This window comes from Dendropsophus ebraccatus, chromosome 14 (assembly GCF_027789765.1).
Source record: "Dendropsophus ebraccatus isolate aDenEbr1 chromosome 14, aDenEbr1.pat, whole genome shotgun sequence".
Taxonomy (NCBI): domain Eukaryota; kingdom Metazoa; phylum Chordata; class Amphibia; order Anura; family Hylidae; genus Dendropsophus; species Dendropsophus ebraccatus.
The window spans coordinates 30,728,936-30,873,114 of NC_091467.1; the positions used below are offsets into that span (position 1 = coordinate 30,728,936).

General features: G+C 43.3%; 1 protein-coding gene across 2 annotated transcripts; it reads right to left on the reverse strand.

The window, feature by feature from the left end:
- Window positions 1-37,054: 37,054 nt before the first annotated feature.
- Window positions 37,055-106,870, reverse strand: C1QL1 (complement C1q like 1). Of its 2 annotated transcripts, XM_069953135.1 has the most exons (3): window positions 106,738-106,870; window positions 106,262-106,680; window positions 37,055-37,514 (listed from the first exon to the last, which is right to left on the reverse strand). In XM_069953135.1, the coding sequence occupies exons 1-3, from the start codon at window positions 106,868-106,870 to the stop codon at window positions 37,335-37,337; spliced, it is 732 nt and encodes a 243-aa protein (XP_069809236.1). In that variant the 3' UTR covers window positions 37,055-37,334. The 2 variants fall into 2 exon arrangements, with proteins under 2 accessions (XP_069809236.1, XP_069809234.1); XM_069953133.1 differs by having other exon boundaries at window positions 106,262-106,870.
- Window positions 106,871-144,179: the final 37,309 nt, after the last annotated feature.

Here is a 144,179-nt window from a genome sequence, read left to right on the forward strand (position 1 = left end):
AATAATAATAATAATAATTTTTATTTATATAGCGCCAACAGATTCCGCAGCACTTTACAATTCTGGGGTACATACATAGACAAAAAATAGACATTCCAAAACGATACACCGGACCAGCGAATTGCAGTTGAATAGTTTATTTGTACGGACCCACAAGACCATCCACAATGGATGTTACAAAGGGCCAGAAATAGAGCGAGCAACACGAATAGGCAAGACATGTTAACTAGAGGAAGTAAGGTAAAAGAATGTAACAAGAGATTCAACAAACCAGTATTGGTCACAAGGTACAGTCCACAATTTAACAACATAAAAAGTATTATCCAAAAAAATCTCTATATTCTACACGGCGATCCAGTGTTAGGTGAGATTTTAAAAGAGGGGTGCAACGTAGTCTCACGATGTGCTAGGACTTTGGGGAATATTTTTTCCCCTTCAGTGCCAAGGACAAACATACCCCCACAAACATGGCTTTCATGTAAGGGGTTCTACAGATGTGGGAAATGTAGTGTATGCCAGTATGCCACACAAATCAAATATTACAGCGATAGTAACAATAAGCAAAGGTTTGCTATTAAGAAATTTCTAAACTGTGATAGCGATTTTGTGGTATACATCATATATTGTACGGTATGCAATATTATGTATGTGGGATGTACAACTAGACGTCTCCGTACACGCATACTAGAACATATATATGATGTTAGGCATAGCACAACTAGAAATCTGTCGGGTGCATCCAGACATTTCGTGAACAATCATGGGGGCAAAGTAGATTCTATGTGCTTTTATGCCATAGAAAAAGTTCCACCGCTAGCGAGGGGTGGTGACAGAAGGAGCAGACTACAACAGAGGGAAGCTTTTTGGATATTTCAGCTTCAAACCTATTTTCCCAATGGCCTGAACCTGAAACGTGAGCTACTTTTGTATTATTGAATTTATAACTGTTGTGATCCTATGCATCTAACATGATTACAAGTTGACAAATGTTGCATTACTCTGTGAGACACAATTCAGCCCCTTGTAAATAGTGTAAATTGTTGGCACGTTTAGTATTTTCCGGTAGCATTGTTTTTAAGTGTTTATGTTGGTTCTAATTTACTTTACCCATACAACATGTGTAACTTATTATGCTCTGACATCAGGGAGAGGTGGAGCTTAGACTTTAAAAGCTAGCTCCACACGTAGTTACAATTGTCATGATTAAGGATGCGATAGCATCAGAAACGCGTTGACATCTGTGTGTGAATACTGCTGTTATACCTGTGGTCTTATGGGTCCGTACAAATAAACTATTCAACTGCAATTCGCTGGTCCGGTGTATCGTTTTGGAGTAATCACAAGCACCTGTTGGAGTGTGGACCGTGCGCAGCGGTGGTGTCCGGTGAGCTGGCTGTTACTTATCTTGCACAAAAAATAGACATTACAGAGAGATATATACAGGAGAAGCGGTACAACGGTGGCCCGAAGCACGGGTCGCCGCCGTGGCCGTGACAATATTTACATCTATACAGGGAATATGAAGCTCTGTATCAGAAAAAAAAATCCTGAGCTCTGACTATTGTTATTAGTAGAAATTAAGAAATTGATCAGCACAAAATTGTAGATCTAAAAAAAATGATGCAGTATAATTAAAAAAAAAATAAAAATAAAAAATAGACATTCCCTATAAGACCCAGTTTCATGTACCAATTTATGTAAGATATGTCCTTGGAATTTATCAGACAATTATAGTTTAGATGACATCTGAAAGTCATTGAACCTGTACATCCATGAATGGATGCAGGACTGTATATAATTGTGCCATAAGAAACTGTATATCATCATCTTTACTAATAATACTTAAAGCGTAACTGTCATTTCAGGGTCATTTTTCTGAAAACATTAAATATCAACAGTACAAACAATTTTAAGAAACTCTGTAATAGGTTTTATGTACTAAAAGAGTTTCCTTCTGTAGTGAAAAAGCAATCTCCCAGCCTCCCCCTCACATCAAATGAAGCAGGATTTCTGTCTCCATTATGTGGCTATGGAGGGGGGAGGGGCTGTTAGGAGTGACTGAGCACGGAGCAGTCCTGCACAGCACAACACCCCGCAATCTTCTCTCAGTAAGTTCATAGATAAGCACTGACCTCTCTGACCCCAGAATCCTGCGGCCAACAGATTCCGCAGCACTTTACAATTCTGGGGTACATACATAGACAAAAAAGAGAGAGTCTACAAACAGCTGACCTTCATGTCACCTCTTCCTGCTCCCTCATCTCCCTCAGCCCCTCCCCCTCCATAAGGATAGAATGGAGAGAGCAGAGCCCGTCTTCACTGGCTTCTCTGTAATGAAGACGTGTTTGCCTGATAATGCACAGATAAGAAGTCAGGGGGGGAGGCTGGGAGATTGCTTCTTGAGTACAGAAGGAGGCTTTTTTGGCTGATGAAACCTATTACAGAGTTTCTTAAAAACGCCTATACTACTGATTTCTGCAATAAAAAAAAACATGACAGTTACGCTTTAATAAGTGCCTCCCTGCTGCATTATGTGTAGGTAATTGTCCCTACAGCATTGTGCCTCTCAGGATCCATAGGCTTCAATGCTGCCACTAAACAGAGTTCATTGCTTTTCTCCTATTTTCAAAGAGATGTTGTTTCTATACAAACACAGATTACTGTGGATTGTATAGCTGTTTAGGAGAGAACAGGAGAAAATCCAGGAGGTTTACTGAGTTCGGTACAATCTCACACTGCAAACAATGCTCCCGCCTCGAGAAGGAGACGGGTTCTCAACGAAGACAGAAAATGTAAATCAAGTCTATGTTCAGACTGTAATATGGAGAGAGGGAAAAGTCTAGCTGTATACATACCGGAAGGTTTATAGGGGATGTCTACTAAAACACAAACGATTGCAAACGAGCGCTTTTGTGAACGTCCTGAAATCATTCAGTATAATACATGGAACAATAGTCGTTAGTTACCATTGTAATTATGATCGTTCATATAATCTACTATACAAACGATCATAATAACGAACAACGTGGTACATGCAATGAAAGATTAGTGATGATTTTATGGTCAGCTCAAAAGATGCGATCAATGACATACAAACGAATTTCCATTAGTGGTTTGATCATTGACTGTGTACCCACAGAAAGATTATTGATTAAATTCGAACGATATCGATATTTTGCTCAATATGTGGTGGTTGGTGTCAGCTCAGCCAGTGATGTTAGTGTTTTGACACCATTGCTAATCCTGCACACAGGTGTGATGTTGATACCTGCTTGTTTGTATGGCTGGCTGTGTTACCAGAATGGTCGGCAACCTGCCGGTTTCTTGTGGGTCCCTTGGGCTCTTGTCACGGCAGTCTTGAGTGGCAACTCACATATCCGGACTAGAGGTACCGCCACCCACAGAAAGGGGAAGAATAACCCAAGGTGTGCGGTGGTGTGTGTACGGATGCAGGTGCAGACAGAGGATGACAGAGTCCGGTTAGTATAAAAAATATGACAGCTTTACTATATGTTTTGTAGTTCACAGTACATGGTTTCACAAGCAATAAATCTCTACACACTGGAATGCTTGACTTTAGTGCTTGAAGGAGGTGCTTGAGAGAAGAAGAGGTAGTTGTAGCCATGCTTGTAGAGTGACGAGTAGAGCAGAGGAGAAGAGTTTGCCAGAGGAGCCCTAACCCAGTGTAGCTGTGTACTCTGCCGTAACTTTTAGTAGATATATCTTAAGTGAAGTAATACTCATACTCACGTATAGACACTGTCTGACCGTCTTCTGCCCTTTGGTAGCATAGAACCCATCCCAGTAGGGTAGCATGAGCCCCAGCTGTGGTTATCTGGGTGTAGCTAGGTGTCCAAGTCTTTCCGGTAAGCTACACTGCGCAGTAGGATACGTAGACCTTGTTTACCGGTTGCTTTGTCCTCTGAGGCTAGTTCCTATCTTGTTCAGGATACTGCCCGGTTCTTTTCAGACCTGTTCCTGGTGTGGGTCAGTATGTTCCTTGGTGACTACTCTCCCTGTGGTGTTTGGTTGGAAGAACTGTTGATCTCTAATTGCATCTGCTCACACTCATGACTAGATTCAACTGTACTAAACTGTTGTCAGCCAGGCCTTGGCTTAACTTCTCCAGGAATGGTTTGTTTTTGTGTCCTTCCTCTCTGAAAATCTAGATAAGACTAACTTGCACTTCCTCCACCAGTAAAACTCCCCCTACAGAAGCCTTCTGTATGTATGCCTGCCTGTGAGTGGTGGGGATGAGTGTATATGCAGGAGAAAGAAGAGAGATGATAGGTAGAAAAGAAAAGGGCACCTCCTATTGGTTAGCATAAAACACATGGTACACAACAACACTAACCCATGACCTTCCTCAGTTGTGCAATACAATACATATAAGTAAAAGAAACACTGACACCTAGTGAGGAAACTGTAAATACCTCATCCACCACTTTACTTGAGAGAAAAAAGCTTTTTGACAGGTGCATAGGACAGAAAGAAACACCAGTGGTGGGACACCACAAATAATATTTCTGTGTAATAGGGCCCCAAGGGTCAATCATCATTGCCTGCATACGCACAGAAATATTATCGCTTAAAGGAAACCTTTCACCCCAGATACCGGGGCAGAGCACACCTGACCCCCCCGGATAGAGCCTCGTATATTAACCCGTCATGCAATTCCCGCTTCAGAAGTCGGTCCTGGCACAGATCACCCCCATTTTTTAGACACTTTTGCCAGGATTTCCAGCTGAGGAAGTCAGTAGATTGCCCTAAGCTGTCCCACAGGACGCCACATCAGATTACAATTTGGGCGGTCCACGCGGCTCACTGGACTGCCCATATTATAATCCTCTAAGCTGCAAGGCAGTTTTAAGCCTGTGGCCTGGAAGTGAATGAGTTGCGTTCCGGCACAGGCAACATGGTGGCCTCATCACACATGTCCTGCACCAGGTGTGTCCTGCAGAGGAACTGCATTGTGGGAGCCAGGATAGGTCTCAAAAGTGCCCCATCTATGTCCCCCACATAGTAAACATGCCTCCTTTGTGCACCCTAGAATGTATTTTTAAGACATGGGGATAAGGTGGTGCACTATTGAGGCACCATTTGGGAATTCACCATGTTGGGCACTTTGGGGGGAATTAACTATTTGTTTGGGGAATTAATTATTTGTGGGGCAATATTGGGGGAATTAACTTTATATTGAGGAAGTATTGTGGGAAATAATTGGGTAACTTTATGGGGCAATTTCTATTAAGGTAACAAATAACACATGGGCAAAAGAAGGGGGCATTATTACTGTTTTGGTCACTATGCCTGGGGAGCTAGGTGGGTACTAGCATCCTAGGCTGCACACAAGATGGTGGTACATGTGTCATGGGTGGTATGTGCAGCACTGATGTGGATGTTTCCCTCCCTAAGTTTTCCTTCATCCTGCCCTCTACCTCTCTATACTTGTCATGTCACAGCAATTTATGATATCATTTATCATAGTGCACAGTGCCGGGAGACATGCCACTTGACAGTGCAAGGGACGCCGCATGTTTCAATAGATTTCTCGGCTGGCCCGTAACTTTGTCCAATTTTTTTTCGTTTTGGCCCACTGTGTACTTGAGTTTGACACCCGATACATATTATAGCAAAGATGTCCATCCCCAATTGAACTTCCATCAAGCCCCGACATACTTTGGGAAATGTATCCACAACTTATTTTCTAATATACTACACACAGGATCATGTCATAAAATCTGACATAACAATCAAGGTAGAGATCTGCTGATCTGAAGAGCCTTTGGATTGAACTGTTTAAGTAATTGAAGGGATTTGGGAAAATCGACCTCACTGTCTTCATCAATACAATCTATTGACAAGTCGATAAATACATGGCTTCCAGCTTGAGCTGCAACTACAACACCCAGTACACCCTGATGGTCAAAGCATTCTGGGAATTACAATTTTACCATAGTTGGACACCCACAGGTTGGGAAACAATGTATTATAGTATGCTACCAGCGAGAATCTAAAAGACGTTAAGCAAATAACAGTGTTATGAGTATATTGTAACAAAAATATAATTTTCTGCTGATTGAAATCAGTTATAGCTTTCACACAATTTATTGAACAAGTTATATCTTTTTCTCTGTAAATGATCATTATCCTTAACTTGTGCTATTAGAACAGTAATTGGATAATACTTTCCTAAAAGTTCTTTTGTTGCAGTTTTAGAGGAATTTTTTTTTCAGGTTAAAGGTGTCTAAACCTCCGTCAGACTATGGCACCTCAAGAGGGAGGCACTGGCTTAAGGTTGACTATCGCCATCCCCCATTGGCAGAGTAGGGTACTCTATCTATAAGTAGTTTAGTGTAAGCAAACAAGGAAGAGGGCTATGCTGCCCTTGTTTCCTACAAGAAGAACAAGAGACCATGTGTCCATATTGTCACTGTATTCCTTGTGGGATGAACAATCACTGGGAAAGGAGCCCCATTTTGGAGTTTCATTGTGGTCTCAAGTCCTATACACACCGGTAGGTCTTTTCTGTAGGAAAAAAAATATCCAGTTTCTGTCTAGGAAAAAAGGCCCTGTTGGATCTAATGGAAGTGCATCACAGAGGGAAGGCGATATCGGCACACTGGTGGGGCACTGGGCCCGCCTCCAGTGCATAAATTCAGGCCGCTGCACAAAATGTAAAAAATAAATTAAAAAATTTGGTTTACCTGATAGTACATTAACTTTAATGAAGTGGAAAAAATACAAGAGTCCATGCAATTCAACCTGTGCTGATCCAGACAAAGGCAAAAAAAACACAAACATGTGGCAGATGCCAATTCCTTCCCGACTCCACTAAAGCAATCAGAATAATCCCTGGATCACCATCCTATCACATGTAATCTAATGTCCATAACTTGTAATATTATATTTTTCAAGAAAAGCATCCAGGCCTACCTTGAATGTATTTAATATATCAGTCATGACAACATCATGTGACAGAGAGTTCTATAGTCTCATTGCTCTTACAGTAAAGAATCCCTGTCTCTGCTGGTGATGAAACCTTCTTTCCTCTAGACGTAGAGCATGCCCCCTTGTCATGGTTACGGGCCTAGGTGTAGAAATATCTCTGTACTGTCCATACATATATTTGTACAAGTGATCAAAACAAATTTTGAACTGAAGCTAGCCTGGCTGTTAGTTGATGTAATGTTATTACCAGAAGAAGCTCATCTTAAATGTAGCATGCAGTGCACATTGCAGGGAAAAAGTAGTATAAGGGTGTGTTCACATGTACAGGATCTGCAGCAGCAAACCAGCGCCATCAAATCTGCTGCAGATCCTGTACGTGTGAACGCATCCTTAGGGTACTATCCCACAAAGAGCTTTTTCATGGATCAACGATCTCGAACGACCACCATTGCGAACCACCTGAAATCGTTTACCCAATTACACAGAACAATGATTGTTACTTATGATCGTTCTTGTGATCGTCCTGTCGTCGCTACTGCGTTAGTCACTACTGCAAATGACCGAACAACATCTTATTATATGCGAACGATCACCGATAAAAATAGGTCCAAATTCTATCAATTGTTCTACTTAATCGTTGTCTGCCATTACACTAAACGATCATCTTTCAAATCCGAACGATCTAATGATTTTTTGAATGATAATCGTCCTGTGTAATACCACCCTTAAGGTCCTTGTACACCAATCTTTGGCCATCTGTGGTCAGCAGTCAACGAAATCAGCGCTTATTTGCAGTATCTATACATGGCAGTCAAGCAGCTGGGCTGCACAAATGATCCCTGTACCAGCCATTTAAATTCAATGCTATTGTCTGTTAAATAACAATTTATATGTCTACATAAAAGATGCGATTAGCCGACGAGCAGGCATTTTCCCACTCCTCGGCTGATCTCTTACACTTTTAGGCTAAGTTCACACAACGTATAAATTCATTAAACAACGGCTGTTGTTGCATGTTTGCAACAATGGCCGTTATTTAGTGACCTTGGCTGATCACTTTTATTACTATGGAATCCTGGCCGGAGTGTATATATACTCTGGCCAGGATTCCATGCTGACATGCCAATTTTGTGCAGCAGCTATTCATTAAATAGTCTCTGCACAAAATTGAAAGCGCAGACAATGTAAAGTGCGGCTCCGGCCGCACTTTACATTGTCTTCTATGGTTAATTTGAACGCGGGCACACTTGAATGTGCCTGCATCCCAATTTAAAAGAAGTAATGTTCATTACTGCAGTACCGGCTGGGGTGCACTTCATAGACACCTGCAGTTCTGTGACACGGCTGTGTCACAGAACGGTTGCCGTTTTACAGCTTGTGAACTTGGCGTTACACGGGCCGATCATCAGCTAAATGAGCATTTCTAGCAATGCTCATTGCCAATGATCGGCTTTACATTTCAATCGATGGCTGACAATGTAATGCCTGGACACATTGGGTGGCCGTGCATGTCTTATTGGTTAAAGCTTCTTAGTTCTTGCTATTAGATGTGGGTAGAAAGTCCAGTACTCCTTCTATAGCATTTATTTGCCTTAATAGGTCTTCAAGAGACAACCCCTTTAATACATTATATTGACATATCTTTGATGGAAATCAGTGCCTTACAATGTCCACCTATATCTAAGACATAGTGGCCGGGACTGCATGGACCCTTTTGGTATCATCATTACAAGTCCACACAATTTCCTATTGAAGAGGCCCTGATATACTGTAAATGGTTTATTTTGTTGGGTGGACCCAGAACCATGATGACAACTCCCAGACTAATCTATATAAAGAGTCTGAATGTAATTCTCAGTGACTGTTCCCTTTAAGACTCACTGACATTCAGAATAAAAATCTACTTGCCCACAGTTAGTTATAACTTTTTTTTGCCTTTCATTTGACAATACATTTTTTTTCTACCGTTAAAAATTTCATACTGTTCATAAATAGATATATATGTGCGGCGGGAAGACAGATGAATATGTTTGTGTGGGTTACCCATACACACATATCTATAGCATGTCACTAGTGACAGCAGCAGCCCCCTCTTCTCTCTCTGCCAGTATACACATCTCATTGCCGAGATCCAGCTTCGCTCTGTAACAAGGCTTAGAGATTTGCCCTAATCTCGGGATCTCACACTCTGCAGGTCCGGCTCAGCTCAGGGTTATATCCACACTCCGCTGCAGTAAATGGGTCACTTGCAGCTAGGGGGTGAACCATATTAACCCTTCCAGTCTCGGAGGGATAAGATAATGGGGCCTTGCATCTACTGTTTAATAGCCTTGGATTCAGTAAAGCAATTTATTACTGGTTTTATAAAAAAAATAATTTTTATGTGCAGAAATTTAAGGCAGCGTAATATAATAGTTTAAGGCGGTGTTCATAACAAGAATGATAGGACACATTATTATTTCTGTAAAGTCGTCTGTTTATGTGACAGCTTTAGGCGCCATTCACACCACCTTTAGAAACTTTATTTGGAGATTCTCTCAACAGTGTTGTCAGATTTGATGGGAATGATAATGATGCGTGTACCGCAATTTTCTAGTAAACACTACAAACTACACTGTAATTTATAAGAGTGGGCGTCTGGATTCTGCAACCCCTGAAAGAAGCAGGTGGAGTTTCGGCCATATGTTGACTTTGCTGTGACCATTGGAATGAATAGCCCACCATATCATAAATTAGTCAGACAACTCCACTATAGTGATATTTACGTCTTCCTCAATTCCCCCACCATGGTGTCAGAGTTCTTCAACCTAAGCAAGGTATGCCCTGGTGCCACCATCTGATCCGGTGAACTAACCACTACTCATTACGGAACCACACTTGTGGAGCAGGCCAGTACCCTGGGTCAGCAGAAGTGCAGCCATCCTGCGGCTGAATAAGAGGTGAAGACTTGTGTACTTAGGGCCCTATTAAATGGAAAGATTATCGTGAGAAAAACTGTTATATTGTTCAAATTTAATTGATAATTTGTACGTGTGACTGACGAAAGTTCCTTTGTATGTCCTTGATCTTTCGAGCTGGCCCCAAAATCATTGTTAATTGTTTGCAATTTTTTTTGGTGTATGTACACATTGTGGGAGATTTCTCAAACATGGTGTAAAGATGGTGTGAAACTGGCTCAGTTGCCCCTAGCAACCAATCAGATTCCATCTTTCATTTTCCAAAGAGTCTGTGAGGAATGAAAGGTGGAATCTGATTGGTTGCTAGAGGCAACATAGCCAGTTTCACTTTACACCATGTTTGAGAAATCTCCCCCATTGTTTGTTTGTATTTACGTTCGTTATATGTTAGAGTATATGAACGATCATGATTACGATCTGAATGGCGACTGTAATTAACGACTATTGTTGCGTTTATTGCTGTAGCATCACAACTTTTTCATTCAACTGATTGGTGGGATGCCAGAGGTCAGACCCCTATTGTTCTGTTATGCATTGGTTTCCTAAGTATAGGCCATCTGTAGTGTCCCACTACGTGTTTTCTTCTTCCCTATACACCTTGGCAAAAATATCTCTATCAGGTGTAACAGTTAGGGCAGTTAACTGCTGTGCCCTACACCCACCAATAGGTGTAACACTCTCCCAGAGCAAAGCTCCAGCCTCAAAGTAAGGCTTAGCTACACACACCCCTTCTCTTCTACATGCCACTTCCTATAGTTAGGTGACCCCCACAGTTATGCGTTGATAGACCTAACCCCAGGGTAGCCGGAGATTAGGGAGCAACCCCTCCCCCCCCTTGCCTATGCCATGGATCCTTTTCTCAGGACAGTCACCCCCTAAAGAGGGAGAGGAAAGTACGACTGGTCCCTAGTAGAGCACAGTGCAAGATAGCCACTCTCTACTGAATTTTGCTAGGCTGAGTAGGAAGGAAACTACTAGCTCACTACACCCAGAGACAAAGGCATCGGACTCGTACTACTAATCAGAATGGAAACCTGACAGAAGGCGGTTAGATAAGATAACTAGGACTATACGGGAGTACGAGGAGTTCTTCAAGTCACTATACATACTTCACCACAGCCCGGCAGAGTACTTACTAAATTAGGCAATGGCCCTCTTATCCGGTCCCTGACACTTGTTACTACTCAATTTTTTATACCTTCCTCTTTCCTATAAGCTCCCCTGTTGTAAACAAGTTTTGAACAAGTACTTGAGCGCTATTATTTTTTGTATTGCATTATAGATCAATTCTGCTAAAGTTGAATACTACTTAAAGTGGTCATCTCCACCTACACTTTGCACCTCACATCAGTTCTACTTAAGGTCCGCTTGTCGTTTTTCCGGGGGTGGGTGTTACCACTCCTGGCCACCGTGACCAGTAGCCCCAAAAACACCAGAGCCCACCAACAAGTTTAATACCAGTCCCAGCGACCCAGGCCAAGGCACATCAATAAAGGAGACCCCAAATAAATTCTTCTAGATTACATTTACATGTACTACATCTGCAGAGGATTTCATGCTGTGGCTTTGATGGTGCAGATTTCAGCTATAAAATAGAGATGAGCTCCACCCAAGCATGCTTGAGTTGTGCTCATCTCTATGATATAAATAAATATAAATCTTCTGCAAATGCGGTAAATGTGAATATTTTATAATTATTGGTTTATTTTCTTTTCAGAGATTTTTATCTTACTGATGACTGTATGTAGAATATTTAAATTTTTTTTTTCCAGTTTGCTTCTCCAGCATATCCTCCTTCTTTTCTGTATATGCACTATGTATTGGGTATAGTAATTAGCAGCTCATTGATGTGATATTCATCAGCCTAAATACCATTACTTTGGCCTTTTGCACAGTCACACATATACAAAAATACCAACAATTAACGATATATTTACTTTTTTATATATTTCATAAAATGAATATTAACCCAAAACTGCAAGTGAAATTTTTTATATCATCTAAAAAGAGTATATAGTGATATATTCCCTTCTGCTAGTGTGTGTCAGTCTTGTTTCTACCATACCACCACTAGATCATCTCTCGGGGATTTACCATCAGTACTGACCTTTTTCCTTCAGTATTTAAATTTTCACACTTGTCCTATTTGCATAAAATGTATTGTTTTATTACTGTATGGAACATCAGGTGTGTAGAAACAACGCGTTTCAAGGCCTTTTTTTAATCAGACAAAACAAGAAATCATATAATCTTTTACGTTGACATGGTTGTTGTGCTTTGGCTGCACAACACAGGTAAGTATACAGAATACCTGCTTGCTCAACTTTTAATTTGTGTTATCTATGTTGTGCTCGCTTTATTTTATACTTTGCGCTGTCAATGTTTTAGGACTAAGGGCTTAAAGCAAATGTACTACCAGTTACATCGCTTTGGTTATATTATACCTAAAAGGCCGGTGACGTGGTTTTTGAATCACTTCTCGGTACTCATGCACTGTGCCGGTCTTTTTGGGAGCAGTGCAACTATGTTATCTTGTTATCGTCTGAGGCTGCAATCATCTAAAAAAAAAAATCATTTACCTTTTGGTCTAAAGTGTCATAGAGAAGTGACCAGGTCACTGAAGTGCAGTAAAGCATTTTTTCAGGTAATTGCATGCTCAGACAACTACAGTAAAGTTATGGATAATCTTACTACTTACATAGCTATGTAACCATATAAGCAGTTTGTGACATATTTTCTAGGTGATAGTTTCCCTTTAAGACCAGAAAATCTAGTTTTTATTTTCCTATAAATAGACCCATATGAGGACTTTTTTTGTGGTACAAATTGCGCTTTGTATCAACACCTGTATCAACACAAAGCAGCTGAATTTCTGCGCTGAATCAGCGCTGAAATTTCAGCCGTTAAAATAGGTGCAGAGCTAATTTCCATTGTGTTGAATGGAAATTCTGCTCTGCAGTTCACACAGTGGAATTTCCGCACTGAACTAATCCGCTTTCCGCCAGAAGAATGAACATGTTCATTCTTCCGCTAGCGGAAGCCTATACAAATCAATGGGGCTCTGATTTTCTGTTTCAGCGCGGAATACAAGCGTAATACAAGCGGAAATTACGCGCTGAATCAGAGCGGAAAAGGGGAAAAAAGGGGGGGAGGAGGATTCTAGTATATGTTCTGGTATAGTCTAGTTTACTCGCCAAATACTCGCTGAATTTCAGCGCTGAATGCATGCGGATTCAGCGCGGATTCCTCGAGTATTCTGCGCTGAATTTGTCAAGAGCTGATTACGAGCTGAACACTTTCCTAGCGGAATACGCAGGGATTCTGCTTACATTCTGCTTATATTCTGCTCGGAATTCAGCGTCAGTTGATTTCAGGCGGAAATATTTCCTTGCGTAATCCGCTCCTTTTGCTCTGTGTGAACGTAGCCTTACGCTGAAACTGGGAAAATTGTCTGTGGTGTAAAATTGAAAATAATAAACACAATTTTGCAACTTTTAGGGTGCCCCCCAGACTCTTGTCATTTTTTGTAATTTTTGACTTTAGCTGTGATTGACTTTTTTTTTTTACTTTTTGAGATGAACAAAAGAAATTCCATTGAATTCTATGGGAGAGAAACGTCATAGTTTGCAGGAAAAAAAAACGCCAAACCCTAACCATGCTGCATTCTAGAAAAACTGCCACAGAGCTAAGAAAAATGCCACCGGAAAAAAAAAAAAAAAACCGCCAAGTAGGTATGGTATTTCATAAAATTCCATTGACTCACAGCTAACATCTGACATGACATGTTATGTGGGCTCTGTAAGTCAGTACAATTACAAGGATATCCAATTTATATATTTTTTTGTTTTATTTTAGTTTTTTTTTTTAAATGTAAACATTAAAGAAATAAATTAATTAATATGTTTACATTTGCCCTTTTGAAGCCCCTCTTGATTTTTTAAGGCCCCATTCACACGTCCGTGTCAGTTTTTACTGTCAGGAAATCCTGATCAGGAGACCTCAAATGTCATCAGGAAAGTATCAGGATTTCCTGACAGTAATCCGTTTTTACCATCAGGAAACCATCAGGAAAAACCTTCAGGATTTCCTGATGAGATAATATTGTCTAGTATGCCAACATAAATCACAGGTACCCGTGTACTTGGATGGCCACAGGCTGCAGAACTACAACTCCCATCATGGCCTGTCAACAAGGAAGAGGGTCAGATGCAAGAGAGCCGGTGTTCCGGTGGTGAGCGACGGCGGCGGGTATGGGGGCGCGGGGTGGTTGTCGGGGGCTAGCGAGTACTGGGGGTTAGGCGGCGGCGGGGGGGATCTGCACCGCACTCTGGCCGGCCAGCCCTGTAGTGCCGGGCAGAGTGTGCGGTGCGGTGTGGGGGGGATGGGGGTGTGCGGGTGATCGGACGGCGGCCGGGCTGGCTCTCTACCAGTCCGGAATCGCGGACACTTTCCTGATATACATCAGGAAAATGCCCGTGATTCCGGCGCTCCCATAGACTTCTATGGGGGCGTCCGTGCCGGATTTCCGGACGAAAATAGGACAGGATCTAAAAAATCCGGTCCTATTTTCCGGAACGGACACCCTCCCGGAAAAATCCGGAAGGGTGTCCGTGTCTAATGTTAGTCTATGAGTCCGGAAATCCGTCCGGATTTCCTGATAGGAAATCCGGACAGATTTTCCAGACGTGTGAAGGGGGCCTTAATGTGTTTGTCTATTGGAGCCATTAAATGTAGTTTGTATTTGTACTAATTTGGGATAAATAAGAATTAAGAAGTTTTTTTTTAAGGTTTTAAATTTTTTTCCGCCATGGGATATAACCAAAAAGCAGCAGTTTTGGAATTAGTATTATTATTATTATTATTCATTTTTTTTATTATAGTGAATGCGGTTCACGTTGACTGATCATCAACATTATAATTTAAACAGTTCAGGCATTTCCATCTGTGGCAATACCGAATATGTTTTTTTTTTTTCTGCCATTTAGACTTTTTAAATTGCAAAGTGGCAAAGAGGGTTATTTAAAATTTTATTTAAACTTTTAAAAACATTCTTATTTTGTTTGTCTTTTTATACTTCTTAAGTCCTCCTTGGGAGATCTTTATACACAATAATTCTGTTATACAGCTCAATGCAGTGTTATTACAAAGCATTGATCTGTAAAATCAGCACTCAGCCTGAGGCAGCCTCTATGAGAAGGTTTAACATGGGAGTGACAGAGGGCTTTGCAGGGGTGCCAGTCTGAGGTCTGATAACCATATAAATGTTGTCATTACTGTTAATCATGGCATTTAAGGTTTTTAATGACTGTCATCAACGAGATTGTTGCTGGTCATTAGCAGCGGTAGTCAGCGGCAGATAGAAGCAAACACCCACTGTGCGTGGAGCTCAGCTCCTGAGCTCACTCCTTACTCCTCATTTCCTGCCTGTGACATTCATTTACACGGGGCAGTCTGGTAGGCATTAGCCAAGGGGGAACATCTCCTTTTGTAGTTACTTCCATAGTTCTACACAGCCTGATCACTAATGTAATTGAGTGCCGATCTGCTTGCTTAGACGGCTCTATAATCATGCGGCAAGGGCTGTGCATATATAGTGATTAATGTCCATATATATCATTAGCGATGTCTGTGCAGCCCTTGCTGAATACAGTAAGTAACTATAAACGTTACATCTCCATGCTCCCCAGTGTTCTTCTCACTTCGGTCCGCTCACCGCTGGAATTTCAGGGTTGGTCTCTGAAGCAACAGGCCGCTCAGCCAATCACTGTCCAAGAAGGGATAGCACCGCAGCCAATGATTGGCTGAGCAGCCTGTCACTTCAGAGACCGGTGTAGAAGCTTCAGCAGTGGCGAGCAGGCCAAAGTGAGAAGAAGACTGTGGAGTGTGGAGAGGTATGTATAAAGGTTAATATTCTCAGTTAAGAAGTTTTTTCTGGATTAGAAGAGAAGGATCTCCTTTTTCTCCGAATCAGCATCTGTCCTCAAGCTGTGTTTTTATTTGCTTGAATTGAAAGCAGATGCACTACCAGTACAACCAATCACAGAAATGTCACTGTTAATACTGTCTAATCCTGGACAACCAGTTCTATAGAGATCAATAGATATCATATTGTGGTGCCACCATCCATATAGTCAAATTATCTACTCAGCTCTGCTACAGCACATCTAGCACACAGAGCATTGGTTCCTCTGTAGGATGTTATATAATGATTTCATAGTCAATGTCTTTATCTAGCCTTATACAGTGTATTACTAAAATTTTAATGTGATACTAGGATTACTGTGAAATATATTGTCATCATTGGTGGATTAAGTGACTCATGAACTCCTGTCTGAATATGTAGATTGATGTAATCTAGCTGTATGCTGGTACATTTTGTTCTATGCACATTCTGTAGTTTCAGACCACCCTATATAACATTTTTTTTAAAACAAGTTAACATTGTGTTTTTTTTTCCTCATAAAATCCTGCATTTTAAAGGGGTATTCCAGTGAATTTAATTTTTTTTACAGTGGAGGGTAACACAGCCCCTCTGCTGCCAGCCATGACTGTGCTGGGAACTGCAGGGCTGCACAAGCCCTGTCCTCACACAGTTACAGACTGCCACAGCTGCAGCAGCGACCCATACCTTGGCCGCCATAGCGTCTGCTCCTTCAGCCCGGTGGACACAGCCTCCTTACCGGTCTCCCATCCGGGCACCGTCTCCTTTCGTTGGAATGTGCCAGCTCTGCTACTTTTGAAGAGTCAGTGTGCCTTTAATTGGATGCTACTCTGCAGCTCATCAGTATAAATAATTGCACCTGCCCTGCCTTCTCTGTTGGCGCCTCTGAATGCTTACCCTAGTGTGTGGTCCCAGCCTATTTCCAGCTTGTATACACTGTCCATGGATCCTGCCAAGTTCCTGCCGTATATATATATTTAGTATGAGGTAGAGCAGATTAGGGTGTATTAAGTCTAGTCAGAGTGGGAGAAGGAGCATGAGTGTTGTCCCCGCTGAAGAGACTTTCCAGGGCCTGGCCTGGATCTGTAGGGACCTTATATACAGAGACTATCCTCTTTATTCAAGTATCCTCCAACTTAGCCATGTCAAGCTAGTGAAACCTGTAGTGAGGCTATTATAAACAGGGGAAGAAGCTTTACCTACATTGGAGAACTATCTTTTTCAACCCTCCTGATAACTTGACAGGAGTCAAGACAGCAGTTAGGTAAGGGCAGTTAAAGCTAAGAACTCAACGGCAATGTGCTAGGTTTCCCTTGGGGTCTCTCCGATGGCTAGCTTAACCCACTAGGTGAGGCCTGTGTTCCTGGATCTTTGTCACTCAGTGCCCACGGACAGCAATAAGGAGATCATCATAGCCGCGGATGCAGGTACTTCTTTTCTAAAGTCTTCACGGCTGAGTACCTGAGACCCCCTATCTGGTAGCCCACTGTTGTGTAAGTCAATACTTCAGTACTCAGGAGTTTTGCTCAAAACTATTCTAAAGTATCATTATCCAGAATACCTGGAGATATATAGCTAAGAAGTGATTTGTCTCAAGCCTCGAATCTTCTACAATCTACCAAATTTTTTCCAAAGTATTCCATGCACCTAGCTGATTTTAACAGTTCAAATGTATCTTCTGCACCTTATTGGAAAGGACAGTGTTTTGTTTGTACTGTGCCTTCAAGGAATTTACAAGTAAACATTGCACTTAGTATAAGTTGGACTGTGTAGTTCCTTGCACAACACCTTCACCTACACTGTTCTACTTTAACAGGTGCATGTCTGGTACCAGTTTAGGGCACATACCACACAGAGCCTGAGACAAGAGCTGAAGATGTACGCAACCTGCCCTAGGTGATAAACACACGCTACACTGGGTTACCGCATTTGAATATGAACAGGTCCATGGACTAATCTTTATAAAGCCTTATATACTTTTTCTAGAGTTGAGCAAACTTCCAATTCCATTTCACCTATATTCTCTATAAAGATGTCTTCTTTATTCCAGCTCCCTATTATTACAGATATCCTCGGGTCTCACGCCTCCTTGGATCCCAGAGATGTGATATGTAACAGGCTACACAACAGATGTGCACCTCCTCACCTCCGACAGACTTTGCATCAAAGCTCTCACCAAAAAGTACATGTTTAACTGTTCCAATTAACGCCCTATTCGGGACAGGCGTTGCTCCCTAGGGAACATGTCACCTCATGTCTTTCAAACCCCAAAGCATCAGATTGGAAAGTCACCTTAAAATAACCCTGTTTTCCCAGTCACGAGGGATAGTCTGTTGGGAAACAGCGGTGCTAAGCAATGCTATACTCGGGCCCGAAACATAGACGGGGGTTAACTGTCAAACCCCAGCTTTTGTTTTCTATACAGATATTTTCTAATTTAGAAGGCTCAGACTGACTGTGAGAAAAAGGAAAATGAACCTATTTGTGAGCTAGCAGAAAGCTGTATGTTCCTGACTGGCAGGAGATGTAGAGTGGAATGTAGAATTCTGTGACTTTAAGGACTGGCCAAGGTTATTCAGACCTTAAAGGGATTATTCTAAGATTTTGATCTATTAACTATCCACAGTAGAGATGATCAGTTAAAAATTGATGGGGGCCTACTATTGGGACCCCTACTCTTTACATGCATCACCCACCCGGCATATTTTATTTTCTTATGGTGGCAGTCATCTTGACAGAATGGTAGGCTAATAATTTAGGCTTTCTGTAGGTCTGTTGTGTTAGTTGGGTACTGCATGTGCTGTGGCGCGGGGTGCTTGATACTGGTGTTGAACTAGCCGTTGGGCTGTGGTGCTTTGGGGCTACATGTCACAGTGGTCAGGAGTGGTATTACCCACCCCCCCCGGACACACAGGCAACCAGACTTTGGTAGAACTAGTGTGAGGTGCAGGGTGCGGCGGCAGAGATAACAGAGTTGCACTTAAACAATGTCCCAGTTTAGCTTTACATGAAAATATCTTTAGTGCAATATGAAAGGCAATAGTGCTTTTGGTACTTAGTGCACTAAACAGTAGTAACAAAAATAACAGCAGCTTTAGGTGAAAAAGAATAAGGAAAAACTTTATTAGTAGATAGGGGCCGGATAGGAGGCCCTTGCCTAATTAGCTTTGTACTCTGCCGGAATGTGGGTAAAGTGTGTGGCTTGACAACTCCTCATACTCACGTTTAGAGAACTGTTTCTTATCTGACAGCCTTCTGCCTCTCAGTTTCGGTTACCGCCCTGATAGGCAGCACCAGGTCTCTGTCTCTGGGTGAAGCCAACTAGTAGAAGCTTTCCCACTTGGTCGAGTGTAGTCACTAGAGAGCGGCTAACTTGCATCTGTGCTCTACTGCGGATTAGCCATTTTTTTCCTCTCCTTCTTAAGAGGGTGACTGTCCTTAAGGAAATATTCCTCTGTGTAGGCAAACGGGTTACTCTTGTAGCTCCGTTTACCCCAGGGATGGGTTCAGCATTGCGTGACTGCTGTAGTCTCTGGCACTAAAAAAAACAGGTCTTCACTCTTCTTTGTCTAAATCACAACTCACTAAACTCAGGAAGGAAGTGGAGAGTGTGAGAGCGTGTGACACCTACACCTTCCTACATAACTGCAGCTGTTTACAGGGGGAATGAGACACCTAGTGACTGGAGTAGGGCACAGCAGCTAACTGTGGCACCTGAAAAAACTACTTTTACCTGGGACACTAAACATGGTTGTATGATCTGTAAACAGCAACAATGGCTACCATACACAGCTTGTGGCTAAATATGGTAGTGTCACAGGTTTGCAATGAGAAACATCTCCTAGGCCGGGTCTGACATCTGTTAGGGTCTCTCCAACACAGGAGCCAGAAGCAACAAACTCTGCAAGCTAAGTACTTCTATATTGTATTGTGAGCGAGTTTTGGAGCGTGCGAGTTTTTGATCTAAAGTGTGTTTTTGTCTCAAGTGTGGGACTTTAATATTCTGGGACTTTAGATTCGGGGAGTTTTAGAGGAAAACAAATTGTTTATTTGCTTTTGAACACATTGTTTGCTTTTGTTGCTTGTTTGTTTTTTCTTTCTTTATACATAATATCCCCATATAAATGAGCGCCATGTTTGACAATGCGGCCCAATGTACATCTTGTGCGATGTATGCAATCCTTGATCAACCGATCGAGGGTGCATACCATTGTGGGAGATGTGTGCATGTTGCTGGTTTGGAAGCCCAGATCCTGGATCTAAATGAGCAGCTGCAACGATTGAGATGCATTGGCAAACTGGAAAGGGGTCTGCTTCTGACTGAGCAAGCACTCCAAGGGGTAGATGGGGGAGAGAGTGATAGCATGGAGGTACAGGAGGAAGAGGCAGCTAGTTGGGTCACAGTTAGAAAAAGGGGTAGAGGGAAGAGTGTGAGGGAGGCCAGTCCTGATCTGGCACACCCCAACAAGTTTGCCAAATTGGCGGATGAGGGGGTTGTTGATTCAGGGGTGGCATTGCTGCAGCAGGACACTGCCTCTGAAAGCCAGGGGGGTGTCTGCTCCAGTAAGGTGGGAAACAGGAGTTCAGGGCAGGCCAGGCAGGTACTGGTAGTGGGGGACTCAATTATTAGGGGGACAGACAGGGCAATCTGTCACAAAGACCGGGATCGTCGAACAGTGTGTTGCCTTCCTGGCGCTCGAGTTCGTCACATCGCGGATCGGGCTGACAGATTACTGGGAGGGGCTGGCGATGACCCAGCAGTCATGGTGCACATTGGCACCAATGATAAAGTTAGAGGTAGGTGGCGGGTCCTTAAAAATGATTTCAGGGACTTAGGCAGGAAGCTTAAAACTAGGACCTCCAAGGTGATATTTTCCGAAATATTACCTGTACCACGAGCCACACCTGAGAGACAGCGGGAGATTAGGGAGGTAAATAAGTGGCTCAAGAGCTGGTGTAGGGTAGAGGGGTTTGGGTTCATGGAGAACTGGGCCGACTTCTCGGTCGGTTACAGGCTCTACGGTAGGGACGGGCTGCATCTCAATGGGGAGGGTGCAGCCGTGCTGGGGGAGAAGATGGCTAAGAGGTTGGAGGAGTGTTTAAACTAGGGACCGGGGGGGAGGGCAACTACAATATAGTAAGTAAAGACAGAGTAGATGGAGAGCTGGGCCTAGATTATGGAACTGGGGGTGGAGCGGCGGGAGGGGTTAGAATAGTCACTAGTGATAAAAGGAAAGGGAATATGGACAAATATATTAAATGTATGTATACTAATGCTCGAAGCCTCACTAATAAAGCTGAGGAATTAGAACTCATAATGGTTGAAGAGAAATATGATATAGTGGGGATAAGCGAGACATGGCTGGATGAGACCTATGACTGGGCCGTTAATATCCAGGGTTATAGTCTATTCAGAAATGACCGTAAAAATAAGAAAGGGGGAGGGGTCTGTCTATATGTTAAATCATGCCATAAGCCTATTCTGCGGGAGGATATATGTGATGATAATGTGGAGTCTCTTTGGGTAGAAATAAGGGGAGGGACGAAGAATAATAAAATTCTTATAGGAGTGATTTATAAACCGCCAAGTATAGTGGAAGAATCAGAAAATCTTCTTATAAGACAAATAGATGCGGCAGCGAAGCAGGGGGAAGTCATTATTATGGGGGACTTTAACTACCCAAATATCAACTGGAAAGCAGAAACCTGCAGCTCCAGGAAGGGAAGCGTGTTTTTGGAAATAGTAAAAGATAATTACCTTTCCCAACTAGTAGAGGAACCAACAAGAGGGGGGGCCCTTCTGGACCTGATCTTAACCAATAGGCCCGACAGAATATCAAAAATAGAGGTGGGGGGTCACCTAGGTAATAGTGACCATAACATAGTAAGTTTTCAATTATTCTTCAATAAAATGATTAGCAGAGGGGCTACAAAAACATTAAATTTCAGGAAGGCTAATTTCCAAAAACTAAGAGAGGACCTTGGGAACATAGACTGGGACAATGCCTTCAGAAATAAAAGTACACAAGAGAAATGGGACATATTTAAGAGCATCCTGTGTAAATCGTGTGAACGACACATACCATATGGGAATAAACGTAGTAGAAATAAGAGAAATCCAATGTGGTTAACTACAGCTGTAAGGGGTGCAATAAATGATAAGAAACAAGCATTCAGACAACTAAAACAAGAAGGTAGTGGGGAAGCATTGAGCAACTATAGACAGAAGAATAGAATGTGTAAAACGCAAATAAAAGAAGCAAAAATAGCAACAGAAAGAAGGATAGCCAAAGAAAGTAAAACAAATCCCAAAATGTTCTTCACCTATATAAATAACAAAAGACTTAAAACCGAAAATGTTGGTCCCCTCAAAAATAATCTGGGTGTAATGGTGGAGGGGGAAGAGGAAAAGGCCAATCTACTAAATACATTCTTCTCTACTGTATTCACAGAGGAGAATCCCATAACAGACGATATGACTAGGGATAATGTCAATCCTCCCATAAATCTCACCTGCCTAACACAACAAGAAGTGGGGAAACGCCTTAAAAATATTAAAATCCATAAGTCACCGGGCCCAGAAGGTATCCATCCTAGAGTTTTGCAAGAATTAAATACTGTGTTAGACAGACCGTTATTCCTATTATTTAAAGATTCTATTACGACAGGGATTCTTCCACAGGACTGGCGCATAGCTAATGTGGTACCAATATTCAAGAAGGGGTCAAGGAGTGATCCTGGAAACTACAGGCCCGTAAGTCTAACATCTATAGTAGGTAAAGTATTTGAGGGGATTGTAAGAGATGCTATACTGGAGTATCTTAATGAAAATAATCTTATGACTCAGCACCAGCATGGATTTATGAGGGATCGGTCCTGTCAGACTAATCTGATCGGCTTCTATGAAGAGGTAAGTTATAGACTGGACCTGGGGGAGGCTGTGGATGTTGTGTATCTGGACTTTTCAAAGGCATTTGATACTGTGCCGCATGAAAGGTTGGTCTACAAAATGAGGATGCTGGGACTCGGGGAAAACGTATGCAAATGGGTAAGTAACTGGTTGTGTGATAGAAAACAGAGGGTGGTAATTGATGGAACATATTCAGATTGGGTTTTAGTTACTAGTGGGGTACCACAGGGGTCAGTGTTGGGTCCACTTCTTTTTAATATTTTTATTAATGATCTTGTAGAGGGGCTACAGAGCAGAATCTCCATTTTTGCAGATGATACTAAACTGGGTAAAGTAATCAGTACAGAGGAGGATAATATCATATTACAGAGGGATTTGGAGAAGCTAGAGGCTTGGGCGGAGAAATGGCAAATGAAGTTTAATGTGGATAAATGTAAGGTTATGCATTTGGGCCATAGAAATAATAAGTACAGTTATGTGCTAAATAATAAAACACTGGGTAAAACTACTTCCGAAAAGGACCTGGGGGTATTGGTGGACAGTAAACTCAACTTTAGTGATCAGTGCCAGGCAGCAGCTGCCAAGGCTAATAAAATAATGGGATGCATCAAAAGAGGTATAGATGCTAAAGATGAGAACATAGTTTTGCCTCTTTATAAATCACTGGTCCGACCACACTTGGAATACTGTGTACAGTTTTGGGCACCGGTATATAAGAAGGACACAGCTGACCTAGAGCGGGTGCAGAGGAGGGCAACAAAGGTCATTAAGGGAATGGGTGGGTTACAGTACCAGGACAGGTTATCACGCTTGGGGTTATTTACGCTAGAAAAAAGACGTCTTAGGGGCGATCTGATCACAATGTACAAATATATGAATGGACAGTACAGAGATTTTTGTAGTGGTCTTTTTACTCCTAGGTCTGTAACAATGACAAGGGGGCATCCTCTACGTCTAGAGGAAAGAAGATTTCATCATCAGCATCGACGCGGGTTCTTTACTGTACGAGCGGTAAGACTGTGGAACTCTCTGCCACATGATGTTGTCATGGCTGATTCAGTAAATAAGTTCAAGGGAGGCCTGGATGCTTTTCTTGAAAAATATAATATTACAAGTTATGGGCATTAGATTTCTGGTGATACGTTGATCCGGGGATTGTTCTGGTTGCCATTGCAGTCGGGGGAGGGGGGGGGGAGTTTCTCCCTGTGGTGGGGCGTTTGTCTTCTGCCCCATAGGGGTTTTTCGCCTTCCTGGATCAACACAGTAGGATTTTCCTAGGTTGAACCTGATGGACTCTTGTCTTCTTTCAACCTTATTTACTATGTTACTATGTTACTATGTAATGCTGCAGCAGCTTGCAGGTCACAACGTGATCACATTCATGTTAGTACTCACAATAATAGCTTGAAAAACATGTCAGGTTAGGCTGGGTTCACACTGTGTTTTTGCAGTCTGTTTAACTTATGCGTTTAATGGGGGGAAAAAACTGATGAAAAAACAGATGCAATTGTGTGCAATCCATTTGGACTTGTTTTTCCATTGACTTCCATTATAAAAAGAAAACTCCATCAAAACAGATGCGATTTTTCTTAGTGTACATTTTTGTGTACATTAAAAGTAACCTATACAAATGGATATGTTAAACTGACTGCAAAATGCAGTGTGAACCCAGCCTAACTTACATTTATTCAGACATTTTTATCTTCTTTTAAATTGTTTTCCCCAATCTACTTTAATCTGTTAAATTGAAGCAGTAAGGTCTGTAATCTCTGGACAGTTCCTGTCATGGACAGAGGAGGCAGCAAAGAGCACTGTATCAGACTGGAAAGAATACACCACTCCCCGCAAGACATACAGCAGCTTTAGGTTATTTTTAAGTTAATTTTTTTAATAGAAGTAATTTACAAATCTAACTTTCTTATAGCAGTTTTAAAAATAATTCCTTTTCTCCGAAGTACCCCCCCTCCAAAAAAAAAAGATGCACTCCCCTCCACATTTGGTCCAGGTGATGCAAGGTGATACAGCCTTTACACGAAACAACCTTTATACAGCAGCGTGTGGCATCACTAGGTTTTTTTTCAGCGATACTTTCAGCAGAAATGTTTCTGTGGTTGTTAGCCAATGACTGCTTTAGCTTGTAATTGGACTAAAACGCGTCGATGTCTGCTCTGCATATACTAATATAAGTGACAAGTGTCCCTGAGTTTCCATCACTGAGACACATTTCTTTTCTTTGGCAAGTACGCCTAGAACAAGTATGTGACAGGGCACTGAATGTTACTGAATTAGTTCTTAAGAGCAGAAATAATTGTGACTGGAGCCACAAACAACAGTAATATACAGCACAAACACATTTAAAGAGACAGGAGTCTCCAGTGCTGAGCTGTGGTTTGGATATAGTAATAATGCTGAATGATGGACCCTATGGGCTTACAGACAATACTGAGTGGGAACATAGCCTTAAAATGATACAATAAGGAGGAAAAAAAACCAAAACCAGGGGATTTGAACCAGAGACCAAAGTGCTGGCAGGTCACTAGACAGGTGAGTTACCCCTAGACCAGAGCTCCAGCACATTTGGGGTCAGAAATTCAACCATATCTGTGTTTCTTTTGGTGCGTTTACACGAAACGATAATTGGCCCGATTGTACGATTAACGATGTCGGAGTAACGATTTTTTTTCATAACGATCAGTGTTTAGACGGTACGATATATCGTACGGAAAATCGTTTTGCGATCGTTTTGCGATCACTTAAGCCTATCTCACACATTGGTTAAATTGGCAAACGACTGTTCACATGGAACAATCTGCGAATTTTTTGCGAACGACGAACGACGATTTGATGACATGTTGAAAGATCAAAATGAACGATTTCTCGTTCGTCGTTTGATCGTTCGCTGTGTTTACACGTATGACGTTCCAATTCGATCGTTATCGCGCAAATTCGCACGATAATCGTTACGTGTAAACACACCTTTTCAGACATGACCTGCCTACAGAGGACTGATCTGCAATCAGAGACACTGGCTGACAGCTGAGCATCATTGATTATTCATGAAGAAGGAGGAGGAAGGAGTGGTGAGGTGTTCCAGAGTGCGGCACAAACAACTCCTCTTTGACTCTTCATTAGAGTAGGAGACGTGAAATTGTACATAATCTTCTGCACAGAAACTTATCGAAAGGCACCATGCTCACTAGGGGGCTGCCAGCTACAGCACACTGTCAGCACCTTAGGTAGGGCCTGGGAGATGACAGATTCTCTTTAATAATTACTAAGAGGGCATTACATGGGCACAATGTACCCAGCTACTGGGGGCGGATGGGCAAGTTAATGGGGCAGGAGTGCTCCTTGGCACCAGGATACAGACTATGGAGTGCCCTGTCCACAGTGTGCGTGGTGTGGTGTTTGTATTTGCCATTTATTTCAGGGCATTTCGTTGTTTTTCTGTTACTGGGCAATTTTGCCTAGTTTTTTTTTTTTTTCATGTACTGTTCTGTACTGTTAATGGAACAGGATTTAAATCCTGTTACTGCACATGCCTAAAAATGTATGTTTCTATATATTTCCCCTAGGAGAAGCATATATATATATATATATATATATATATATATATATATATATATTCTGTATGTGTGCATATATCTATATATCTGTTCTGTGTGTGTGTGTACACACATCAGTGTGCACCCCCCCACCCTGCAGCACGCACAGTCTGACTCTGCACACTTCGGGCAGGTTCAGGGTGTATGGAGGACGCTTGATTTGAGTCAGTAATTGCTGTCTTCCCATCGGATTTTCCGGCTGACATCTCATCTCACCGGTGCTCGTATCTCCCCCCATCTGATTTCTACCTATCCTCTTAATTGGGACTCTAGATCTGTAGATTCAGTGATTTTATCTGAGTAACTGACCCAAGCCGGGGGAGGGGAGCTACATTTGCTGCATTAAAATTATCTATAATTGAGTTGTTTTGTTTTAACCCTTTCCCGGCCGATGTGCAGAACATTACACCTGGCAATGTGGCAGCACGAGAGCAGACATCAATCTGCAAATATTGATCTTGCTTTACCTGTTCCGAGAACTAGTATCCTGCTCATTCTGCTAGTTAGCATCACCTTCATCCTAGCCTAACCGGATAGCAATCTGACCCATGAAATCCACCTTGTGCATCGTAATACTGAAAGCTATCATTGGGAACCCTGGTGTAAAATTAATGAAATGTAAGATAATTGCATATTGTCTACTGAAAGGGTTGCTGAAAACCAAATGTCAAACCAGTCCCTTATTCTCAAAGGTTGTAATACCATACACCCAAATACAATTGTGACAATGTTCACTCAAATGTCACTTATGCATGCTGCACTTTATACCTATACGTTTTCTATTTTCTTTGCATGTGTATTAAGGGGAGCGGTCTTATACGAACAGATATCATATAGAGAAAAAAATATAAGGATTTACCTATGGAAACTTATTCTTAGAGTATGTTCACACTAGGGCTGAGTGATTAACCAAAGTAATTTGATTAATTCGTCCAGAATTGCAAAATAGATTTTTTTTTTTGTGAAAATCGTAAATTCGATTTTCACAAAAAATCATTGCGGGCGTTGAGGTGTGCAACAGCAGCAGGTGGTTTGGAGAGGAGCGGTTAGGTGTGCAGTGGCGCAGGGCAGAGAGGTGTATGGCGGCGGAGAGGTGTGGTGTGGGACGGGTGAGCGGTGCGGGCGGCCTCCAGCCACTTAAGCTAGCAGAGCCGCCACTGACCCGCCACCCCCTAGCGTCCCTGTTGCACTTGGAGCTCCCCGGTCTCTGAAGGAGGCCGTGGGGACTGCAGGGCAAGATGATCGCATCGCTGCGAGTCCTAGAGCTGTTTAGCTCGGGTGTAGGATCGGGGGGTGTAGTGCAGACCCGCCCATCCTGCTTTACAGCCTCAGGCCCTGTAGCGATGCAATCACCTTACCCTTCAGTCCCCACGGCCTCCTTCAGAGACCGGGGAGCTCCATGTGCAGCTGAGAGGAGAGTGCGTGTGCCGGGGGTAAGAGGAGGCCGAGGGGTGTGTGCCCAGCTGCCCCAGTCCCCTCTCAGTCACCCCAGTCCCCTATGTCACCCCCAGCAGCTACTACTGCACCCCTCATCTATACCTGTACTACTATTACGGCACCCCTCATCTATACCTGTACTACTACACCCTTTTTCCACTATACCTCCACAACTACACCCTAACTAGATGGAGGCACAAAGAAGATCTCCTATACTATATAGGGGCACAGAGTGGCACAAATTTAGGAAAACTACTTATATGGGGACACAGGGGGAGCTTGTCTACTACATGGGGACACAGGGGGAGCACTGTTACAGTGGGAAGCAATATAGTTGTTGTCTCAAACGTCATTAAAATAGTATCTGACGCTGCAGGAAGAAAAACGTTCTGTTTAGCAAAAAAGAAAAAAAATGAGATTTAAATTGAGAATCGTCCAAAATTTTGTTAAAAAATCGGGATTGTATCTCTTGGCCATTTCGCCCAGCCCTTGTTCACACTGAATAAATCAGGCGGAATTCCATGGCGGAAAGTTCAGCCGCAGAATTCCACCTGATTTACTAATTTAGTGTGAACATACCCGAGGGGCCTAAACATATTCTGAGGACATAAAATCTTTTTGGCAGAGCCAGTGACAGATGTACATCTATGACAATGTTCCCCAACCTGTACCTTTCCCATCCAAGGCTGTCTCACGGCATGATGGAAGTTGTGGTTTGCAACAGAGGCACAACCTTGGCATAGGGGACATTGCCTATGACTGTCATGCTTTTAAAATAGTTGCAGTTTTGCAGCAAATTGTACTTTTTACTGAACTGGAGAGCCACAGGTTGGTGGACAATGATCCAGGGAATACGTTTGGTGGTATTTCTCAAATTTGGGCATCAGATGTATTGCCAAACGTGGTGTGAACCTAGGCGGAGATGCCATATGGGCCCAAAGCAGACTATGTGCACAAAGCCTAAATGCAGCCATTAGTGTGACACCTCCATGATTTACCTATGGTGAATATACCATTACTTCTAACTAATAAAGTCGATTGGACTGGCATAAGAATCACTCTTGGACAGTACCTAGGCACCTAACAATCTCCCATGTAGGTCACCACAAAAAGCAATGTGGTTCTTGCAATTGTTGCTTGGATACAATAGCAGCAAAATATCTTTGTCCATATGGTGTTATTCTACAATGTTCCAAGTCCTGGGCTGTTCATGGTAATGGTGGGAAATCTTTATTTTTATCCATACCTTAATATCAGGCTGAAAGAGCTGAAAAAGATATGTTATATAGGACTGTACACTGAACAGTCTCTGCATTGCTAACAGCTGGCATCTGACATCTTGTGACCCATGGCATGTTACCATGTGGTGCCGCGTCATGATCAGTTCTTAGTCAACGTGTTGATGTCTCCTCTGCACAGCAGAAGGCAACAATTGCCAGTCTTGGACTTGAATGTCACCATAACTGCGGGTATGTTGTTGGAGCCCAGAGGTGTGGTGCCAGTTTTTGCGAAAGAGTCCGAACCACAGTATTAAAGTGTACCAAGACTGGATGAACTATGTGTGGTTGATCCACAAGACCAGTTTCGGGTGGTATCTCAGCAACGATGTACCTGACCAACAGTGGGCAAGTAAGAAAAATTTCCATAATAGCTATGCAGCATGTCTTGTGTCAGCTGGGGTTCAATGGCTGAAGACCAACAAGATCACCCTTAAAGGCGAAATCTGGCGGATTATAAAATCTGGAAATCAATTACAAGTACTAACTTACCTCTCCCTGTGGCTGCAGTGAGCGGCGGGACCAGCCCCGAGACCCCTGAGGAAGGCATTTCCCCCCAGGTTGTGATGACATCACGACTCGGGGGGGAAAGGCCTATCTGGGCTGATGGACTGGCTGCTCAGCCAATCAGTGACTGGAGCAGCCAGTCCATTAGCTGGGTCGTGCTGTGTCAGATCTGAAGATCGCAGAGACCGACGATCCTTTTATTACATTGCATCATTGCAAACAACACTTAACATTGGGCCAAGGAAAGGCATCAATGGACTTTTGACACATGGCAGAAGTGATATTTCTTGTTGTTGTAGGGATGGCTGGGTTTGCATCTGGAGGATGTCTGCAACTTTTGTTCCCTGTCATCTGCCACGATCACCCAAAAAGGAGGACCAACCTGGTAATGAGTCAATGTTCCTAATTCATTAATCGCTCAGTGTATAGTCCATCAGAAAATGGAGGGTTATCTTCCGAACGCTCTGTTGGGCTGTGATGAGTGATATTTCTTTGTTGGAGGTGGGATGTATACTTGGTGGTGATGGGGATGCACCTGTCACTATTTCACAAGCTTTCACATAGGTGTCGGAATAATGCAGATATTCGGAGGGAAGAACATCTGCTTTTTGGACCTGCTTGCTACACCTCAGTTGCTTGGCAGACAGCAGCAGACTCTAACAGCACTAAATCCAGAGATTGCTCCTCCTATACCACACACATGTATTAACTTCCAGCATCAGAATCTGAAAAGGCACCAAGTAATTATAGGGAACGGGGAGATGAGAAAGTGAAGCTCCAAGATGAGTTAGTTTTGTTCTTAAATGAAAAGAAAAGTAGACATATGGCGCTTCCGACAGGGGGAACATGTGCAAATCTCTATCACCTCTGAAAACATCAAGTAATTGCTGTATCATTTTCTTACTGTGCCTGCGAGTCTGCCAGGGGGAATTTATTAAAGTCCAACGCTTTACATACTGGTCTAAAGTGTAATGGTTGTTGAAGCTTTAACTGTTCCTTTCCTTCTTTTCCTTCCTTCCTTTTCCTGTCTTTAAAGGGGTTATCCAGTGCTACAAAAACATGGCCATTTTGCACCACTCTTGTCTCCAGATTGGGTGGGGTTAGAAACTCAGTTCCATTGAAGTAAATGGAGTTTAATTGCAAACCACACCTGAACTGGAGACAAGAGAGGGGGGAAAGTGGCCATGTTTTTGTAGCACTGGATAACCTCTTTAGGGTACGTTCACACTTACCATATCCGCAGCTGATTTTCTGCTGCGGATCCGCAGCAGACTTCATTTAAATAACTGAACACAGCATCAAATCTGCACCATCAAATCTGCTGCGGATCCTGTAGGTGTGAACGCACCCTTAATGTCCTCCCTGAACTCTCTCTTACTTTCCTTTCTCTTCGCTTCTCTATTTCTTTCCTTTCTTTTCTTCTTTCCCTTTCTCTCTCTCTTCCCTTTCTCTCGCTCTCTCTTTATCTTTTTCCTTTTCCCTCTGTATTTCTATCTTTCCTCCCTTAAAGGGGTTATCCAGCGCAAAAACATGGCCACTTTCCCCCCTCTCTTGTCTCTAGGTCAGGTGTGGTTTGCAATTAAGCTTCATTTACTTCAATTGAAATGATTAAACACCCCACCCAATCTGGAGACAAGAGAGGGGGAAAAGTGGCCATGTTTTTGTAGCGCTGGATAACCCCTTTAACCTTTTCTTTCTTCCTCTTTACTTTCTTGTCTATTAGGTTGTATTCCTTTTTCTTTCACCCCACCTTCCATTCTTTTAATTACCTTCCTTTCTTCTCTTTCTTTTTCACTAGCCCCCTTCTTTAAAGTGACTCTGTACCCAGAATCTGCCCCTCCATACCGCTTGTACCATTGGAGAACTGCTTTAAATCTGAGATCTGCAGCCATATGTCAAATTTGGGTACAAATGGGGGGGGGGCACATTGTGGGTACAGAGTCGCTTTAAACCTGTGGTTGTAGCATATGTATTCGCTTTTGAACCTTGCATTTTTTATATTGATGATAGCAAATAACAGTTGTCACCCTTTACACCTCCACCTTTGAGGACAGGGTAAGGATTATAATTTACTGGTAAGTCTCCTAGACACTGTGTCTGCTGTGAAAAGATGCAAACAGTCTGTACAATGCATGTTACACTTTAATAACACCGAGTTACTATTGTAAATGTTTAGCTCAAATCTACACCAGTCATTAATGAGTTAAAAGCAAACAACACTTGAGGAAGGCAACATATAATGTCACAGAAGTCATTTTTGTCCCATCCTTTCTTCAGAGCCCTGGAGTGCCATCTCTCCATGTCTTTGCGTCTTAGAAACAGCTGAGCCCCAGACTTCCGCCTTTGGTTCTGAGCCCTACATTCCCTTCTCAGCAAACATCCACTTCTCCCGGTCCCAGGCAGACAATGAGCTGGTTGTGCCTGCCCACCATTCAATCTGCACATAAATGCCTGCCCTGCTGACAGCCTAACATGGCATGTGACAAGGACATTAGATTTTATGTAAAAAATAATCCTACACGCATCTACATTTGTTGGTTATTTGACTACAGTTCATTAGTCCTCTAACTATTGTTCGATGTTATCAGCCATTTTAGGCTGGCCATACACATTACTCTGTGCATAAATACACGAATGACACTATTGCTCTATTGTTAGAAAAACCATTGATTTAATCAGGAGAAGCAAACAGTCTAAAGGTACCCATACACTTGGGGTAGCTTTTTGGTGAACCTTCATTTGACAGACAGCTGATGGCTTGGCTGAGCGTCCATCTGTTCTAAATTAAATGGGGAAGTGGTGGTGGTGGTGGGGGTTCTGCTGCAAGATGTCCGTGTAGAATTGTAACAGACAGCAAGTGTTACTCAACTGGTTTGGTTTTGGGAGCAGAGTCTAAGGGCCCTATTCCACAGGACAATTATCGTTCGCATAATCGTTAACGATAAATGATCCAAATGGCCGCTATTGCGAAAGACCTGAAATCGTTCACCTATTTACATGGAATGATAATCGTTACTTATGATCGCTCTTACGGTCGTCTTGTCGTTGCTATTGCGTTCATCACTACTGCGAACGACCAAACGACGTCTTATTCAATGCGAACGATTTGCGAACGAGCAACGATAAAAATAGGTCCAGGTCTTATTAAACGATCAACGATTTCTCGTTCGGTCGTTAATCGTTAACTGCTATTCAACCGAACGATTATTGCTTAAATTTGAATGATTTAACGATAATCTGAACGATAATCGTCCCGTGGAATAGGGCCCTTAGTGCCCTCTAGGTCTTCACCTTTTATCTCACTCCAAGATGTGAAGGCTGGACTTCTGCAAGTAGAGGACACCAGGTTGCTCAACAAACAGATCAGGGAATGGCCAAGTATGGGTGGTCAGCAAGCCAGGTTGTCAGCAGAAAAGTCAGCACGGTACCAGGGATGAGGCGGGTATCTTAGTCAGGCAGGTGAAGGGTCAGGGCAGGTGGCTTTAGAGGCAAGTCACACAATCCGAGTCGGCAACTGGAGAGGCACACAGTACAGATCAGGGGCAGGCTGAAAGCGTAATCTGCAAAACAGGCACAGGTCAGGATACATGGGAATTAAGCATAAGCAGCAGAAAGTCACCTGTGCCATGTGTGCTGGAATGCAACAACGCTCATGCAAGGAGGGACAAGTGGAGCTAGTTTATTTGGGGGCAGGTGGCTCTGGATTGGCAGACGGCAGTAGCAGATGCAGACAAGTCTCTATAAATTCAGAGCATTTGACCACATGCATACACAAACCAAAAAAAAGAAAAAAATCTCACTACGTCCTGAGATTAAAAAATTCTGTACTTTATTTCAATGCGTTAAAATCTCATGGTAAAAAAATCACAACTAAGGAGAGAAAAATATGCATGATCTTAGCGTTTCTGGGTGGCTGGCCCTTAATCATAGAATGATCTATGATCTTAGAATAATCATGATCTATGATTAGGGGCCAGCCGGCCAGAAACGCATAAGATCGTGCATCTTTTTGTCTCATTACTTGTGATTTTTTTACCATGAGATTCTAATGCATTGGAATACAGAATTTTTAAATCTCAGGTCGTGCCGACCTCCCTTTTCTTTTTTTTAGCCCGTGCTGCGTTAAGGACTGGGGTATCCTCAGGTCAGGCACTCACCAGGTGAGCTTGATGAACTGTTTGAACCACATGCATACACTAGTGGCCAGAAGAAGGAAGAAGAAGCTGGAAGACACAAGGACGAGCCGACCCAGGATCAGCACAGAACACAGCAGAGATGCCAACAGGAGCATGGTGGCAGGGAGCGGACATGGAACCTGAAAGGTGCTGTGGGCAGTAAGTAATGGGACTGAGTAATGGGAAATCCAACATGCCAAATCCTTTTCTTTTCTAAGATCACAGTTGGGAGGTCCCCATGCATATAAGACATTTGGCTGCTTTGACCAAAATCAGTAGATTTGGTGTTTTTTCTCCCCATTTTGAAAAACTACACATTTGTATAGGATCTTGCATAGGATCTCTTTTTTAGAAATAATTCATGGATGAAAGAACACTTGGTTGACAACTAATGAAATTAGTATGTTCGACTCTATTAGTGTTAAGTCGATAAACAACTGTTAAAGGGGAAATTCACTGAAACATGCTTTGTCATGGAGCAGTGTTTCACAACCTGTGGGTCTTCAGCTGTTGAAAACTACAACTCTCATCATCATTTTTATTGCCATTATATAGCTTGTATAAGGAATTTTGTATCAGTTTTCCTTTCTTCAAGGCTACACTTTCAGTGTTCCCTGAGCAAGTTGGTGTAGACTAGTTGCTAATGATGTCTCCCATACACTGCACACAAAAAAAGATGGAATCTAGCTCTGTGCCTTTGCTACACACCCTCAGAAGAAAAATAAGGAGGACATTGTAGAGCAATACTTAGCAGGGTAAGCTGTGAATCAAGCCCTGGGGGAAAAAAAATATAACACCACTAGAGCTTTCAACTAGAGCTCTCTGTTTCTCATTCTGTCTCACTTTGCAAGTATATCAACCTACCCCCTAGAATCTTAGCAACTTTCAATTTTTGTTCATTGAGTAATTACTGTTGACGTCTTTGTTGAGAAGGCCCCCAAAATACCTTTCATGTTAAAGGACAGGTGCTAAAAGTTTTCTTCTACTTTGTTGAAAGCTTATGTATATATCTGTAACCAAATCGACACTGTACCCATCAAACTACCCATCTTGTAATAAAGCAAGCCTGTATGCAATACATAAGTTCAGTGTTTATCACTTTGTGGCAATTGGACTTGGCCTCTTATAGTAGCCAATCAAGTGGACACCAACTTTTCCTTGCACCAGTTCTGATACATTTCCCCTAGAATATGCACAAATTCAACGTTTTGGTAACACCTCATTGAGATGGCACAAAAAAAAAAAACACTCATCATGTTTGTTTTTTTTACAATTCCTTAAAGGATTTTATATTTACAATATATATTTTTTTTGTAGATATCCCACAGAAACATTACAGGACAAAAAAGGACAAAGCTTTTGACATAGGTAACCCCTATGAAATACCAAGCAGGGATAACTTGTAGGATCTCAATAAACAGGGCACATAAGTCTTATCTTAATGTAAGATTAGGTATTATTCCATTCCTCATGTACTGTAGATATAATCTAAAACATGCAATCCATCCATCATTTGACATGACCAACAAATATATGAAATTTCTTTAAAAAATTTTTAATAGTGGTCAGAGGGGTCAGGTGGCACCACCACGCCGGTAAGGAGATAGAACCGACTTGCAGGGCTGCCAAGGCTGGCTGGCAGTCTAGAGCCACTCTGGGCTCCTCAATGCAGATTATTCAAGGGTTGTATCTGCTAATGAAGGGTTTTGTGCAGGTCAATCTAATGCCCGGCAGGGGAGCATCTTTAAGTACACAAAGATGTCAAACTTCACAGATCCAAATTAATTGAGGTTTGCAAAATGTGGACATAAAGTTCTGAAAAAACAACATTATTTTAGCATTAAAGTGTTACTTTTTTAATTAGCAAGTCTCTAGGTACGCTTTTAGGATGCTGCTGCTAAATCTGATTGATTCTGTCTTCAAATGGAGAAAAAAAAAATCACAATACGACAGGCCAAGGTGGAGAACACAGAGCGTACGGATAGATTGTCCTGTACACCAGATATGTTTTCTTAGTCTGTGGGGGAAGCTATTCCGTGACTCATTCTCTTGTCTTTCTTTAACACTCTCTATATATAATTACAAGATTTATTTGGGAGTTCTAGAAATACACAGATTGAGGTAGAAGGGAGAAATAACGCTGGGGGCTATTGGGATTTATTTAGGCACGAGAAACAAATATAGGGCTGATGAAAGGAATCGGAGCAGCCATGTTGGAGTAGGGATTGTAAAAATGTGTAAGATGTTGACATTAACAACTAGGATGTAATTATGAGGTATGGCAGACAGGTAACAGCATCATGACTAATACACACTTACTAGAGGCCTTGGGAATTAATTTGCCTATTTGGATGAAAATGTGTTTCAATGTGGGGGTGGGAATCGGAAAATGCCAGGTGGGTATTAAAATGAGAGATGGACTAGGCGCAAAGGTGGCACAGGGATTGTGAGGGTTGGAGGAAAGTAGGCATGGAATTGGAGAAGAATAGTATTCAAGAAAATACATAGGAAATTTGAGGTATGCAGTCTGATGGAGGGATCCTAGCTTATGACTAGCAAAGGCAGGAGAACAGGGGGGGGGTCGAGAACAGGAGTTGCAGAGGTAGTCATGGATGAGGGATAAGAAGGAAGGTTTTACTTTTACTAGATGTGGTACAGAGACAGTCGTGATGGCAAGAAGCATGCAAAGCTCTTGGTGGATGTCTACAAAACATGGTGGAACAATAGATGGATTGGTGGAAATGTAGGCATGAGGCTCAGTGGGAGGAATATGGCTCCTGAAGAAGCATTAGGGAAAGGATAGGGTATATTGACGATGCAAAAAGCTTGACGCACATGCATGCTTCTTTATTGATCGTTACATAAAGGAGCCATAGTGCAGAAATACAAAAATTACTAGAGCAGGAGGTGTTAAAGGCATGAAGCTTGCTGGAGATATACTGGCATCTGCTTAGATGGAGGTATATATCAATGGAAAGGCAAAGGAGGCAAGGAGGTGTACTAAATCATAAGGCTATATAGACGATTATTTTACACGAGTATTACCCTGCATTTTTTACCAGTGGGACTACTTTATCTATCCATGAGCTACACCGAGACTTATTGAAACAATGCCTAAAGAGTAATGATGGTTTGGCACAGAAGTCATGTCTGGATTAGGAAATTATATCTGCCATACCGCGGCAGTTCTCAATTATATGATCCAATACCGAAAGGAACCTGACAGGTAAATAAAATGGATAGGAGTTCATAAAAGTGCATTGGCCATTATGGGATAGAGCTTTGAATGGGAAAGTGGCCTCAAATGAGGACTAGAGGCATGAGTGAAGTTAGGCCAGGAGTACAGCAGTGAGGCTTTATTGAACAGCTACACAGTGAAGCATGGGAGATGGCACAGGAGTGGTCAGGGGCACAAGAGAGGTGTTGGATAAGCAATGGAGGAGCAGCTACACAATCCCAAGCACATAATGTGCAATGGAGGGGATTTGAGTGTTCCATGCAGCTGACCCATGCTTTCTCTTGGGCTCCTTGCTCTCCGGCAGTGTAGGTAAGGGTAGTTCAGAGTACATTTTCCTCAGTCTGAATAAATGATGAAGCCAGAGAAGGTACTATATTTGTTGTTATTGCCTCCATGAGCTTTTCCACCATCCAACTTGATGTAGACTTCATCTCCGGCATCCAGGTGAAGGATCACGCTGTTACTGGCATAGTCATAATTCTGATCTGCATCTTGAGCAATGGCACTGGCACGAACCTGGAGGAGAAAGGGAAGAGAGTGAAACATTATTACATTGTTCAAGCTGTGTGCAGTGCCCCAAAACACATATTGTACAGCATATTCATCAATGTAAAAGTGGAACTCCATTATAGCATATCCAGAAAAAATATGCAGCACATAGGCCTGCTCCATGCCCTAAAAATTCACAGATTTCTAGATGTATACGTTTCTCTAATTTACTTTGTGGCAGATTCTCCATGTAGTATCTGGGCCAAAATGCACAAAAAAAATCTCCCACATGTGGACATTGCATTTTCTGATCCTTAAATATTGATGGCCTATACTAAGTATAGAGAATAAATATTTAATTGTTGTGGATCTGATCCACTGGATTTTCTTAATCTACAAGAATTAAGGAACCAACATATTCCATTCATAGCTTCACCTTGTACTATAACTTCAGATAGTCAGATCCCCACTGATCAAATATCTTTTTTTAATTCTTGCTTTGTACTTATTATGGCTCAAAACCATTTTCTCCATAGGTCTTTATTAAAAACATTTTTAAATGTCTCTCTTCTAAAGCTTCTTCGACACATAGTATTGGCTGCTTTCTTATTCACAGTGAAGTTCTTTCAGGGAAGCTTCCTTAATGGGTCTGTCTCCAGTGCTTACCTCCCCAGTTCTGGATGATCTTCTAAACTGACTTATGATAAGAGAAAAATTGTCAGCTTTACATCAGTCATAAATCAACTTAAAAGTTTGTTAAGGGAATGAGAGATAAGGGATGGAGACAGCACCGCTGAGCAGATTCTCTGTCAGGAATTCACTGTTCACTGCACTTTAAGTGAAAAGGAGTCAGTAGAAGAGAAACTAAGTACAATTTTTAATAAAGACCTATGTAGAATTTTTTTTCCCACTGTAATAAGTACAAAACAAGAATGAAGAATCTTTTAATAGATAAAGAAACACAGAAACATTGAAACATAAAAGATCGTCGGCAGAAAAAGACCACTTGGTCCATCTAGTCTTATTGCTAGAAATTATTTAAATTGGCCACAACTCACATAAGCTGCAAACCTTCAGATGGCCTGCATGGATCTGAGCTAACTACAATGTACCCATAATGCCTGTGCAATTCATGGATCTGTCCATGTGGCCGTAAAGTTAGAGATGAACACTTAGTGGGTCTTATTTATTTGTCAGCAAGGGTAAAATAAAATGCAGGGTTTAGTTTAAAAAAAATTATTTTAAATCTGAAAATAATAAACTAATTAGATGAAATGACAAGATGTAATTACCGCATCCTTTAATCTTACAAAAAAATCCATCAAAATAATCTTAAAATTGCAGCGAGACCGAGAGATCTGATTCCACTTTATAAATCAGAAAGCCAATATTTTTTTGCGCACTGTCTCGGAGGCAGACGGACCCTTGACTCTTCAGTCTCTGAATCCCGCAGCTATCTGTATTGGAAATCAATGACAGTGCGCAGGGTACACTGCCCTCGAGGGGTTAATGACGAATCCCTCTAATTCTGGTGGAAGCACGTCGCCTTTGTGACAGGACGGAGGCACATGTGAGGTGAGACAGCGACTCCTAACACACAAGCCGCAGCACAGGTGTGTTAATAAGGAGAATAAACAGCTCACTGTGCTCGTAATTAATGTCTCCAGTCACCGGCTCGCCTGCCAAGAACTAAAGAACGAGAGAGAAAGGCAGCGAGAAGGAAGAGGAGTATGTGACTCATTAAAAGTGGCAGTCCCCCCTGCTGGAAAATAAGCCTTGTTTTTCTACTAGACAACAAAACGGCTGCCGTAGCAAGCTATTGAGACAGTTTTGGACGACTACTGGTCGAAATGTCTACACAAATGGCCAACACCCAACAGATATCTGGCCATAGGTTGATCGGTCAGATGGATCATTGGTAATCACGAGCCTTGGTTGGGATTGTTGGTCAACACCCAACACACAATGGTGAAAATGAGCAAAAAGTTTTCAATGGGGGTCTGCTTTTAAAGGGGTTAACCAGAATGAGAAAATACACTGCTATATTCTTGCAAAAACAGCACAACACCTGTCCTTAGATTGTGTGTGGAATTTTAGTGCAGCTCCATTCACTTAAATGGAACTGAGCTGCAAAACCACTCCCAAAATAAGGACAAGGTGCTGTTTCTAGAAGAACGCGGCCCTGTGTTTCTTAAATGGCTAACCCCTTTAATTTTGGAAAGAGGTTATTAATGGGGCAACTGGGATGGGTGTGTGCCATTATTTAAAAATTGAATAGTAGATGTTTGGCGCTTCTGACTACAATGGAAATTTATAATGATAGACCCACAGTATAAAGCTGTGGACTGATGCATTTTGGGTAAAGTTACCATTCATAGTTAATTGGTAAAAGTCAGGTTTTATTCTATTGTCTGCTCAAAATTGGTAAAAACTTTCGCTGGGTGGCTCCATAATGACTAAGTAAGCACTGGCAGTATTTTCTATTTATTCTGAGGACAGCTTTTTCTCCATCCTCAGAATAGGTGGGGGTCCCAACAGTGAGTCCTGCTGAGTCCCAGCCTGCCAGCCTACCACTCTCCAACTACACCTCGCCTGCCGCTAGCAAGCCAAGCCAGGGGTAGCGACCTGGGGGTTGCCTGCTGCAGAAGGTCCATCCCACCTTGCAATGGGCCCCATGACTCCAGTCGTGAACCATTGCTATGCGGCCCTGGTTGGTTGGTGGCAAAAACCAGTGACACAATGGAGACCCAATTTGAGGTTTGCCTTGCAGTCCCCCTTGTTTTGTACACTGCAGCCCACTATACATTTTCATACCCATGCACATAGTATTGTAAGGCTGCTGGAAGGAGAGATCTTTTCTGATGGAATCAGCATTCAGGAAATATGTCAATCATAGAAGCTACAAAGAACTAAGCTCTTTATATGACTACAATAACCTTCCTGTTTCTAGTTTGCATACATGGTGTAGAATGTTTGCACCTGATATTTTGCACATGTCATCTGTATATATAGGCTGATGGTTATGGTGCTGTGTCTGCTGACAGGTCGCTTTAAATACCTATAGTGTATGTGCATTCTCAGCATTCTGTTTTATTCCAGCTCACTTCACACGTCCCACATGAATGCTTAGGAACATATGGGGAAATATTCCAAGTACAACATCACATGGTACAAGAAAAGTTGTATTTTCTGCAGATGTGCAGATCTTCTCACTTGTTTTTTCCTAGCGAATGACACAATGGATCATTGCTGATGTGTGATAGGAGAATAAGCTTGCTGTAATATTACGTCTATGTTCACACCACATTTCTGCCCGAAGTACTGTATACACCATATGACACCCGTGACATTTGATCTTATGAAAAAAAGCATAACTGTTAATTCATTTTCACCTGTAAACTCCATTTTTTCCTAATAGCAGTATGTTCAGTGTTACCTTCTATTTTATAGCCATTACAGATGTATTTTCTTATACAGAGCTCCAAATCCTCTGCATAGACCTAGATATAACCGATGAGGTGCTGGTCTCCTACCTTTCCTTTAGGACCTTCCTGCATTCTGTATAAATGACGGTAGTGTTTAAAGGGGTATCTCGAGTTTTTGCTACAAATGGAGCAACGAGTCGTACATGCCCACTACCGCTCTATTTATTCTGTATGGGAGCTGCCAAACCTAGCAGAGCATTGTACTCGTCTATTAAAGGGGTACGTGGTCCACCTCTTTCCTCCTTACAAAATACTTAAAAATCCAGCTTAGCCCTTCTGGGCGCACTTGAGCTCTGTACTGCTCCCCAAATGGTCGGTGACCTGCCGGGCTGTGATGGGTCCCTTGGGCTCTTGTCTTGTTGGGCAAAGTGGCAATCGACCCAACCCACCATGACTATCAGTACCGCCACCCACAGAAAGGGGAAAAATAACCCAAGGTGTGCAGCACAGGTGTGTAGGTGCTGGTGCAGATGGAAAGATGACTACGTCCCAGTGATAAAAATAGAGCAGCTGTACTGTGCAGTCTCTGAATAGTACAACATTCTTTGGCAGCAAATAGATAATCTTTGTAAGGTCTTAGTGCTTAACTTGGTTTGAGTTGAGAGCAGAGTGAAGCAGAGTAGAGGAAAGGAATTTGTCAAGGGAGTCCCAACCCAATGTAGTACTTGTGCTCTGAACTTTAGGAGAATACTTGAAAGTGAAAGATACTTGTATCCATGTTTAGACTAATGTTTGACCACCTTCTGCCCTACAGTATCAAGCTACTCATCCTACTAGGGTGATACAAGCCCCAGCCATAGTTACCTGGGTGAAGCTAAGTGTCTGAGACTTCCAGGGGTTACTTACACTGCGTGATAGGATACGTAGACCCTCTGGTAGCTTCGTCCTATCCAAGCTAGTTCCTCTGTGTATCAAGATACTGCTCTGCACTTTGTAAAGTGTTTCTCAGCTTGGGTTAGGTTTCTCCCTCTTCTAGTGTCTAGCACTGCATAGTAGCTATAGTATACAGACTGGAAGAACTGAGTATCTCTGGTTGCTTCATACACGTGTAGACTGAACTCACTGAAACACTAGACCACACAGAACTTGTCCTGGACAAGGGTCCTGGCAGAGCCAGGCCCTGGCTTGGCCACAGCAAGAATATCTGCTCTGTGTGTATTCCTCCCATGAGAATCTGAGTCAGACTGAAGCTACACTTCCTCCCACCAAGTGACTAATTCCTACAGGGATATGTTTGAAACAATGTGAGTGGTGGAAAGGAATGTGTGCAAAGAGAAAGAAGAAAAGTGATCGGTTTAGGAAGAAGGAGCATCTCCATTAGACAAGAAAAGTGCATAATACATAAGAAACAGTAACCCTTTTTTATCTACAGCTGTGCATAAGAGCATATATATAAAATACCGATATCTAGTGGTGAAACTATAACATACCTTCATCACCACTTAAACTAGAGGAGAAACTTTTGAGACAGGTGTAAAACACTAAACACCTGATGATCGACCAATAAAGGTGGCAATTTTACTAGTAAATCCCCAGTATTACTGTAGTGCATGCACGGATTGGCTGTCTGATATCTCCTCTTTACTGTATAGTGTGATACTACATGTCCTGTACTGCTGTGTGTGTCTAGTAGCCCCTCCCTACAGTACAGTGTGATACTACATGTCCTGTACTGCTGTCTGTGTCTAGTAGTGCTTCCCTCTGGCACAGTGTGATACTACATGTCCTGTGCTCTGTGTGTCTAGTGTCTCCTCCCTATAGTATTGTGTGATACTACATGTCCTGTACTGCTCTGTGTCTAGCATCTCCTCCCTATAGTATAGTGTGATACTACATGTCCTGTACTGATCTTTACTGATGCCAGGATGAGCTGCTACTTTGGGCACCAGGTGAGGACAGCTTCGTTTATTTTTCTGGGACCCTATGTAATCTGTACAGGACTCTGAAAACGTCCCGGCCCTCTACATACAAACTAATTTCCAGCTTCCAGTAGCTCGATCTGACTGTTGTATGTAAGGACTTGCTTTATCTATATTATTAGTTTTTTTCTCATTTTGGGATGACATTTTGGGTGTTTCACCACCTCGTTCTATTCTGAGCAAGGGCCCGGCAGAAATCACTAGAGACGGGCCCGCTGGCCCCAAGGGTGACGAAACTCCCTCCCCTCTGTGATGTGGCTCCATTAGAATCAATAGAGCCGTGTCACAGAGATCATTACACTGGGGGTCGACGGGCCTGGCCGGTGCCTGGGAATAGACCAGCGATGTACGCTGGAACCGGACAAAGCTTAAAAAAAAAAGAAGTGCGGCACTGGCATCTCCATGCCGCATTGGTCTGTTCATGTAAAACACAAAGCGATGTACTGTACCTAGTGGTACATTCGCTTTAACCTCTACATTTTGTGGTCTCTGGCTATGCTTCTAACTGGGCTGCTTTTATTATTTAAAAAGCCCCTCCCCATACTCCAGGTTCCATAAGAGTAAAAAGGTGTATCCAGTGCTGCTTAACTTAGTAAAGAGTTGTCTTTTTCCTGACTTCATACTTCTTTTTTCCTCCTGCCCTGGTCCTCAACTTGCAAGAATTCTGCCTGCCCTGATTACAGACCCTCTGTCTTTGAATTCTGTATTCTGCCCTGGCACCTCGTCTTAGACTCCAAACCAGTCATAGTCAGCTATGTCCAGACTCCAGGGGTAGAGACTTGGGAATTCCCTGGTAGCAAGTCCACACCTCCTTGTGGGAGTTAAACGTGAAGACCTCATAATCCCTTCCCATCAAATCGAAGTCCAAAATTTTAGTAAGTGTACTGGCCTTTATGCCATTCTAAATTCTTCATAAACTATTGCCCATGCTCCCCTATGTGCGGACCCAGCCTTAGGGTTGTTACCTCAGTTTAGATTTTATTTTCTATGCTGATGTTATTAGTAAAATATGAACCATTCCGCACAATCCGCTTTCGGAATTTCAGCCCTTTGTTCATTATTCATAATTTGTCCTTTGTATTCCCGCACCTGTTCAGCTGAACAAGCCTCTGAGATGGTAGTGAAGTGGTGTCTGGAGAAATCAAGGTTACACAAAAACTAGAATCTACCCGCCTGTCAGGAATGGAATAAAACAGGTTTTGTGCAATTTTCAATTGATTTTGCATTTGTGGTTATGTCGGTGACCTTGTTATCCCGAAATGTTATTCCATCTGAAGAGTCCACTTATAACCTTGGCGCCTGCAAGGTGCTTATAAAGAGTTGAAAGAGTTGTCCTCCATGGACTCCAATATACACAGCATTCAAGGGTTGAGGGTATATATTCACAGCCCACACATATGGGAAAAGTGTAAGGCTGGGTTTAGACAGCATTTGGGTAATACATTGGATGTATATGTTGGGATACTGGCAGAAAGGTAAGCTTACATATACTGTGGTGGATGTGTAGCCCTTTGAGTTTAATGGACTGGGCATAAAGACTACATTTGGTCCATTTCCTGGACATATTGCTTTGTTTTAGTCATTTGTTTTACTCATTGTAACTGCAGCACCATGCCATTAGTAGTGGCAGCCCTAGGTACTGCAACTTGGTCCCATTCAGATGAAACAGGCAGCGTTGAAGTACCTTGCCCCAAGGAACACTGTGGCCCCTTCATGCGGCTGATCAACAGGGAATAGGATGCCCACCTATATAAAATTGATGATGTAACCTTATGATAGCGCATCAATATTACAAACAAATGGACAATTTAATTACCCTTGCCGATATAGTCGTAGTCTCTAATATGGGTAATTTTTTTATTTTTTACATTGTCTTCTAGGTGCAAAATATTATTGTTTATTGTATATGTATATTGTATTATATATTGTTTTATGTCCATAAATGCATGCATGTTCTTTATTTGGACGGTGATAATAATTTTATTTTGTTATTATCTTACTGTGTGTGAGCATAGCCTTTAAATTTTAATTTTTTTCTTTCCAGATGTTTTCTAGATGTTTGCTTGCGATTTTCAAGTCTTTTTAAGCATTTATATGCAAAAAAAAAAAAACTGTGTGAGTAACCTGCACTTTGGTGCATAAATTACTCAAAACAAGTATGTGAACTGACATGTTCATTGCTTGTTCAGCTATGTTCAAGGCAATTCAATGGTAGAAATATCAGCTATAAAATTTACTTTTTTAATTATAAAATACATTTTACTCCTCAAAACCAACTTTTAAATATTCACTGGGAACAATGCCTTAGGGAGCTTTCACAAAATAAAGAAAATGCTGCAGATTTTTTTTTTCCTGTAGGAAATCTACAGCAACTCCGCAAGTAAATATGCAGCTAATTTGTTAGAGATTTTGTGGCAGAATTTGTAAATTTTTGTTTGAGTATTTAAAATCTTTCATTGCAGATTTTGGCCCAGAAAGTGGATGAGATTTCTTAAAATATAAATGGGTTATTCAAGGAGCTGAAAAGGTCCTACCTGTTCTGCTCCACACTTCCTCACTCTGGCCATCTTGGATTTCATGCACTCACCCTCTCTCGTCTCAGAAGGTATACTTCCAGCATGGTCAGAGGGAGGGAGTCTGGAGCAGAACAGGTAGGACCTTTTCTTTTCACAATTGAATACTACTATAATACACGGTAGACTTTCTGCACACAAATGACCTGTAAAAAATCTGCAGTATATTTGCCCATCTGACAACACCCCAAGGAACAATGAGCCCTCCCCATTTCCTGACCCCTGTTTGTCAACTAGAAATAAGTGTCAAATTGGGTGCATAATGATTCTGGAGGTCAGCTGGTGTCAATTGCACTTAAAGTGTACCTGTCACTAAAAACTAAATGTTTGATAACATGTCAAAAGTTATTGATCACAGCGGGTCTCACAGCTGAGACGTGTTCTTATCAGAAGATATAACCGGGGAGAGATCGCAGCATCCAGCCGTGCAGTCCTTCAATAATCTCAATGTAAGTCTATGAGAAAATATTGCCCGAATGAGTGGTTGGCCGGGGAGAAGATCCTGCTATATCTTCTAATCAGAGCGGGTGTCAGCAGTGAGACCTGCTGTGATCAATAACTTTTGACATGTCTGATGACGTCAAAAGTTATTTTTAGTGACAGTGGCCATTTAATGGACACTCAACAATGGGTGCCAGACCCATTTTTTTTTAGCAAGTACAGGGAAAGGGAAGGATAAAAGAAATAAAGTGCTCTAAACTCCTCTGCTCCAGCGCTGGCGGCTGCATCCTGTTGCTCTGGTCCTTGGACACTTCTTGGTTTAAACAGGGACCTGGGTTGTGACATGTGACTGCTCAGCCAGTCAGTGGCCGTAGTGGGGTCCCGCCTCGGCCATTGACTGGCTGACCGGATATCACAGGTCACGCTCAAAGCAGGAAGTGGCTGGGGACTCGGGGACTGGAGCGGTGATATGGAGTGGGTTGGTAAGAGCATCGTATTTCATTTATCCTCCCCCTCTCCAGCACTTACTAAAAAACATGTTTTTGTTGTTGTTGATTTCCAATTCTTGTCCCTTTTTAAATTACCAAATTGTTTATCCCCACCCCCTTCTTCAGGACTAGAGATATATATATATATATGACCCACATTAAGTGGGGCTTCTGACCAAAACATTGAGGTTGTTTGCTTCGGTGAAGTAAAATATTTTCAAAGAGACAGATGTCAGTCTGCTGTTTATCTGAATCACTGAATCAGAATCTTTCCATCCTCCGGTAACTGTCTGTGCTAATGAATGCACAGAATTAGTGCATGAAGTATTTGCTGCTCTGTTTCCATCCAAGCAGGTGTCATTTCATAGCTGCCAACATTTTTAAATAATTTCCAGGAATACTTTTGTTGATGAGCCGATGCACAATAAATTATCAGGAATCCGGATGGAACTACTTTTCCCATTATCGTGAAATAATACTTTGTGGTCTGAATAGTGATATAGTTGTTATAGTTGAATAAAGATATATAGTTAAAGGGAATCAGTCACTAGGTTTATGCTGCCTTAAATGAGGGCTGCATAAACTAGTGAGAGAAATGCTGAACAGATTGGTGTGCTACTTACATCATTTTGTTCAGCTGTTCTCCTAATATGCAGGAGAATAGGATTCTTGACACACCCCTCCTCCGCCCTCCAGCTGCTGATTGACAGTTGACTGCCTATATAAAGCATGGATATGAGCAAAGAGATGTCCCCTCAAGTTAAGTCTCGCTCAATCAAGGAGCCTTAGAATATTAACTGGGGATTTTTATGCCAAGCCAAACAATCTCTCCAAAAGGAAAGATTTCCCATCTGCAGACAGCTGTTTCGGGGTGTTTGCCCCAGAATTCTTAGTGGTTTGTAATGGTCAGCAATGGTCTGTAAGTCTCCACACATCTTTATGTTGAGCTCTCCTTAAGGAGAGTCACTACCCCTTATACACAGCATGGATAGATAACTGCCAATCAGAAGCTGAAGGGCGGAGTTTTCTGCTTCTCATGAATATCCAGGACTACTGGGCTCATGCACATAATGGAGAGGACTACTTATTGTCCATATTATTCATGGGGATATCTCTGGATCAGCTGCACAAAACAATGTAAGTGACACATGATTCTGTTCAGGTTCTCTGTCACTAGTTTATGCTACCCTTAGGGTACATGCACACTGAGCAATTCTCACGAAATTTCGAGTGGATTCTGCATCAAAATGCGCATGGAATCTGCTAAAAATTCAGCCCTTAAAAAATTAGCGGTCTTGGCTCCCACTGTTTTCTATTGTATTTCCTTGCATTAGTGCAAACAGCAGAAATTTCCATCCGGAATTCTGTCCGGATGGGATGACATGTCAATTCTCTGGGCAGATTCCGTTAGAAAAATCCTATAAAAGTCAATGGGGCTTAAATTCTGCTCAAAATTCTGCTTGAATTCCGCACGGATAAGTTCCGGCAGATTCCGTCACTGGTACCCACTCAAGGTCGTGCACGTCTCCGCCCGTCCCATAGACACCATTCTATGGGTGGGCGAATTTAGCCGTCTGCCGAAAGAATTGACATGTCCGGCAATAGAATGGTGTCTATGGCACGGGCGGAGATGTGCACCACTGTGAGCGGGTAAGAGCCATGGAGTCCACCGGAACTTATCCATGCGGATTCCGTAGTGTGAACCCACCCGAATTCTGCTCCTATTCTGCTCCAATTCCGCTCCTATTCTGCCAGAGCAGAAAAGGAGAGGAATTTCAAGCAGAAATCTTTCCTCTTTAATTCTTAGCGGAATCCGCAAGAATTACTGAATGTGCACATACCCTTAGATAGGACAGTATAAACCTACTGACAGAGTCTCTTTAAAGCTTTGTTGAGTTTGAAATGAATCATTCAATGATAGTAATATGTGTGTGTGTGTGTGTGTCAATGCCAGTGCCATGTATCTACATGATGTTTTCTATCTGTGACACCAGTAGAGAACAATGTAAAATAAATAAAGGGATTATCTGGATAACCATTGTCTATGTGCTTTGTTAGGCATACAGACATCACACATGGGGATTCCTGGCTTGGCTTTTTCCTATATGAACTAGAACAGTTGACAGGTAGCAGGTCTGGCTTTGACAGAACTTAGCTGAACGGTAGGAATAATACATATGCAGCTAAATCCTCCAGTGGTAAAAACAGCTGTTCTTGGAGGTTTTGGGGAGCTCCGAGATTAAATGGGATGTCTATAGTTTGACATTAACATCATTCATTCTGCATTTCTGAACCCACAACATATTTCTATCTGTGGCATGGGTTAAAAGGCTTGTCTTGGATCCTGTGAATTTTTTTTGTCTACTAGTTGGGACCAACATGCAATAAATTAAATTAAAACACTCACTCTTAGTTCTGCATTTATTCATAAATATAATACTGTGAAACCTTGGATTACGAACATAATTAATTCCGGGATCGTGTTTATAATCCAACTCACTCATATGGCAAAGCAAATATTCCCATAAGAAACAACTAAAAACGCAGACGATTCGTTCCACAACCCAAAAATAATGCAGGTAAGGTGGTCTGTATCAATAAAGAACGCTGTATCAGTAAAGAAGGGGTTAATCAGTTAACTCTCCCCCAAACAACTCCCCAGGTGGCTGCAAACCTACTGGTGCTAGTGCTGGCGGCCTGGAGGGGTTAATTGAATTAATTACCTGGAGGGGTGATATGAATAGACACCAGAGGAGAGCTTTAAGGCAAACTGATCAGGTAGCATTGGGTTAAAATGAGAGAGCTTTCTACAGTATCAGGATGGAGACACATTTCTTTCAAATCAACTGGTTTCAGAAAGTCATATAAATTTGTTATTTAATGCTATTTAAAAATGTCAAGTCTTCCCATACTAAACAGCTGCTGTATGTCCTGCAGGAAGTGGTGTATTCTTTCCAGTTTGACACAGTACTCTCTGCTGCCACCTCTTTCCGTGTCAGGAACTGCCCAAAACAGGAGCAAATCCCCATAGAAAACCTCTCCTGCTCTGGACAGTTCCTGACATGGACAGAGGTAGAAGCAGAGAGCTCCATGTAAGACTGGAAAGAACATACCACTTCCTGCAAGACATACAGCAGCTGATAAGTACGGAAAGACTTGAGATTTTTGAAATAGAAGTAAATTATAAATCTATACAACTTTCTGACACCAGTTAATTTGAAAGAAAAAGATTTTTGCTGGAGTACCCCTTTAACCTCCACTACATGCTTTAGGCCTTCCACAATTTTTGTAGCCGTCTTTAGACTCGTTCTATTTTATCAATATCTTTTTTGTAGGTGAGGTCTCCGGAACTGGACTCAGTATTCCAGATGTGGTCTCACTAGCGCTCTATACAGTGGGATCTAGTGCATAACTAGGCAGATTTGACATTGAAAAATCTGGGAAAATTGTGTCAACCACTCCTAGAAGCCTCAGTTATATAATTTGTCTGACTAGCCAGCCCAATCTCAGATAGCGTATGTATTGTGGCACATCTGACTGCCTGTGTGTACTGTACTCATTATTGATGTATTATACTCAGCGTTGTGCTATCATAGGCAGAAGCTATATCTGAGGAGATGACTTTCACATTTAGAATATGTCTGTGCTTGATTCCCATCAAATAAAAGTGAAGTGACCACGTAAAGCTTCTAAGCAGGTGGAGCATGGAGCATGAAATTGCTTTTTGGTATTTCAGCTTAATTCGAATAAAAAGGAAAAAAAAAACATTGACAAAATTCCACTGGCCTCAATGAAATATTTAGAGACTATTTAATAATTGGAGTCTGAAATCTCTGCATTCCCCATAACATAGGTATATTGACCCCGGTCCACATGGTGCAATATTGGTATATCTATCACTCTTGTATGCACACTTCAGGATGTCGAAAAATTAACCGTTTCTATTACCATTCATCTGAAAAATAGAAAATTTAAAACTGAAGATGCTGAAAACTGTTCCAAAATGATTGAGAGATTCACAGATATCTTACTGCACACACAGGTCTCAGACAATATAAGGAAAGTTACTCCCACTATGTTCCCGAAGTGGGAACACAGCCTAAGGAATGACTTACTGTGGGGCCTGAGGATCACTTTATGGTCATGTGGTGTCCCACCACGGGTGTTTCTGCTTAGAACACCCCTTGCAAAAGCCTTGTACTTCGAAAGTAAAGTGGTAATGAAGTTATGTATAAGTTTTGCCACTAGATGTCACTATGTATATTTATGTATATATGTTGCACAGCTGTAGTCACCTAAGGGTTACTGTATTGTATTTTGGGATTCTGTACACCTAAAAGAGATTCTGTTCTTTCTCTACCTAGCCCTGTCCTTTTCTCTTCTATGCAATCTCTACCACTCATAGAGGTTGTTACATACACCCTGTAGGAAGTAGTCACATGGGGAGAGGAAGTGTAGTTCAGTTTTTCTCTGATTCTCAGTGGAGCAAGACACACAGATCAGGCATCTCTGCTAAACTTAGCCAGGTTCCCTGTTCGGGACAGACCAGCTGTAGTATACAGACATGTATGGAAAATACAGAGACTTTCTTTCTTAAGGCAACACTTCCACTAACGATGCAGTGCTAAACACTAAAGAGAGGACAAGTCAGAGGACAACCCAACCCACGTTGTGAACATCTCTAAAAGTGCAGGACAGTATCCTAAACAAAGGAACTGATCCAGATAGAGCAAAGCTACCGCAAAGGTCTACGTACTCTATCTCGCAGCGCAGGTAACACCGGATCATTTCGGACACCTAGCTCAACTCAGGTAACCAAGATTGGGGCTTGTGTCACCCTTGTAGGACAGGTAACTCAACGCTACGGGGCAAAAGGTGGTTTATAGCGACAAAGGTCGAAACACGGGCACAAGTATTGTTCTTCTCTCAAGTATTCACTTCTCAAGTATTCTTCTTCTAAAAGTTCTGGCAGAGCACAGTAAACTCCTCTCCACTTTTCTGAACTCTTTACTCTTCTCAGCATGTAACCAAGTCATCACGGCCATCTTACTCTCTACCTCAGCAACTCTCAGTACAGATCCATTGAAAGCAAGTCTGTATCAGTCGCATATTATTTACCTGCATTACCAGAGACTTGCTAGTAAAGAACAGTTTTATTTATTCCACTGGGATCCAGTGATCATTGCACCAGCACCTACACACAAGCTACAACGTCCTTGGGTCATTTCCCCTTTTTGTGGGTGGCGGTACCGACAGTCCGGATGGGTTATAACTCCACTATGGACCACCGTGATAAGCACCCAAGGGATCCATCACAGCCCCGCAGGTCACTGACCATTGGGGAGCAATATAGCCAGCCACACACTAAAAGCAGGTATACCATCACACCTGTGTGCTGAGCTAGCACTGGCGTCACGACAACCTCCGAACCGACTGAGCTATATTCCACCGACTATCCACCGTAGAAATGGCGCCTAGAAAGTGACCGGTCGAGCAGCTACCACAGTTAGGTTCACACACCGTCAAAATAAATAACAGTCGTGGTTCGCCTTTAAATGATGGCCGTCTGATAAAAAGAGGCATCATTTTGACGGTGTGTGTGAGCAAAGCCAGTGGGTGCAGCCACAACCGGTGGAAATTTCACACCATGTTGTCTGGATTTTGGAGGAGATTTTGTAGAAAATTTTCACTACAGATATATATTCACTTTAGGCTAGGTTTACATCACGATTTTGCGATCCATCTCACTGTATCGGTTGGAAAACGCACAGAAAAATGTGGTCAACGTGGTGTGTATGCTACAAAATGTAAAAAAAAAAACACACGTCCCTTTGGATCTGTTTTTTTATTATGTAAATCAATGGAAAACAGATCATAATGCATACAACAGCATTTGTTTTTTAACCTTTTTTTTCCATATAAGAGATACATTAAACAGATAGCAAAATTGTGATGTGAACCAGGCCTTAGTGCAACAGTATATGCTGCATAGAAAGTGACAGCTATAACACTTACATTTTTCATTCATTCATTCATTCATTCAGTCAGTTCTTTTTTGGATGAAAGTCTGTAAATTGTCAATTCTGGTCTCTTTTTTCCCTTTATGATGTTCATTGTGTGGGATTAATAATGTTATATTTTAATAGTTTAGTCAATTTTGCACAAAGTGACTCCAATTATGTTTTTCAACAGATTGAGGTTTTTTTTAATTTGGAAAAGTGGGATAATTTAAGAATATAGGAGATTTAAAATATATTTAAAAATAATCCTTCTCATTTTTAGTTCTCGTAGACTCACATTCACTTGATTCCTCATAAAGTACACTGTAATGCATATGTACAGTATTATGGTGCTGCTGATCTTCTAGGAGGAGGTCTTTCATGGCAGCCACCGAGCCACCATGACAGCTGATTTGGGCTCCAGTATTGTGTGTGTGGCAGGACCAGAACCTGTCAAATAGCCGCCTAGATGCTTTGGTTGCTATTGACCTTGGCATCAAGGGGGTTAAATTGCCAGGATCAGACTGATTTTTTTTTAACAAACATATTTTATTAAATTTTCCAATACACTACAGACAGAATAAACCACAAATGCAAGATACAATGGTAGGTGCCAACCATCCATTGTTTTGTATTAAGAGGATCAGACTGAATTCTAATCGAAGTGTCAGCTGTATCTCATTCCACCTTACATCTGATCTTATTCCATACCTTCCCTTCTTTCTGACATAAATGTGTGAAAGGGTTAACTGCAAGATTCCGTGCAGAATCCATGTCAGGTATAGTAAACAAATGTGTGAACACAGAGGCCGATTTCCCATTTAAATCAATGGGACGCATGTTACATGAGGTTTTCTCATGGATGCAGAATGAATGTACATTAAAGAAAATGTGCGAACGCGGCCTACAGTGGACCTGTTAGCAGATTTGGCTTTTGTGTAGAGAAATGCAGAGAAGCAGCTGCCAGGGATGAAGTATGTCTGTCTAGTCTGTGGTCAAGTGTCTATTAGTCTACACCGTGACGTTTAATTCTAACCAGGAGGGAGCAACGTGCAATGTTACACGTTCCTAGAAGAACATTACATAGGGTGATGTCTCGTATAATGCCCTGAATACAAAGCACATAGCATCTAGTCCCCATTGTCTGGATACATATAGATTCATGGAGACATTTTAGTAAGAATGTCTATGGGCAAATGTATGGACCTTATAACGTAACCCTATAATGGCATTCCCATGTCTATGTACATAGAGCAGGGATCAATACAAATCAAAGTTTGTAGAAGAAGTAATGAAGGGAAAAGAGCCGAGGTCTGGAGAAAAAGTGATGGTTTCTGCAGAAGAATGCAAACATCCATAGTGCTGAAAGGAGGGATGGAGATGGGGAAGAAGAAAGAGAAGGAGGGGGGAGCCGCAGACAAGGAGGAATATTCTGTCACACAGGAGAATGACGAAGCTTTGCCAAGACAAGCTAATCACAAGCGACATTTGAAGAGGTGGATTTGTCCCAGCAGCTGCCAACATGTTTATGTGGAGCAGATGTATTCATTTTATGCAACAGAGAAGGAATGGGGGGGCCAAAAAGAACCTGCCTGGCAGAGCCAAGGACCCCCACCCCCGTCATCATGTGCGTATAGGGGGGTCAGCTGAAAAGCAGCTTGTTGGAGGGAAGAATTAGTTCTGGAATAATCAAAGCTTTTACACAAAAGGACAGAAAGTCACTACTGGGACGGAGGTGTGAATGAAAGGTGGAGAGGGCCTAGGAACAGCTTGAGCGATGCAATGCAAAGAATGGAAAGAGAGCCAAAGAAGAATCCTGGGGGTTATTATACAGTTAGAGGGAGATATGTATTGCATTTGTGCCTACATACATTGTGAGACAGGAAAAATAACTTTGGCGTAGAGCAAAGATACAGATCCGAAAGCCAGAAGATTGAAGGCCATGGTGGGACCACAACATCTGGAGATACTTGTCTACCAGTCTGATCCAGAGAGCGAGGATTAAAATGCTCAATCTTATGTGCATATCCCTAGTTATAGGAAGATTGGGGCTGTCATTTGGTTACAGTGCAGGAGATATTCATTCCTGTACATCCCTTCTCTATGGAATCTCCACAAAACCTAAAACGTTCTATATCATTTTGATTTACAGATGAGCCTTACAACCTAGACGCAGACCTACTATGGGATTGTGACACATTACTCTCTGTAGAGTTCTTAGCTAAATAGATAAAGTACTTACTTAGTCCAATCTGATTCTGATGCCCTGACCACTATCCTTAGTACTATGGGTGGTCATACAAATTTGGCATTTCTGAATTTTTATGTGTTCCCTATGGAGAGGAGTAAGCTGCAGCCAGACTGCTCTAGCGAGGGTTTATCCCTCCAAAAACCATAAGGGCATTGGAAATCCATCATGCTCAACCCTCTTATCCTTCAACATTATGTGGTCAAACCTGCCTGTGATCGCAGGATTGGACGGCTTTAGTATAAGATGCATGGGCACCTTAGGACCCTACCTACACAGCTCCTACCTACCTACGTAGCACTTATGTCATTGTCATTGCATTTAGAGTAGGAAGGACAATGATCTCTAATCGAGTCATGTCATGTAGTCCGGCCTTGTCCATGGTGCTGATGGAAATGGTTGGCTGTAAAAAAGGTTTCATCACGTTTCATCAGTTTTCTCGACCTGTCTCAATAAACTACATGATGACTCCTCCAAACTCATCAGTGATAAAAGAATAAAGACTGATTGTTGTAGTGTCATTTCTGGAAAAAAAAACTGGAACTAATTGGGTAATGTTTCTCCAAGAGGAAAATGCCATTAAGATGTGTGAAGACATATAAGCCATTCATGCTCCACTGGGAACTCTGGGAAGAAGAATATGCAAAGCAGCTCTCTGGTGCCACCTTGTGGAAGTAGTTTTTCCTTTAAGTCAGTGTTTGTCTCCTATAAGAAGACTTAAAACACGACTGGGGATTTAATTAGCCAGCTAAGGCTTCTTATAAAAGTCATACACTGACTTAAAGGAGAAGCTATCTTCAAAAGGTGGCACCAGAAAGCTCTGTTTTTACATATTTTGTCTAAAATAATGTTAGGTGACATATATCTCCTGCTATCAGTATACAAAGTAGCCCTCCACCAGAAGGAGCACTTGCTGTCTAAGAGCTCCTATTGGAGGTAGTGTCCCTGCAAGTGTTCTTTCAGGTGGATGGCCACTTTGCACACATTTTCCGAGTGGAACACATCATATGTTTCACCTTAATCAGGTAACTATTACTCATTGGTTATCAGTTTAAAAACATATTATATCAACCTATATATCTTAACGTCAGTGAATTATACGGGGCTTTGCTTTACTATTAAACAGCGTCCCTCTGTATACCTTCTCTGTATTTGTCCTTGTTATTTCTTCCATCAGCCTGTTGGATCGCCTGGCGCTGGAAGGCCGTGAACCCTTTCTTAATGTGCCTTTAATTACTCAGAACTGTCTGTATTTATTTAACCCCATGGAACCCTCCCTGCCTCATCTCTGCCATTCTATAAATAAACACTGTGGCTTCACACTTTTCATATGGCAGGAGATAACCCAACCTAAGGGTCACCTTCAATAGGGTCCTATATTTTCAGGCATAATGGTTCGTTAATGACGCCCTCCTCGTCATTCAAGTCTATCACTTCCAGCCTTTCCTTCGCTCCACCACCTCCATAGAATAAAATCTCTAATCTCCCATCCTGTTTCTTCCAAGACATCTGTTCTTTGGAAATGTTCCTGCATTTTTTTAGACATAGAACCGGAGAAATTCTCCAGGGATGGCATGTTTTGAATCCCACGCCCCCGATGCTGGATCCAGGCGCCTGTCTTTGGCTTAATTAGCTAATTACTTGTTCTTAACTACTGGGAGGTGTTTTCAATATTTGGATGGTTTTCTATTTTCACGGCATGAATCCTCCCTCCTCCTACTACTCTCTTATTAAACTTTTCCAGTTCTTCATCCTGTTTTTGTCTTTGAATTTTACACAATTAGCCTGACTATCTCATAACTTTTCATAACAGCAGCCCAGGCTTTACTGCATTGTAGGAAGTTACTCTGGTTCATACACTCCTATAGGTATATATATATATATGTATATATATATATATATATATATATATATATATATATATATATATATGATCTCAAGTGGGCAAGTGTGAATTTCGACACACAAAAAGTCAATATACTACTGTAGCTAAATAAGAAGAAGCTAAATGCAATAAGGAAGAGCAAACAATGCTTAATATCCAAAAACACAATTTTATTAAAGCAATATGGACTCACACATGGGACCCTAAAAGCAGAGATTCTATAATCCCAGTAGTTTTAAACAACACTGTGAGACGCAATTAAGAACAATTTATAAAACCACATAACCACATTGAGTGTTATAATATTCAATAACACTAGGACCATATGGTGGACTCATCAGGTGTCATGCCACGCTTTAACCCTGACACACTCTAGTGACCTCATAAGATGTCATATCACACTAGCACACTGTGATTATTTACTGAGAACCTCATCTGATGCCACTTAACAATGCTAGTAACTTCTGATGACTTCATTGGGTGCCATGCCACTCAACCCTATGATGACCTCATCTGCTATCATGCCATTCTGCAACACTGCCCCTTGGTAATAACCTGATGGGGTGTTTTTTTATTGTTGGGTGGTTGGTTATTAGATGCCAGGTTATTACAAGGGGACATTCAGTACTCCAACCCCAATTCTACCAAACTGATAAAGATTCTGATTCAGTTTTTCCTCTGCATTTTGGTTTAGTTTTGGGTTTAGTGTATCCCGACCCCTCCTCAAAGCAGATATCTGCCTGGCAATGACTAAATGACGAAATGTCATCAGTTCTCTGCTTCCATGAATAACCATTGCCATGAAGAATGTCCAAGAGCCATGACCTGGTGCAAACATATTCTTCGAGCCTGCTTCAATATCTCCAGATCTATAAAATTGAGTCTGACCATACAGAAGATGTTGCTTGTACCAGAGATCCTTTCTTAGTGTATGAACATCGATCAAAAGGCCGATGCTTGACATGTTCACCTGGGCGATACTGCAGTATCGGCCAGATGAACATCATTGATTTTAATTGGAATGGGTGTGCCTGCACTCCAATTTGCCATAGACTACAGTATAAAGTATGGCAGGGAGCCGTATATTTACGCTGTGAGCACAGGCTATTTTACATGAACGCTGTTCCGTGAATAGCGGCCTTACAAAAGAGACCTGTCAGATATTTTGTGCGGCCACAGAGAACAACAGCCATAGTGCAAACTGCAACAACGGCCGTTGTTTAATGCTAAAATACATTGTGTGAACGTGACCTTAAAGTGGATTTAAAGCATATCTGCACTTGCAGGTAACTTTTCAGGAAAGGGTGTCCTTTACTAGAAGTAGCAATATTTCTGGGCATTATATAGGTTGTAGGAACCTCTTCAGGTTTCATCTAAAATTCATCCCTGAGCTAGTGGGTATAGATTAGCTGCTATGATGTCTTCCATACACTGCACACACCGATGAGAAACGAATCAGGATGGATGACATTAAAGAGCAGTACTGAACAGTATAAGCTGTGAATCAAGCACTGGGGTTACTTTTAACACTTGCTACAAACTGCTGGAGCCTCTACCTGTGTCTGACGACCTTTCTCTCGCTCCAGCCACTCTCCTCCGCTTTCTATAAACTTCTATGGGCTGCTGCAACCTGCTACTTGAGTGAGATAACCACCTGCCTGGAAACAGATGAGTGTTGTTCGCCGAGTTTAGGAGGGAGCGAGGAGCAAGGAACGATCTGGATCAGTGGATTTTTCCCTAATAAGCTATATTACAAGGTTTCTTACCTTGCTTGTACTATTGATTTAGGCATAATTTGCTGTGCCTATTTAACCCTTTCACCAATTTACCCAATCAGTACCCAAGTTAGTAGTTCCCAAACAATACCATAGTTATATGAGATTATGGCACCTGCATATCAAGCATACAGTACACTTAGACTATTACACTCACAGAGCTTGTACTCTCATCAATATCCTCAGCCAATGAGTCGTCTGTGCTTCTGTAATAGCTTTCAATTAACGTCAGCAGATGTAAGGCAAACCCAAGAATGAGAGGAGAGGATTACATATTATGGATGGAGATGTATCGCTGTCTGAGTCTGCAGAGTGCTATTGATTATACTGGTCCCTGTGTGCACTAGGCTTAGGCTGGTCACTGTGTACATGGCTGCTCGAATTACAATTGACATAGACAGTGGAGCTGAGAAATAAACAAAAAGCAATTTATTAGTGAATAGCCATGTCTTCTTCTTTACATGGACCAGTTCTATGGTTACCGTGTTTCCCCAAAAATAAGGCATCCTCCTATAATAAGACACCACAACTAATCTACCAAATCTAGCCCAAAGTAAGGCACCCCCACGGAAATAAGGCACCCCCACCCCAAAAGTAAGGCACCCCCCGAAATAAGGCCACCACTACCCGCCACTGCTTACCCCCTCCTTCCCTGTGATTGTTCCGTGGAGCTCACCCCTCTTCCTCCCGTGCTGCTCACCCCTCTGTCTCCATCCTGTGCTGCTCACCCCTCTCCCTCCCGTGCTGCTCACCCCTCCATCTCCCTCCCGTGCCGCTCACCCCTCTTCCTCCCATGCCGCTCACCCCTCTCCCTCCCGTGCCGCTCAGCCCTCCTCTCCCTTCTGTGATGCTCACCCCTCCGTCTCCCTCCTGTGCCGCTCACCCCTCTTCCTCCTATGCCGCTCACCCTTCTTCCTCCCGTGCTGCTCACCCCCCCTCTTCCTCCCATGCCGCTCAGCCCTCCTCTCCCTCCCGTGATGCTCACCCCTCCGTCTCCCTCCTGGCCGCTCACCAATCCTCTCCCTCCCGTGCCGCTCACCCCTCCGTCTCCCTCCCGTGCTGCTCACCCCTATATCTCCCTCCAGTGCCGCTCACCCCTCCTCCCCCTCCCGTGCCGCTCACCCCTCCGTCTCCCTCCCTTGCCGCTCACCCTCCTCTCCCTCCCGTGCCGTTCACCCCTCTTCTCCCCCGTGCCGCTCACCCCTCTTCTCCCCTGTGCCGCTCACCCCCCCCTCCCGTGCTGCTCACCCCTCTTCTCCGCCGTGCCGCTCACCCCCCCCCCGTGCCGCTCAACCCTCTTCTCCCCTGTGCCGCTCACCCCTCTTCTCCCCCTGTGCCGCTCACCCCCCCTCCCTCCCGTGCCGCTCACCCCTCTTCTCCCCCGTGCCGCTCAACCCTCTTCTCCCCTGTGCCGCTCACCCCTCTTCTCCCCCTGTGCCGCTCACCCCCCCTCCCTCCCGTGCTGCTCACCCCTCCGTCTCCCTCCCGTGCCGCTCACCCCTCTTCTCCCCCTGTGCCGCTCACCCCCCCTCCCTCCCGTGCTGCTCACCCCTCCGTCTCCCTCCCGTGCCGCTCACCCCTCTTCTCCCCCGTGCCGCTCACCCCTCTTCTCCCCTGTGCCGCTCACCCCTCTTCTCCCCCTGTGCCGCTCACCCCCCCTCCCTCCCGTGCTGCTCACCCTTCTTCTCCCCCCGTGCCGCTCACCCCTCTGTCTCCCTCCCGTGCCGCTCACCCCTCCGTCTCCCTCCCATGCCGCTCACCCCTCCGTCTCCCTCCCGTGCCGCTCACCCCTCTCCCCCAATGTGCTTGTGTGGTGTGAAATAAGACCCCCCCAAAAAATAAGACAGAGTGCCTCTTTGGGAACAAAAATTTATATAAGGCACTGTCTTATTTTCGGGGAAACACAGTAGTACTTTTTATTACGAAACTGTTAGAGATCGCCCCGATTACTTGTCATAGAGGCACGTCAAAAGTTTTGATTGGTCCGAATCGGCCCCTGACAGTGATCGGCCCCTGACAGATCATGAAAACAACCTGCAGTGTGTCCACTCCCTACTCTGTGTCAGTGAAAGAGTCGTGCTCCATAGACTTATATTAGAAGCCTGACAGAGCTGGGAGAGGGCCACGCTTAGTCTGGTCTTCTCCCAACTCATTCTCAAAAGTATTTTGAAATGACAGTGACACTTTAAGGCCACATTCACACAAGGTAAAAGTTCTATTAACCCAGGGGATGGCTGGCAGATTTTAGCCTGGGGGACAAGCACACGGCACTGGCCCTTGACTGGCAGGCTAACGGCCCATCCTTCAAGGACCACTCTGGCCCTTACCTGGTATTACCCTCCCCAAATAAGTGCGGGAAAGGAAGATGCCACATGCGCCACAGAATTATAGTATTGTGGCCAGTGTTCCCAGCCACTAAAAAAGCCCTTGTGATATACATCTATTGGATTAAAGGGAACCTAGCTCCAGGTGTACAGCATAGTACCTTAGGATGCCTTTAAACAGAGAGATTTATCTGACCGATGTTTGAAGCCAAAGCCAGGAACAGACTATAAGTAGAGAACAGGTAATAAAGGAAAAACTGAGATTTCTCCCCTTTTAACTACATTCCTGGCTTTGGCTAAATCTGTCTGTGTGAATGCACACATGCTGTGTACCCGGTGACCCTGTTATCAGTACTGTAATGCCCTTCTGGTTCTCTTATCAGGTTACAACCATCAGCCCTGAATCTCTACAGCACCAGCTGTTATCAGAGGATGTACTACAACTCCCAGCATATCCTGAGGGCTGCAGACTGTAAGTAAATGCTGGGAGTTGTAGTGTTTGCAGCTGTTGTACTTGGAGGATTCCTGGTGTATTGTTTACTGGAGGCTTTGTGGGAGATCAGTATACATAGTCCTGTGGGGGCTCAGTATGTGGATGAGACCCCAGAACAGAACTGATATCGTTATATACTGTTACTGACCAAATCCAATACACCAGTATATAAGAAACATATATTATCACTGTGACTACAACCATTACCACCCCATACTAACTAATACCACCACACCGTAACTGAGATCAAGTATAACAAGACCAATAATACCAATATAAAAGAAACAAATATCACAACCCCTTCACCACCGCCGCCATTACTAACTAACATCCACTGTACAAATACCAGGATCATCCCCATAGAAGGTTCTCATTATTAAAATGTGTCAGCTGGTTGTGATCTCATGTGTAATCAAAGATACATAATGAACTGCTAGATAGCTATTTCCTACTGGATATCTATCTATCTATCTATCTATCTATCTATCTATCTATCTATCTATCTATCTATCTATCCATTACCTATCTATCTATCTATCTATCTATCTATCTATCTATCTATCTATCTATCTCCTATCTATTAGCTATCTATCTCCTATCTATCTATCTATCTATCTATCTATCTATCTATCTATCTATATATCTATCTCCTATCTATCTATCTATCTATCTATCTATCTATCTATCTATCTATCTCCTATCTATCTATCTATCTATCTCCTATCTATCTATCTATCTATCTATCTATCTATCTATCTATCTATCTATCTCCTATCTATTATGTATCTATCTATCTATCTATCTATCTATCTATCTATCTATCTATCTATCTATCTATCTATCTCCTATCTATTATCTATCTATCTATCTATCTATCTATCTATCTATCTATCTATCTCCTATCTATTAGCTATCTATCTATCTATCTATCTATCTATCTATCTATCTATCTATCTATCTATCTATCTATTAGCTATCTATCTCCTATCTATTATCTATCTATCTATCTATCTATCTATCTATCTCCTATCTATTAGCTATCTATCTATCTATCTATCTATCTATCTATCTATCTATCTGTCTATCTCCTATCTATCTATCTATCTATCTATCTATCTATCTATCTCCTATCTATCTATCTATCTATCTATCTATCTATCTATCTATCTATCTATCTATCTATCTATCTCAGGTATAAGAACACTGACAATAGAACACAGTTGTCAAACTCCGTCCCTCCAGTTGTTACAACACTACAAATCCCATCATGACTGGACAGATAAACCATGACGGGAATTGTAGTTTTGCAACACCTGGAGGGACGGAGTTTGACACCCCTGATAAGGTATAAGACCTTATAAGTTATTATAGTGCAGTTACATTCAGTGACTCACAGTAGGCATCTTCTCTGCATGAAGAGACGTCCACTTTTCCTTTTCTTCTCCATCTGGCTCCGGCCATCATGAAGGCTTCTCTGGCCATAATTCCTCCTCTACAGGGGATCTGTCAGACAGACATTTTAGGCTTCTTGCTCCAGCAACATCCTCATCTATACATCCCTCCATATAGAATAGCCCCACGCTGCACATCTCTCCATATAGAATAGCCCCTCTGTGCATCCTCCCATATAGAATAGCCCCCATGCACCCCCCCTTATAGAATAGCCCCCCTGTGCATCCCCCCATATAGAATAGCCCCCCCGTGCATCCCCCCTCATAGAATAGCTCCCCTGTGCATCCCCCCTCATAGAATAGCCCCACCCCCGTGCATCCCCCCTCATAGAATAGCTCCCCTGTGCATCCCCCCTCATAGAATAGCCCCCCTGTGCATCCCCCTCATAGAATAGCCCCCCCCTGTGCATCCCCCCTCATAGAATAGCCCCCCTGTGCATCCCCCCATATAGAATAGCCCCCCCTGTGCAATCTCCCTTATAGAATAGCCCCCCTGTGCATCCCCCCTCATAGAATAGCCCCCCTGTGCATCCCCCCTCATAGAATAGCCCCCCTGTGTATCCCCCAATGTAGAATAGCCCCCTGTGCATCCCCCCTCATAGAATAGCCCCCCTGTGCATCCCCCCTCATAGAATAGCCCCCCTGTGCATCCCCCCCATATAGAATAGCCCCCCCCTGTGCAATCTCCCTTATAGAATAGCCCCCCTGTGCATCCCCCCCTCATAGAATAGCCCCCCTGTGCATCCCCCCTCATAGAATAGCCCCCATGTGCATCCCCCATATAGAATAGCCCCCTGTGCATTCTCCCTTATAGAATATCCCCCCGTGTGTATCCCCCCTCATAGAATAGCTGCCCCCTGTGCATCCCCCCTCATAGAATAGCCCCCCTGTGCATCCCCCCTATATAGAATAGCCCCCCCCTGTGCATTCTCCCTTATAGAATAGCCCCCCTGTGCATCCCCCCCTCATAGAATAGCCCCTCTGTGCATCCCCCCTCATAGAATAGCCCCCCTGTGCATCCCCCATATAGAATATCCCCCCGTGTGTATCCCCCCTCATAGAATAGCCGCCCCCTGTGCATCCCCCCTCATAGAATAGTCCCCCTTTGCATCCCCCTTCATAGAATAGCCCCCCTTTGCATCCCCCCTCATAGAATAGCCGCCCCCTGTGCATCCCCCCTCATAGAATAGTCCCCCTTTGCATCCCCCTTCATAGAATAGCCCCCCTTTGCATCCCCCCTCATAGAATAGCCCCCCTTTGCTTCCCCCCTCATAGAATAGCCCCCCTTTGCATCCCCCCCTCATAGAATAGCCCCCCTGTGCATTCTCCCTTATAGAATAGCCCCCCTATGCATACCCCCTCATAGAATAGCCCCCCTGTGCATCCCCCCTCATAGAATAGCCCCCCTGTGCATCCCCCATATAGAATAGCCCCCTGTGCATTTTCCCTTATAGAATAGCCCCCCTGTGCATCCCCCCATATAGAATACCCCCATGTGCATTATCCCTTATAGAATAGCCCCCCTGTGCATACCCCTCATAGAATAGCCCCCCCTGTGCATTTTCCCATATAGAATAGCCCCCTGTGCATCCCCTCTCATAGAATAGCCCCCCTTTGCATCCCCCCTCATAGAATAGCCCCCCTATGCATCCCCCCTCATAGAATAGCCCCCCTTTGCATCCCCCCTCATAGAATAGCCCCCCTGTGCATCCTCCCTCATAGAATAGCCCCCATGTGCATCCTCCCTCATAGAATAGCCCCCCTGTGCATCCCCCCTCATAGAATAGCCCCCCTGTGCATCCCCCATATAGAATAGCCCCCTGTGCATTTTCCCTTATAGAATAGCCCCCCTGTGCATCCCCCCATATAGAATACCCCCATGTGCATTATCCCTTATAGAATAGCCCCCCTGTGCATACCCCTCATAGAATAGCCCCCCCTGTGCATTTTCCCGTATAGAATAGCCCCCTGTGCATCCCCTCTCATAGAATAGCCCCCCTTTGCATCCCGCCTCATAGAATAGCCCCCCTATGCATCCCCCCTCATAGAATAGCCCCCCTTTGCATCCCCCCTCATAGAATAGCCCCCCTGTGCATCCTCCCTCATAGAATAGCCCCCATGTGCACCCCCCTCATAGAATAGCCCCCCTTTGCATCCCCCCTCATAGAATAGCCCCCCTGTGCATTCTCCCTTATAGAATAGCCCCCCTGTGCATCCCACCTCATAGAATAGCCCCCATGTGCACCCCCCTCATAGAATAGCCCCCCTTTGCATCCCCCCTCATAGAATAGCCCCCCTGTGCATCCCCCTCATAGAATAGCCCCCATGTGCACCCCCCCCTCATAGAATAGCCCCCCTTTGCATCCCCCCCTCATAGAATAGCCCCCCTGTGCATCCCCCTCCTAGAATAGCCCCCCTGTGCATCCCCCCTTATAGAATAGCCCCCCTGTGCATCCCCCCTCATAGAATAGCCCCCCTGTGCATCCCCCCTCATAGAATAGCCCCCCTGTGCATCCCCCCTCATAGAATAGCCCCCCTGTGCATGCCCCCTCATAGAATAGCCCCCACGTGTATTCTCCTTCATAGAATAGCCCCCCCCCCCCCCCCCCCCCCCCCGTGTGGCCACATGTGAAGGGGTTTAAAAAAAAAAAAGAAAGAAAAACAACTCACCTCTCCTCGTCCGGATCTTCAGTCTGCAGCAGCTTCTCCCTGCTGCTTCTCCCTGCTGCGTGGCGGCTACTCTCCTCTCACTGTCCTCTCAGGTCCTCAGCGGCGCATCAGGGAAGTTATGTCACCGCTGGGGACCTGATGTAGGTTCCTGCAGACGTGCCTGAGCGCGGCACGTCTGCGGCTCCTGGGGGGATCAGGCGGCCCGGAAGAGACTGAGGGAATAGCGCAGCGGCTGGCCGCGCTATTCTTTCAGTCTCAACTACAGCAGAGGGTCGGCCACGGGTCGCGGTCCACTCATTGGTGGACCCCCGGCCCAGCCCGCCCCTGTATTAACCACAGCCGTTGTTGCCAATTTGCAACAACTGCACTGCAGTCAATGGTATCCTGGCCGTAATGTATACACGTAGTATAAAGTTCAGCCGAGATCTCTAGCGGCCGCAGCGAAAACTGACATGTCAGTTTTGTGTGGCTGCTATTCATTGAATAGCGTCTTCACAACCCTGACAGTGCAAACATTGGAGAGTGCAGCTCTGGACGCACTTTTTATTGTGTGCAATTGTGAATTTGGATGCGGTCGTACACGGATTTGCCCACATACCAGTTCAATAGAAATGAAGTTTATCCGGCCAGTACTAGTGTAGCAGACGGGATAAACTTCACTGACATGGCTATTTTGTGACATGGCCACAGAACATGGCCACAGAATGGCCAGTGTCTTACGTAGTGTGACACAGTATTTATTCTGTGGAACAATTCTTTGCTTTGTATAATATCTTTATAGTGGTTTATTATTGTACAGAGCTCCAAGTCTCCTGCATACGTATATGGTTAGATAATAAAATTCTATCTGCCTGCAGCCCCCACTAGGTGGTGTTTATGAGCTTACCGCATACTGTGTTATTATTCAGTTTAAAGAGACATTGTTCTGCGGAGATGATTCTGAGATATCCTCCTGAATAACAAGGATAATAAGTAGTCCTCTCTATTATGGGCATGAGCCCTATAGTTTTCATTATTGATGATAAGCATAAAACTCCGCCCACCAGCTGCAGATTGGCAGTTATCTATCCATGCTGTTTATAGGCAGTAACCTGTCAATCAGCAGCTGGGGGCGGGGGGAGGGGTGTGTCACGAATCCCATTCTCCTGCATATTAGGAGAACGGCTGAACAGTATGCAACTATCTGTTCAGCATTTCTATCATTAGTTTATTCTTGTCTCATTTAAAGGCAGTATAAACCTAAGCTTTGTGGTTGCTGCAGAGTTTCACAACTTTTTCACTCCTTTTTTCAAGCTTGCACTTTCTCCTTTATGCCACGTGCAATTGTGAAGAAACTTTTATACTGTCATATGACATAAGCTAAATTTCCACATTTTTTCCCAATGCATGTGATTTTTACACCACCTATTGAGTGAATTTTTACAAAAAAGTTGTGACTTACATACAATAAATGTGCCTATAAAAATTAAACCACATCCCCTTATAAGGTAAAAAAAAAAAAGGCAAAAAAACTAGCGGAATATAATAGTAGCGGATTATAATAGGTCCGTTTTAGGCGGTAGCCCGGGGCCCTGAGCTTGTGGGGGGCCCATGGTCACCCAAACAGACTTATACTTCCAGTGGTGTATTGTCTCCTGGCTACAGTTCTGCCATGATTTGCAAAAAATTTGTCACGATCGGCAGGTGAAGACAACACACTCGACAGTGGGCCCTAAATCTGACCCCACCCACTGTCACCTGCCTACTTGCCTCAGTCGACCCTAGGCGGTCGCGGACAACCACGAAGACAATCCCTATACTGTATACGTGCAGAACATAAAACGCAGACAGACAGACAAACAAAATGCGGAAAGTCAACTAGCCGAGTCAGGAACCAAACGAGCAACGCAGTACAAAATCAGAACCGAGCGGAGAGTCAGGGGACAGGCAAAAGGTCAGAATCCAGGCAAGACAAAATGGAGAAGGATAGGACAGAATACAAGGGACTGGGGAGCTGGGATCAGAAACAACTAATAGCCAGCGATTAGAGGCTGACACTGCAAACACTTTATACTGGATCAGGAGCCCGGACCAAAGACTGATTGGTCCGGCCTCCTGAATCCAGACACATAGCAGCTGGTGCGCTGCAGGCTGAGTGGCAGAGCGATCCGTCACTCAGCCTGAGCTCAACAGCACTCAGCTGCTTGGCCGGGCGACGTACACTAACGCGAGACCCGCGGCTTCCCTGGTTACTAGGGACGCCGTCGGGTCTCCGTGACGTCACCCGGCTCGGCCGAGGAGGACGGCGCTGCGCTCCAGCCGGACCAGACGACGCTGGAGCGCGGTCAGGTAAGTTACTGACATTACCCCCCCCTTCAGGAGGGGCCTCCGGACCTCTACCTAAGGGACCAGGCTTAGATGGATTTTGCAGATGAAACTGTCTAACTAGACGTGATGCATGCAAATCTCTACTAGCTACCCAAGTGCGCTCCTCTGGTCCAAATCCTTTCCAATGAACTAAATATTGTAAAGAACTCTGAACCCGACGAGAATCCAGAATTCTCTCCACCTCATATTCCAGTTCACCTTGAATGATTAACGGAGCGGGAGGAGCAGACGAAATCACTGGATTAACAAATTTTTTCAATAGAGATTTATGAAAAACATTGTGAATTCTAAGACTCCTAGGCAACAGCAGCTTAAATGAAACTGGATTTATGATTTCTACTATAGGATAAGGACCAATGTATTTTGGAGACAATTTACCAGATGGTGTCTTTAATTTCAAATTTCTAGTGGAGAGCCACACCTTGTCACCTACCCTGTACTCAGGGCCAGATATGCGTCTTTTATTAGATTGTTTTTTACAATTCTCTTGAGCTTTAACCAGGTTCAAAAGAACGGCGACATTTTGAGAGACTGACTTTCACGATTGTTCAGGGCAAATTCAGCCAATGGTAAGTATTCTCTCCATTTCTCCTGTGAGCCTGCAACAAAACACCTTAAGAATTGCTCCAGTGACTGATTTACCCTCTCCGTTTGTCCATTGGATTGTGGATGAAAGGCTGAAGAAAATGACAAAGATATACCTAGACGACCACAAAACTCTTTCCAGAATCTAGATACAAACTGTACCCCCCGGTCCGACACAATATTCTCCGGTACCCCATGCAACCGTAAGACATGACTAATAAAAAGAGAGGCCAAAGTACGAGCATTGGGCAGTTTGCTGAGAGGAATTAAATGACACATCTTCGAGAACCTGTCAACAACCACCCAAATCACCGTTTTACCCTTAGAGGGTGGTAAATCAGTTATAAAATCCATGGAGATGTGGGTCCAAGGTCTAGCAGGCAGGGGCAGGGGTTGAAGAAGTCCCTCCGGTAACCTGCGAGGAACCTTGGACCTGGCGCAAATCTCAAAAGCTTCTACAAACAGTTTAGTATCCGTAGCCCAGGATGGCCACCAATAATGGCGAGACAGTAGGTACTTGGTACCAGCAATACCTGGATGACCTGCCAGTACTGAACAATGTGTTTCTTCCAACACTTTCAACCGAAGATTAGGGGGAACAAATAGTTTATTTTCCGGGGTGTTTCTAGGTGCCATGGACTGAGACTGAACCACCTGAGCAGCCAGATCGGGCTGCAGAATTGCCACCACCACCCCAGGAGATAAGATGGTTTCGGATTCTCTTACGGGGACCTCTTTAACACTGAAACTACGAGATAACGCATCTGCCTTTATATTCTTGGACCCTGGTCTGAAGGTGATTTCAAAATCAAACCGTGCAAAAAACAATGCCCATCTGGCTTGCCGTGGAGTAAGGCGCTTGGCTTTATCTAAATAAACGAGGTTTTTATGATCGGTAAGAACTTTAATTTTGTGTTTAGCCCCTTCTAAAAAATGTCTCCACTCATCAAATGCCCACTTAATGGCAAGGAGCTCTCTATTGCCAATATCATAGTTGCATTCGGTCTTGGAGAACTTTCTAGAGAAGTAGGCAACGGGTCGGAGGTTAGTGAGTGTTACGGGACCTTGAGAGAGGACAGCCCCTACACCCACCTCTGATGCGTCTACCTCGACAATAAAAGGTAATTCAAAGTTAGGTTGAATCAACACTGGAGCGACAGAAAAACATGTTTTGAGTTTGTCGAAGGCCAGAATGGCTTCAGGAGTCCAGTTATCCATATCGGAACCCCTTCTGGTGAGATCAGTTAAGGGTTTAGCAATTACTGAGAAGCCTTTGATAAATTTTCTGTAGTAGTTGGCGAAACCCAGAAATCTTTGAAGAGCTTTAAGATTCCTGGGGCGTTCCCACTTTTCAATGGCTGCCACCTTAAGGGGATCCATACCAAAAGAACTAGGGGTGATTTTATATCCCAGGAAAGAGACCTCCTGAACACCAAACTGGCACTTCGACAACTTCGCAAATAACTGATTGTGTCTTAACAGTTCCATAACTCTGCGAACATGATTGACATGTGAAGACCAATCTGGAGAAAAAACCAAGATATCGTCCAAGTACACCACCACAAAACGACCCAGGTACTCACGAAACACATCATTGACGAAGCGTTGGAAAACTGCAGGCGCATTACACAACCCGAAGGGCATGACTAGGTATTCAAAGTGTCCCTCGGGGGTATTGAATGCAGTTTTCCACTCGTCACCCTCCCTTATTCGAATCAAATTATAGGCCCCCCGGAGGTCGATTTTAGAAAACCACCGGGCCCCCCCAACCTGATCAAACAAATCTGGAATCAAAGGGAGCGGGTGTTGATTCTTAATGGTGATTTTATTTAGCTCCCGATAATCAATGCAGGGACGTAATCCACCATCTTTTTTACCTACGAAGAAAAATCCGGCCCCAAGGGGAGAACAGGAGGGACGGATGTGACCCTTATGTAAACTTTCCTTAATATAATCCCGCATAGCTTCCCTTTCTGGTCTAGACAAATTAAAGATACGCCCTTTCGGGTATTTAGATTCAGGAACCAAATCGATAGCACAATCGTATGGACGATGAGGGGGTAGTTCATCCACCGATTTTTCATCAAAAACATCACCAAAATCAGACAGAAACTCGGGGATCTCCCCTTCTAATGAAGAACATCCTGTTAGATTTAAAGAAATACAGTGAGCAGCACACCCGGGCCCCCATTGGACGAGCTCTCTGCTTGCCCAATCAAAAACAGGGTTATGCTGGGTCAACCAGGGCAAACCTAAAATAACATTGGAAGACAAATTGTCCATAACCAAAAAATCAAGACACTCCGAATGGATCGACCCCACTTTTACTTCTAGAGGAGGAGTGATATATTTCACTCTACCTTGAGCCAGTGGTGTAAAGTCCGCCCCAGTAATACTCAGCGGGCATTTAAGCTGAAGTGGACATACCTCCAAACTGGACCAAAACCCGGAATTAATAAAATTAGCGGATGCCCCTGAGTCCACATGGGCCATTCCCGAAATACACTTCTCACCCAAACATAGTGAGATGGGGACCATTAATTTATTCTTATCGAGTGGTACCTGTGCGCCTGAGTGACCCCCCTCGATAGTCACTGAGGCGCTGGAGTTTTCCGGCGATGATCCAGGCTTGGAAGTACATTCCCGAACACGATGTCCAGCTTTGCCACAGTACAGACACAGATTATGTTGCATACGATGGGCCCGTCTAGTTTTAGCATCGGTAGCCCCGATCTGCATGGGTTCCTCCGGAGGTGGTAACGGGGAAGGAGGAGGTTTAGAAGGAGACAGAAAAGAGGTAGGGGTTTTACAGAGTTCAACGATTCCTTTCTCCCTACGTCTGTCCCGCGTACGACGGTCCACCCTGATGGCTAACGTCATGGTCTCTTCTAACGTTTCAGGGGGAGGATAAGCTACCAACCAGTCCTTTAGCTGCTCAGATAGGCCCACCCGAAACTGATAGCGCAGAGCAGAGTCGTTCCAACCGGATGGGATACACCACTGGCGGAACTCTGCGCAATAGTCCTCAACTGGCCTTTTACCTTGTTTTAAGGATGTCAACTGTCGCTCGGCTACAGCAGTCCTGTCAGGGTCGTCATACAATAACCCCAAAGCTGAAAAGAAATAATCAACCGAGGTTAACTCTATGGCGTTGGGAGGAAGAGAAAATGCCCACTCCTGTGGTGGCCCCTGCAACAGTGACATGATAATCCCCACTCTTTGAGACTCGTCCCCTGAGGAGCGGGGACGTAGTCGAAAGAACAGTCTGCACCCCTCTCTGAAGGTCCGGAAATTCCTTCTATCACCCTTAAATTTTTCTGGGAGTTGTACCGGTGGTTCAGGGGGGGAAGGGGTGGTCATAGTAACTTGTCGGGGAGCAGCCTCCTGCTCCTGAACCCGCTCAGCAAGGCTCTGTACCATAGAATTTAGGTTCTGCATTTGCTCCAACAATGCTTTCATAGGATCCATAATAGAAATCCTGGTGCACGTCACGAAACTGTACTGGCTGGCTATTCTGTCACGATCGGCAGGTGAAGACAACACACTCGACAGTGGGCCCTAAATCTGACCCCACCCACTGTCACCTGCCTACTTGCCTCAGTCGACCCTAGGCGGTCGCGGACAACCACGAAGACAATCCCTATACTGTATACGTGCAGAACATAAAACGCAGACAGACAGACAAACAAAATGCGGAAAGTCAACTAGCCGAGTCAGGAACCAAACGAGCAACGCAGTACAAAATCAGAACCGAGCGGAGAGTCAGGGGACAGGCAAAAGGTCAGAATCCAGGCAAGACAAAATGGAGAAGGATAGGACAGAATACAAGGGACTGGGGAGCTGGGATCAGAAACAACTAATAGCCAGCGATTAGAGGCTGACACTGCAAACACTTTATACTGGATCAGGAGCCCGGACCAAAGACTGATTGGTCCGGCCTCCTGAATCCAGACACATAGCAGCTGGTGCGCTGCAGGCTGAGTGGCAGAGCGATCCGTCACTCAGCCTGAGCTCAACAGCACTCAGCTGCTTGGCCGGGCGACGTACACTAACGCGAGACCCGCGGCTTCCCTGGTTACTAGGGACGCCGTCGGGTCTCCGTGACGTCACCCGGCTCGGCCGAGGAGGACGGCGCTGCGCTCCAGCCGGACCAGACGACGCTGGAGCGCGGTCAGGTAAGTTACTGACAAAATTGCTACTTTTTTACCTCGATTTTGCACAAATCAGGACATCATGACATTATTCATCCTGTTCTATGAACACCACGCTAGTGCTGCCATAGTTACAGTAGGTGGGGGGCAGGCCTACTGAACAGCCCGGGCCTATGGTAAACTTAATCCACCCCTGGCACAAATACCTACTTCCTAAAAAGTCAAAGCCATAAAAATTAGTGTAAAATGTCATTAGGGTGGTCTTCAGTTCCTCCCTGACCCTCTGACCTTGATTGATAGATCTCTTCCTGTTTTGGTATAGGGAGAAATCTACCAGTCAAGGTTGGTGGGTAGAAGTCTCCGGGGAGCACTGTCACAGCTATGACGGCGACCCGCACTACCGGCCACCTCTGCACCTGCCCTTCCAGTCTCTCCACTTCAGCGGACACTGTGTCCTGGATGTCGGGGCTCTGGTCCACTTGCGGTCTGGCCCCCTGTCATGGCTTCTTGCCAGTCCCCATATTTCCTATCCAAGTCAGGATTTCAACATAGATTTTTAGTGATTTTTTTTTCTGCAGGACTTAGATGATGTTTTCAGCACGGTAATTCACTGTAAAAATCTGCACCAAAACATCAGGTGTATCCAGACCCTGGTTAGTATCTGAAACACCAGGCTCAAAATGAATAGGACACACAATCTGTACGCAGACCATAGCTCAGGACCGTCTCTTATTCCATTTCACTTTTTACATATCCATAGAACCATTGGGTTGTTGCTTTGCAGATCAGGCACACCGGATTCCTTTACAATAATGGAAGAGCCCTTGTATGTTTATGAGCATTGAATACAGTAGAACAGAAAACCCTATGGAGTAACAAGGCTATTGCAGTGTGATAATAGTGGCAGACCATAGGGACTCTCTGTGTATAGAGCTCTGCCGCATGCATAACATGGTGCAGAATGTAAAGTTGCTTGTGTCTCACTTCAAGCAACCAAGCAATCCCATCTAAGCCCAAAGCTTTCTGAATTGCAATACAGACTGTAAAATTATTTACAGATGTAGCAGAGATGAATTTTTCTTTTAACTCTTTAGTACTGCAGGTACTAAATGGCAGATTTTCTTAAAGGGAATCTGTCAGCTTTAATTCACATTCCAAACTGCTGACATGGTTAGATAGCTGTTAGGCCAAGAAGACACATAATACCTTTCATATATCCATCTGGGCTTCCAGACTATAGAAAAATGCTTTGCCAGTGCAAAGGGTCAAAGAGGCATTCCCACTCTTCCAATCTGTTGCAAGCTGTAGCTTCTCTCTTACCATCAAAGCAGCTGAATTTCTGCACTGAATCAGCGCTGAAATTTCAGCCGTTAAAATAGGTGCAGAGCTAATTTCCATTGTGTTGAATGGAAATTCTGCTCTGCAGTTCACACAGTGGAATTTCCGCACTGAACTAATCCGCTTTCCGCCAGAAGAATGAGGGCTCGTTCCCACTGAGCAAAAGCAGCTGAATTTCTGCGCTGAATCAGCGCTGAAATTTCAGCCGTTAAAATAGGTGCAGAGCTAATTTCCATTGTGTTGAATGGAAATTCTGCTCTGCAGTTCACACAGTGGAATTTCCGCACTGAACTAATCCGCTTTCCGCCAGAAGAATGAACATGTTCATTCTTCCGCTAGCGGAAGCCTATACAAATCAATGGGGCTCTGATTTTCTGTTTCAGCGCGGATTCAGCGCGGATTCAGCGCGGAATACAAGCGTAATACAAGCGGAAATTACTCGCTGAATCAGCGCGGAAATGGGGAAAAGGGGGGGGAGGAGGATTCTAGTATATGTTCTGGTATAGTCTAGTTTACTCGCCAAATACTCGCTGAATTTCAGCGCTGAATGCATGCGGATTCAGCGCGGATTCCTCGAGTATTCCGCTCTGAATTTGTCAAGAGCTGATTACGAGCTGAACACTTTCCTAGCAGAATACGCAGGGATTCTGCTTACATTCTGCTTATATTCTGCTCGGAATTCAGCGTCAGTTGATTTCAGGCGGAAATATTTCCTCGCGTAATCCGCTCCTTTTGCTCTGTGTGAACGTAAAGAGACTCTGTCAGTATATTTCTGCTGTCCTATCTAAAAGTAGCATAAACTAGTAACAGAGAAGTTGATAGAATGTATCACGTACATTGTTCTGTGCAGCTGGTCCAGAGTGAATAAGATGGACAACAAGTAGTCCTCTTCTTTATGTGCATGAGCCCAGTAGTCCTCAATATTCATGAGAGGCAGAAAACTCCGCCCACCGCTGCTGATTAGCAGTTACCTATCCATGCTGTGTATAGGCAGTTACCTGTCAATCAGCAGCTGTAGGGCAGCAGGAGGGGTGTGGCAAAAATCTTATTCTCCTGCATATTAGAAGAACAGCTGAACAAAATGATGTAAGTAATACACCGATCTGTTCAGCATTTCTGTCACTAGTTTATGCTGGCCTCATTTAAGGCACCATAAACCTAGTGACAGATTCCCTTTAAGCTCAGCCGATATCCAACGCCATATTCCACAACAGGCACATGCCTATAGGGTGTTTGCCTATTTATTGAATCACCCAACATCTGATCAGATAAATTCTACTGCACCAGACAACTTCAGCTCTGCTACGTCCATTTTATATTACCATAAAAGAAGTTTATACTAAGGGAATGTAGAGAACTATTAAAAGAACGTCTGTTTCTTTTCCTTCTTTCTCTGCTTCGAGATCCCTCCTTCACCTCAATGAAATAAGGCGAATCCCCCTTGTGAGTTTCAGCAGAGATCAGCATGTATCTGCTCTGCCTGTCACATCTGCCTAACACGAGAGGGGCTCCATGTCTTTATCAAACAGACACAAGCTCCTGCAGGCCATCCTTTTCTTGCCTCTTAATTTTCCAAAACGCTGGCGTTGCATACAGGAAACTAAAATTGATAATATTTTTTTTTACATAGACTCTGCCCGACTCCTCGGGCACAATGCTCCTCTGACCAGCGCTGATTCACATCTAACATTGGATTGTGAAGGGCAGGAGCGCGCCCGGACTTAGATAAAATCGCCACATTAAATGCTGGCATCCTGACTGTCTGGCATATGTCTCTCCTTGGGTGGCTTAACCATCTACCAGGGCCTCCGATTATCCTTCCATGACTAATTACCCACACAATCCCCCACATTTGTTATGGTCTATTACATGCTTCTCCATTCCTAATGTTCCTTTGTATTGTATCTGACATAGAGGGTATTTAGACACGGCCATTTCTCTTTTACATGATCAAAAATGTTGATGTTTATGGATTAAAAAAAATAAGTTTACTTGTTTTTGTAAGTAACAGCGCCACTCTTTTCTAGAGGCTGTATCTGGTATTGCACCTAAGCCTTAGCCACCTTAGCCATTTTTTCCCGCACTCCCTGGGGCCCGGTCCAACTTCTTTAGCCACTGGTAATCAAATGCAAAGTGTTCAGGTTGATAATAATAATAATAATAATAATAATAATAATAATAATAATATTTATTTGTATAACGCCAACTGATTACACAGCGCTCCACAGGTTTGGAAAAACCTCAGCATGTTTAAGGTTCTCTCATCTCTAATAATAACTAATAAAAATAAATGTATTGTAGTAAGAGTTATTGTAGTAAGAGCAGGGGGTCTGACTGACCTGATGAAGAGAACGGCAGAGTGCCCCCTTGTAGATAGAGTGGTGGTGTGCTAGCTTGTCCTCCATTTACTGCTATGAAACTGCCTTCACTGTCTTATAGCAGTGAATGGAGATGCGGCCACGCTAACACACTACCACTCTGTCCACAAGGGGGCACTCGCCATTGTCTTGATCCTCACAATCAGAACCTTATAGATTTAAAAGAAGAATCTCCTATTCTCCTATTGCATGGGGTGCTGAGGATGAAGGTAATTTTCTTACCTTCATCCTCTGCGCCATTCCCATACTAATAGGAGTATAAAACTTATGATAGTTAAGTATTTTGGTGCCGAGGGTGGATTGATGCACTGAGAGCAGTAGTCCCGTCCCCAGTGCACCAAAACACCTAATTAGCATAAAGATTAAACTCTTAATAGCGCGGAAACAGTGCCAAGGATAAAGGCAAGAAATTTACCTTCATCTTCATTACCCCGTGCAGAACATATCAGCAGGTTATATACAATAGAGACATAGCAGCAGGGTAGATACTTCTAACCCCCCGGTGTACAGGGGAGAGGGAAGAGCAGCACCCCATAGAGATCAATGGGAAGATCTCCACACTGCACACACAGGAAACGGCAGTTGGGAGCCTTAGCAACCAATAGGATTACTACTTTCATTTTCACAGGGAGCTGTGGTTGCTAGGGCAGCTGCCTCACAACATCCACAGAAATAACTGGTAGACCCCCTACTCCATCTATACAGTACAGGTATACAGGACCCCCTACTCCATCTATACAGTACATGTATACAGGGCCCCCTACTCCATCTATACAGTACATGTATACAGGGCAGTATTACCAGCTGCTGCTTCCCTAAGCACTAAACCTGAAGACGCCCCATCCTCACTCACCAATTATCATCAAGATTGGTAGATTGGTAGGTAATAGCTCCAGACGTTTACCACATTTATCACTGCCACATCAGACCTGACCAATACCACCATACTGTGACTGGATAACACTGCCATACCAGACCTAACCAATACCGCCATACTGTGACTGGATAACACCACCTCACCAGACCTGACCAATACCGACACACTGTGAATGGATAACACCGCTATACCAGACCTGACCAATACCGCCATACCCCCTCGAAAAGACACCAGATTTTCTGGCAAGTCTGAACGGGAGGGTACTGCCCCGCTGCAAGGTGCTACCCTAGGCACCAGACCATGGGTGCCTAATGGTAAATACAACACTGCAGGTATACAGGACACTACAGGTATACAGGACCCCAAAACTATACACTACAGGTGCTTGGGACCTCCACCAACTATATACTACAGGTATACAGGACCCCAAAACTATACACTACATGTATACAGGACCTCCACCAACGATATACTTCAGGTATACAGGACCTTCACCAACTATATACTACAGGTATACAGGACCCCAAACTATACACTACAGGTATACAGGAACCCAAAACTATACACTACAGGTATACAGGGCCTCCACTAACTCTATACTACAGGTATACAGCACCCCCACCAACTCTATACTACAGGTATACATGACCCCAAACTATACACTACAGGTATACATAACCCCCAAACTATACACTACAGGCATACAGGAACTCCACCAACTATATACTACAGGTATAAAGGACCCCAAACTATACACTACAGGTATACAGGACCCCAAAACTATACACTAACGGTATACAGGAACTCCACCAACTATATACTACAGGTATACAGCAACTTCACCAACTCTATACTACAGGTATATAGGACCTCAAACTATACACTACAGGTATACAGGACCCCCGAACAATATACTACAGTTATACAAGACCTCCACCAACTATACATTACAGGTATACAGCACCAACTATATACTACAGGTATACAGGACCCCGAACTATACAGTACAGGTATACAGGACCTTCACCAACTATACACTGCAGGTATACAGGACTTCCCAAACTATACAGTACAGGTATACAGGACTTCCCAAACTATACAATACAGGTATACAGCCCCCCAAACTATACACTACTGGTATACAGGACCTCCCTCAATTATACACTACAGGTATACAGCCCCCCTCCCCCCAACTACACACTACAGGTATACAGGACCCCCCAACTATACACTATAGGTATACAGCCCCCTCACCCCTCAACTATGCACTACAGATATGCGGGACCCCTAAAAACGATATACTTTAGGTATACAGAACCCCTCCAACTATGCACTACAGGTATACACTAATTCCACTGATTAACTCAGATGAAACAATACCTTTAGATTGGCCCCCTGGGCACCTTAGAACAAATCTAATTAACACACCGACACTTTATACCCGGGCAGCGCCGGGTACATTTTCTAGTATTTAATATTTCTGAAGCCAGGTTTAGAGCTAATACATCTCTCCTGGCTCCACTCAAAACTCACCCAAACACAAGCTTTATTTTATCCATCCTGGTAGACACTACATAAAATTATTTCCTCCTCAATATCTTTTTTCTCTTTTTTTTTTTTTTTTTAGTTTTATATCTTAAAAGAGTTATCCAGAGCTATTTTCTTAAAAAAAAAAAAAAAAAAAAAAAAAAAAAGTGCCACCTCTTTCCACCTGTGCAGTATTATAACTCTGCTCCATTCACTTCAATGAAGCTGACCTGCAATACCGCACACAAACTGGGCACAGGAGTGGCGCTGTTATTGGAATAAAGTAGTAATGTTTATCTAATCCTTTATCGACGCTTTATTCTCTTCTAAACTGGGTCTGTTTTCCTTTTTTTCCAGTACATGTGGAACTTAAATCTATGGAGTTCCCTTCTCTTTGGTTACTCTAATAATCTTTATGTATTTTTCTTTTATCCTGTGATTTATTATTTATGTAGTTTATTATATCATTTTTATTATCTGCTAAAACCTAGCAGCTCCTGCAGCACCCTGCGATCACATGATCACTAGGATGGCAAGCCGACTGTCTGCTGATCTGTGTGCACTGCTGGGTATACAGCTATTGGAAGGCAGGATGATAATAAACCATCTCTTTCTAGAGAGTCAATGAGTCAGCTCTCCTCTTGTGTAGGGTCATGATTTCAGCATCAAAGAACATTGCTGAGCACTGGACCGCCTAGATCAGGGGTAGCAAATTTGCGGCCAATTGTTCCGTACCGGCCAGAAGATCTAGCAGCCCGCATCAGAACTCCCCACTGCACGCTTTGAAGCTTGCGGCCGCAGCCGCTCGCTTCATAGTGTGCACTGACAGGGTTTTCTACGTCCATTATTCACTAAAGAGCGGCTGCAGAAATCTGACATGTCAGTTGTTTGTGGCGCTGCTAGGGGTCCTGGCTGGAGCATATACTATGTGTATACCCTCCGGGAGGGATCCCATAGACACCCGGCAAACATATTTTCTCGTATTAACTACGGCCGTTGTTACAATCGGCAACAACAGCTGAAGAAATACGAAAAAAATATGTTGCGTGAACATAGCCTTAAAGGGGTTGTCCGGCGAAAAAAAATTATTCACAGAATAACACACATTACAAAGTTATACAACTTTGTAATGTATGTTATGTCTGTGAATGGCCCCCTTCCCCGTGTCCCACCACCCCCACCCGTGTACCCGGAAGTGTGGTGCGCTATACATTACCTGTCGCGTGCCGACCACGGTCTCCGATCGTCAGCAGTGACGTCTTCTTCGGGAGCTTGGCGGATCTTCCCGAGTGCCGGCCGCCCTCTGCAGCGTCATCCGAAGCTCAGCCGCGATTGGCTGAGCATAACTGTGCTCAGCCAATCGCGGCTGAGCAGCTGATGACGTGGCCGCGTCATCAGCCGCTCAGCCGCGATTGGCTGAGCACAGTTATGCTCAGCCAATCGCGGCTGAGCTTCGGATGACGCTGCAGAGGGCGGCCGGCACTCGGGAAGATCCGCCAAGCTCCCGAAGAAGACGTCACTGCTGACGATCGGAGACCGTGGACGACACGACATGCGGTGAGTATAATGCACCACACTTCCGGGTCTAGCGTGGGTGGGGGGAAACACGGGGAAGGGGGCCATTCACAGACATAACATACATTACAAAGTTGTATAACTTTGTAATGTGTGTTATTCTGTGAATAATTTTTTTTCGCCGGACAACCCCTTAAAGTTGTTTGGTGGTCCGTAAGTGGTTAAAGGGGTTGTCTGGTTGGGAGGACTTATGGTTGAATACCCTATTAGGTCAGTCTGGGTTAACAGAAGGGGAGTCCTCATCTGTCAATCTATCAATAAGCCAGAATCAAGCACTGGGCATGTTTATACCTAAAAGTGCCCATATACTTTATAGTAAAGCACTATAAGGTGTATGGGGGCCTCCTGACTCTCTACTGACGGATGATATAGGTGGAAAGATCGGGTGTGCTGAATTTTTGCCACCTGAGCCTTCTGTTCTTGGAGGGATAAACCACTTCTGGCTGAAGCTGCCTGCATCTTACCCCTCCCTTAGGGGCGTAGCTAAGATTCATGGGGCCCCATAGCAAAAAACTGTATGAGCCCCCCCTCCCCTACACACTATACCATATATATATATATATATATATATATATATATATATATATATATATATATACTCGGTGATGTGGCCAAAAAATAAAATCTCTTGTGGCTATAGGCAGAATCCTGTGTGCAGCCACAACAGTGACTGGCAGAGCAGAGAGCCAATGTCTGCTTGTTCTGTCCGTCCACTTTTTTTTAACTATAAGAGCCTATTAGGAGCCTTTATGGTTATATACATAAGTACAGTACAGGAGTACAGGTTAAGCAGAAGGACTACCTTCTGCTTAACCCCTTATGTACTGCAGTGTGTAAGTGACCCAGTGTTAATAATAATAATAATAATAATAATAATAATAATAATAATAATAATAATAGGCAATTAGCTCTCTGCTTTACTACTCCTGCACTGATAACCCCTGACCTCTGCAGGAGCTCAGAGAACAGAGGTCAGAGGTTATCAGAGCAGTGAAGCAGAGAGCTAATTGTCTTTAGCTTATTAACCCCTTTTTTGTGTTGCCGCATATAAGAGAACACTAGGTCACTTACACACTGCAGTACACAAGGGGTTAAACAGAAGGACACAGGAGGCTCTTATCTTCCCTGTGCATCCCGGGCCCCTCTCCCCCAAGGGCCCCATAGCAACTATCTTCCCTGCCTCTATGGTAGCTACGCCACTGCCCTCCCTGTAGAGAAGGGAGGGGTAACAGTTATTGAAAATGTATGGCTATCATTGCTTGCCTTAGAACACCAGGTAATGCTTCTTATGTCCTGTGGGGGAACTGCAGGGAAAGTTTTTCCATAGATTGCAGATTAAGGCTGGGTTCACACTACGTATATTTCAGTCAGTATTGTGGTCCTCATATTGCAACCAAAACCAGGAGTGGATTGAAAACACAGAAAGGATCTGTTCACACAATGTTGAAATTGAGTGGATGGCCGCCATATAACAGTAAATAACTGCCATTATTTCAAATAAAATAACAGCAAATATTTGCCATTAAATGGCGGCCATCCACTCAATTTCAACATTGTGTGAGCAGATCCTTTCTGTGTTTTTAATCCACTCCTGGTTTTGGTTGCAATACTGACTGAAATACACTGACTGAAATATACGTAGTGTAAACGCAGCCTAAAGGGGTTATCCAGCGCTACAAAAACATGGCCACTTTTCCTCCTCTCTTGTCTCCAGTTCAGGTGTGGTTTGCAATTAAGCTCCATTTACTTCAATGGAACTGAGTTTCAAACCCAACCCAATCTGGAGACAAGAGAGTGGAAAAAGTGGCCATTTTTTTAATATTGGGGTTACCGGCACCCTGTGATCAGCTTATTTTCAGTCTCTTATAGGCAGGTAATCCCTTTTTATCCTACTTTATCTTCTCTTTATTGCACATCCACTCTTTAGACTCCTGTAACTGCCTCATGACAGTATCTCCTTTCTTCTAAATTCTTTATGCCAATCTCTTGCTTTTGTGCTCTCATTATGCCAGTTTCCTCTTTCCTTCCAGTCCCTCACATGCTAAAACTCCATCTCCATTCCTAATCATATAGACATTATACTGTGGGAACCATTAGGTCCTGGTAGCCATGATGGACCCACGAGAGGTTGCTTGGAGTGTCTCCATCTGTATTATTAACAAATCTCAGCTGAAGAAATAGGGTCTTTATACATTTTAGATGGAATGGGTTAAAATGCAAATGAGGGAGGGAGAGAGGAGGAAGAAATTAAGTGCAATGGATGGGGAGATGGGGAAGCCGGAATGAAGAAGAGAAGAGGGGGGGGGGGGGGGCGAGAGAGAGAGAGAGAGAGAGAGAGAGAAGGAGAAGAGGCTGCAGGGAGAAGAGGAAAGTGACAGATGTGAGCAGGCAGACGGAAACGGACAGATAGAAAGAGAGAAACAGAGAGAGGGAAACACAGAAAGATAACAACTGACAGAGGGAAAGAGATGAGATAAGCAGAATTATACAAGGAGACAGCCGACCGCCAAGCAAAGTAGCATTAACTCCTCCAGGATCTGATTGGAGCACATAGCTCGGTCTCATGTCCTTCATATTGTACAGATCGAAATTATCGCCCCAAGACACCCTCAGTATCATACCAGTTTTAATTTACTGGGGTCAAGATGGCGATTTCACAATGATATCGCTTTCTTTAAAGTAATTGTCTGCGTATTTAACACGTCCTGCACTGATCAACATCTTAATATTTAGCTTTACGGTGGTCGTGAGAGAGTTTTTAGCAAAACTACAATTCCCATCATGCGCTGACAGTCTTTAGCATGATGGGAGTTGGGCTGGAGAAACAGGGGTTGGGAAACAGTGATGTAACTGTGTATCTAGGCGAGGGATTCTGAGAAATTGGTTAGCTTCGAGAAAATGTAATGGTAGATCATGATGATATTGCTGAATTGATGCCCTTATGCAGGGGCATAGCTAGGATTCACGCGGCCCCATAGCAAAAAATTTTAAAGGGCCACCCTCCCCTACGCACAACACAGCACTGCATATATATATATATATATATATAGATATATATATAGATATTTATATATTATATATATGTGTATATATATATATATATATATATATATATATGTATGTACATACAGTGTCTGGTCTCTTATGCTCCTGGCTGCAGCCACAAGAGTGATTGACAGAGCAGAGAGCCAATGGCTGCTTGCTATGACAGTGCACTGTTTTTACCCATAAGGTAAGGAACCCTTATGGTTAAATACATAGGTACAGGAGCAGACTTCCTTCTGCTTAACCCCTTATGTACTGCTGTGTGTAAGTGACCCAAAGTTCAGAAGACAAACTGATATCTGCTTTACTGCTCGTCCACTAATAACCCCTGACCTCTGCACATTTTCATTTCCTACTTTCCAGCTGGAGAACAGAGGTCAGAGGTTATCAGAGCAGTGAAGCAGAGATCTCTGTCTTCTGCTTGTTAACCCTTTTTTTTGTGTTGCAGCATGTAAGTAAACATTGGGTCACCTATACACTTCAGTACATAAGGGGTTAAGCTAAAGAACACTTACCTTCTCCCCCCGGGCCCCTCTCCTGCACTGGCCCCATAGCAACTGCCTACCCTGCCTCTATGGTAGCTACGTCACTGCCCTTATGCAACAGACATGGCCACAACTATACTGTTTTTACATTCTAGTTCAGAGATGGCGAACCTGCACCCCTCCAGCTGTTACAAAATTACAATCCCCATCATTACAAAGGTAACTGTAGTTTTGCAGGAGCTGAGGGACTGAAAGTTCCCCAACCCTGTTCTAGTTGAACCAGCCCTGGTAAATAAAGTTGGCCATATATATATATATATATATATATATATGGGTATGTTCACACCTCGTTTTCGGTCCCACGTCGGGCTGCACGTCAGGATTCAGTGAAAAAAGAATGCAGACGTGAAGCCCAATGTGCGGCCAACGGCCACATGGAGGCCACATTGACTTAAATGAGCAGGACGGAGTCATTATGTGACTGTGTTCTGCTCATTTGCGGGACGTACACGGCTTTTGTGCAGGACTCAAAAGCGTAGTCGACCACGCTTTTGAGTCCTGCACAAAAGCCGTTTACGTCCCGCAAATTAGCAGAACACACTCACATAATGACTCCGTCTTGCTCATTTAAGTCAATGTGGCCGTCGGCCGCACGTCGGGCTGCACGTCCGCATTCTTTTTTCACTGATTCCGGACGTGCAGCCCGACATGGGACTGAAAACAAGGTGTGAACATACCCTTACCCTGTTTTTCAAAAATATGCCCTACCCCAAAAACAAGCCCTCACTTGATTTTGAAGGGGTTTTGGAGTAGGCCCTAACTATAAGCCCAATGGATGCACAATTTGCTGACAGCTGCCAATCCTGATACCTCCATATGCACGCATGCTCAGCTTGGGGTAAGCATATATGTGTTTTAAGGGGTAGTCCAGCGATTTTCTCATTTCAGAAAGTTATATAGATTTGTAATTTACGGTACTTCTATTTAAAAATCTCCAGTACTTATCAGTTGCTGTATGTCCTGCAAAAAGTGGTATATTCTTTCCAGTCTGACACAGTGCTCTCTTCTGCCATCTCTGTCTGTGACAAGAATTGTCCAGAGCAGGAGAGGTTTTCTATGGGGATTTTCTACTGTTATGGACAGTTCCTGTCAAAGACATGGCAGCAGAGAGCACTGTGTCAGACTGGAAAGAATACACCACTTCCTGCAGGTCATACAGCAGCTGATAAGTACTGAAAGAGATATTTAAATAAATGTAAATTACAAATCCGTTACTGACACCAGTTAATTTGAAAGAGAACAATTTTGCCGGAGTACTCCTTTAAGGGGGTTTCCCATCTTGCAAGGTTATCCCCAGGATTGGGGACAGGCCTAACTGCTGGGGCCCCCTGGGTTCACAAGAACAGGGACTATTTTTTTATTCAGAAATTTTAATTTATTAAAGTTTTACATGTTATAACAACAAGCGGCAGACAGGAGCAGGCAATAAGGCACAAATATAACATGGTTATAGCACGACACTGCATAAAGTACGTACCAATGGGAAGTAATGCAAACATTGCAGACATACAGTGCAATTGCCCAAACTATTAGGAATTAAAGAGGAAAAAGAGAAGAGGGGGTTAAATTATAATAATGGTGATTGCCCTAGTCATGTTGTGCCGTGCCTCACGGGTGGGCTTAAATCCCACTTGGTTAAGATGAATGACACCTTAAAGTGACTCTGTACCCACAATCTGTCCCCTCCAAACCACTTGTACCTTCGGATAGCTGCTTTTAATCCAAGATCTGTCCTGGGGTCCGTTCGGCAGGGGATGCAGTTATTGTCATAAAAACAACTTTTAATCCTGCAGCGCTGTGTCTAAGGGCTTACATTTGTATAAACATTAGGCTGGCACACCCTCTCCATCCTCCCTCCCCACCCTCCTCATCATTAGGAATGATCCAGGAACATTTACTGCTGTTTGAGCTTTGTACAGGTGTATTAACGATCCAGCCCATGTTCATTATGCACACAGTTGGGGAATAGAAAGAAATCTGCCTAGAGACAGAGAGGGTGTGCCAGCCTAATGCATATATAAATGTAAGCCCCGGCCGTTAGACACAGCGCTGAAGGATTAAAAGTTGTTTTTATGACAATAACGGCATCCCCTGCCAAATGGACCCCAGGACAGATCTTGGATTAAAAACCGCTATCTGAAGGTACAAGTGGTTTGGGGGGGGGGGTCAGTTTGTGGGTACAGAGTCACTTTAAAGAAGGGGAGTCAGATTGGAGACTAGAATTTTAGAAAATAGCTTAAAGTGTCACTGTCGTGGCAGAAATCAATAGTACAGGTGATTTAAAGAAACTTTGTAATTGGGTTTATTAGCCGTAAAATGCATTATTTATTATGAAAAAGCAGTTTGAAGCTCTCCCCCCTGTCTTCATGGTTCTCTTATGGAGAGGGGAGGGGTGGAGGGAGATGAGGCAACAAAACAGGACAACAAAGAGTTAATTTACAGCTACATCTCTGGGCTATCTCCTCTGAAGTCAGCACTGACCTCTCTGACCTTTGAATACAGGCTTTCACACAGGTCCCGCTGTGTAATCCTTTGTTCTCTGCTGTGGTGACTAATCTCCTTCCTCCCCCCTCCCCTCTCCATAGGTTACAAAGGGCTCGACTGATGTAAAGGATTTATGATTTCCTGATAATGAGCAGTGGATGAGAGAGAGAGAGGGGAGGGGGGGGACCTGGGGAAAGTCTTTTTGAATGCAGATAATGGCATATTTGCCTAATAAGCCCAATTACTATGTTTCTCAAAATTGCCTGGACTATTGATTTCTGCAACAAAAAAAAAATAAATATGACAGTGACACTTTAAGATCTAAATTCAGGAGGGAGATGGGGTGGTGATTGTGGCACTGAGATGTGTCCTTACCATCTTTGAGGATCATGGTAATATGTGCACAGAGGGATTGGTAGGGAAGAGGAGAGCCCCTAGATACAGAGTAAAATGCAGTATGGAAGATGTCAAAGAGAAGGTGGGTAGAGATGAGCGAACCGGGTTCGGGTTCGAGTCGATCCGAACCTGAACATTCGGCATTTGATTAGCTGGGGCTGCTGAAGTTGGATAAAGCTCTAAGGTTGTCTGGAAAACATGGATACAGCCAATGACTATATCCATGATTTCCACATAGCCTTATGGCTTTATTCAAGTTCAGCAGCCACCGCTAATCAAATGCCGAAAGTTCGGGTTCGGATCGACTCGAGCATGCTCCAGGTTCGCTCATCTCTAAAGGTGGGCAAATGTCTTGTAGTAAGGTAGGGTGAGAGCATCAGGGCTGGGGTCTCTACCTAAAAGGGAGGATTTGATGTCCCAGTCCCACTCCACAGAGGAGATAGGGGTTTCCAATTAGGAAACAGCTTCCTCAAGGAGTGATGGAAGACAACAATCCCTGATATATGATGCATTGGTGTGGGGAAGGAGGCTCCCATACACATTAAAGGGTGTGTTCACACGTACAGGATCTGCAGCGGATTCTCTTCTGCAGATCTGCAGCAGATTTCATCTAAATAACTGAACACAGCATGAAATCTGATCTTTTGCGGATCTTGTAAGTGTGAACGCACCCTTAGTGTATGTGCACACTGAGCAATTCTAGCCTGTGTAAATGCAACATTGCTAGAGATGAGCGAACCTCGAGCATGTTCGAGTCCGTCCGAACCCGAATTTTCAGCATTTGATTAGCGGTGGCTGCTGAAGTTGGATAAAGTCCTAAGGCTATGTGGAAATCATGGATATAGTCATTGGCTGTATCCATGTTTTCCAGACAACCTTGGAGCTTTATCCACGTTCAGCAGCCACCGCTAATCAAATGCCAAATGTTCGGGTTCGGATGGACTTGAACCTGAACCCGATTCGCTCATCTCTAAACATTGCTCCTTTCCATAGAGAACAATGGGATTTCCGACTGCCCGTGCACACAGAGTAAATTTCCGCGCGGAATCCGCTAGAGGAATCCTATAGAAGTCAATTGGACTTAAAATTCCACTTGAATTTCTGCTGGAAATCCGCTTGCATTCCGCTCGGTTTCCGCTTAAATTCAGCTCAAATTCAGCTCCTATTCTGCCAGAGCAGAATAGGCGAGGAATTTCAAGCAGAAATCTTTCAGCTACAATTCCTCGAGAATTGCTCAGTGTGGACATACCCAAAGGGTAGCTTCACACGTACCGTATCGCAGCTGATTTTCTGCAGCAGATCTGACTAAATGAATGAACACAGCATTAAATCCACACTGTAAAATCTGCTGCGGATCTGCTGTGGATCCGCAGCAGACTTGATGGTGCAGATTTGATGCTGTGTTCATTCATTTAGTCAAATCTGCTGCGGATCCGCAGGCTAGCTTTATATTTTCTACAGTTACCATCTCTGACCTTACATAACTTCTTCATTAGCAGTGAGGGGTAAGTACTTTGTTATCCAGATATACATGGCGATTTTCTTCCCACTTGACATCTACTGATAACATCTTTATTAAGTTTAATAGGAAACTGCAGCCAAATCTAATAGTCGCCCTGTTTAGTTGTTTCCGCGTGCGCCGGTCTACACTTCGCTGACCCAGCAGATTCTCACACAGTTTGTTGATCTTTGCAAAATGTTAGTTTCAGAAATAAGTAATGGGGGCTGCCATCCAGCGAGATCACAGAGGGAATAGAGGCATAGTACAACCAGGACTATGGACACTGTACTCGTGGTCTCTTAGGCCCTTATTACACAGGGCAATTCAGAGGAGCAAACAAGCTGTCAGGTCCTCGTTCCCCACTCGCTGCTAGCGCTATTACACGTGTTGGCAGCGAGTGGGTGAGAGCCAGGGGGGCTCTTACCCGCAGGGGGGAGGTTTCCCGGGGACAGCCCATAGAAGATAGCGGCAGCCTGCTGCCGCCGCTCCTGTTCCGTAGGGCGACGGCAGCAGATCGCTGCTATGTAAATCGTTGGTCTTTCAACATGTTGAAAGACAACGATCAGCCGACATCATGCATGTGGGCTAATCGTTGTCTTCTATCACAAGAGACGATTTTTGGCCATGACGGCCGATATCGGCTGAATACGGTTGATAATCGCTTCTTCCAACAAGAGGTGGAGGATGGCATCATGAAGATAATTAAGCAGATTGTCTTATGAAGACATCCCCTGTCCATATGAGTTATAGGTGCAAAAGAATGAGCCTCGGACTCCCCTCTGTATAATGTTTAGGTCAGTGGTATGTGTCACAGTAATATCCACATGATGCCAGGACATGATGCCAGGTCTCAAAGCAGAACTTTTCCCATCATACTACCCCTGCCAGCTTGTTTTCCCATAATGCATTATGGAGTAATCTCTTTCCCAGGTAAGTGAGCACACACACCTGGCTGTTAAATATCAGACCAGACGCCTACTTTCATTGCTCCATGCTTCAGATCTGATGCTTGTGTGCTCATTGTAAGCTCTCTAACATAAACAATTTGCACCATCTTCGTATAAACATACAAACATGTTCACTCATGACTACTGCCCACGCATCAATAAGCCCCTATCCCTGGTCACCAGCTCTCCTTCCTTGGATAACTTTGGGCATGTACTGACCACTACATACCAGGAACTCCCCACAGGACCTGTCATTCTAGACATCCCAGACCCAGTCATCTGAATGTTACAATTGAATATATATATATATATATATATATATATATATATATACATACAGTATATATATATATATATAAATATATATATATATATATATATATATATATATATATATATATACACACACACACACATACACACGTATATATTTATTTTTTTGGAGATATGGACATGGCCAAAATTTTGGACGTTGGGATACAACAAGCTTGTTGGGCTGTCAGGTCTTGCCTCCCCCTATGTATTGCTGTATTTTCTCCAGCAGGCTGCCATAAGCTGTCGGAGCTGCAGTCAGTTCTATGGGCTAATTAGCGGTTATATAGTTGCCTATCGCTTTGCTGCGCAGTGATAAGTGACAAGCCATTGAGTCTGAGGGAGAAAAACTACATCGAAAATCTGCAGTGTTCTCATCAAGACACATCTATCCTGTAACAAATGATCGACTTGGAAGTGAATAACCACTATTACACTTAACTATAAATTGTATTAAGACTCGGAGATAAAGGCCTGTGCTCAGTGTGTTACATAGAATCACATCAGGACCATAGCCCAGAGCAGTTTAGAGTTGAGTAAAAAGGGGATTATCTAGGATTAGAAGAAAGGGTCTGTTGTTTTTTTTTTTTTTTTAAATCCAGAAACTGCGCCAATTTTGTCTGGTCAAGGGCTGGTATTGCAGCTGGTCACCATAAAGGTCTATACGATTTTAAACCTAAGGCTTGGACAAGAGTTGCAATGTGTCTTAAAGGTTAAAAACAAACAAAAAAGTTGATGTGAAAGATGTTTTTAACCCCTTAAGGACAGAGCCAATTTCGATTTTTGCATTTTCGTTTTCGTTCCCTCCTTGTGTTTAAAGGCCATAATACTTGCAGTTTTCCACCTAGAAACCCACATGACCCCTTATTTTTTGCGTCACTAATTGTACTTTGCAATGACAGGCTGAATTTTTGCATAAAGTACACTGCTAAACCTGAAAAAAATTCAAAGTGTGGTGAAATTGTAAAAAAAAAAAACGCATTTCTTTTATTTGGGGGGATTGTGTTTTTACGCCATTCGCCCTGGGGTAAAACTGACTTGTTATGCATGTTCCTCAAGTCGCTACGATTAAAGTGATATGTAACATGTATAACTTTTCTTGTATCTTATGGCCTGTAAAAAATTCAAACCATTGTTAACAAATATACGTTCCTTAAAATCCTTTTATCCTTGGGTCTATGGGGCTGTGTCAGGTGTCATTTTTTGCGCCATGATGTGTTCTTTTTTTATCGGTACCTTGTTTGCGCATATACGACTTTTTGATCGCTTTTTATTACATTTTTTCTGGATTTGATGCGACCAAAAATGCGCAATTTTGCACTTTGGGATTTTTTTGCGCTGACGCCGTTTACCGTGCGAGATCAGGAATGTGATTAATTAATAGTTTGGGCGATTACGCACGTGGCGATACCAAACATGTTTGTTTATTTATTTATTTTTATTTATAACCTGGGAAAAGGGGGGTGATTCAGACTTTTATTAGGGGAGGGGGCTTTTTATTGATAACAACACTTTATTTTTTACACATATACTAGAAGCCCCCCTGGGGTTAGGGTTATTCCCCCTGGGGTTAGGGTTATTCCCCCTGGGGGACTTCTAGTATATACACTTTGATCTCTCATTGAGATCTTTGCTGTATAGTTATACAGCAAAGATCAATGAGATAGGCACTCGTTTGCTTTCGGCTGCTGCAGCCGAAAACAAACGAGTGCCGAGCCGGGGTCGGCGCCATCTTGGAGCGGACCCCGGCCGGCACAACACGTGGATCTCCCCCACTAGACACCAGGGAACGGATGCCTCCGGTAATCGGAGGCAGCTGTCAACTTTGACAGCTGCCTCCGATTACCTTATTAGCGGGCACGGTCCGATAGCCACGGTCCCGGGCTACATGCGGCACCCGGGACCGCGGCGGTTCAGAGCGGGGTCGCCGCGCGGCCCCATTCTGAACGCCCTTAACGAAAACAGGGCGTAAATACACACCCTTTGTCGTTAAGGGGTTAAAGGGGTTGTACACCAAAAAAATTTTTCTTTCAAATCAACTTCTGCCATAAAGTGCCAGAGATTTGTAATTTACTTCTATTGAAAAATCTCAAGCCTTCCAGTACTTATCAGCTGCTGTATGCCCAACAGGAAGTTGTATTATTTCCAGTCTAGAGAGCAGGAGAGGTTTTCTATGGGGATTTGCTGCTGCTCTGGACAGTTCCTGACATGCATTGTGCACTGTGTCAGACAGGAAAGAAAACACCACTTCCTGCAGGACACACAGCAGCTGATAAGTACTGGAAGACTTAAGATTTTTTAATAGAAGTGAATTACAAATCTTTGGCACTTTATGGCACCAGTTGATTTGAAAGAAAAAAAAAATTGGTGAACAACCCCTTTAATCCAAATCTGTCCTGGGGTCCATTCGGCAGGTGATGCAGTTATTGTCCTAAAAAACAACTTTTAATCTTGCAGCCCTGTGTCAAATTGGCGTGACCTAGAGCAGTGCTTCTCAAACTTTTTCTACTGGAGCCTCACCCAACAGATAAAATTATGACCAAGAGGTGTGGTGGAAGTCCATACAAATATAAAAAATGATTGCTCAGTCTACCCTTCATTTGTCTCCTAATCTCGGTATAACACTAAATAAGTACAAAATAAGTCAGTAGAGTCCCTAAACCAGAGATTGTTGCAGTCAGGGAAAGGACTGTGAAACTCCCTCCCCAGCTGGGCCTCACCAACAACTAGGGGGCGCCTCACTGGTGAGGCCCGCCTGACAGTTTAAGAAGCACTGGCCTAGAGTATCTGACGCCCCTCCGTCCCTCCTCCTCGCCCTCTTCATCTTTAGGAACACCTCGGTGCAAAACTACAGGAGGCCATAGGGTACAACCTGTGGCCTCTCCTGGCCCCCAGACTTGCATCTCTGTCCTTCCAGTATCCTGCCCACAATTAACTATGTAACTATAGCTTCTGCCAGACATGGTCTGTCCATGCTTCCCTATGTGATAGCTGGTAAGGCATCAAGGGACTTGTACTTAGCCTGCAGACAGTCATTTCCTCAGAAGCTAAATGAGAGAATAAATGAGCGCTTATAATGTGGGCCAGGTTAGGGGTTTCACGTATTTGCTACAGTTTGGCCTTATTCAGACATCCCGCAAAGTTGTCCGTGGTTGCAGATCCGCGAACACAGGTCAACTTAGTGCCCATTGATTTCTTTAGATCACGGTGTAAAAATAGCGGTCCTATATGTGGACCTGAAAAATTACTGAAGGTGTGAACACAACCTTCTGCTTTACTTACAATGTATGATATAAAGACATAATACCAGACCTTGCTCCATATATATCTTTATACTCCAATCTTATCTAAAGCAGGAAGCTCTTACCGGGTGCAGGGTTTAAACTTTACTAAAGTCCATTGTGACAGAAACAGAATTCATAGGGTCCCATAGCAAAAAGAGATGCACCCCTCCTCCTTAACTCAAAACAAACTATGGTAAGTTACAGTATTTTCACATATTCAATAAAAATGTGCATGTCTGACAACTATGTAATGTATTTTATAAAAGGTTGTCAAGGATCAGGAAACAGCGCTACTCTCATCTAGTGACTGCATCTGGTATTACACTGGAATGGTGCTGGGATATAATACAAGACACAACCCAAGGCGTTCATCTAACCAATCCCATGATAACGCTTCCCTGATGTCTGTCATTCTCTATTCACCCGGCCTTCAGTGATGACTTGTCACATAACCTGGCACGCCTTTCCAGAGAATGGCGGGCAATGGAAATTTGTTACCATCGGACAGCTAGGGGACAGGTGAGTATGTGTTATTTTATACTTTACTCTGAACTTTTGGATGGGAAACCAGCGACAAGGTTGGGATATGAGAATCCACACCACAGATCAATTTCATTGTGGAAAAATTTTGGCAGCGTGCAAACGAGAATATAATTTTAGGAAACGAGACGTAATTTGTTTGGTTTCTTTCCTGGAATTTTTTTTCCTGCCACTTTTTTTTTTTAAAAGCCAAATCCACAGCAGATCTGCACAACAATTATGCTATTTACTTGGGCTAATCCTAATGATTTCCATGCAGAATAGGTGACGTGTAGAGATGAGCGAACCTGGAGCATGCTCAAGTCGATCCGAATCCGAACTTTCGGCATTTGATTAGCGGTGGCTGCTGAAGTTGGATAAAGCCCTAAGGCTATGTGGAAAACATGGATATAGTCATTGGCTGTATCCATGTTTTCCAGACAACCTTAGAGCTTTATCCAACTTCAGCAGCCCCAGCTAATCAAATGCTGAACGTTCAAGACGATCCGAACCCGGTTCGCTCATCTCTAGTGATGTGTCACTTCTTTACCTGGTAGAATTCTTTCAAGGTGACTGCAAAACTCTTCTGTGAATGGTCATTTGATCTGAAGTGGAATCCACACTAAAAGTCGCATCAAATTTGAGCAGTTGGCTAAATACTACGCCCTTGAATCCCTCCGTGCATATGATCACTCAGCTCAGCGTTCATGTGTTTGGAATGGAGTGTTAGCAGCTTATCTCTCGGAGAACAAAAGGACCGTGCACACTGAATTAAATTTTTTTTCTTCTCTCCCCTAACATGATCTGCTGGCCACAAACAGTCAGCTGGTTCTGTCAAAATCAGCAGGTTTGGCCAACTTTTCTCCAAAGGGATGGGGTCTTTAAAGGGGTTATCCAAGATTAGAAATCTATCTATCTATCCATCCATCCATCTATGCTTCAGAAACTGCACCACACTAGTTTTTAGGTTGTGCATGGTATAGTAGTTCAGTTCCATTGAAGTGAATGGAGTAGAGTTGAAATACCACAAGCAACCTGAGGACACGTGTGGTGCTGTTTTTGAAAGAAGGCTGCCATGTTTTACTAATTCTGGACATGAATTCAGTCCTATTTATCTGAATGGGGTTATTTTAGCGCCAAGCACATGGATTTCTGTGAGCTCCATCCAGATGAATGAACAGATGCAGAAAGTAACTGTGTGTAAAGCGCGGCAAGAGGTGAGGGTCAGAGCATTGTACATGACTGGCATGGTTGATAACAGGGAACAATAGATATATATTTACATTATTATCAATGTTCCTTTTAACGCTGCTTAGCCTGGGTTCAGACTACATTTTTTTCATCCGTTTTAACAAAAAATGGATGGAAATACGGATGCATTTGTGTGTATTCGTTTTGATCTGTTTTTCCATTTACTTTCATTATAAAAAAAAAAATCACCAGTTTTTCTTTAATGTACACAAAAATCTAGCTTTTATATGTAAAAAAAAAATAACGAATGCATTTTGATCCGTATTTTTTATAATAGAAGTCAATAGAAAAACGAATGTGCACAAATGCATCAGTTTTTCATCCATTTTTCGCAAAATCTGATGAAAAAAATGGATGAGAAAATTGTAGTGTGAACCCAGCCTTATTAGACTGACCAAGCACACTAGCAATGCTACCCAATTCATTCTCTATGCTTGGACTTTAATGAAAAAAGTGACCAATCAGAATTACGTCGGGATAAACCCTTCTAAGGCTATGTTCACACGACGTCTAAAAAAGAAAAAAGGCAGTCGCCTTTTTTATTTAAAAAAACGTCTGTTTTTGCCACGATTTAACTGACTGCTATGGCAATGCATTGAAGTCAATGGGATGACGGACGTCCATTGCACACAATGTATAAAATGATGGAAGTAATCTGCCCGGACGTCAAAATAATGATCATGTCAATTATTTTCGGACGTCTATTGCAAACAGACAATGTTATTTTTTAGTTGCTCACACACAGATTTTGGCTATGTTCACACAACGTCAAAAATAGAGAAAAGGCGTCCGATTTTGATATTTAAAAAAACTTCGAACGTTTTTACAGTTCGACATTTTTTATTAGTTGTTCACACGCGGTTTTTCTTCTGTCACCGTTCTTTCTCCGTTTTTGCTATTAAATTCAATAGATTTTTCAATTAAAGCCACACCCAAAGGCCAATTAGTAACCCCAAACTAGAGTAATGTACCAACAGCACTAAGGGGAGGCCAGGCTGCTAAATGATGTCCGTTATTTTAAACTCAAAATGACGGCCGTCATTTTAAACAGGGCTGAATAAACGTTGTGTGAACATAGCCTAGCAATGCAATAATGGGGAAAGTAAATTTTTACCCCAAATAAAACATAACAATGATGGAATATTAGCTCATTCCGCAATCCGCAGTCGCTCTCTTGCTGGGTGCAGCGCCATGCCATTTCAGCCCCAACTATAGCTGTATTAGTATTTTTTAATAAAATGGACGGATCATTGCCTTTTGACAGAAATCCTTTTGATTAATTAACACTTGATGTGCCAGAGACTTGGCTGCATGAGGCGTCAATGACATTGTCAGGAAGCTGCCAGAGAAACAGAACGGTTCTCCGACTGAAATAGAAAGACTATAGCGGGTAATGGTGAACACACCCTAATATAACCAGGGAATTGCTGATATGTACAGTACCAGTAAGTTACCACAATTACTAATCAAACATATCATGGTAAACTGAATAGCCGCGGCGTCCCTAACCATATTGAGCCTAAGGTTAGATTATAAGAAACTAATGTGTATGGGGGTCCCCCAACTCTCATTGACGGAGAAGGATTTCAATTTACCGATCCTTTTGTTTTAAGGGGAAAGGCTATGTTCACACAACGTCAAAAATGGAAAAAAAAGCCCGATTTCGCTATTTAAAAAAACGTCCGTTTTTGCAGCAATTTAACTGACTTCAACGCAATTGCATTGAAGTCAATGGGAAGACGGATGTCCTATGCACACAATTTATTGAAAAACTGACGTTTTTGCCGCGGACGTCAAAATAATGAACATGAACATTATTTTCGGACGTTTTTTGCAAATAGCGGACGTTTTTTATTAGTTGTTCACACACAGCTCTTCTTTTGTCACCGTTCTTTCTCTGTTTTTACTATTAAATTCAATGGATTTTTCAATTAAGCCACAACCAAAGGCCAATTAGTAACCCCAAACTAAAATAATGTGCAAACACCCGTCATTGCCAGGGGATGCCAGGCTTCGAAAAACGTCCATTATTTTAGACTCAAAATAACGGACGTAATTTTAAACGGAGCTTAAAAAAATGTCGTGTGAACATAGCCAAATAAGCCACTGCCAATGGTATATGTAGATAGTGTATTACATACTGATTTGTACACTGTGTAATCAGTCATATACTATATACGGCAATCATAAGGAAGTGGTATTTAGTTGTATCGGTTGAGCATCGTAGTGTATAGTTATAAATAGGTACTGTATGGAACATTGATTTGTACAATTTATAATCAATATACCATATATAGGGAACCATAAGGTGTTTGGAAAGCATATAGTATTATATGGGCACCATAGTGTAAAGCACTATGCTATACTGGTGCTGTATAGTTAGGTACTGTATGCTATAGTGATTTGTGCAATGTATTACCTAACACCATATACAAGGCGTAACCATATGGAAGTATTATTTATATGGAGAACCAATAGCAGTATTATTTGGACAGCAGAGTATGATTATAGTTAGGGACTTACGGTATGCTGATTTGTACAATGTATGACCATACACTATATACAGTACAGGATACAACCATATTGAAGTATTATTTATTTAGAGACCCAATAACAGTGTTATTGGAGCACCATAGTGTATAGCTCTGTTGTATGATACAATGAATGATTACCTACCATATAGGACACAACCATATGGAAGTATTATTTATTTGGAGACCTTATAGCAGTGTTGCCAGGCAAGCTGTTAGGCCACATTCACACGATCTATACTCGCTCTGTGAATCATGAAGGGCATGGAGGTGAAATCCATGTCCTTCCCAGCACGGTATGATGTTTAAATATAATGCAGGAGTGGGAAAACAGTTGGAATGTTCACTCCGCTGTAATGACTGCGCGGCCTAGCACCTCATCTGTAACCCCACCCACCACTGACATCACACCAATCATTGAGCACCTTGCCATGGGGCAGGGAAACAACAGAACAGTTACAGCCTCCTGAGAAGTATACGGGAAAAGAAACACAGTTGTTTAATTTCTCTCTTTCTAATCTATCAGTGTGGGTAGATTAGATAGAATAAGATGTTTACAGTTTAAGGCCATGTTCACACACTGTATTTTGACAATAAACAAATGGACATTGTTGCAGGTTACAACAACGGCCGTTGCTTAATGACATTGATCAATTTTCGCGGCTATACATATACGCGGTAAACTCCGGCCGGAGATTTACGCTACTTGCGGCTGGCTACGTACGGACCGCGAACTTACGCCCGTAGTCTACTTATGCTTCCCGAGCGCCCTACGTAGCGATCTGACAGCGGTCTTTTACTTGGAAAGCTTCGCCTAGCCCCAGACACCCCACAGAACCTTTTGGATCGGCACAAAAAGCTGCAAAAATGAAGAAATCACCACTACGTACGGGACCGCATGTAACGCTACGGGCGTAAGTTACAGCATTTTCGTCCTCAAACAATGGTCTGGTTCATTTTTTACGGCGCCGCGTACGATCCGGGCGTAAGTTCGTAGTGTGAACTGTGCAGCTGTACATCGTATACTTTCCATTGTACGCAAACTACGTAAGTCTCCGGCCGCTTATTCACGGAACGCGCTACGGCCGGAAACTTACGTAGTGTGAACATAGCCCTACAGTGTATGGAATCACGGCTATACTGTATACACACTGTATACACTACGGTCGTGGTTCTTTGCAGCCACACAAAATAACTGACAGGTCTATGTTTTGCGGCCGCTATTCAGTGAACAGCGGCATACAAGATAGCCTGTACTTACAGTGTAAAGCACGGCTCCCAGACATACTTTAAATTGTAGGCTATGGCAAATTGGAGCGCAGGCACACTCGAATGTGCCTGCATTCAAATTAAAATAAAGTGATGTTCATCCGGCCGATGCTGCAGTATCAGCTGTGACACATGTAAGACAACGGACATTGTTTGACATGGCCATGTCAAATAATGGCCGTCGTCTTACCCCATGTGAACATAGCCTGAAGCAGATTGAGCCAGCAATAGGCAGATACTACAAGATGAGGCGGATACTTGGCAGTTGGATCCGAGGTGCAATGCATGCTGGGAAATGTAGAAAAACTTGTAACTCAGGAACAGTGGCAGCTAGAAAGATAGCAGATGGGTCAAAACACTCAGGGGGACATTGCGAGTAAGAAAAGCTAGATTTGGGAGCCTCTCATTTTTTAGCTCTTAGGTGGAATACCCCTTTAAAAGCAGTGCTGTAAGTCTGAATACTAGGACCACCTCTGTTTGCTAGAAGGGGGGCCTAATCCCCCTTATATGAAGACACATATGTGAATAGCTTTCTGTACATTTTTTGTTGTTTTTGTGACAGCTATTCCGTTTATGTGCTGTTTTAAGTAAGTGAATGTATTTATCACCACATACAGTAACAGTCTAGACTGCTTGACAGCTGCTGCAAACTATCAACACCATTTGAGGAGTTTAATGGTGAAAAAAAGATCATAGATAGGGGAGGAGGGTGATGGGGATGTAAAATAGGATATTAGCGTGATTTGTCTTCCAAACTAAAAGGCAACTGGATACAAGTGTAATGTTTCTGTGGTCTCACACTGCTTTAAAATGGCAGTGTGAGACCGCAGAAACTTGTATATTTTTTGCTGGGCTGCACCTTTTGTTGTCTGAAGATCTGATAAAATAAGCTTCACATTTTGAGTTTCAACACAATCGGGGTGTGCTGTGGGCGATTCTTCATACTATATACATTTATAGGCTATGGGGGAGATTTATCAAACATGGTGTAAAGTGAAACTGGCTCAGTTGCCCCTAGCAACCAATCAGATTCCACCTTTCATTTTGCAAAGAGGAATATGTGAGGAATGAAAGGTGGAATCTGATTGGTTGCTAGGGGCAACTGAGCCAGTTTCACTTTACACCATGTTTGATAAATCCCCCCCCTATGTTCACACATCGTCAAAAATAGAGAAAACGTCCATTATTGCCGCAATTTAACTCACTGACTAAGTCAATGGAAAGACGTATGTTCAATGCACACAATGTATTAAATAATGGACGTTATCACCGTGGACGTCAAAATAACGATCATGACAATTATTTTCGGACGGCTTTTGCAAACAGCGGACGTTTTCTATTAGTTGTTCACACACAGTTTTTCTTTTTTCACGGTCCTTTCTACGTTTCCACTATTAAATTCAATGGACTTTTCAATTAAGCCACACCCAAAGGCCGATTAGTAACCCAAACTAGAATAATGTACCAACAGATAGACAGCTAAATGACATCCGTTATTTTAGACTTAAAATGACGGACGTCATTTTAAACGGAGCTGAACAAACCTTGTGTGAACATAGCCATACAGTGGCATACTACATACCTGTACACAGTGACAGCTGTATTGAAAGATGTTGGACAAACATTCATTGGGTATCTGCTAAATGATCAAATATTCCGTTATATAGAGTTATAAAGTTTCTTGTCAGGGTAAAGGCCCTCAACAAGACACCACGACATATTGTAGGGGCATATAATACACCATCATAGGCATTCTGTGTCAGGCTGTCAGCACTTTTTCCATTACTGTCATTGGTCTTTGTAACATAGAAACATACAAGATTGCCAGCAGAAAAAGACCACCTAGTCGGCCATTTTAGTATTTCCCTTAAGATAGATATATGCTTATCCCAGGCAGCATTATAAGCAGTTATAGTAGATTTACCTACCACATCTGCTGGATGTTTGTTCTAAGCATCTACTACTCTTTCAGTAAAGTAATATTTTCTTATGCTGCTTCTGATCTTTCCCCAACTAACCTGTCACTGTGTCCTCTTGTTCCTCTTGTGCTCTTATTTAGTCCTTTAGGGGGTGTTCACACGTACAGGATCTGCAACAGATCTGCAGCAGATTTGATGGTGCAGATTTGATGCTGTGTTCAGTTATTTAGATGAAATCTTTTGCGGATCTGCTGCGGATCTAGAAGATCCGCTGTGTATCTGGTACGTGTGAATGTACCCTATATAAAGGTCTTGATATGATTTCCTGATATGTTTTATACCTCACACCCTCCACCATTTATGTAGCCCGTCTTTGGACCCGTTCTTTTTTATCAATAATATTGTACATATTATAATGACGCAATCTCTTCTTAACCGCTGTTAAGAGTGGGGTTTCCCTTTAGATGTATTCACCGCTATACACTTCGCCATTTTTATCCATCTTTTTGCCTTGTTGTTTTCCTTTTTACTTATATACACGCATTATTGCAGAAACACAAGCTGCTATAGAGACTGATGATATGATTTTCTCCAAGGACGGATTTTAAGATTTCTACCATTTTGCAGGGTGAATATTGACACCTAGAGAAGGATTTCCTGGATTTCTTGTTCTCCTCAGTTCTGGGACTTTTCATTGTTTTCCTTTCTTGCTGGAATAATTGTTATTCTGCTTCTTATGGGTTTTGCTGCTGTTCTCCAGGGAGCAACCAGGATATATTGAGAATTATTGGTGGGAAGCCGAACTTACAGGGGTTTAGAGATCACAATTCTATTAGCAGACAGAAGCCTATTACTTCAGTCCTATACAACAAAGCTCTGGCTTCCTTCACTGCAGTATATCTAATATCGTCTGTCATTATAACAGATTTATAGCCGACAGCCTGGCTCAGGGGTTGGCACCACTGTCTCGCAGGTTTGGCAAGGCCAATATATGTATGCCGGGCTGGGTTAATGTGAGTAACTTCCACAACTGACCAGTGCCTTCTAGATATATGGTTCAGATCTACTATATTGAGTAGCTTAAAGTGACCCTGTCATGTTGAACAAGTGGTCTATGTTGCCAGCATTATGTTATAAAGCAGAATGAGCTGATCTCTGGTTTAGGTGTCTAGTGGGTGGTCCTATTCAGACACTGACAACCTTCCCTCTCTCAGCATGTATGCTCAGATAGCTGTTAATCACTGGTTAAGACCCCCTACTGGGCTTGTAAATCATTGATAAAATTATCTGCCTATTCTGGGCTTAAAAGTCCAGTGGGCGGTCTCACTCAATGATTGACAGAATTTCCCCAGGAGCATGAATTCAGTAACTGTCATTCACTAAGTAGGTCTGGACTCCTAATCCTAGAATAAGTAGGGATTTGATTTTGAAATTGGAAGTTATACTGATTTTTTTTTTTTTTTTTACACAAAACTATATATAACATGAAGTCTTCAGATAGGACTTCATATTGTCAGGTACCTCTAATAATCAATAGGCTACATATGTATGTGAAGTTTCTGATCTATCTTTTGACAGTATCTATCTATCTATCTATCTATCTATCTATCTATCTATCTATCTATCATCTATCTATCTATCTATCTGTCACCTATCTATCCGTCTATCTCCTATCTATAGTATCTATCTATCTATCTATCTATCTATCTCTCCTATCTATCTATCTATCTATCTATCTATCTATCTAACATCTATCTATCTATCACCTATCTATCCGTCTATCTCCTATCTATAGTATCTATCTATCTATCTATCTATCTATCACTCACAAAAATACTGCTGCACTCCCAAAGTCAGAGAAAATAAACAGTGATATTTATTCCATCAAGGTTCAAAGTAAGAAGTGATGTTTCTGCCCCATAACGGACCCTTTCTCAAGCCTCAGGCATCTATCTATCTTGCTATCTATCTGTCTCCCATATACTCACAGTAAAATTTCAGTATTCGCTCCCTGTTTTTCTCAGGGGAAAATGGGGCAGGCAAAATTCGATAATACTAAGAGTTGTGACCACCTCTAATATCTTGAGATTGATTGATTTTTATTGCTATTGGGAAATATTGAGGATGTGTGTGAGTAATGGCTATACTGTGATTTTACTGCACCTCTTGGGTCAACTTATATCACTATATATATTTATCTTGTACCCATCCATGTATCTAAGTATCTCACACCTATCTATCTATCCATCTATTTATTTATTTATATGCTATCTATCCATGCAAAACAGATGGATTAAGAAAAAAAAACCATATATGTACACCCCGTATATAGTAAATGTTCCCTATTCGTTATCAGTTTCTGTATGTTATTTGATATATTATCTGCTACAGTCAACTACTTCTTATATGACTGTTTCTATTTCATACTGTGTTACCAATAGCAACTATGTGATTTGTATCACTCTCCCGTAGTAGAGAATTACCTGAGGCTTCCTGAGCGTGCCTGTCACCCATGCCTCGTTCCTTATACTCTATGCCTGTATGTCTGAAAGCAGAACGCTCCCTGAGCGTGCCTGTCACCCATGCCTCGTTCCTTATACTCTATGCCTGAATGTCTGAAAGCAGAACGCTCCCTGGGCACAGATTGCGCTGGGTATAACCCAAGTTATACAGACTGTGTAAATTAAGATTTTATTGTACATAATAAAACAATGGGCCTACAGAATATACCACTTGTGGTAAGAAATTATCTGGTAAGCCCTATTCTATAGTTAGGCAAGCCCCATGTAGAGGTCACTGTCCTGTATTGCCTCAGGGTATCTTGGTGTCTCCCGTAGTCTCATTGACTCTAGGCTATGTCTCACCTCCACTCAGAGTTTCACCTGCTTAAGGCTATCCAACATTTTCCCAGCCTCCAAGCTAGCCCTGCCTCGCTTTCTATAGCCTTGCGGGCCTTGTTTCATTTTTGTTAGTAACTCCTATTACTCTATTGAGTCTTACACTCATCTTGGGCTTATGCCATTTTTCCTTGTGAATCCAACAAGAGAAAATTAATGGTGGTGACAACCAATGTGCCAGCTACATGGTCACATTCAAGAATACAATAGTCAGCGGACCCACTAAATAGTCCATCATGGGTGGTTTTCCTTAGACTGTGTCAGCATCCCAACACTTTATATCCATATGTAATTTGCCAATGCTAAGGAACATCTCATTCCAGTCTGATTGAGGATAGAATTTTATATCTAACAACTTCCTATTGAATCTGTGTTGAAGAGAAATCCATTGGGCTAGTCCTCTCTCTATATAAGCTACCTATCCTTTACTCATATTGGTTATCTTTCCCTATTTTAGTACACATTATAGTAGTATAGAATGGTATAATTGACTAGAAGTCTTCGATAGTATTTTATTTTGGCTTACATTGGCTCTTAGTCTAAGCCCGGACTTGACCTCTCTATTTGTTCCTCATTGTATCATCTCCCCAATCCCCTTAACCAGCCCTATAGAGCGTTAGGTGTTGATTCCCTTCCGTATGCTAACTTACCCTAAACATCACTAACATATTTTCATCAGTTTTTACATCTCATTATCATGTTGGCCATAATTAAAGTGTCTTCAATTTTAGTTTTTATATATAATTTCTCGTTTTCTTAGCTGAACTAGATCTTCTCTCTTAAAAAAAAAGAAAAATCCTTCAACTCGTCAGGACTAAACATTTTTGCCCTACTTTTGACTACTCCGTGTCTTAGGAATGGATCTCTTTGTATCCCTGTGTTAGATGTCTCTACTTACCACTCGGTTCCTTTCATGTACTAGTTCTTTCCTTGTATTTCGGCGTTCTTTGAACTAGCATCATTTGCATTTTTTTGTTTTCTTTTTAACAAAGTGCTGATTAGTAGAAGAGCAGCAAATGGGAATTTATTCACCTCATTGTAAATACAACAATGTCCAAACCATAACCGAATATCTGTCCTTCTCCTTTGGGAGTGAGCTCTTTGTATCATTGTAAAGACTGTATTAGGGGATATAGTACTAGCCTTTCTTCTACTGTTTCTTTTTTATGAAGTTTAAGTGTATTTTGCTCCTTTGGTGTTCAAAATCAAGTAAGCACTAGTAAGAACTATTGTTTGTTTTCTTAATATTTCTTTCTCTAAAATTTTTAATTTCCCTTTAAATTTGTAGATGTCCATAGATTTTTTTTAGATGTTTTTGTAGTATTAGTTTAATTTAGATTTGTGATCATTGTTATTTTAAGGGCTTTTTTCACCATCTTGTGAAAAACATGACTTGTTACCCTAAAAAGTAGAATAATAATAAGACTGACATGTCCTGTAATCTTAAATGCTCTGAAACAGATCACTTCAGCAACCTAGGTCCCAGTTATTAAGGACTGATACAAAGTATATCAGAGCACTGAATTGTCTTTTGAAACTTGGAGTATCTTTAGATCTAGATCCAGTTAACATGATGTATGTATGACCAGCACACTCAGAGTACCTTTAATTCCTCTGGACTGGGTCGCTTCAGCAATCTAAGTCCTGTTTATCAAGAACTAGCGCCATGTATGACTAGAATACTGACTTGTATTCTATAACACCGAATATCTTCAAGTGGTCTGAACCAGGTTGCCTCAACAAAGCAAGTCCTAGTTATCAGGAACTAACACCATGTATAACCAGCACACTGATTTGTCTCCTTAAATCTTCTGGATGTGTCACCTAAACAATCTAAGTCCTGTAAACGGGAACTAAAAACCTAGGAAACTCATATTGTCTTGAAGTATTATTTTTGTTTTTTAAATCTGTTGGTAGAATTTTGACCATGATGTTCTACACCATGATGTTTTACATCTGATGTCTAGCTATCATGAACACTTGAAATTTTTAGTTTTGGCTGCATCTCTAGATTTATATTTAGTTTATATTTAGTTCCACCAACTTTATCAATTATGTGTTTTTGGAGTATTTTAGGTTACCTAGTTACCTTTTTTTTTATTCTAGTCCAACTTTTTACATGAGTACTACATCCCTATATACTTATTTTCTTACTTGTTGTTGTTGTTCCCAAAATGTCTCTTGACTGATCTCCAGAAGATGCTCATGACCAAATCTATTCTCCAAAAACTACCTCCCTCCATCTCTAGGCGAGATCTCTTTCCTACCATGTGCTAACTGTCTACCTTTCTCTAGGCAGCTAGTTTTTCCACTTCCTCTGGGTAAACTCATTTTCCCTGCTCCACTGAGCTATCTCGCCCTTGTCTGCGGGTGATATAATGCTTAAACATTGGAGAAGGGATAAGCACCGTCCCTAAGGCGTTCTATTTAATAAGTCACCCATTGTGACCATTGTTTCTGCTTCTGAAAAAAAATTTGCATCAGTCAATGCTGGGATAGTAATAGGAATAAGGTAATAAAAACGTCAAAGTCTACGGGGACCTCAGTACGTTATGTATTGGAGTAACAAGACCCTTTAATACAGAATGACGGGCACTATGTAGCTGCCCCGTGTAAGTTCATGGCCGGCTTAGTTAATCTTCATTACTCATGTACCCTCTGGGCTAGCTTGTTTTTTCATGGTAATTAATTCTGATAGTGCCAATCGGGGAGTAAAGATTCTGCAGAAGTTCTCGAATAGTGGGAAATTCTTAAATATCCTTCACTCCTCCTTGATGTTTCCTTTTCTTCCTCTCTGAAAATTCTTTACACTAGTCATCGCTTAATTTACTTTGAAAGTTCAATACAGGAGACCTCGTAGAACCGTATGCCCCATCCACAGCTTAGTGCAGGTTTCATATGAATATTTTTAGTTTATACAAGTTCCCCAGTGGAAGTAAAGTGAAGAGGAAAAAGCTTCTAGTGTGACAGATACACAATGCGCTGCTCATTTTATATTGCGTTTCTTATTTAGAAAAGTCCTATTTGAATTTTAAGGGACGGAAAATATTTTTGCTATTTGTGAAAATTTCAGATTTCGTAATCCTTTATTATTTAGGCAATTTGATACATTCTAATGAGACAATTAGCCACATTTGTAGTGATTTTTGTCAGGTCTATAAGAAGCACACACAATATGCAATCTGCTTGTGTATTTTAAAACTTGGAATAAAGTTTAGACTTTTTTCTTAGATTTAGCTATTTCTCTTAATTCAATTACAATTTTTTAAAAAAAGATATATAAATACAAAAACAAAAGATAGATATGTCATTGTCGTACACTCACCTGGCCATTTTTGCAGAGGTCCGCCCACATACTGGTGCCGTCTCCACCTCTCATTAAGACATGGTAGGTAAAGAAGTAAGTGCCCGGTACTGTACAGCTGAACCGCCCACTTGCTGCATCGTAGTTGTTCCCAAGGTTGGTGACCACGTCATCAAATTTAAGGACCTCATAACCCTCATGGGGGTTCTTCAAACCAGCATAGAAGGCCACACGGGGTATGGTGGTGTAGGTGGCTGTACTTATGGCTCCATTCACACCTCCTCCTGTCAAGCCTGGTGGTCCAGGTTTCCCTGGTTCTCCTCGTTCTCCTGGTGGCCCTTGTGGACCTGGTGGACCTGGCAGCCCAGGCTCTCCAGGTGGACCAGGCTTACCAGGACGTCCTGCTTTGCCCTGAGGACCTTGCACTAAAGTCGATGGGGCTTGTTGTCCTCTGTCACTCAAGGGTTCAGCTCCAGTCCCGGCTCTGATGCTGGTACTTGTGGTAGTTACCCCTGCTTTGCTGAGGTAGGGGTCGCATACCATCCGACAGGTTCCCAACATTTCATAGTGGCCATCGGAGCCCACTGAGTTGACCAACACCGGAATTAGGATGACCAATATTAGAACCATCACCACACCGATAGCCACTGCGACCAATGTCTTCCTCCCAAGGCCAAACGGGGCCAAGGGACGGGGGGCTGCACGGCTGGGGGGAGCTATGGTGCCGAATGTTGTGGGGGAGAGGCAAGGTGGCCCCTCCAGAAAAGAAGGGGGTAGGTAGTCCTATAGAAGTCACCACAAAAAAAGTGGAACAAGAAAAAAAAATCTTATACTTCGAAAGTCTCCGTGAGGGAAGAAAATAGAAGATGGGTGAGCAAAACTAGAAAGAGTGAAAGGGGACAAAAGTAAGAAGAAAGCGATCAAATGTAAAAACAGGTGAGAACTTGATAGAACTTGCAGTAAAATGGTATGCAAATAAAGAAGAGAAAATGGATCTCGGAGAGGAATGAGAAGGAACTGCAAGAGACGGGAGAAATGTGTGACACAAAAAAGTGAATGGATAATATGTGACAGTGGAGAAAGCAATGATAAAGAATAGAGTGGAAAGAGAATTGTATGAGAGAGATAAGGAGGTGGGTAGGACAGAGAAGAGGAGGGGGAGCAGGTAAATGTGAATACTTAAAGAGAAGAGGATTAAAGTGGGAAGAAAAGCGAGAAGCAGCTGCAGTGTTGGACAGGGACAGGAGAGAGAGAGCTGGAAAGAAGAAGATTACGAGAAAGGGTGAAAGCTGCTGAGGCAAAGCAGTAAGGCAGCAGGGAATCTAACTTGTGAGAGGCTGCTCCGTGCATCCTGACTCTTATATATGAAACAAAGCAGTGCCCCCTAAAGGATAAAAGACAGTATGCAGCATACACAGGTGTCGCATATCCAGGAAGAGGTGCACACACCTTCTTGGTGCTGTGCCCTTATAATTCACTACTACACATGAGGGGGTATTCACATAAAGCTGATATGTTACTGAAATTTCTGCAATAGAAAATCTGTTCTGTATATGTAAATGGGTTTGCTTCTGCAGAATGCACTTGGATTTCTGCAGACCCTATTTAGACGAATAGGAGAGTCACAGAAATGTCTGCAATAAATCTGAATATTCCCTAGTACAGAATATCCAACTGAGGCAAGCAAAGCATGAGAAGAGCTGTACCGTATGCTGTGTATCTGTGTACATGGGGGAGGATCCCCCCCCCCCTTTTTGACTTCCCCATTATAATGTATAGAAATTGTCTGGAACCATTACACATCAGGAAAAGTGACTGTTCCCAATACAGATTTCCTTTTAGAGTCCAGCAGCTTAATGCTCTATGTTTGATGGTAAGTCAGAATCTAAATACAATTAAAGGGTCACTAAATCTAAATCAGCTTATAAAAAAATGTAAATGATCGTGGAGGTGGTCAGGATGTAAGACAAGTTAGTGATCATAACATATATATATATATATATATATATATATATATATATATAAATTTTTCCTTGAATTTCTTTATACCTTTACTAAAGATTTTTTTAAAATCTTTAGGCTATGTTCACACTGCGTATGAATCCATCCGTAGTGCGAACCGCGAATATACGCATGTAGTTTTGAGGTTGATGCGTTAGCTTGAAAGTATACGATATACGCCCGAACAGTGCACACTACGTATGAGCTTACGGCCGAATCGTATACGGCGCCGTGAAAAATGAACAAGACCATTGTTTCAGGACGGAAATGTTGAAACTCACGGCCGTGGATTTCCATGCGGTCCCGTACGGAGTACTTATTTCAGCCAAATTGAACTTGATTTTTCGATCCAAAAGGTTCTGTGTGGTTTACGGGGCTGGGCGAAGATGACCTGCCTCAGATCATTTCGAAACAAGCTAGGAAGCATAACTGTACTACGGGCATATGTTCGCGGTTCGTACGCATACGGCCTCATGTCTATTTGTCCCACGCCCGTAGTTTCAGCCTCACATGTACGGCGGCGTACGATCTACGGACGGATTCATATGCAGTGTGAACATAGCCTAACATTGAGTGGCTGCAGTATAGAGAGGGAGATGTAATGTCTATTGTAATTGCAACATGTATAAGAAGAGACATCAGGGGATGCAGCAGCAGTTCGAGTGATATGTTTATATGTAACTATTCTGGGATCAGGGCTTGAGCATTGCTACAGTTCCTGACACAGTCACTGGTGGCAGCGCAAAGAGGCCATTTACACACACACACACACACCCCTTACTGCTGCTACTCATGTAAAGATGTAAAAAAAAAATTATACATATAATATAGATTCATTATATGGCTCCTCATTATGAGAAGTGACGTACGGCACATACAGGCAAATCAGGACCTCTATGTAACTTCAGGGACACCGTTTGGTTGATCATTGATCTTAATGCATTCATGTCTATTAGAGTGGAGCGAACGTTTGAACTTGAGTGTACGGCATTTGCAGCTCTAGGGCGTCCTGGAAAACATGGACACAGCCTATGGCTATGTTCACACTACGTAAGAGACCGGCCGTTCCGTGACCCCGGCCAGATCACGGAATGGCCGGTCTCTGGCCGGATCATCTCGGCTGGTACTTAAGTACCGGCCGGATGATCCGTCCGGCCGCAGAGCTCTGATGCGGGCGCATCACCGCGCGCCCGCATCAGAGCTTCTCATAGCACACAGTGAAGCAAACGGCCGGAGCCGCTCGCTTCACTATGTGAACTGACAGGTCTTTCTGCGGCCGGAATTCACTGAATTGACCTGTCAGTTTTTTCCGGCGCCGCATAGATCCCGGCCGGAGCGTATACGATGTGTGTATGCTCCGGCCGGGATCCAATTGCTCACAAGGCTATGTTCAACTCCGCAAAACTACGGCAGTAGTTCTGTGGCGAGAACTACGCCCGTAGTTTTACGTAGTGTGAACATAGCCTATGGCTGTAACAAGGCTTCCCTCTCATCTCACCAGTAGCAGTGCTTAGGGTAACTTTTTCTTCTTTCTGTGCTGTTTAGATTATTCCCTTCTGGTCCTAGCCCTTTGAAAAGACAGTGCATCAGTAACCCCCTCCACCCCAACCCAAACATTCAGTCTATAGTCCTGTACTGTTTTAGGGTAAATTCACATGGGTGGATCCGCCGGGAGTCTAACGCACGAAATCCACAGCTAATCCGCAATACACGTATTAATAATAATACGTGTATTGCAGATTAGCTGCGGATTTTGTGCGTGTGAATTTACCCTTAATCATCCGCCCAGTTCTGTGCAGCCTACCGAGTTTCCCCGAAAATAAGACGGTGCCTTATGTTCCCCCCCTAAAAAAAAACAGGCACTATGTCTTATTTTCGGGGGGATGTCTTGTTTCTCTCCCACCAGCCAGGGTGGGGGGTCCAGGGGTAGAGAAATAGGACATCCTGCATGAACCTCCCTGGAATACTCACCGTGAGCAGCAGGTCAAGTGTACGACATCAGCGTCGGATCAGGCGTACGTTGGGTCTGGCGCGCGGCGGCGGCATGGGGTCAGGCTTAAGGTGGGTCAGGCATGCATCGTCGGGTCAGGTGTGCGGCGGAATGACGTTCGGCGGTGTGCGTCGGGACATGTGGAGGATGTGGGGGCCATGGACCAGGCTGCCTGTGGTGCCAGTTTCGGAGGTCCACAAGGGGATTAGGTTAGTCCTGGGTGGCAATGGGGGGTGGCAATTGGTGGCCTTACTTTCGAGGGTGCCTTACTTTAGGGGGGTGCCCTAGTTTAGAGTAGGGGGTGCCTTACTTTCAGGGGGATGCCTTACTTGAGGTTAGAGGGTAGAGTAAGTGGGGTGTCTTATTTTAGGAGGGTGTTTTATTTTTGGGGAAACACGGTAGGTGCCCAGGGTAACCCTTTCTTTAGGCTGCATTCATTATGATTTAACTTTAGCTGTTTCAGAGCTCACTGCATCATAATGAATTGTGATATAAAGAGTTCTGTAAGAGATGAAGAGTTCAGTCTGTGATATACAAGATGTATCAATGCAGCATTACTGTCCTGTTGTCTTGTCTTTGCAAAACCCAGTCCATCAGTAACCTCTTCTCCCTCCGTATGCCATCTATAGCAGTGTACTGTGTAAATCATCAGTACAGTCTCAATGCAAGCCTGTAAAATGCATTGTAAAACCCAACTATGGCATAGTAGAAGAGAAGAGATATGTGATCTGCTGTTTTGTGCTGTGATCTGTCAAAGAACTGTGTGTGTCGTACTGACAAACAGCCCAGCCGAGCATCCAGGCTGCATATCTTTAAATTCACAGCAATACAGCAGTTTTTCACATTAGATGTCATCCCTTCAATGTCAATGTGAATCTTTATGTGACACCTTTGCCGTGAATTTGCACTAAGTTCTGCAGCAAACACAAATAATTAAACAGGATTTTCTAAGATTAGAAAAAACAAAGATGTTTCCTTCCATAAACAGCTCCACTCTAGTCCGCAGGTTGTGTGTGGTATAACAACTCAGCTCCATTCAGTTTATTGTAACTAAATCTGGATAACCCTGTAGTGATTATTTAGCTGAGCATTGTTTGCTAAGACTTTAGAACCTCTTTAATCTCTGTTGCCTCAGGCAAGTACATCATAGGCCAGAATGTTCTCTCGTAGTGGTTACTGTATGTGTTCATAAATGATCCCCTTCAGGTTTTTCTATGTTCCGTCTGTAGCAAACCCTAACACATACAGACACAAATCACGGACTACAGTGATCTCCTAAACCTGAGGTACAGACAAGGCCTGATGTCTGGATAAGGGAGAACATAAATCCAGATAGTTCAGTCTTCCAGATGTTGGCCTCCTCTCTAACAAGAGAGGCTCTGGGTTTTGCAGGGGAAACGGCAAGGAAAGTAAAACTGTAATGTTACGGCAACCCAGAGACTGACGGCAACTGCTTTCCAGAGAGTTATCTCATCTGCAGGACGCGTTGTCTGACCTATACGAGAAATACGAGGAGGATCAAAAAATAAGACCACACTAGAGAGTTAAAATAAAAACTTAGGCTGTGTAATAATTGCCACAAAGGCTCAAGTGTCCATTGCAAACGTCTTAGACATATATAACTAGAACCAGAAAATCATATAAAAGACACGACAATAAAAGCAAAGTACAACATCTAACAGAATGCCTGGATACAGAAATACACTGCACGAAGCGATCTAACCCAACAACAACGTGTCATAGACCCGACTTGTCTTGCGAAGAAAGAGGCCAAAACAATCCCATAATTGCTAAACATCAGAATCACAACCTTAAAGGGGTATTTCGCTCAAAATTAACTTTTGCTGACAAGGCGCAAAAGCCGTCCATCCACTGACTGAGAAGGGACAGTGAGTGGCTGAGAGGGCTGTCAGTCTCGGAAGTTAAGGTGGGATTGTTCAGCCGGGGACTGAAGAGGACATAGGACAGAGAGGAATAAAAAAATAATAATGCTTATATTTGTATAGCGCCAACTGATTCCGCAGCACTTTACACAGTTTGTCAATTTTGGTCCTTGTCCCCATTAGGGCTCACAACCTAAATTTGCCTAACTGTATGTTTTTGGTTGTGGGAGGGACACAAACACCGAGAAAACATACAAACTCTTCAGATGTTGCCCTTGGTGGACATTGACCCTAGTGCTTCATATAAAAAGTTCATTTTAGGACCTTTAGTTGGGACTAAGTTGTAAACCAAACCTAATAAACTATTCTTAGGGGCATATACTCCAGGGAGATTTAACTGTGAGTTAAGAAGATGATGTACCTTGGACCAGAAATCTTGAATAATTGGGCACGACCAGATCATGTCTATCCATACACCCCCATCTCTTCCACAACTCACGCAGTTATCCGAGTAGAGTTACCATTTAAATCTTTAAGAAAACCCTTTACAATAACAATAGAGATGAGCGAACCTTGAGCATGCTCGAGTCAATCCGAACCCGAACTTTCGGCATTTGATTAGCGGTGGCTGCTGAACTTGGATAAAGCCCTAAGGCTATGTGGAAAACATGGATATAGTCATTGGCTGTATCCATGTTTTCCAGATTTATCCAAGTTCAGCAACCACCACTAATCAAATGCCGAACGTTCAGGTTCGGATTGACTTGAACCCGAACCCGGTTCGCTCATCACAAAAACTAATTTTATTTTAAAGCGTAGGGGTAGGCCACAGCTGGTAATTTGCTTTAACAAAAAGTATGCAAAGGAAGGACCTTGTGATTTAACATCTTCACTGACACCTGGAAGTGGTCACCAAGAATGCCAGACCACCGATCCAGCTGTGACAACAAGAAATATTACTATTACTCAATTCGAAAGTAGGAGCTCATGACCTGCAGTCAATGGCTCAACCAGCCTGTGCCCCACTGGCCAAGGTGGAAACTGCACTGAATTTATGTTGACGCCCAACCTGATTGCTAGTTGCTGACCATGCAAATATATTACATTGGAAAAACCATGTCACTCTTATAGCAAGTTAAGCAAAAGTTTATTACAAGGTGAGTATTTTCCTTCGTTCCAACCAGAATATATACTGTAGAGACACAAAATATAACAGGCGATGTTTCGATCCTCCCGGACCTTTCTCAAGCCAACAAGTCTCTGAATGGAGAGTCCTGATAAGCCATTACACCAGACCTGGCTTATCCAGATGCTTTGTTCAGAGACTTGTTGGCTTGAGAAAGGTCTGGGAGGACCAAAACGTTTCTTGTTATATTTTGTGTCTCTTCTGTACATAAACTGAAACTGGAACTAAGGAAAATACTCGCCTTGTTATAAATTTTCTCTTAAAGGGGGACTGAATCTAACCTGCTAATATCTCCCTATTGTCCAGGAGGCACAGAGAAGGAAGGTATGCCTCTTACCTTCATCCTCTGCATTGTTCACTCTATGGTCCAGTAAGACCGTTTGCAGCACTGAGGCGCCGCTAGGAGCACTGCCCCACTCCCATAGCGCTGATCCGCCCCCAGCTGGCCCGCTCCATTGATAATCATTAGAAGGGGCGGGCCGGCTGGTGATGGATTGTTGCTAAGTGGGCAGAGCAGTGCTCCTAATGGTGCCCCAGTGCTCCAAATGGTCTTAACGGACTGTGGAGTAAATGACAAAATTGAAGGGAACAGTGCAGAGAATGAGGATAAGAAACTTACCTTCCTCCTCTGTGTCTCCTGCCCAATAGGCACATATTAGCAGGTTAGATTTGTCTAACCTGATCGTTCCCTTTTAACTTGCCATAAGAGTGCTATGTTTTTTCTAATGTATTGATGGGTGGTTGAGGGGCCCATTCCCACAGATCACTTTATCCAATGTACGGTTAAAAAATTATATGCTTTCATGCAAATATGCTGTCAGTCAGTTTCCAGAATTATCTCTGCCACACTCTTTGGTGTTTTTCACCACTGTCTCTTAGATTACTAGGCCAGCCACCACCTACCCTGGGATCACTTCCAAAGGTAGTGACCCGGTAGCCCCCCTTCGGCAAAAATTCATAGGAGAGGGTTAAAAGGTAAAAACTAGGGAACAATGGGAGCGGCCCAAAAACTGTCTTTAAAATCATCAACTAGCTACCCGCACAGTGGCAGGAAACCAGCCATTTTATTGCCTGCTTCCAATAATAGCCCCCTACTATTACACATGGCATCCATGGGCAAACTTCCCTACTGCCATGTTATGAACGCAGCCCAACCACAACAAATGCAATATAACAAATGCACCCAGAATAATACACAGTACAATCTGCCATAGGAGCCATAAATGGCTAGCAAGAACATAGTAATTCCATGCAGAAACAACTTCAAGATATAGGATATGTAACTGCAGCAAAAATCTGGCTTCCAAAGGGCACTAAACCAGTTACCTAGATGTCCACTGTTAACGGAAAAGACTTGGGCAAACTAGAAGTACTAGGACTAGATGAACATATTTTGGATCATACAGACTCAAAAGACTTTTGGGAATATTACTACTCTATTCTTCAGGCCCATTGTTGATCAAATCGGCAGAGTGTCAATGATTATGCGATCATCATGACTAGAGATGAGCGAACCGGGTTCAGATTCGAGTCGATCCGCACCCGAACATTCGATTTTTGATTAGCTGGGTCTGCTGAACTTGGATAAAGCTCTAAGGTTGTCTGGAAAACATGGATACAGCCAATGACTATATCCATGATTTCCACATAGCCTTAGGGCTTTATCCAAGTTCAGCAGCCACCGCTAATCAAATGCCGAAAGTTCGGGTTCGGATCGACTCGAGCATGCTCCAGGTTCGCTCATCTCTAATCATGACATAATAGTAAGTCATGATGCACTTACTATTTAAGGTTTCTGTGTTACTATTGAGGACCTCTATCTTCTTTCATTTTACCATATAATATATTGTGGTACACATGGGTGAAGAAGACGCCTGCAAGAAGAAACTGAAGGTAGATATGGATAGGAGAACACATTAGGTGTCACTGTGGTTCAGGAGGAGGACCAGGATTAGAGAAGATGAGCCGAGCACTTTGCTAACACAGGATGTAAGTGTCAAGATGACCTGCCATCTTACCATCTTGCCCTTGCACAACCAGTCAGTCACAGACATTCAATGAATGAACTAGACACAATAGGAGGCTAACTTTAGTTCAGCGGCCCACTTGGAATGCCCCTTGCTCCCCTGTGGCCATTCCAAGCCTGTATACAGCCATAATAAATTACGCTCTAAACTAAAAAACAACCATGAATAAGATTCACAAAAACAAGAAGGAACACTTATTTACACCTACAGTCCTCAACCAATCTAGTTAACTTTCTAGCGCATTTTACTGTCTTCTTGGCACCATGCCCAGGCCAGGCAGATTATAGTGGCCTCAGAGCAGCAAGAGTAAGTTTTTCCTTTTTTTTTCTCTTTCTTACTCTAACATCATATGTCATGAGGACATAAGGCTTTTATGTTCACTACTCCCATGGCTTAGTACCAGCCTTTCAGATGACAGCCTGGCCTACGGAATTCTGGATGAAGGCTCTCCAGTTACTAGCTCACATTATGCTGCTCAAATATGTATTGGTGAGGATCACGGTGACACGAACTGTATGATATCCCCATCTGAGCATAAGAAGACCTGGAGGACAGGCTGCCCTTTCTGAAGATACACACTAGAAAAAACTTTCCCAGGTGATAAATCTACTTAACCAGCTCCCTCCCTAACGTTACCCTAAATAAATAGCTATAGAGGCATGTGATATTTCGATGGAAAAGGCCATAGTGTTAGTTAGTTAATACAATATGATATAAATCTGATTAGAGGGATGAGCAGAATATATGTTGTAATGACTGACTGCTACAGCACAAAATAGGATCTACCTGAAGTTACATACTAATTTGCTAATGCGTTGCATTACTTATTATACGCCGGTCATAAGTTTCAACCTGCATCACAGTAAAGAGCAGTATTAATATTTTTTAGGCTGCCAATAGAATCAGTCAACAGCATGTTGACAAATATACCCTTAACCGTCAGGTACTTTAGGCAGTGCTTGTCATGGCTGCAGTGGTTTCCATGCTCCGGGCCACCGCTGCACCTGCACCTGGGCTTCATCGGCTTCCCCGCTGTCCCTGACGCCGGAGCCCATGTGAAAATTAAAGGGACAGTACATCCCTAATTGTTTATGTGCACTAAACACCTCCCTATAAATTCCGCCCTGTCCTGCCCCTAGTGTTGGAGCCTCTGCATGCTTCCTATTGTGTGGTCCCAGCTCTCCCGTGATTCCTGTCCATGGTTCCCGCACTGTGATTGCTGCTCACGGTACCAGTCCTGAGTCCTGCTGTGGTCCTGCCTGCTGCCTACGTGTCACCAGTTGCATCTAGCCTGCCTCTGCTAGCAAGCCAAGCCATAATTGTCACTGTTACCCAATTTCCTAGCCTTCCCTATCACTTGTTATCTGTGCATTATCAGGCAAATCTGTCTTCAGTACAGAGAAGCAAGTGAAGACAGGTTCTGCTGTGTCCATTATATCCTATGGAAGGGGGAGGGGCAGAGGGAGATGAGTGAACAGGAAGAAGAGACATGTAGATCAGCTGTTTGTAGACTGTCTGGGCACCTAAAACGCTGGATTCAGGGGTCAGAAAGGTCAGTTCTTATCTAGAAACTTGCTGAGAGAAGATTGCAGGGTGTTGTGCAGGACTCCTCCGTACTCACTCACTTCACTCGGCCCCTCCCCTCTCCATAGAGCATAATGGATACAGAAATCCTGTTTCCTCTGGAGTGAAGGGGGAGCTAGGAAAACAGCTTTTTCAGTACAGAAAGAAACTGTTTTGCTAAATAATTCCTATTACAGAGTTGAGGCAGAGATGTGGCACCAAAACAGCTACAGCAAATCACCGGGCTATCCCCTCTGAAGTCAGCACTGACCTCTCTGACCTCTGAATACTGGCTTTCACACAGCTTCCACTGTGTAATCCTTTGTTCTCTGCTCTCTGCTGGCGACTAATCTCCCTCCTCCCCATCCCCTCTCCATAGATTAGACAGGGCTCGACTAAAATAAGAGTTGAGATTACCTCATGAGCAGTGAATAACAGAGAGAGGGGGGAGAGGGTGGGGGGGCCTTGGGAAAGTCTTTTTGAATGCAGATAATGGCATATTTGCCTAAAAAACCCAATTACAAAGTTTCTTAAAATTGCCTGTACTATTGATTATTGCAAAAAAAAAAAAAAACTAACAAAAAAAAACGACAGTGACACTTTAAAGACTGTGGCCTACATTTACTAAAATTAATTCATAGACAGTGTGTAGATGTAGACTACACATTCCAAGAAGCTGCCAGATATATAGAAGTGGCTCTGACGGTTTAATAAATGGGTAGCATTCTTAAATTGTCTAGTCGAAAGGCCCCTTTATACAGCCAGTGAGTGTCTGTAGGAATGCTTGTTGCCAATATTTGGCCAGTGTACGGGCTAGTCGTGAAACTACGACCGTTGTTTAATTTTGATTCCTAACATGATTATAAACGGGATGAAACAGGTCATTTACTTTAAATACTGCGCCCAGCCCGAGAAACCACTCAGAATTTTTTTACATCAAAATCAAGTTTAATTCGGCAAATATAAGTTTTACGTTTGCGGCCGCATTGAAATCCACGGGGCGTTGTTGTAGTATTACAGGCCGGAAATAATTGACATGTTCATTTTTCACGGGGCCGTATAAACAACGGCCGTTATCTGATACGTAGTGTGAATTCAACTGCCGTAGTTACATTGCATTGCAGTCATTATAGGGAACCTCAAAACAACAGCCGTAGTTTTACTCCACACTTTGTTGAGATCAATAAAATCTACTGAGCTGCAATCAATTGCAGAGCACCTCATTTTCCTCCAAATATTGTTGTATTTTGGATATTACAATGAATTACTTAAATTAGAAGGGCCAGCTATTAGCCAACTAACAAAAAAGTGCTTGTTCATTGGCTTATTGTGTGCCCAATAAGTTTATTGTTATAGGCTGCACATCACACTGTGTAACCTGGATGCATAGCCAACGTTGGTGAATTTAAAGCAACATATCAGTGAATGTTGTGAAAACGATGACAACAGCAAAGGGAGGCCCAGGAGTTTATGGTGGACAACCCCTTTAACTGTATATGCTCCTTTGTCTTATAGTTTGACACTACTATACCATGAGATTAGCATGACTGGGCAATGGTGCATCTTGGAAGTGCAGTCTAGACATATATTCACTAATCCCCAAACAAGTGTCTGCATGACTGGGTGAAAGTTAGACGGAATTATTCTTCTAAATCCTATAGATATTTCCTTTACCATCAGCAAGCTACTTATAGGGAGATTTATCGAACCATGCACAGAGGAGCAGTTGCCCATAGCAACCATGATTTGATTTAGGGATGGTCCGAACCGAGTTCGTACGGAGTTCGTACGAACCCGAACCATCCGCAATGATTACCACTGTCTGCCCGCTCCGTGCAGCGGGCGGATCCAGCGGGAGGAACGCCTGGAAAACTGGGATACAGCCATAGCCATAGGCTGTATCCCAGTTTTCCAGGCGGTCCTCACGCTGGATCTGCCCGCTGCACGGAGCGGGCAGACAGCGGTAATCCGATGCCGAGCGTTCGGGTTCAGCCGAACCAGAACCTCGGCGGGTTCGGACCATCCCTAATTCGATTCTTAAAGGGAACTTGTCACCCCCCGTACCGGGGTGACAGGCTCCCGACCCCCCGTTAGAGACCCCTATACTTACCTCATCCCGCCGGGTCCCGCTTCTGGAGGTGGTCGGGTCCCGGAGATCTCAGCCGCTGCAGCCCGGTGCGCGCGCTGAGAGATGAGTCCAACGCTCATAGAGAATGACAGGAGAGTCCAGCGCTCCGTCATTCTCTATGAGCGTTGGACTCATCTGTCAGCGCGCGCGCCGGGCTGCAGCGGCTGAGATCTCCGGGACCCGACCGAATCCAGAAGCGGGACCAGGCGGGATTAGGTAAGTATAGGGGGCTCTAACGGGGGGTCGGGAGCCTGTCACCCCGGTACGGGGGGTGACAGGTTCCCTTTAAAAAGGCGAGCTGGAATTTGATTGGTAGCTATAGGTGACTGCAAGGTCGGATTAAAGGGAGGGCACCAGGGGCACGTGCCTAGGGGCCTCCACCACTAGGGGGCCTCCACCAGCCTCAACCCGGAAGTGGTGTCTGAAAGCCAGTCCCACGCGCAAAAAGCATGTGGAAACCCTACCTGGACACAGCACTGGCCACACTGCATGCTGTCCAGGGAGGGAGGGAGGTGTAGGGTTAATCCTGTGTAAGCATCTCCCTCCTGGCAGGCTCAGACTCCCCCCTGGTGGGTCTTTGAATGGATTCTTCCTGTTAAGCTTCCGGGTGCTGGGACCTCAGCAAGGAAACTTGATCTCTCCAGCAGGGATGTGACATCATGGAGCCTGCTGGAGGATCTGTCACAGCGGCTGACAGGCTGAAGGAAGAGAGAAGAGCTAGAAGAGAGAAGATCTGTCATCTGCCCAGATGAGGTGAGTATGAGGCTTTGTTTTGTATTGGCACATCAGAGCAGGGGTATATACTATCAGGGCATATATCAGAGCAGGGGATATATACTATAGGGGCATATATCAGAGCAGGGGCCTATATATGAAATACAGCCTGTGTGCAGCTTATGATATATAGCCTGTGTGCGGCATATGACATATAGTCTTTGTGCAGTGTTTGGTATATATAGCCTGTGTGCAGTGTATGGTATATAGCCTGTGTGCAGTGTATGATATACAGCCTGTGTGCAGTGTATGATATACAGCCTGTGTACAGTGTATGGTATATAAAGCCTGTGTGCAGTGTATGATATATAGCCTGTGTGCAGCCTGACATATAGCCTGTGTGCAGCGTATGATATATAGCCTGTGTGCAGTATATGATATATAGCCTGTGTGCAGTGTATGATATACAGCCTGTGTGCAGTGTATGATATATAGCGTGTGTGCAGCCTATGATATATAGCCTGTGTGCGGCATATGATATAGCCTGTGTGCAGTGTATGGTATATAGCCTGTGTGCAGTGTATAATATACAGCCTGTGTGCAGTGTATGGTATATAGCTTGTGTGCAGCATATGACATATAGCCTGTGTGCAGCATATGACATACAGCCTGTGTGCAGTATATGATATACAGCCTGTGTGCAGCGTATGATATATAGCCTGTGTGCAGCGTATGGTATATAGCCTGTGTGCAGTGTATGGTATATAGCCTGTGTGCAGCATATGATATATAACCTGTGTGCAGTGTATGATATATAGCCTGTATGCAGTGTATGGTATATAGCCTGTTTGCAGCCTATGATATATACAGCCTGTGTGCGGCATATGACATATAGCCTGTGTGCGGCATATGATATATAGCCTGTGTGCAGTGAATGATATATAGCCTGTGTGCAGTGTATGATATATAGCCTGTGTGCAGCATATGATATATAGCCTGTGTGCAGTGTATGGTATATAGCCTGTGTGCAGTGTATAATATACAGCCTGTGTGCAGTGTATGGTATATAGCTTGTGTGCAGCATATGACATATAGCCTGTGTGCAGCATATGACATACAGCCTGTGTGCAGTATATGATATACAGCCTGTGTGCAGAGTATGATATATAGCCTGTGTGCAGCGTATGGTATATAGCCTGTGTGCAGTGTATGGTATATAGCCTGTGTGCAGCATATGATATATAACCTGTGTGCAGTGTATGATATATAGCCTGTATGCAGTGTATGGTATATAGCCTGTTTGCAGCCTATGATATATACAGCCTGTGTGCGGCATATGACATATAGCCTGTGTGCGGCATATGATATATAGCCTGTGTGCAGTGAATGATATATAGCCTGTGTGCAGTGTATGATATATAGCCTGTGTGCAGCATATGATATATAGCCTGTGTGCAGCATATGACATGTAGCCTGTGTGCGGCATATGACATATAGCCTGTGTGCAGTGTATGTTATATATAGCCTGTGTGCAGCATATGACACGTAGCCTGTGTGCAGTGTATGATATATATAGCCTGTATGCAGTGTATGATATATACAGCCTGTGTACAGTGTATGATATACAGCCTGTGTGCAGTGTATGATATACAGCCTGTGTGCAGTGTATGATATACAGCCTGTGTGCAGTGTATGATATATACAGCCTGTGTACAGTGTATGATATATACAGCCTGTGTGCAGCGTATGACATATAGCCTGTGTGCAGCGTATGACATATAGCCTGTGTGCAGCGTATGACATATAGCCTGTGTGCAGTGTATGATATATAGCCTGTGTGCAGTGTATGGTGTATATATAGCCTGTGTGCAGCATATGACATGTAGCCTTTGTGCAGCTATATATGCCTTGATCCTTAGGGTATATTCACATGTACCATATCCGCTCTAGATTATACAAAGCCTTTAAGTACTTTCTGGTTGCTCTTTACTGCTTCAGGTAGTTTATATGGTTGGGAACTGAAGATGGGACCTAGACTTGCAAGTCCAGGTTCTGCCTGCAATTCACATCTGCATATGCTGCTGTGGGGGCTAACACAGTGGGCAAGAGAGCACAGAAAGTGCTAAAGTGCTGTGTTCTCACATTGAATTAAGTGGGAACACATCGCCATGCTCACCCCCCCCCCCCCCCCCCATCCTGTCTCTAGGGCCTGGCATTTTCCTCTAGACTGCAGCCTCTAGGGACCATCATATGCAGAACAGAGGAGGATGCTGAGCCATACAGCCAGGAGTGAGGAGGGGTAGGTGCTAAGTCCCCTACAGTAATCACCCACCTGTATAGATTGCTGTATGGTTTATTTGTGGGGGAAGAAAATGGGGGGAGCACAACAAAACTGTTGCCTAGGGCCTCCACCAACCTTAATCCGGCCCTGGGTGACTGCTCCACTGTTAGGGCCCTATTCCACACGCCGAGCAACGATGTAAACGAGCGCCGATCTGCTAGATCGGCGCTCGTTTACTGGGCCTATTCCACGGCCCCGATGATCGTTTAGTGAGGGCTGCAGGGACATCGTTACCGATGTCCTTGCAGCCCTTGCAGCATACATTACCTAGCAGGGCTTCTCCTGCGCTCCGTCTTCCTCCCCGGGTCCCGCGGCGCAGCATCAGCTTTGGAGCGGCCTGACAGACCTGTCAGACCGCTCAGCCAATCACTGGCCGCAGTGGTCCTGGCCTGTGATTGGCTGAGCAGCTGACAGGCTCTCTATTCCACAGAGCGACAATAGGCCTAATCGGGCCGATTCGGCCGATTATCGCTCCCGTGGAATCGGCCCCTTAGGCTATGTTCACACAGCCATCGGCAACAACGGCCGTACTTTGTACAGTGTGGAACACTGCCTATTCTTCTATGGGATCCTGGCGGGAGCGTATACACATCATATATGCTCCAGCCGGGACCCCATGCGGCCCTGCAAAGAACTGACATGTCAGTTTTCTGCAGCCACGAAAGACCTGTCAGTTCATGCAATGTAGCAAGCGGCTCCGGACACTTGCTTCATTGTGTGCTATGAGAGTTCTAATGCGGGTGTGCGCTGATGTGCCCGCATCAGAACACTGCGGCCGGAAAGAACATCCGGCCAGTACTGCAGTGCTGGCCGTTCCGTGACTCTTACGCCATCTCTTACGCCATGTGAAAATAGCCTTACTGTGCACAAGGTTTGATAAACTTCCCCTTATTGAATGTTGGTACTACTGTCTGACACTCTGTTGAACCAAGACTTAAAGTGACACTGTCAACCCCTTTTTGCATTCTGACACAGGTGTAAAGGGTAAATTTAGCGGTTTTCATACCTTATTTTATATCATACGTCATGGTGCTTGTTTAAGTAAAAAGTCTTCTTTTATCAACTGCAGATTGTGCTAAGTGGACGGGGCTTCATAGCAACAGTGCCACTTAGACCCGCCCACAGTGCCACCATTGTCCCCGCCCCTCCATGACCTCACAGGCACATAGTTCCCACCCCCTCACCAACCATTGGAACAGGCTGGCCTAAAGGTCTAAGCTCCACCCACCTCTAGGTCGGCCTATATCAATCGGGGCTGGGGGGGGGGCTATGCACTGATGACATCACTGAGGGGCGGGGCCAACGGTGGTGCTGTGGACGGGGCTAAGTGGCGCTATTGCTCTCTTACCCCCATAAGAGAGGAAGTCTGGAACAGTACCTCCATAAGTGAGGCAGTCTGCAACAGTACCCCCATAAGAGAGGCCGTCTGCAACAGTACGCCCTCCTTTAACAATCCGACAGTTTGTTTATAATAGAGATAGCTTGTAACAGTAAAAGATAGATGAAGGCCTGGGGTCCACACTTATATATATATCTTGTGTTGTTGTGGAAATTGATGATACAAGCAGTAGAGTGCTTACTGCAAGCTCACAAGTTAAAGAACATGGAAGGGAACTTATACATAACTGGACATCTGTTCTTCATGACAACGGGAAATGATGAAATCTTCAGAAACCTTTCTGTACAGACTTAATTAGTGCCCATAGAATATGTCTGCCGTCAGTGGCGAGGTTAATAGAGGCCACTTATAAATGTGCAGAAAAACAGGCTGGAAACAATGGCTGCGAGCATTGCTAGTTTAGATAGTGACCAGAGAGGTGACCCAGAGGTGACAGTAGTGACAGTAGTCATGCATCACGCTACACTTTCAAGAAGAAGCCTTTGGTATCATTCAGAAACACAGTCGAGTAGTAGGATCATCTTTTACCTGACGGACAGGTGGATGGCCATGATGTATGAGATTCTTGTTTTCAGGTCTCAAGCCAAGTGACCAAGTCAATGACTGTGGTCAGAGGTTGGTCAGAAGTGGATTCAATTAGGTAGGGGGGGATTAGGCGTCAGCTTTTGGCATTATATGACAAGGAGAACACAACTGAAAAGTGTAGAACTATGATAATTTATGGATAAGCTCCCATGTAACAGTGCAGGAAAACACAATGTAATTCAATAAAGTTAAAATTGTGCTTTAAGTGTCATCTTTAAAGCAGTAGAACCCTCTACTAGATACAACAGTCCTGCATCCTCTACTAGATACTCTATATCACACCAGTCCTGGACTCTCTACTAAATACTGTATATCACATCAGTCCTGCACCCTCTACTAGATACTGTATATCACATCAGTCCTGCATCCTCTACTAGATACTGTATATCACATCAGTCCTGCATCCTCTACTAGATACTGTATATCACAACAGTCCTGCATCCTCTACTAGGTACTGTATATCACATCAGTCCTGCATCCTCTACTAGATACTGTATATCACAACAGTCCTGCATCCTCTACTAGATACTGTATATCACATCAGTCCTGCATCCTCTACTAGATACTGTATATCACATCAGTCCTGCATCCTCTACTAGATACTGTATATTACATCAGTCCTGCATCCTCTACTAGATACTGTATATCACATCAATCCTGCATTCTCTACTAGATACTGTATATCACATTAGTCCTGCATCCTCTACTAGATACTGTATATCACATCAGTCCTGCATCCTCTACTAGATACTGTATATCACATCAGTCCTGCATCCTCTACTAGATACTGTATATTACATCAGTCCTGCATCCTCTACTAGATACTGTATATTACATCAGTCCTGCATCCTCTACTAGATACTGTATATCACATCAGTCCTGGATCCTTTACTACAGGGGTGTCAAACTCAAATACACAGTGGGCCAAAATAAAAAAATTGGACAAAGTCGCGGGCCAACCTTGATAATTATTAAAGTGCGAATGCCATGGTGCTGGCACTGTAAGTGGTGTGCCTCTCCCAGCCCCGTGTCATAAATTACATGACATGATAAATTGCTATGACATGATTAAAACCCAAACCCATATAATAGCCAATCCCCCAAAAATTGCTCCACATATTAGCCAGCCAGCCCCCCAAGTTTCCCATATAGTAGCCAGCCCTCCTTAATAGTCTATTTTATAGTAATAAAACCTCCCCAATAGTCTCTTTTATAGGAGCCAGCCTTCCCTATAGTCTCATATAGTAGCCAGCCCTCCCCAATGGTCTCATATAGTAGCCAGCCCTCCCCAATAGTCTCATATAGTAGCCAGCCCTTCCCCATAGTCTCTTATATAGTAGCCAGCCCTCCCCATAGTATCATATAGTAGCCAGCACTCCCCAATAGTCTCATATAGTAGCCAGCTCTCCCCTATAGTCTCATATAATAGCCAGCCCTCCCCAATAGTCTCATTTAGTAGCCAGCCCCCCCCCCCATAGTCTCTTATATAGTAGCCATGGCGGGCCAGATGTAATTAGAACTCTGGATTGCCTGGCGGGCCAAAAAAAGTGGCACCACGGGCCAGATTTGGCCCACGGGCCAGAGTTTGACATGACTGCTCTACTATATACTTCATATCACATCAGTCCTGCATCCTCTACTATATACTGTATATCACATCAGTCCTGGATTCTCTACTAGATATATCACATCAGCCTGAACCCTCCACTAAATGCATCATGTCTGCCCTTTACTAGAAGAAGCCATCATGGACTTTGTCTATAAGAAGACTGAGACTTTCTTGTATAATCCAGACTGGCAGGCTCCAAATCTTTGTGGAAACTTGGGTAAAATTATCATGAGGGCCCTTTTATACCCCCCACTCTTTTGTTCAATGTGCTCTTGTAGATGGAACCACATTTCTAGATTTCTAGCAAAGCCCCAGCTGATGTCTTTTGAACTTGCTTTTCCTATTTACACAGGAAGATGTGTGGCTGACAACGATTGCAAAAAAAGTGCAAATTATCACTGATCTCGTTGATTGGAGCCTGTTTGTGACTGCCTGCAGCCAACAAATCTTCAGGTGTAAAAGGACCCTTAGAACTCCACCAATTGCTAAAACAAAGCTCCTGCTTGAGTACTGTGCCCTCCTTAAGGTCCTTTTACACCTAACGATTTGTCAGCTGCAGGCGGCCACAAACAAGCGCCGAGATCGGCGCCTTTACACGATGCAATGAATCGGGCACCGGGCTGCATGAATGATTCTTGGATCATTCGTGCAGCCCTGGTAATATGTATATATATGTGCTGTCAGTTTCCAGATCACAAGCAGCAGTGCTTACTTACCATCCGTGATTCTAGTGATCTGGGATCCAGATCTCTGGTTTTCCAGCCAATGGCAGTATCTTCAGGCTCCACCTCCTCTGTCTGTCAATCATTCTGGAAGAGGCGAGGCCTGAAGATACAGCAGTGGCTGGAGGACAGGAGACCCAAATGTCGGATCACAAGCAGCGCAGATGGTAAGTATGCACTGCTGCTTGTGATCTGGAAACTGACAGCACAGATATGTTTCCCTTTGTCGTTATCAGCCTCGGAAGATGTGTGTCCTAGAATGATAAATTGATAAAGCCTGCCTTAAAGATTTACACCTTTCCACAAGGGAATAGGTGTACAAACTTATAGAATACCTGTAGCCTGTATGTTTGCTCAAAGAGATAAAAAAAAAAGCTGGTCAATGTCGAGGGGAGCTAACTTCTCATTACTGGGGGTCACTCAGTATAGGGGAATGTCCAATGGGTCCAAGCTCCAGACTCTGCTATAATGGCGGGCCTGAATTACTCTAATAAAGCAGAGGTGCAGGGGAATAAAGTAACCTGAAGTTTAGCTTAGTGAGTTGGCTGATGTCTAGCGGTGCCACCCAGTGCCCCCTATAAAATAATAGACTCTTTTCAGGTAACAAATGGCGGCATGTTCAGCATGTGTTTTCTTCCAAGCCATCACACCATAAAACAGGAGAATCACAGAATTCTGTAGGCTGTGAAATGGTTTACAAAGCCAACATTTATAACTGATAATGTGAGAAGTCACTTGTTTTCACACCTAATTTTACTCTATCTCAGCTACATTAAACATGTGGCATTTGTGACATTTTGTGATTTCACATGTGCAGTTGCAAGAAGAAGTAACTAAATCCTTTGGAATTACCTCGAGATCTGTACTGATTAGTAATAAAATGGAATCTCGTGTTATCCAAGTCAGTCATTGACTGACACAATATAACTAAACTAATAGCACACAAATAGTTGTACTCTGCATGTCCTTTATTAAAGGTACATTAAAGGAGTATTCCCCTCAAACATCTTTTGATATGTAGATGCTTCTGGTGAGACTAACAATTCATTCCATACTCCTTCCCCCAGTTCTGAGCTTCTGCTTTCTGCTGAAGACACAAAAATCTCTGTGTGAGCTTTTGTCTCTGTCTCCTCCTCCTCCCCCCTTCTGGGACAGCTGATGTAAACAAGTCCCTGACTGGCTTTATCTGCAACATTGCAGCATATTTTAATGCTGGGAGGAGTAATCACAGTGCGTTCATCAGAAACTAGACCTCAGAATAACCCTTCAAGGCTTACTGTAACGCCTGGACTAGTGGATCCACTGGACCGTCACCAGCGATGGCACTGACCTCACCAGGGAGCGGAGTCTAAGGGGCCGCTGGTTTTCACCAGAGCCCGCCGCAAGGCGGGATGGACTTGCTGCGGCAGGCGACCCCCAGGTCGCTACCCCTGGCTTGGTTGCTGGTGACGGCAGGCGAGGCGTGGCAGGAGCAGTAGGCAGGAGATGGTACTGGCAATGGTCTGTAGGTGAGACCGCACGTGACAGGCTGAACACAGGAACCAAAGTGTAACGGGGAAGCAGGAACCAGGAACAAGGAGTGGGGACCAGGTAGCGGACAGGAATCAGGAACAAGGACTAGGGACCAGGTAGCGGACAGGAATCAGGAACAACAGGGAGCTGGGCCAAACGCTATGGGAAGCATGTAGAGGCTCCAACACCTGCAGTGGGGCAGGGCTGGAATTTATAGGGAGTGATTGTGTGCATGACCAATTAGGAGCGCACTGCCCCTTTAAATCTGAGACAGCCGGCGCGCGCGCGCCCTAGGAGGCGGGGACGCGCGCGCCGGCCGGCACAGCGACGGACAGGAGCGTGGAGAGGTGAGGCGCCCCCGGGGCCGAAGTAACAGCAGCGCCGGGTCCCTGCCTATGGACACCGGCTGCTGCATGGGGAAGAGAGGAGTCGTGGCGGCGGCCCGGAGCACGGGACGCCGCCGCGGCCGTGACACTTACAAAATAAATACAATGTTGCAGATAAAGCAAATCAGGGACTTGTTTACATCAGCCGTCTCAGAAGGGAGGGGGAGGAAGAGAGAAAAGCTCACACACAAATTTTTGTGTTTTCAGCAGAAAGCAGCAGCTCAGAACTGAAGGGAAGGAGAATGAATAGATAATAACAAGTATGGAATGAATTGTTAGTCTCACTATGGGCAGCAACATCCTGTCACAGATCAGTTTGAGACAGATAGATAGATAGATAGATAGATAGATAGATAGATAGATAGATAGATAGATAATAAATATGTGATATGGTGCGTTACATAAGGGGAGGATCTCCTAGTATTCTCCCATTCTACCTGCAGAGGAATGGAGAGAGGTAAGAGCTTGTTCACACTTGTGTTGCTTGGCGTCCACTTTTTCCGCCGGTGGCGCCTGCGGGGTTTGGGGTGCCCTTTTGGGTCTGGTCCTGTGACAATGGGGTTGCAGGGCCATTCCGTGGCCCCTCTTCTCTGCCTGCGCACGTTTTGCGGGGATTGTGGTCGCTGACCGGCACAGTGATGAGGTTTGGTTAGGGACTCATGTGTATCAGAAGACCTGCACGTGGTACATGAGGCAATATGGTTTGGCCAAATTATATACTAACTTCTGATGTTGGTTTTAAATGTAGCTGAACAAGCTTTCGTGTCAGCCATGGGTGCGATGTGCAGCCATTTCTGTCTTTTTGGCTTGTGCATATTTTATGTATTCTGTCCCTTTTTTCATTGTGGCTAGCACTCGTGCTGTGTAAGACCCATGTGATCCAAATTAGCAGGAAGCACCTGTGTACATAAGGGGAGGATCTCCTAGTATTCTCCCATTCTACCTGCAGAGGAATGGAGAGAGGTAAGAGCTTGTTCACACTTGTGTTGCTTGGCGTCCACTTTTTCCGCCGGTGGCGCCTGCGGGGTTTGGGGTGCCCTTTTGGGTCTGGTCCTGTGACAATGGGGTTGCAGGGCCATTCCGTGGCCCCTCTTCTCTGCCTGCGCACGTTTTGCGGGGATTGTGGTCGCTGACCGGCACAGTGATGAGGTTTGGTTAGGGACTCATGTGTATCAGAAGACCTGCACGTGGTACATGAGGCAATATGGTTTGGCCAAATTATATACTAACTTCTGATGTTGGTTTTAAATGTAGCTGAACAAGCTTTCGTGTCAGCCATGGGTGCGATGTGCAGCCATTTCTGTCTTTTTGGCTTGTGCATATTTTATGTATTCTGTCCCTTTTTTCATTGTGGCTAGCACTCGTGCTGTGTAAGACCCATGTGATCCAAATTAGCAGGAAGCACCTGTGTACATAAGGGGAGGATCTCCTAGTATTCTCCCATTCTACCTGCAGAGGAATGGAGAGAGGTAAGAGCTTGTTCACACTTGTGTTGCTTGGCGTCCACTTTTTCCGCCGGTGGCGCCTGCGGGGTTTGGGGTGCCCTTTTGGGTCTGGTCCTGTGACAATGGGGTTGCAGGGCCATTCCGTGGCCCCTCTTCTCTGCCTGCGCACGTTTTGCGGGGATTGTGGTCGCTGACCGGCACAGTGATGAGGTTTGGTTAGGGACTCATGTGTATCAGAAGACCTGCACGTGGTACATGAGGCAATATGGTTTGGCCAAATTATATACTAACTTCTGATGTTGGTTTTAAATGTAGCTGAACAAGCTTTCGTGTCAGCCATGGGTGCGATGTGCAGCCATTTCTGTCTTTTTGGCTTGTGCATATTTTATGTATTCTGTCCCTTTTTTCATTGTGGCTAGCACTCGTGCTGTGTAAGACCCATGTGATCCAAATTAGCAGGAAGCACCTGTGTACATAAGGGGAGGATCTCCTAGTATTCTCCCATTCTACCTGCAGAGGAATGGAGAGAGGTAAGAGCTTGTTCACACTTGTGTTGCTTGGCGTCCACTTTTTCCGCCGGTGGCGCCTGCGGGGTTTGGGGTGCCCTTTTGGGTCTGGTCCTGTGACAATGGGGTTGCAGGGCCATTCCGTGGCCCCTCTTCTCTGCCTGCGCACGTTTTGCGGGGATTGTGGTCGCTGACCGGCACAGTGATGAGGTTTGGTTAGGGACTCATGTGTATCAGAAGACCTGCACGTGGTACATGAGGCAATATGGTTTGGCCAAATTATATACTAACTTCTGATGTTGGTTTTAAATGTAGCTGAACAAGCTTTCGTGTCAGCCATGGGTGCGATGTGCAGCCATTTCTGTCTTTTGGCTTGTGCATATTTTATGTATTCTGTCCCTTTTTTCATTGTGGCTAGCACTCGTGCTGTGTAAGACCCATGTGATCCAAATTAGCAGGAAGCACCTGTGTACATAAGGGGAGGATCTCCTAGTATTCTCCCATTCTACCTGCAGAGGAATGGAGAGAGGTAAGAGCTTGTTCACACTTGTGTTGCTTGGCGTCCACTTTTTCCGCCGGTGGCGCCTGCGGGGTTTGGGGTGCCCTTTTGGGTCTGGTCCTGTGACAATGGGGTTGCAGGGCCATTCCGTGGCCCCTCTTCTCTGCCTGCGCACGTTTTGCGGGGATTGTGGTCGCTGACCGGCACAGTGATGAGGTTTGGTTAGGGACTCATGTGTATCAGAAGACCTGCACGTGGTACATGAGGCAATATGGTTTGGCCAAATTATATACTAACTTCTGATGTTGGTTTTAAATGTAGCTGAACAAGCTTTCGTGTCAGCCATGGGTGCGATGTGCAGCCATTTCTGTCTTTTTGGCTTGTGCATATAATAAATATGTGATATGGTGCGTTTACACAGAGAGATTTATCTGACAGATAAACCAAAGCCAGGAATGGATTTGAAGAGGAGAAATCTCAGTCATTCATTATGACCTGTTCTCTGTCTATAGTCTGTCCCTGGCTTTGGCTTCAAAAATCTGTCAGATAAATCTTTCTGTGTAAACGCAGACCTAGACAGACAAATAAATAGATAGATAGATAGATAGATAGATAGATAGATAGAATAGATAGGAGATAGATAAAATAGATAGATAGATAGATAGATAGATAGATAGATAGATAGATAGATAGAATAGATAGGAGATAGATAGATAAAATAGATAGATAGAAAGATAGATAGATAGATAGGAGATAGATAGATAGATAGATAGATAGAATAGATAGGAGATAGATAGATAGATAGATAGATAGATAGATAGAATAGATAGGAGATAGATAGATAAAATAGATAGATAGATAGATAGATAGATAGATAGATAGATAGATAGATAGATAGATAGATAGGAGATAGATAGATAAAATAGATAGATAGATAGATAGATAGATAGATAGATAGATAGATAGATAGATAGATAGATAGGAGATAGATAGATAAAATAGATAGATAGAATAGATAGGAGATAGATAGATAAAATAGATAGATAGATAGATAGATAGATAGATAGATAGATAGATAGATAGGAGATAGATAGATAGATAGATAGATAGATAGAGATAGATAGATAGATAGGAGATAGATAGATAGATAGATAGATAGATAGATAGATAGATAGATAGATAGGAGATAGATAAAATAGATAGATAGAATAGATAGGAGATAGATAAAATAGATAGATAGATAGTTAGATAGATAGATAGATAGATAGATAGATAGATAGATAGATAGATAGATAGATAGATAGATAGATAGGAGATAGATAGATAAAATAGATAGATAGAATAGATAGGAGATAGATAGATAAAATAGATAGATAGATAGATAGGAGATAGATAGATAGATAGATAGATAGATAGATAGATAGGAGATAGATAGATAGATAGATAGATAGATAGATAGATAGATAGATAGATAGATAGTGATTACACAGGATCTGAGGATGGAGCTGTCTGCCACACCACAGTTGCACATTTAGTTGCCTACATTGTAAACATTAGGGACAGTCACAGTATAAGAATAAGAAGTTTTGGTTTTTTATCCATCTATCCATATTCTCCTGTTATACTGGTAGACCATGATATAACATTTTCATCCATGAAGGTAATAACGCCCAGGCTTATTGCTGTAGCCATGTAGCACTTCAGTTACTATACTGACAATGCCAGACAACTGCTTCTACAGTAATAATACCTGAGGCCAAATGAATGTAGACTCTAATACAAACCTGTGCAACGTTTTGGCATACATTAAGTCTTTTTCAAGCAGTTATGTTGAAACGTCGCACTGGTGTGTATTAAGCTCTGAATTCAGTTGGGGGACTGTCTCTTTGTATTTTTCTGGATTGCCAACCTACCTGGGTTCGGTTTGCTGAGGCATGCACCCGTTCTATTGATTTATGCCTTTTTTTTTTTGCTGCTGGACTTGTTGCATATAATTAGAGACGAGCGAATCACTTTATTTAGATGAGCAATTGGCTCATCTCTACATATAATACCTAAGGCCAAGCAACTAATGTCATCACCTGCCAGACACTGGGACCAGTAATTCTATTCTGTCCTATTGTACCTTTCCAGCTAGTGTTTACATTGTGAATTGACCTGATAGTGGTATTACAGCGTACAGCTATATTTCCCCATATGTTGTCAATTAACGGCCCTTGTATACCACCTTGTAAAGTAATCGTCAATGGTTAATAGTTTTAGCAATATAAATGTGAACAAACAAGCATATAGTTATTGTAGTGACCTGGGGGGGGGGGGGGGGGGGGGGTCAGTGTTATGTGGCTGGGCAAGGTGTTGTAGTACCAAACAAGGCACTTGTCACAGTGGTCATTAGTGCCCACCTTTGAATACACTGTCCTGATAACTTGAAACAGGTATAATCTTTACTTGAGAATCTTTGTAGTGCAATATAAGTTATACAGTCATTCGGCATACAAGTGCAAATGTTACAGGCTATAACACTTGTGCTGACCGAGATCCCTTGGACAGAGTAACTTTGGGTATAGGCGTTAGGTGAATTTAGGACTTGACATTAGCTTTGGTGTAGTGTAGCTACTTGAGGGCAGGGGGCTTATCCAGACCCAAAGGTTCTCAACTAGTGGCAATAAACAGTACCTGAGTGCATGGGGGTGAACATTTGCCTTAGCTATCTTGTGGGCATTAAGTGACACATGATCAGGAACACAGGCCCCAAATTTGGGTAAGCTGCTAGCCATCAGGGTGACCCCTTAGGAATCCTACTGCTGGCAGCAGAGTCTCTGCTTGAAAATTGCACTTAGCTAACTGCTAGCTTGAACTTATCCATAGACCCTCTGTGTGGTTAAAGTGTTCCCCTACCTCTTTCACCTCAATAGGGTTGTTCTAGCCAGACATGGCTAGTTCTAGAACTCTTTTGTATAATAAATGACTCACTCACTCATCACTCACTGGAACCTCACTAGTCTACTCTCCCTCTCTCTACACTAGTAGCTGGTAACTGACTAAACTGAAACTTGGGGGAAACACACCTTGTGACCGTATATAAGGCCTGTGATAGTTTGGGAGTGAGGGGAGGTACCATCAACAGTCAGCTTAAAAATCAAATCTTTGGGAGTGGGAGTATGGCGATTCCCAGAACCTACAATGACTCAGTAGTCTCAGAATTTTGGATTATGCACCTTGTATATGTCTGGCTGAAAACCAGTGTTCATCTACCTGGGGAAGAACTCTACTCCAACACACTTCATACATCTTCTTTATGGAAGACGTACAAAAAAAAACTATATTAAAAATTGGGACAAATATAACTAGCTCATTTTCTAAATTAGCAGCTAACTAATTCATTGGTTGACCTCTGCCAATGTGTTTCTGCAGATCAGTGTTGTCATGGGACCATTGCATGGATTCATAGCCATCCACTGCAGATCAGTGTTGTCATAAGGACATTGCACAAGTTCAAATGTATACACTTCACTTAGAATATGGGCATTAATGTGGATGGAGGACAGGAAAGGGGACGCTGACAGACACATGAAGGAGTCATGTTTTTAAAACACAAGTTTGACCAAAATAGTAACTGATATATTGTCATGCCCAGTGCAGGGCCTGAGGGGGGCGGAGCATGGCACAGTAATACTCACTTCTGCCTAACCTGTGTCATGCTCCAACCCCCCCCCCCCCCCCCCCCAGGCATGGCAGCGCATTCATTTACCCAGTAGTGTGTCTTTATTATTCTGTGATGAAGATGTCCATCCAGGACTGTGAATCATACAACGTATCTGCTCTATGAGTAATAGTCCCAGAGGCTGAAATATGCCAACCCCTTTAAGGCCATCTCGTGTGCTCAGGGAGAGTTGTCACTTCTATTTCCCTAAATATACATGCATAGAGAGGGAATCTCCTTGCAGAGAGAAAACCATTTTACCCTATAGAATGATGAATATATATATATATATATATATATATATATATATATATATACACGTGTGTGTTTTTCCCTATGTGTACACATATAGAAAAAGCTCTCCATATGATCGGCTCTATTCCAGCACTGCTCTCCCTTCTCCACTCCTGGTTGTCCCTCTCTGATTATCATTCCTTCCAGCTTCTCTCCCCCCTTCTTCTTCTTCACGGGACCCTTCACTCGCCTCCCCAATTCTTCAGTATTATTTTTCTCCTTGATCCATGACCCGTCTCCTTATTGTATTACCGTATTTCAGCTTCACAAACTGAGATGTGTCTTCTGCTATTTAAATATCTGTCATATTATCACAGTGCACCCGGGCATCCCCTTATCACTGTGCTCCCAATTCTTCCACAATTCCTTAACCCTCTCCTTTCAAGACGTCTTTTAAAATCCTGATGTGAATTACTAAAGCCAGGAGCTCTGTAATACCCAGAAGGATTTGGTTATATGTCAGATATAAGGAGGAGGAAGGGCCTGTGGATTGACTGGTGCACAATGCCCGGCACCCCCTGCATTCCCTATAGTGTAGGTATAAAGTCAATTAGTGTATTGGTAACAGGCCATCTCCACAGCCTCATCCTCCTCCTCCTCGCTGCCTAACATGGTGCATTTACAATGGAACCTTTGAACTCGGTGCGGTGACTTAGCGCAGTGATTTAATTTGTTACATAAAATAATTGGCTCTTCTCCCGGCATATTACAAGACATATTCAACTAATAAATGTAATTTGCAGAGAAGAGAGTCAATAAATTGCTCCATTAAACAAGGACCGTCTCTTGCAAGTGTTGACTCGAAAAAGAAAAAAAAAAAGTCGAATTTCTCGATTTTTGATTGCAAAAGAAAAAGGCTTAAAGGAGAACTCCGGTGTAATATTTTCCCCCTTATAAACAGATCTATTGGGGTAAGGGGAAAGTTGAAAGACGCTTCCAATGTGGATGGATGGTTCCTGACTAAGTGGGGTGCTGTCTGACTGTAGAGTCTATACATTGGTGTAGAGATATAATAACACAAATTACTTTACCATATAAAAGGATATGATACAGAAATGACATACGAGACTGATGGCTGTCATTGAAATCATGTAGTCATGGTGGCTGTTAGGTGATTGGCTAATATCCACCAAAAATGGGAGGAGAAAGGAACGGGTTAAACAGAGAGTGTGGCATGGCTCAGCAATCCAATATAAGGACTTTAGGGGCACGAGGCACATGAAATTATCTACAAAGGAGGGATAGATAGATAGATAGATAGATAGATAGATAGATAGGAGATAGATAGATAGATAGGAGATAGATAGATAGATAGATAGATAGATAGATAGATAGATAGGAGATAGATAGATAGATATGTGATTGATTGATTGCTAGATTGATAGATAGATATGAAATAGATAGATAAATAAATATAATATAGATATGAGATGGAGATATATATATATATATATATATATATATATATATATATATATGTTAAATAGATTGGAAATAGATAGATATGATAGATAGAAAGATATGATACAAATAGATAGATAGATAGAGCATAGATGGATGGATAAATAAAAAATAAATATAATATAGATATGAAATTGAGAGATAGATAGATATAAGATAGATAGACAGACAGACGGTTAAATAGAGAGAGAGAAAGCATATAGCCTATGGCTGTATCCATGTTTTCCAGGCAACCTTAGGGCTGCATCCAACTTCTTCACCCACTTGGTAATCAAACGCAGAACATAGCCTTACGGCTGCACAGATATGTGACTGTTCATTATTTATTTATTAGCTGATTAATTGATGTACATGAGTCACATAGATATTTAGTTAGATAGATGTATAAAATACATAGATATACCCAGTTTCATCATATAAGCAGTAGTGGATTATAATAGGGGCGTTTTGGGCGGCAGCCCGGGGCCCTGAGCTCCTGGGGGGCCCATGACCACCCAAAAAGACTTATACTTTCAGTGGTGTACTGTCTCCTGGCTCCACTTCGCCATGATTTGCAAAAAAAATCACAGTTTTTTATGGCAATTTTGCACAAATCAGGACATCATGACATTATCTGTCCTGTACTATGAACGCCAGGTTAGTGCCGCTATAGTTACAGTGGGGTGGGGGGGCCCAGGCTTGGTGAACAGCCCGGGGCCTATGGTAAAGTTAATCTGCCCCTGCATATAAGTAATATTTTTGGTATAAGTATAATTTTGGAATAACCCTTTGTAGTACCCACAGTGCAGATATCTGACATGGGATCTGCAATGAGAATTCACACCAAATGATAACAGCGTCAACCCGACCAAATAGCAATGAAGTTATTACTCTATGCAATTAGAAGGATTCTACCATATTCATTATTCATATTATAAGAGCAGAATTAATGGAGAAGTAATTAAAGCAATTGTATGGCTATGAATATAAGATATAAATACAGTGTTAATGTGGACTAGTTAATATGGAATAACAGGAGGAGATATAGGGGGGTTATATGGAGCAATAGGAGGAGATATAGGGGAGGATATATGGAGTAATAGGAGAAGATATAGGGGGGGTTATATGGAGCAATAGGAGGAGATATAGGGGAGGATATATGGAGTAATAGGAGGAGATATAGGGAGGTTATATGGAGTAATAGGAGGAAATATAGGGGAGGATATATGGAGTAATAGGAAGAGATATAGGGGAGGTTATATGGAGTAATAGGAGGAGATATAGGGGAGGGTATATGGAGTAATAGGAGGAGATATAGGGGAGTATATATGGAGTAATAGGAGGAGATATAGGGGAGGGTATATGGAGTAATAGGAGGAGATATAGGGGAGGTTATATGGAGTAATAGGAGGAGATATAGGGGGGGTATATGGAGTAATAGGAGGAGATATAGGGGAGGGTATATGGAGTAATAGGAGGAGATATAGGGGAGGTTATATGGAGTAATAGGAGGAGATATAGGGGGGGTATATGGAGTAATAGGAGGAGATATAGGGGAGGTTATATGGAGTAATAGGAGGAGATATAGGGGAGGTTATATGGAGTAATAGGAGGAGATATAGGGGAAGCACATATGGAGTAATAGGAGGGGATATAAGGGAGGGTATATGGGGTAATAGGAGGATATATACGGAGGTTATATGGAGTAATAGGAGGAGATATAGGGGAGGGTATATGGAGTAATAGGAGGAGATATAGGGGAGGTTATATGGAGTAATAGGAGGAGATATAGGGGAGGTTATATGGAGTAATAGGAGGAGATATAGGGAGGTTATATGGAGTAATAGGAGGAGATATAGGAGAGGTTATATGGAGTAATAGGAGGAGATATAGGGGAGGGTATATGGAGTAATAGGAGGAGATATAGGGGAGGGTATATGGAGTAATAGGAGGAGATATAGGGAGGGTATATGGAGTAATAGGAGGAGATATAGGGGAGGGTATATGGAGTAATAGGAGGAGATATAGGGGAGGGTATATGGAGTAATAGGAGGAGATATAGGGAGGATATATGGAGTAATAGGAGGAGATATAGGGGAGGTTATATGGAGTAATAGGAGGAGATATAGTAGAGTATATATGGAGTAATAGGAGGAGATATAGGGGAGGTTATATGGAGTAATAGGAGGAGATATAGGGGAGGGTATATGGAGTAATAGGAGGAGATATAGGGGAGGTTATATGGAGTAATAGGAGGAGATATAGGGGAGGGTATATGGAGTAATAGGAGGAGATATAGGGAGGTTATATGGAGTAATAGGAGGAGATATAGGGGGGGGTATATGGAGTAATAGGAAGATATAGGGGGCGTTATATGGAGTAATAGGAGGAGATATAGGGGAGGTTATATAGAGTAATAGGAGGAGATATAGGGGAGGTTATATGGAGTAATAGGAGGAGATATAGGGGAGGGTATATGGAGTAATAGGAGGAGATATAGGGGAGGGTATATGGAGTAATAGGAGGAGATATAGGGGAGGTTATATGGAGTAATAGGAGGAGATATAGGTGGTTATATGGAGTAATAGGAGGAGATATAGGGGAAGCATATATGGAGTAATAGGAGGGGATATAAGGGAGGGTATATGGGGTAATAGGAGGAGATATAGGGGAGATTATATGGAGTAATAGGGGGAGATATAGGGAAGTTATATGGATTATTAGGAAGAGATATAGAGAGGTCATATGGGGTAATAGGAGGTTATATAGAGTTAGGCTATGTTCACACTATGTAAGAGACCGGCCATTCCGTGACCCAACCGGATCACAGAAAGGCCGGTCTCTGAAAAGGTCATCCTGGCCGGTAATGCAGTACCGGCCGGATGATCTTTGCAGCCGCAGAGTTCTGATGCGGGCACATCCGTGCGCGCCCACATTGGAACTCCCCACTCGCCACCCACTCCATAGTGTGCACTGACAGGGTTTTCTGCGGCCGCTATTCACTGAATAGTGGCCACAGAAAACTGACATGTCAGTTTTCTACGTCACCAAGAGAGATCCCGGCTGGAGCGTATACCGTGTGTATACGCTCTAGCAGGGATCCCATAGAAAGCAAGGCAAAGTATGTTTTCATACAAAGTACGGCCATTGTTGCCGATTGCAACAACGTCCGTACTTTTACGAAAACATACATTGTGTGAACATAGCCTAATAGGAAAGTGCTGCGGAATCTGTGTGCGCTATACAAATAAAATAAATAAAAAATATAGGGAAGGTTTTATTAAATAAATGTAGGAGTAGTGAGACATCTTCTTTAGAAGAACCCTTTTATTGGTCACATGGCTGTTATCTGAATGAATACATTTTATTCCAATAATGGGGTACTCTGGCAAAAAAAAATGTTTTTAAATCAGCTGGTGTCAGAAAGTTATATAAACTTAAAAAGTTACTTAAAAAAAATCTCTAGTCTCCCAGTACTTATCAGCTGCTGTATGTGCTGCAGAAAGTAGTGGTTTTTTCCAGTCTGACACAGTGCTCAGAGCACTGTGTCAGACTGAAAAGAATACCCAACTTTCTGGAGGACAAACAGCAGCTGATAAGTACTGGAAGTCTAGAAGATTTTTTTTATACAAGTAATATACAAATCTCTACAACTTTTTGATATCAGTTGATCTGAAAATAATTTTTGTTCACCAGAGTACCCCTTTAAGATTTACCATTGCTCTACCTTACTCTTTATTACCACGGCATATATTTCTGAGGAGGAACAAATACAAAAATGAGTCAGAACAGCAAAGGGTTCTGGGAATAACCTGTAGTGACAATGGTAACGGTGAGCGTCTAATCTTATTTCCTGTATTCTCTCCGTCCCCTGTCACTTTCCTTCATTTTTCTTTTCTCCTCTTCCGATGCTAAAATATAGTTAAACAGAGGAGAAAATCTCCTTATTCAAACAGTCACCTCCCCCCTCCTCCCGCTCCCTTCGCCTTCTTTCCTTCTTTGCTGTCAGTGCTCTTCCTCGCTCCGCTGGAGGGGAACAAAAAAATAACAGTTCCAAATTTCACCGGTTTCCATGTCCTGGCAGGCGAGGGGTTAAGGCCGTGGCGGAGCAGCTTTTGCCCTTCCTTTCCTCACTATGTCTCTTATTGTTAAAATTGTCTTCTTTTAATGTAGATTTAAACATACAAGGACATCAGCGGGGCCGACAGATTCTACAATGGATCCAGTGAATGGATAATTTGATGCAGGGCAGGCTTATTCCATAATGCTAAGGTGGACAAGCAGAAAAATCACTTGATTTTTTTGTGATAAAAAAAATTATTTTTATATTTTTAACATTTTCTTCTTCAGTAAACTTCGAGTTAAAACCATGTTGGTAAGTTTCCATTGACCCCCTATTGTAATTATATGTAATAAGGTATAAAGCTCTTAAAGGAAATGCTCAACATTTTTACTGCTCCATTGCATCTAAATTCGCTGATCGTTTTAAGTACAGTAGAACTCAATCGGTTCTGGCAGGCTATTCCAGAACCGAACAGTTTGAGAACCGAGTTGTGTGTTCCCATAGGGAACAATGTAAATGTGTTAAATAGTTTTATATTCTATATGGGTCAGGTGCAGGGCGCCCAGTCCACACAGTGTAAAGACAAAGAAGTAAGTAGCAGTGCATCGTGCACCACTACTTACTGTAAAGGAGCAGGGATTCCTGTCATAATGATGGGAGTCCCTGCTCTGCACCTGCACAGAGATGTGTTTCTTATCCAGGGGGCTGGCCGACTGCATAGGAGATGATGAAAATTTCCACTCCTGGGAGCCTTGTGTCCGAACACCAGCTGACAGTTCAGCTGACAGTTATCTCCCCTGATTTTGTTTGGGTACCTAACAAATCTTCAGGGGAAATTTTTGTTCGAATATCAAATTGTTCAAACACCAAGGTATTACTGTATTCAGCTCCTATGCCAAACTGTGTGTCTCTGTGGTTAAAGGGGTCGTTTTTTTTCCAAATCAACTGGTGATAGAAAGTACCAGAGATTTGTGATTTACTTCTATTAAAAAATATCAAGTCTTCTCATGCTTATCAGCTGCTGTATGTCCTGCAGGAAGTGGTGTATTCTTTTTAATCTGGAGAGCAGGAGAGGTTTTCTATAAGAATTTGCTACTGCTCTAGACAGTTCCTGTCTCAAACGAAGGTGACAGCAGAGAGCACTGTCAGAATAGAACGAATACACCACTTCCTGCAGGACATACAGCAGCTAATAAGTACTGTAAGACTTTTTTTAATAAAAGTAAATTACAAATATCTGTTACTTTCTATCACCAGTAAAGGTTTACAAAGAATCGTTGTCTTTACTGATCCTGCAGCCATGCCGCTAAGTGAAAGATGGAACTTTTTTCCAATGTTTGTGAAAAATTTGTTGTTGTAGGAAGTTGGGTAGGTTATTGTGATTTAAAGGGTCAATGTAATTTCACATAACCTCCCTACATGGAAAAGCCTATGTGATCTTTAACCTATTTGTAAATCAGTTTGCTTACCAAAAATTACTTCTTACCCCAGAAATTAGCTTAACCACTAGGTGTCGCCTTTCTCTGTAGTCTGCTGTACTCTGCGTGGTTATGGAAAATCTGTCTTTAGTAACAGAGAAAATAAGTAGGAACACAGGAAACAAGAGCATTGCTTTGCACATGGTAGGAGACAGTTAGGTAGAAAGAGAGCTGTGTGCAAGGTGAGGCTTTCTTAAAGAGATTATCTGTTTAGGTAAAATACATGATAAATCATCCCTTCTCCTTTGTTCCATGCTTTTCATTACCTCTTTCAGTTTTCTTCCCTCGATTCTAAGCCTGCTGCTTTGAGCTGAAGATACAAAACTGTGTGTGAGCTGGTCACTCTGTCTCCATCTTTGCAAGACAGCTCATGTAAACAGGGTCCCTGGCCGGCTGTCTCTGCACTCTGTGATGCCGGGAGGGTTAATCTGAGGTCAAGTTACTGGTGACCTCTGTGTCATTAACCCTACTGGCATCACAGACTGCAAAGACAGACAGCCTCGGACGCTCTTTACATGAACCATCTTGGAAGGGAGGGGGGAAGAGGCCCCGGCATCCTGTTACAGTACTGTACTGTGTAAATCATCCCCAAGCAAAGTGACAGCCTATTCATGGTTTGGTCACATTAACCCTTTACCATGGTGACTTCTTTTTTCTTAATTCTTTGGCCAATCATAGGACAGCTCCTACTACTCTCTTCTATCCCCTGATAAAGTGCTAGAAAAGGGTCACTGGACAAAAAAGACTTTCATTGTCCTGGGGGTGATCTGGAGAAAAAAAGAAATATTAATGTGCTCACTGAGGATCACAGCAACAGGAGCACAATGAGGAAGGGATCACGTCATAAAGGCAGCCATGGTTTAAGCAGTGAACTGTTGGTGCTGTGGTTTATTATGATAAGCTAAAGGGAGGGGGAGTAGGAGCACTACTGTTAACAAGAAGGATGGTTGTACAGAATTTTATAGCTAAAAAAGATAAGCCTTGGAGGAGGCCTTGATTTACCTTTCAGGTACAGCATAGGTCATCTGGAGAACAATGTGGATCTTCTGGAGGTGGTTGAGGTGCTCAGTATGCATGTACACAGTCCAGGCCCTCTCATGCATCTAAGCGCTGCCCCCACTTTCTGTATACTATCTTTCTATATATCTTCTATAATTCTTTACATATTTTGGAGACAGAATTCCCCTAACAACAGGCAGGGGACAGCAGTTTGCAGAGAAGTGAGACACCTAGTGGCCAAGTATTTATAGCTTCTTTTCTGGGGAGTAATTTTTGGTAAATTAAGTGATTTACAAATATGTTAGAAATCACATAGACTATCACATGGCAGGAAGTTATTTTAAAAGACAGCGACCATTTAAATTACTAGATGAGTGTGTCTCCTATCCCTTATTAGCTTCAATGGAGCACATACTAGCTATCATAAGACACATCCTAAGTAAACTGAATGATTGAGATGTAAGACTAGGTGCCATGATCCGGTCAGTTTTTAGCATCTCTAGTTAAAATCTACTACGTACTTCCGGTTCCGGCGCCATGCAGTAAAGACACGCTAGACCGGAGCTCCGTGTGAGGCAGCAGACTTTCTACCTATCGAACCGCACAACTGACCTCTAAAGCTGCAAATCATCGGCCCCTCACCTGTGGGGAACTTGATGGACCGCTTTGTCCAAACGATGGGCCAGAAAACCCGAGGTAAAGGCCAAGGCAAGGCAGGGAAGCAGAAGACGCGCGGCACTGACATGGCGTCGTCAGCCTCAGCCCCGGATTCGCGCGCGAGCTCCCCGGCCCATTCTTCTGCCTGCCACTCCGATGATGAGAGTGACCCGGTGCGCCTGGACTACAAGAAGCTGGCGATCGAAGTGGCGAAAAGAATCGCTCCGGATATCCAGGAAACCCTGGTCACCACAGTGTCCTCCTCGCTGCAACAATTGCAAGCGGAGATCGTCCAACATGGCCGCCGTCTTGAGGAAGCGGAGTCTCGCATACTTACGCTGGAGGAATCTACGTCTTCTGCAAACACTAAGCTTACGGATCTAGCGGGGGAGAATCGCAGGCTCTGGGACAAATTACAGGACCTGGAAGATCGTTCCAGGCGGAACAACTTACGTGTAATTGGGGTCCCAGAGTCTGTTCAGCAGCGAGACCTGGCGGCCTTATGTGAGGTAACCATTCCTAACCTCTTAGGCCTGAATCGTGTGTGCAAAGTGGAGCGGGCGCACCGCCTGGGCCCGGATCTAAGAGACGCTGCTCCTGAAGTCTCCCACCCGGCCTTACAGCCACGAATTCGCCCGAGACAGGTGATTGTGCGTTATCTTGATTACGTAGACAAAACCGAGATCTTGCGGGCCTTCAGACGCAAAACCTCTGATCTCCTGCTACAGGAAGCCAAATTGCTGATCTTTGGCGATTACTCCGCGGAAACCCTGAGATGCCGCAAGCTGTTCTCCCCACTTTGTTCTATG

Excerpts from the sequence above, each read along its gene's own strand:
- C1QL1 (XM_069953133.1), bottom strand. The coding sequence starts at position 106,870 with ATGGTTCTAATATTGGTCATCCTAATTCCGGTGTTGGTCAACTCAGTG. Across the intron at positions 37,515-106,261 it reads ACCTCTGCAAAAATGGCCAG|GTTCGTGCCAGTGCCATTGC; the intron begins GTGAGTGTACGA and ends TTTCTCCTCCAG.